Source organism: Ambystoma mexicanum, chromosome 8 (genome assembly GCF_040938575.1).
Source record: "Ambystoma mexicanum isolate Mex_15411 chromosome 8, UKY_AmexF1_1, whole genome shotgun sequence".
Lineage (NCBI taxonomy): Eukaryota > Metazoa > Chordata > Amphibia > Caudata > Ambystomatidae > Ambystoma > Ambystoma mexicanum.
Genome location: NC_090929.1, coordinates 696,875,182 through 697,019,360, shown reverse-complemented (window position 1 = coordinate 697,019,360; position 144,179 = coordinate 696,875,182). Strand labels below are relative to the sequence as shown.

Below are 144,179 nucleotides of genomic sequence, written 5' to 3'. Positions count from 1 at the left end.
AGAGTACTGCTGGCCCAACATGGATGATGATATTGAGTTTGTTGGAAGGTTGTGAGGGGTGGGTTTATAGTGATAAAGTGTTGATCACAAGGAGACCGGCAATGTGTGTGGTGGAACCACCTAGCTCAGTATGGGATGTGGTGGCAGTGGATATTTTGGGGGTGATTGCTGTGAGAGGCAGTCAAGGAAAGTATGTTCTGGTAGTTGTGGACACATTTTCAAAGTGGCCTGAGGTGTGCATGGTAAAGAACATGAGTCGGTGCACAGCTGTAACATTTTTGGAATCAGTGTTTTGGAGAAAAGGTTTTTCAAGGAAAATTGTCTCTGACAATAGTGCATCGTTTGCAGCTAAGGAGATGGAAGATTTTTTGGAGGAAAATGGAGTACAGCATTCAATGACTGCTTTGTATATTCCAAGGGGAATGCTGTAGTAGAAAAATTTAATAGAACATTGATGGATGCCATAAGGATAGTTGTTGCAACATGAGGTAATTGGGTTTGTGCAGTAATGGAAAGAGTGTTTGGTTGAGGGAGTTGCAGAATGTTCTGATTTGAAGAAGACTGAAAGAAGCAGAAAGCCTGGGACTGCTCTAAATATCTATTTTACTTGAAAATAATCAAGTCATACTTTTGAATGCTGTACCTGTGCTCGATGTTCCAGGATCACATAATAACATGCCAAACCAAAATTGTCATTTACATCATCTTGTTTCTCTGCAACATTTTATATGTAGGTATGACCACTCATACAACATCAATGTGGATCCTTGAACACTAATCCAGAATCAGAAATGCCATTCCACAGGCCCAATTCATTAGATATCTTCTAGATTTTGATCACGGTGCAAATTACCTTGAATGGTTCATTATTGAGGACATACAATGATTACAGCACTTTATATCGATTGGTTACACATGAACACATTTGGATACTCAGGCTCCATACCCACACCGATGGTCTCAATGAGCAGTGTAAGGAACTCATGGTGGCAGTAAAGACGGACACAAGTGATCACAGTTTAAGGGTGTTTATTAAACTGTATACATGGGTGAGAAAAATGCCTAATCTAAATTTAAATCTAAGATGGGAGCAAGCTCCGACCATCAAATAATAATAAGGCAGTCCTAGTGGTGCCTTGTCAAATAAAAAGTGCCTATGCAAAACAAATCTTTTGCCAATCCTTACCACTAAATTACAAATAGTGTGGGATAATGTTTACCAGAAAAGAAAGATGTGTTCACAAAATTATAAGTCCGGATGGTATGGCTGGGTCGCCCTTCCCCACGTTTTAAGCACAGGACAAGGCGCAACTCCTGAGCACAGCATACGTCTGGGCCTCTCCAGCATGAAATGCACAGTTCCATTCAATGATACCAGAACCTTGAGGGGGCAAGTCTCTTTTCTACAAGGTTCCTTGCCTTAGAAGGCCTTCTGCATCAAAAAAACAACAAACAAAAGTTCCTTCTGTGATCTTGCACATTGGGCGATTGCACTTCGCCCCTTGGATCTCCCTATGCCGGGCTCGGATCCTTCTTGCAACGTGGGCCTCCCTCTGTCGGGTTCACTACGGATTTTCACTCTGAATATCAATACTATCAAAATGCAGGATTTACTTCTCCTAGCTTTTCCCTTGGCATCCCTCCTTCAGGTTCACATAGCCATCCATAACACAGTTTATGAATCTCTAACACAGTTCGTGTTTTGCTTCATCTCATCAGAAAGCGTGGTTTCCCTTCTGGCTTTCTCTTGGTAATAAGTCAGAGACTTTCGATTGTGCAAGAAATTTGACGTGACCATTGTAGGACCACTCTGACACCTCACGTCACCCTTTCCCAGGGGCTTCTGGTACTTGTAGTTTCAACAGAAAACAAAATGGGCCAGCAAGAGTCCTTTGAATGAGCACTCCTCCGGCGCCTAATCACTCTGCAGCTGCCCCTCTCTGGGCTTTCCCAACAGTTCAAACAGACACAAGTTGTTTGTTCACAAGTTCCTTGCGTTCATATAATGTTCCTGATTACAACATTGTGCTCTACACAGTTCGGTTTGCTATCAACTCTCTCCGATTCACCGGCTGTGCTGAACCCGTTGGCTTGTCTTGCTTCTGGCGTCAAGGACGGTACCACAGTAGCCAGCATACCTCCCTGCCTGTGCTATCAATGCAGGAGGCGCCTGTGCACGATTGACGTCTGTTACTGCACACGTCAGCTGTAAATCCCAGTCTTATGTTTCCTTTTTCTGAGGCTTTGCGGGTTGGGGTTGAAGAGGGCAAGGGCACTTAACTCCTTGGCCCTCATTACAACCCTGTCGGTAAGTATTCTACATTACCGGCATGGCGTAATTAACGTGTCCGTGCTGGGTCAAAGCCATGAAAAGCGGGACATTATGACCCATCGGGCACGAGCATTGCGCCATGCCAGTAATGTAAACTGCGCCATGGCGTTAATGCCCCCAAAACGGCACCTACCGGCATTGTATGCCGCGCAAGGTGCACTACCGCCACCCCGGCCACCGATCTTAGCGGTCACCGCAATTAGCGGTGACCGTAAATAAGCGGAACCGGAAGTAGCGTTATCGGGAAAGAGCACGGCGGCCATCTTTAAAAACACAATCCATTGGCATCCTCCGCAACCAGTGGACATCCGACACTGAGACCCGGCAAAAACCATTAGCTACTTATTTCCTGCCAGAAAATGCCAAAAGTTGTGAAGAAGTCCTGTGACCGCCAGCGGCAAGACCGTTTTACCAGCGAGGAGCTGAATATGTTGGCGGAGACACTCCATGAGAATGCCGCTGTGGTCTTTTGAACACAAATGACCAGACCAGCAACTGCAAAGAAGAAGGCCATATGGGCCCTAGTTGCACAGTGGGTTAGTGCTGTGGGAACCGTACCCCGCAACGCGAGACAGTGCCGTAAGCGGTGGGATGATCTCCGCCTCCGCGTCAGGAGCATCCTATCAGCAAACCGGAACATGGGCATGGCAACCCGGGGGAGAATCTGAGTCCCCAATAAAACTGCAGCCCTGGGAGGAAATCTGTGCCTCTACAATCGGCATAGAGAGCATTGAAGGGGTAGGAGGAATGGAGAGAGGAGCACCGACATCAGGCGATGCAGGTAGGTGCCTCAAATCAAGCCATGCAAAAGTCACAGAAGTCCATTCATGTGAAGCACAATGTTGCCCTATAGTGTAAATGCAACACATCAGCAGAAGACTGCCTACAGCCACATCCGACCTCCACCCTGTACACATGCAGTATGCACACCCTAACTGCAGGCACCCACATAGCTCCATGCTACTTCCACACAAAAGGGAGACAACCTGTATGCCCCTGCCTCAAATGTGCCGCATCTAGTAACCAAAATGATGTCAGTCATCACGATGCCCGCTCAATGTCCGCAGACCCATCAATAACACTCTCCCTCCTTTGCTCCACCACAGGCTCAAATTCCGACCTCGACGATGAAGACACTCCTGCCACCACACCTGCTAAGAGGGCCAGGACCACAGTGCCAGCACAACAACCCACCACCTTTGCTGTAGCGACAAAAACCCCACAGCAGACAAAATCTGTTGCAAAAACACAGGACAGGCCACTGACAGACACCCCAGCAGGCAGCACGGTAGCAGCAGCAGCAGCAGCAGCAGCAGCAGCAGCAGCAGCAGACATCCCCCAAATGATGGTTTTAGAAGGGACAGGTTCTGCAGGAAGCAGCACTATGGGTGAAACTGCTGCCATTGCAGCTTGCTCCGACAGCGATGCAGGGAATGAAGAGGAGATAGATGTGGGACCCCCCACAGCCCACCTTCATTCCCCCTACCTGTCCCAAAGCAGCCTGCAGGAGGATGCCACAAAGGGGCTATTAGATGATGAGGATTGGCCATCCCCCCCATCCCCTGTTGAAAATCTACAGGAGGGGAGCAGCCCCATGGAAACAGCACTGGCAATATCCATGGCCCAGAAGAACCAACAGTCGTTGGAGGAGATAATTACACGCCAGCACCAACTCTCCACACTCCTGACTGAGCATGTTGCAGAATGTGGGGGTGCAAGGGCAGCAATGGAACAATGCACAGAGACCCTGAGGGCAGCAATGGAGCAAAGCACCGAGACCCTGAGGGCTGAAATGCAGTCCTTCACAACGGACATCTGTGGCGAACTTGCCGTCGTGCGGCACGTGCTCTCTGAGCTAGCTCACTCTATTCGGGACATGCGTCCCAATGATCAGCCAGGCACCTCCTCCGCTGCCAGTTCGACCCCAAGCAGCCCCGCCCGCCGATCGGGCAGGAACCTGCGTAGCACAGGCAGGGGTGCCCCGGGGGCTGCCAACAGTGGCTGCCCAGTGTAAAAATACATTAGCCACTTAATCACACGGTGTGTTGGGAAGTTCATGGGGGAGGGAGGAGTGGGTGTGTTGGGGAGTTCAGGGGAAGGGAGGAGGCGGGAGTGGGTGTGTTGGGGAGTTCAGGGGGGAGGGGGGAGTCAGTGTGTTACACAAATTAACATTTACAATACACTTTTCCCTTTTGCACAAATCAAATGCGTGGACATTGTTCATTGCGTATGTGTGCTTTATTGGTGTACAGTCCACAGTGTGCATGTCCCAGACACACACAGTGCCCCAAGTGCCGTCTCCATGTGACACACACCAGCCGTGTGTGCTAGAAGCATTGGTTGATGATATTTTGACGCACGTCACGTCCCTCCTGGGCATCGCCTCCTCCATGAGGTGCGGCACCATCTGCACCCTCCTCATCCTCAGGTGGTTGCAGTTCAGCGTCAGGGGGCAGATGCACATTTCGTCTGATGCACATATTGTGTAGCATTACACATGCCATGACCATCTTTGCTACCTTTTCATGGCGGTATAGGAGTGACCCACCAGACCTGCTGAGGCAGCGAAACCGTGCCTTCAATAGGCCAAATGTCTGCTCAATCACCACACGGGTTCGTGTATGTGCACGATTAAAGTCCTCCTTGTGCTGTTTCTGTGGGTTCCGGACTGGGGTAAGGAGCCACCTCTTCAAGGGATAGCCTGCATCACCTGTATGTGGGCAACAATGTATGTGTCAGTCATGACATCAGATTCCATTAATGACTTGGCTACATGGCATGCATTCATCTCTCACTGTGTACTACATTTACATGCGCTATTGGAGTCACACTATGAGACCGGTATATGTGTATTCCTCTCATGGACAGTTTTGCATGCCGTCAGCCAGTGTATGCAGGGGTGTCCAGTGCCTTGTGTGTGCCCATCCACTCTGTCAGTCCAATGCGTTTCTTTTGGTGACCTGGCAGGTGTACAGTGATATCAATGCCTCATCATGGCAACATTGCTGTCAGCCTCATGTTGACCTCACTGGGGACTTCAAAAGTCATTATGCTATTTTGATGATCCTCTGTGTCTGTGTAGTGATGTATTGAGGTTGATGACCCTCATTTGCCTCCTTTGTGCGCAGTTATTGGCGACTGCCCTTTCATTTGACGGTGTTGGGCGCCGTGTATTGGCTGGAGTCATTGCATGTAGGTGCATTTCGTTGAGGTGGATGGGGTCCGATTCAATGCAGTGCACTTGCGGATGGATGTGTCATGGTTGGGAGACACCTACAATCACATGGTAGGGCTGCTTACATGGGGCATTATGTGTTCAGGTGTCTGCTGAAGTTTGGCCTGCTTTAGTGTATGTGCTGGCTCCATTGTCTCTGGTAGTCGCTGCCAGGTGAAGTATGCATCTCCCCCCCCCTTTCAGCCAGGTAAAGTATGCATCTCTCCCCCCCCCTTTCAGCCAGGTAGAGTATGCATCTCTACCCCCCCTTTCAGCCAGGTAAAGAATGCATCTCCCCCCTTTCAGCCAGGTAAAGTATGCATTGGTACGTCAATCACCTACCCACTTCACATTTCAATGGCCATGACATGAGACTCACCGAGTAGCCAGGATCTTGGCCCTGCATGTCGCTCCATGTAGCGTGGTATTGTGGAGTTACGCAGGACCATTGAATCATGGGTTGATCCGGGGTATCGGGCACAACAATGTGTGATGATCTTGTTTGAGTCACATACCATTTGCACGTTGACTGAGTGGAATAGTTTACGGTTGCGGTACGCTACCTCAATGGCATGTGGGACCACCAATTCCACATGGGTACAGTCGATGGCACCAATGCACCCAGGTATGCCGGCTAGTGCATGGAAACCCACTTTAGTGTTAGCAATCTCCTGGGCAGACCGTGGTAAGGAAATGTGGTCGTCTGTGTGCTTGAGGAGGGCATCGAGTACTTGGATCAGCGTACGTGAGAATAATGGTTGTGAAATGACATGCAAGTGCCCCACTGTGTGCTGGTAGGTGCCTGTGGCCAGGAAGTGGAGCACGGACACTACCTTCAGTAGGGGGGGGGATGGCGGTGGGTGTTTGAATCATGCTGAGGATGTCGTTGTGTATCATGTCCACAATGGTGGTGATGGTGTCCCGGTCCAAACGGTACAAGGTGTGGATCTGCTCAGCGGTGAGGTTGAATGGACTGGCTCGGATGCGTGGGATTGGGGGCTGCCTGCGTGGTGGCACTAGCTGTGCTGGTGGGGCTTGTTGGCCCTGCCTTGCCCTCCTTCTCCTCCTGCGTCTCCGCTGTGCTGCCTGTAGTTGTTGTTGTTGTTGTTGTTGTAGCACTTGCATTGCAATCAGGTCCTTCAGCCCCAACATTGCTAGTCGTATTGGAATCATTGTGGAATGTGCATGGGTGTGGGAAGGGGTGGGGTGTGCTCTTTTTGTACTTGGCCAGTCTGTATTGCCTCCACCTGTGCTGATTGTGTGCACCTGTGGCAGCTGGGAGCACTGCACATGGCCATTTATGATTGGTCCGCGATGGCGGTATTAGCACCATGGCGCTAAGGTACTTTACGGCCTTCGCGAGGGCGTTAAGAGCATGTCCGCTTGACTCGTGATATTCCCCACTTTGCGCCATGATGGTATTTACGGCATGGGGGGTCGCGTGCCCGCGCACTTGGTGCTGTTAGCGGTGCCGCTAATTGCACTTTCGCGGGACATGATCTGACCTAGCGTTAAGTGATGCCGGTAATCCTTTACCGGCATCGTTTTTCACTTACCGCCCGGGTCGTAATGAGGCCCATTGTCGTTCTTTCGTCTCCGTTTGAGCTGCCATCCTGGCATAGCTGCTTCCTCGTGTCGTTGGTCTTGCTCGTAGTGTGCTTTCGTGGTCTGTCTTTTATCCCTGTGGGGAAGGTAAAGGGCCATCAGGTGTGTGTGGTTATTGTCAATTGCCTTACTCTGCCTTACCCTTGCGTTGGGACATGTTAGGTAAATGGCTCTGGTGTTAGTCCGTTGTCTTTCATGATGTAAGAAAGTGTTTGTGTCGGGAAGGGGGGCAGAGCTGCTAAATATCCTATGGGGTAAGATCGGGAAAAGGTGTTATAAGGAAAAGGGGTACCGCCTCTCAACCTTCGGTGTCCCACTTCCACTCCCCGAGGACCCCTCATCCAGATGATCCTCCCGCACTGGTCCACCCCCAGGAACTGGATCTATTAGCGATGGCCGTGTTCTGGCCACCTGGATGACATATCCCCGGGGACTAGTAAGTGAGACACCTTCAGGTTTCTCACAGCAGATGCAATGGAACCACTTAGTTCACTAAAACACGTTTATGCATTTGTACACAAAATCCCCTCCAACTTAAGCGTAGCTAAACCAACTTTTCACTCATAACAGATGCCATTCTAATATCGCAGCACGTATCCTTCATGCTACTGCATCCGTCTCCACATTTGTCCTATTTTAATTTCTACAGCCTTTCTCTATGTGTGTTGCCCATAAGAGAACATGTAGTTACAGACGTTTCACGTACACAACAGGACCTACCACCCATCCTCCAATATCCTTTACCACTGATTCAAGTTCTCCGTGACCAAGCTCAAGCAAGTACGCTATATATACCAAACTAGACCCAGTAGGAGCATACAATTTAATGAGGATGGCTCCGGGAGATGAGTGGAAACTGCTTTCCGGACTTAGTATGCACATTACGAATATCTTGTTATGCCTTTTGGGTCATGCAGTGCCCCTGCTGTGTTCTAGTACCTTTTAAATTACATCCTTAGAGATGTCCTAGACACTTATGTAATAATATACCTTGATTATATCCTTATCTATTCATCTAACTTTGAGGAACACGTGTTACATGTAAGAGAAATTCTGCGTCCTTTTTGAAAACATAGCTTATATGCTAAGCTGTCCAAATGTTCCTTTCATCATGTATGCATTTTGTATCTCGGTAACATTCTTACTCTGCAATGCAACGAAATGGACGTGAAAAAAGCTTCTGCTATCGGGGATTGGCCTGCTCCACGTTCCATCAAGGCGTTACAAAGATTCTTAAGCTTTGACTCAACATCTGGAAAAAGGAACTAATTATACCTGGAACAAAGACACAGCTGAAGCATTCACAGTTATAAAAAAATATATGTTAGCCCCGATTACATGACCTTCTAATCCCAATCTTCCCTACATAGTGGAGACAGAGGCTTAAAATTATGCTATAGGAGGACTCTGAGAGTAAAGAGATGTCATGTCCAAACAGTTACACCCCATCTGCTACTATTCTGTTTGTGTACATTTACTTCCACAGAAAAGAATTCAGCAATATTCGAGAAAGAAATATTGGTGAGAAGGACAGCTCAGGGGCAACGTGTTTGTCTTGGAAGCAAGACAATGCAGCGCAACACAGGTTCGAAACCCGATTCTGCGCTTAGAAACCCCTCACTGGTATTAAGCGTGTTATAAAAGAGCAACTATAATTATTAAAGAAGCCTTTGTAGTATGGCCACATCTTTTGAAAGGAGCTAGACATTCCATAATGGTCCTCACAGACCATAAGAATCTGGGATTCTTAAAAACGGCCAAGATGGTAAATCAATGTCAAAATAGGCGGATATTTCTTTTTTGCATTTTGATTTTTCCATTACTTTTAAACCCGGCTCCCTCCACACGAAAACTGATACCTTATCAAGATCTTATTATGAGGATACCAAAGAATTAGAGTGTCCCTTTCATTTCCGCTGAGAAGGTTATTACAGCCCTCTACGTTCCGCTCCTTCCTGATGAGGATTTCTTGCGAAGAGCATATACTAATACTCATAAGAAAACATTCCTTTAAGATGCAAAGAAAACCCAAGAACAGCAAGGGTTGCTCTTTCATCACAACAAACTATGGTTATCCACACTCACTAGTCAACAAAGCATGCTACATTGATGCCATGATAACCCTGGCTCCGGACATTGCGGGATTCTAAAGACTTTACATAAACTCCAATTCTATGCTTGGTGGGATAACATGAGAAAAGATATTATTGATTACCTATTAAGTTATGGTATATGTGCAAGAGCCTAACCTTGTAGAGAAAGACCAATGGGACTTCTACATTCTTGAACAGTATCTGATCAACCATGGCAATCGTGATCAATGGATTTCATAACAGACCGCCCCAAAGATAAAGGAAACACAGTCATCCTTACAGTAATAGACTCCTTTACTAAAATGGGACATTTTATAGGCATGAAAGGAGTTCCTTCTGCTCAGTGCTAACTCTCTGTTTCCTACAAAATATCTTCCGATTACACAGCCTACCCCAACATTTTGTCACAGATAGAGGTTCTCAGTTTTTATCCTCATTCTGGACAGAGTTAAGCAGATTGTAATAAAGCAGAGCAATAGGGCTAATGTTGAGACTTGAGTGTTGTGTAGGCAGAATAGACCTCCGTCCCCAAATGCCACACAGGGAGAACCCAAAGTCACTCCCTGTGCCGCCCTTGAGGCCACAGGTGGAGATGTTCAACTCCGGAACCGCGAACCTCTGGGACCCCAATCCGCTGTAAGAAAACACTGATTAAGTACCAAGCAAACGACAGTAACCAACAGTGCCAGAACAATGTGAAAAGGGCTTAGCAGAGGGGTCAGGAAGAAGGCTGTCAACCTATGAGGTAGGGGGTCCTGGATTCACGTGGGCAGTGCCACTCCAGGTGGAGCAGTCAGTGTGTAGCCCAAAGAGTGGCGTAATACGATATCCACCTGATGATAAGAACATGGTTTGATAGCTGTGGAACTCTGAAGCAGGAAGTCCAAAAGAACCAGATGCAGAAGGGAAATCCGTGATGCAGTCCAATGAACAGTCCATGGTCAAACCATAAGCACATCCAAGGTAACGAAGCCAAGGGGGTGTTCCAAGAGAAGTCCATGTATCCAAAGCAAGGTTGAATGCAAAAGTAGCCAAGAAATCCAAACGAACACGTGACGCCAAACAGGTTACAATGAACAGCTGTGAAGCGGTGAGTACACGGAAATCTGTGTTTAAATACTCGCGCTTCTGGCGTTACTCTTTGTCACGTGATGCGCTGTCGCATCACGTGGGCGGACTCCCGGGTCACGTGAACGCGCAGCGCTGGTCACGTGATGCAGAAGCATAGTGCCGTTCTGCCGAACACCCAGGCGCCAAGGAAGCTGCCAGTGCAAAAAGGGACGCAACCTGGAAAGCGTACTGTTGCGAGTGAGGCGTGCTTGTGCTCGAGAGTCATCAGCAGGCCCACGTGAGTGCCGGAGTGTGAAGGGGAGAAGAGATGGGATAGAGGGAGGGGAGCGAGCTACAGGGAGTCTGGGGTTCCATGCAGGAGTGGCATTACTGTCAGGTGTGCGTGTGACAGGGGGCGTGACAGCTAACCAGAATATAGGACAATATTTAAGATGCTACCTAATTGAGTTAAAACAGATGTGAGTTGATATGTTACCATAGGTTGAATTTGCATATAATGACTAAATCTACACATCCATCCAAACCACTCCTTTCCATCTATCTTATCCTGTTTTCCTTCAATTGCATCTCCCTAATAATATACATGTTCCAGCCGCTCAGGATTATGATGAACATCTTTCCAGATTTGCAACAGCTAAAACACATTAGAGGCCCAAAGACTTGCTGAGCTGTATGCCAATTAGAAAAGAAAATCGGCTCCTCAATATCAAATAGGGGATGTAGTATGGTTGTCTACCATACATGCCAACATTCCGATGCACCTGGGAGGGAGATTTCATCAGAGCAATCGGAAGGCATACATTTTCCCATAGGAATGTATTTGGGCCAGAATTATTTTAGGCAGGAGAACATGAAAAATATTGATATTTCTCACAGAAAAACTTTGAGTCTCCACCTAAATCCGGAGAGTTGGCATGTATGGTCTACCACTAACATCCATATTCCAGCATGTGGAGAAAAAAAGAAACCTATGTATGTAGGACCTTTTAAGATTATTCGTATTAATAATCCTGTTGCCATGGAACTACAATTCCCTGAGTTACACAAAATACATCCGGTCTTTCATCTTTCTTTATTGAAACCTGTTTCTCAGTCTCTATTGTATCCTCGGGACATAGGAAAATGTCCCCCTGCAGTGGGTCTTCAGGAAGAGTACAAAGTTGGAATGTTTCTGGACTCTTCAATTTTCAGAAAGAATCTGCAATATTTTGTTAATTGGAAGGGATATGGCAAGGAAGATAGATCTTGGGTTCTTTGGAAGGACATGAATGCCTCTCAGTTGATTAAAAGGTTTCATGCGAGATGTCTGAATAAACCTGGTCCTGGTTCCACTACTGTGGGGAGGGATGTTGGAGGCACATACTGTTAAGAACCTGCACTTGTTGAAAGCCTGTTTGGGTTATTACATGGATGTTTACTGTGTACTCTGGATGAAGGGCTCGGATTCAAGTTCGGATTATGGAGGGACAGCCCCTTTAGGTTTCCTCATAAGGCAAGCTGTTGGCATCAAAGCATGATGCACATGACGTGTCAGCATCACAACTTCAGGGCCGTTACTTTAATGCAAGTAATGTAATGACATCACAATCATGGTCTCACAATAAAGATGGGAACAAGAAGCAACCTAGGCATTCTCGCAAACGATTCGCTGCTGTGGACCCAAGATTTTGCTGTTCTCCTCACGCTGAGTGGTTAGTCATTTTTAGGTACTTAGACTTACAGTTAGGATAGTCGTTACGTTCATGCTGTGCTTTAGTATGTATTGGTTGCATGATGTACAAATCTACCAGTACTCTTCCAGAGAAAGGACAATTACAATGCAGGGATACAGGAAGAGAAGGTAAGCTCAAGCACAAATCTCTCCTGTATTCATTCTACCTTTTAGTATTATTTGTGTAGAGGAGGAGTTAATACCTCAACAGGCAGTCCTGCCCCTCTGCTAACTATATGTTGGGAATCAGAAATTGTGACGTGCACAACACCAGTAACTGTGACCATTCCGAGGAGAGTCTTTGAGACAAGAAAACCCTATCTGATGTATCCCTTGAGAACTGATAGTCTCCTAGAGGAAGTGCCCGAAGGAATATGAAAATAATAGAAATAAGGAGTTAGTGGCGTCACAAGAAGTGAGTGTGACGCACTAAGAAGGATGGTGAAAGAAGAAGATGCATAGACCTTATAGAATCTTATGACAAAGTGAAGTATCGAGTGAACTTTCATATGCAGATTGATGATTGCACGTGGGAAGAGCACTGCAAAAAATGCAAGCCATTTTATAACTGTACAGATGCTGTAACACAAGTAGACTAAGTAATCATAAGGCTGGCTATAAGTAGTGAAATAGACTGCAGGCGGTGCCTCCACTATATACAGATATTCTGGATATTTGATGTCACATTTTAGTAAGCTCTAACCCATGGAGAAAGAAGGATGGATAGCTATATGTGTGTCACAGCACAGAATTAACTGGAGCTCAAAGCAAGACCAAGTAGGCTGTCTGGCCTGGTGTCAAAGGCTGAAGCAGCCAAAACTGGTTGGCAGTCCTTGAAGAGCAATGAAAGTAAGAAGCCGAGGCATCCCTTGTTAAGTTGCAAAGAGAGAACATCACGAGTGCCAAGTTTATTAATTCAAGACAATTAAATGCTATAAAATCGACCGATTCACGGTTTACTGTCATGTGAGCAAGGATGGAAATAAGAGTTGGGGCACACAGATTAGAACTGCGATAATAAGTGCCCATACTCCCTTTTATTCCCAGTAGAAAGAAGCAACTGCAAGGCCAAGTTCAAAGACAATTTGAATGGCAGAAGGCATGAGCGATGAGAGATGTGGGGCTAATTGTGTGGGGAGACACAGTCAAGTCCACCCACTGATACCTGGGATACTCGTTTACGTGCTGCTAGTGAATTGAATGTTCTAGAAAGGTACAAGTGTACCAACCAATTGTAGAAGGTTGTATAATGAAGGACCTTATAGTTTGAGAGCCAATGAAGTGCCATGTATCTAATAACCGTTGAAGATGACTTGCACTAGTGGTGGGCATAAATTGTCCACCTGACTGTAGACACCCAATCACAATCCCACCCATTATAGAAAGTATATTCAGATGTTCCTCTTAAGCCAATGACAATCCCACAAAGGTTTTTCTTGTTTGCCACATAGTATGACATCACGAATGACACATTTTTGTAATATAAGAATACTTTTTTATGAAATATGTTGAACGAGCTGTGCGATGTCCGTTGATGTCCGTTGTAACTTCCTGTTTTAGACAATTGAAGATAAAACAGTTTGACTGGACATTTTTCCAACTTCCTGAGTCAGTCTTTTTATCTGGTGTAAGAGTTATTCTGCATCCCATCCATCGTACAATGTGTTACCTCAATTAAAACGACAATAAGGGTTCACTTGGTAGCATGTCAGATGGTTTGGAAGTAAGACCCATCGAGCTGTAGACTCTATAGTTCCGGATAATCTAACGTCCTTTGCCATCTAGCCAGAAAATCGCAAGGTTTCCTGTGAAGAGCAGTCGATATGGAATTCTTGCAAGTAAAATCGAGGCAGTGGGCAGGATCCTTCTTTGATGAAATCCCTACCTGGTTTCCACAGGAGCTTTGCGGACGGAAGGCAAAGTGGTCGATTGGAGAAAGATTCGATACCGAAGGTCTCGAGTTGAACAAACGAATGGTGAGTAGATTGAGGGGAACTGTGACTGTGGTAATTTAGAAAGTAACGGAGAAAGTAACGGGGGAAAGTAACAGGAAGATTTTTTGTGTAATGAGAGAGAGAGGAGAGTGCCCGAGATTCCTAACCCAGAAGAAATCATTATACACTTCAGTCGAAGTAAAATAGGCTATGTATAGGGCGGGGCCATATAAAATATCAATTTCAATCCTGTAATCAGGGTATTATTAGGGGCAGAAATTAAGAGTGATCACGGAGGATTAATGTAAAGAGTAGACTAGTCTGTCTGTTTGTGCATTTGTGTTGAAATCAAAGTGTCGAACAGCGACATGTGTAAAGAGAGTGAGAAAAAGGCAAGAGGTTATATTATTTATCTAGGGAAATTGTTGGTACCAACCTAGAGGTAGTCAGAGATCATTGACATACAGAGGATTTGACCAGAGATTGTTGGAGCACGCTCATATTTATTGTTTTTGTGAAGGTATTTTACAAAGCCCGGTAAGTATTGACAATCAATTGAGACTCGACACAGTGGGAAATATTACTCCTCTGATGCATTTATGTAAGACATTACCAAAGCACTTGTCCAAGCTCAAACCGTATAGTGCGGAATGGGTGAAAGGCATAGCAGATAAGATGTTCATGACATGGCCACAAGGGGGGTCACTGTCAAAATTGGTAATGCAACACATAACCACATACTTGCATGCTGCGTCCACAGGGAAGAAATTAGAGAAAAAGTTAGCTATTGTAGAGCTTTGGAAGATGCACCAGGAACAGAGAGAGGACCCGCCACCTGAGGAATGGTTTCCTAATCAGTGTAAGGAGGTAGTTGTCAAGCCTTCTGCTCCCCTTCCCTCGCCTGAAGTGAAAAGGCGCTAGTACGGAAGATGAAGGGTTGTACCCCTTAAGGGAACTGAAAGCGGTGATGGGTATAGTAATCCAATACACAAACCTCCCGCTTATAGCAGTGACGATAGTCCAGAGGAGAATAAGAAAAAAGAAGAGACCTTTAAGATCATACAAGATAGAGAGGAAAAAGGTGAACGATCGAATATATCGACAGATAGAAAGAGAAATCAAGAGGTGGAAAGGAGAAAAGGATACAGCTGACGAGGTAACGCTTGTACAGAACGAATGGATGGGAGGGCAGCTATTACTCAAGCTAGATGGGAAAAGCATTGAGGAAGTAAGGCAAAAGGAAGACAAGGACGAACAAGATAGAAAGGACAGAGAACAAGAAAAAAGACTGAATGATGACGAATGCAAAAGAAAGAGTGGACAGCAGCGAGAACAGATGTATCAGGATGAGCAACAAAAGAAAGAAGAAAGGGCAGAGGAGCAAAGAAGGTATGATAAGAGACAAGAGCGATAGAAGAATGAGATAGGCAAGAAAGGAAAAGAGAAGAGGAGGAAGCACAGAAATTAAGGGACAAAAGAATACAAAGATGAAAGGAAGAGGAAGAAAGGAGAGCAGGGGTAAGGAGAGAAGAGATAAGACAGGAAGAGGAAAGAGCTAGATGGGAAGTGAGAAAACGAAGAGAATTAGATGAGGAATTAGAACATAAGAGAAGACAGCAAGAGCATGAGATCAATCTCATTCCAAAGGAGCTAATGGAACTAGTGGAGGAATAACAAGGGGTAGTATAGAGGAGTTCATCTTGTTACATGAAGCAACATCAGGACCATCTAGAATAACCCTAGAAGAGAACTTTGATATGGGAAGCATTGGGGACAGGCTCAATAAACACTATCAAGAGTTAAGGGAACAAAGTAAATCAGGAAGCAGTGGGAAGGGAGATCAATCCCTAGTATTCCAGTTACAAGGTAAAGCCCATCTCGAGCATAGAACCTTACCCTTAAGCAGACTAACCTTAGATAAGGGTGAAGGGAACGAGAGCCACACTAGTTGGGGACTAGATATGTCAGATGAAGAGAGAGTATCCTTCCGTGGGGAAGAGGGAGGAGGTACACGCGGCCTGAGATAAGCCTGCAAACGGACAAGAAAGTAAGATGGTCCGATTTAGAGCAACCTAAGGATAGGATGGCAGACCCTATATCATATCCAGAGCGTCCCAAAGGATGATCATATAGAGAGAAGGGAGAATCACTGTCATATGTGAGTAGGTTAAGATTGTTGCCAGGAAGGAGACGATCAGGAACCATTGTCCTGACTATGGATAGGCAGACGATGGGAGCCGATGCGGGTCAGGATTTATGCAGTTTCTCTTATTGGAAAAAGGAGGAGCAAGACCACAGTATATTCCATGGCTGCAAATGGATAAGGATAATTTAAGGTGCAAGCTCCCTAGATTAATGGCGGGTGTGGGAAAATGCATTTATGAATTAGAATAAATGACAGGAGGAAATACCTTGGCAATAGGGGACATTAAGGGCCTTCTAGCAGCAATTTCTGGGGAAAGAGCCTAATGACATTTGGAAGAAAGCAGGTTATTTGAGAGTGACAGCACAAAACACAGCGCATGATAGAGCGCCTTTTAATAATTGCAGAGCAACATCTGGAGGGCTCTCAGAGTACAGTATTCTGACACGCCAGATATGGGTGCAATTATGACATGTAAAATGAAAGAAGACAAGGATCCTCCTGTTTATATTCCGGATATTCAAGAGCGCTGGACTCTTAAAATGCATGAGTCATGGGGATAAACAGTGGCAATATTTTACCACATTTTATGTCAAGGATTGCCCGAGCAGGTACAGAGGCAACTCAAGAAATGAGTGGGAATAGAAGCGCAGCCATGGGCTGAAATACAGTTGACTATTGTGCATCTCTGTAGGCTCTTGCAGGTGAAAATTAAGAAGAAAGACGAAGCTAGAAAACTTGAGGAAGCCAAGCTAGTTCCGAAGAAATTGTCAAAATATGCCATAGAAGGGGCGATATTGACAAGTGGAGAAGAAGTGGGAATGCAGCAAGCAGTGGGTACATCGCAGGCAAATAACCAGAGCCAGATGGACCAAGGAGGTTATGGGTTTGTGCCATGAGGTAGAGGTATGGGTTACAGAGGAAGGGGTAGAATCCAAAACAATCATGGTGAGTTTTAGAATGCACAAAATGGGAATCAGAATGCTCAAGGAGGGTTCAACCAAGGGGGACTAGTCAGACAGGCTCTTCCTGTATGTTGGACATGCGGGATGACAGGGCACATTGTATGCACATGTGGGAGCCAAGGGAATGTACAAGAAATGGCCAGTTCTCAAAAGGGGGACAGCTTACCCTCCTGCATATTGCTCACAAGCTAGGGAAGGGTTTGCCCAGGGTCAAACAGTGCATCAGGCACAAGCGCCACAAATGCAACAGGCACATCAACCACAGCAAGCACCAATGAATCCACCGCAAGGGCAGTCGCAGCATGCTCCTATGCAGATGCAGCAGAATGCAAACACAGGACAATCAGTGACATCTAGAATAGAGGGTGTCACTGTGGTGGGAAGACATCCTTTCACGGGTACAGGCGTATGCATGTACCCACAATAGGACAGCTCACAGGGCGATTTGATGTGTTCAGTATTATCAGTGACACCAGACCCCCAAGAGGAACCAATGGTTGATGTGACGATAGGAGGCACATCTTTTTAGTTTCTAGTAGACACTGGAGCAACAAGCTCATGTATACGAGAGGGAACATATCCAATGTCGGGAATTGACATGAATGCTCAAGGGTTCTCTGGAGCTACAAGTTGAGTTCCTTTTACTGTTGAATTATCAGTCTCTATAGGAGAATGTGACAGGTCTGTTCCATTGTTGTGTTCACGGCAGACACCAGTCAATATTTTGGGAAGAGACTTAATGACAAAGCTTAACATGACGATTTCTTTCACAGACAAAGGCATAGTGTGTTCCACTCCTGGAATACATTACATGAATGTGGGCGAATTTATATTGGCATTTATGGGGCAAGTGGCTCTGCGAGGTGTACCGATGGAGCCAGAAGTTTTCCTTTATGGGCTGAGCATTCTGTTAACATGGCTACCTGGCTTAGTGGGAAGAACTATGAGGATAACTGACAAATTCTTGTTCAGGCCACAGATACCTATGTATGAAGAGGGGGACAGATAATCCCTCTAGAGTTAGATGCAGCCAGAGTAAAGGGGAAATGGCAATGTTTGAAGGAAAGACCAGGGTAGACCATGGACAACAGTGATTGCCATTTGGGAAGGGTGTAGATTGACTGACGTCATTGACTAGGACATGTTTAGGGATGACCCAACAGATGATGAAGTGGTGTTCTTTATCAGCGTAACATACTGGATCAGAATAGAGAAAAGGGAGATCCAAAGCGAATGGCGATAGTACGGCAGCGTCCAGCATATTTTGACGAAGACTTGGAGAAAGTGCCAAGCACTTTATGGACTATAGACTCTTATGACGTAGGCCTATTGAAGGGAATAGGGGAGGTCAAGATAAAGCTGAAACCAGGAGAAATTTTACCTCAATCTTAGGACCGCGACCAGCTCTTGGTCCATTTGGCATAGGTGGAGAAGAACACACCCTCATGGCATTTCAAGCTATTCAAGACGGCCACAGGTTGGCTCCCTCTTCAAAACTGCAAGCAGCGCTCTAGCGCTCTTCCAAGATGGTGCCTGTTATCCTGGGACTTCACTATCAAGTATTCTTCTTAAGGAATAACCAGCAGTAAAGAAACTGCATCGCGTCTTGTTTTTTTCCATGAAGCCATGATGCTTGCGTTGTTTGTTTCCTTCTGTGCCTCTCTGTGATTCTGTTCTCCCCTTCCACTCGGCATTCCCTTGCCTTTCCTCCCTGGATTCCCTTCCAACTTCCCTTTTCACCCTTTCTCCGGGCTGTTTTCTTTCACTGCCTGCGGCTCCTCCGCCTGCAGTTGTTTCTCGACTCTTTGCTGCTCCCAGCTCTCTCTCTGTCCATCGCGGTCTCGCCGAAAGCCTGTTACCTTTGCAGCTTCACCACTTGTTGTTGTTGATGTTCTTCTCCCATCGCAGCCTCGCCGCAGCATGTTACCTTCGTGACTTCACCGCTTGTTACAGTTGCTGTTTCCTCTCTGTCCTCAGCTGTCATCGCAGCACTGTCCGCCCTCTGCTTTAGCGCGGCTGATTCCACCGCTCAAAGCTACCTCTGCGAATTTGGAACCTTATCGCTTCTGCAGTCAATATCCTTGGACTATCCCTTCCTGAAATAATCTACCAAGAACACTGGAGTTTTCCCCTTCACAGGGTTTTTTTTCCCACTTTAGGGGCTTGGCTCTTATGGTTTCCTTTGTTGCCCTATTTGCTACAGGGCTCATAGGAACAGTGAGGGACAGTCCTGCCTCATCAATCTACCCTGTCTGTGGACTCTGCTTCCTCGGACAACAGGTCCGTCCTTCCACCTTACCAGGTGGTCGTAATACTCGAGCAAGACAGTATTCAATGTCTCGAGAGGCGGATGAGGGAATTTTCAAGACTATTTCAGCACTGATTGAACAAGGTATTCAGGCACCATCAGAATCCTCGTGTAATACCCTGGTGTACCCTGTGAAGAAATCAAAGGGAGGGTTTTGGAGATTCATACAAGATATGAGCCCGATTAACCAGATTGTAGAGGCAGAGTTTCCTTTAGTTCCTAATCCTGCGATGATACTATGCAGTATCCTGGTGGAAGCTCGATATTTGACAGTGATTGATTTGAAAAATGCATTTTTTTCAAACCCGTTGCACAAAGACTCACGAGACTTGACTTCAATTACATATCGCCAGACTAGTCTGAAACATACAAGGCTGCTCCAAGGGTACTGCGAGTCTCCATCGATCTTTAACAGAGTCCTACAGATGGACTTAGGCAATTTTGATTTGAAAAGCACTGTCATACACTACATAGATGACATTTTGATTTGTAGTACGACAGAAGATGAGTGCAGACAAGACTCAATTCAGTTGATGACTATCCTAGCAGACAATGGATACAAGGTAGACAAAGAGAAGGTACAGTACTGTCAAGAAGAAGTGTTAATCATAGGCCAGTTGATCTCACAGCTGCTTATCTGGACATGGGGTACTGTTTTCCTCATTGGTAAAATTGCTCTTGGCATAAGTTTTATTTTCACTGCTTCTGCTCCACTCAATAGACTCACATCATATGGACTGTTGGTGCATAAGATGCTTGGCACCTTTTCTAAATCTTCTTGGAAAAATTACTGTTTCTTTTTTACCAACACCATTCTCTGTGGTATTTCCCTGTTCTCTACTTTCATCCAATAGGTGAGACCTGTTTGAATTCACATCTCTAAACAACTCCTTGTTTGTTAAGTATGTTAGTCTATACCCTTTGTCAAGAGCTCTTAATGTTCTCCATGCTCTTCCTTCATTATCTGTCCCATGAAGAATCACCCTTTCGTCTCTCACTACCACTTCCTTGAGTTCCATGTGAATTACCTGTGCATCCTTATCATCCATAGGTACTTCTGGCCTAAATAAAAATGTGTCAGGAATCCTTAGTAATTTACCTACGAATACAGGAAGCCATGTCAACAAAATATTTACTCCATACAAAAATACATCTGAGTCCAAAGGGACACTTCATAATGCATTCTGGCTTGTAAATGCGAATATCAATTATCTTACATTAATGTAATGTATCCCTGGAGTGGAACATATTATCCGTTTGTCAGTAAATTATATTGTCATGTTAGATTTTGTTATCAAGTCACGTTCCAATATGTTAACTGGTGTCTGTCGAGAATACAATAGTGGCATGGATACGCCATCTTCTCCTATTGAAATTGGTATTTGTCAGTAAAAGGAATTACACTCATTGCCCCAGAGAATTCCTGTGCATTCATGGTAATGCCAGACATTGGATACTTCTCCTCTTGAACACATGAACAATTTGCTCCTGTCTCTACAGGAAACAAAAATGACTTGCCTCCTCTCACTACCCTGACCCTCCGTTCCTCTTGGGGGTCTGGTGTCACTGATAGTACTGAACACATCAGGTTGCTCTGTGGGCTTTGCTATTGTGGATATAAATTCATCCCTTTATCCATAAAAGGAGTTCCTCCCACCACTCTCACACTCCCTATCCTGGGTGTAGGTTTTTGTAGGGCTCCTGTATTTGTATTCCCATTGTCTTTTGTGACTCTACGTGTTGTTTTTACATAGGCACTTGCTGTGGTTTCTCTTGTGGCAACTGTACTTGCAATTGAACTTTCTGCATTTGCAGCGCACATGTCTGATACTGCGTGTGATCTTGGGCATAAAAATCTGGGAGTTCTGTACTATTCTGTGGAGAACAGCCCATCCTCCCTCTTAGAGCTTGCCAGTTCTCCTGTGTGCCCCTCTACTTCTGGTACACAAAGAAACGGCTCTTTGGGACAAAGAATATCTGCGATTGAAATCAAATCAAATGGTTGTTAAAACTATATGATAATCACACAGGAAAAACAAGATAATGAGCTGATCTGGCCTCATGAAGAACACCCTAGCCCTAGCAGGGGTGCCTGTGCCTAGACAGCGGATGGTGCAACACCTATCTAAGAGGGATAGGTCAAGAGGCTGTCCCTGACTCTATACAATGTGTGCAGTTTGTTGCGATTAGATCACACTCGGTGCTGAGAAAGCAGCCAAAAAAGATAACCACCCAAGGTGAAGGTCTCCACGAGAGTATGATTAGATCTCGTGGAAAAAACGGGCTACATCAATTAACATGTGGTAGCTAGGGCCATAGGGATTATCTCTAAATGTTTAATCACCCTAATGGCTCCTGTTATCTGCATGTTGGTGGTTGTCAAAAAAAGGGGGGGGGAAATAACAAAGAACAAAACTTCTTTAAAAACACAAACCCAAGACTATGGGGCTGGCTAAAAAATGTCTCACTGTCCCTGAGTCTAATTATTTTACACTGTGCCCCTGAGAGGACAGGGGCCAGGGGGAGGCGCCGAGGGAGCAGGGCCAGGCGTGAGGCAGGGTGCCTTGGGGGCACAGGAGCAGGCAGCGCCTGCTCCGCCGCGGACGGCACGGGTGCAGGACGCTGGGGAAGTGGCGCCGCGGTCGGTGCAGGTGCGGGGCTCCGGGGAAGTGCCGCCGCAGACGGCGGGGACGCCTTCCTGCCCTTCCGGACCGGGGCCGCCTGCGCTGCCGCAGCGCCAGCCCCTCTCGCATTGGCCCGGGCCCCAGACAAGCAGGATGCGGGCCAGCCCATTTCCCTCCGGCATTGTGCGGCGGCCGAGCTTGGGTACACGAGTGCCGGGCTCGGGCCCGCCGCTCAGCGTTGTTGGGATACACAGTACCAGGGAAGACACGGATAGGGGAACAAGGCAAACCCCGCCTTCCTTACCTGGAATGACTGCCGACGCCGGACAGCCCACGAGACGGGCTGTCCATGGAACACCATACTGGGGGGGGTGAAGCCTGCAGGGGACTCACACGCCGGGCTGCACACGTTTGCAACGGCAGCAGGGAAGGAGAGGGAAGCTTGGAGGGAGGTCTGGGCTCTGCCAACAGGAGGAAAGGAAGAGGAAGGGGGAGGGCAGCTCTCTATATAGAGGGAGGGCTCCTTGGGTCTCCACCAATTAGAGGGGGGGTGGAAAGGGTCCCTAATTGGCCCTCTTACAAGCCTAGGACGGTGTATAAAAGGGACTGGCCTAATGGCATTGTGGTTCCTCTTTGCAGGGAGAAGGAGAAGAGTGTGGAAGCAACTGGTGGGTCTATCTGGGTCCGAGTGAGTAGGAGACACCTCGGGTCCGAGTGAGTAGGAGACACCTCACAAGGAAGGCATATCCTGGCATTATCCCACAGTGAAGGAACTGTGGGCCTACCTGGACCCCATCCTTATTGGTTAACACTGAACATTAACCCTTGTATCAATAAAGTTTTCTCAAGCATCAACCCCGGCTCCTGTCCTGATTGTCACAGCCCCCTGTCCGTATCGGGAGTATCTGTTGTGTTGTGGTCGAGCCACAACTGATATGGTCGACCGGTTTCGATGGTACGCTGTCAATAAGACCATTTTCTTCAAGATGAAATATCTTCGCATATAAAACTATTAGGTCTTTCTGCTGGCCGCTGAATAGGGGAGCATCAGCAGGCTGCTTTTAATCCTATGAGGAAACACAAACAACATAGCAGGCGGGGCATCAGTCTACCTCGTGCTGCAATGCCAGGTTGCAAAAGCTGAAGTCCAGCCAAATCCTACTCATAATCTAGTTTCAAAGCTTATAAATGCTATGGACAGAGTGTGTACACTGAAGCGGTGTAGTGAATAGCCACTGTTTTCTGTGGCGTGGCGTAAACACCGGAACCAGTGGGTGGAAATGAGGAAAAATTAACATTGTGGATGCCGAAATGCAGACAAACGTGAAACAAAAATGTGTGCCCAACACCTAGTGATAGTAGACACAGGCTGTCATGTGTGCCCACCTGGATTCATCAATGTAGTCCAGTAAAAGGCGTCTGTTTGTAACGCTGTGAAGTCAGGATGGAATCACTGCCTGTAAAAAGATTTGGGCACATTGCTGGAGTGAATAAAGCGGTCACATGCTGGTGAAACAAAATATAGCACGGTGTGCAAGTCTATGCCAAATTGAACACAGAGTGCGGAGGCACATACCTGAAAGGGTCCTTGTGGGTGACCTGTGCAAGCTGGCTCACAAGGAGAAGACACGGCTTGAAGCGTGAACTGCTGCAGAACAAATACAAACGTCTGCATGCGTCGCTAGGTGGGTGGTGCCTATGGTATAGGGCGCGTGCGCTCAGCCAATGGGCGGACACGGCGGGAGGGGTGTGTGCCGCCGAGTCATTGGGCAGACACAACGGGAGGGGTGTGTGGCTGCGAGAGAGTATGGGGTAGGCTTGGGGGACAGGAGACGAGGGAGTGGGAGGCTGTGGAGAGAGCTGTGAATGGCGCTGCAGATCCAAAGCGGTCTGCTGTTTAAAGAGCCAAAAACGCATATGGCGGCATCCAGGAGTTGATGCAAATGAATAAAAATTGATAAAAAATAACAAGTATGTAAATGAAAATCCATACAAATGGTGACTATGGAAAAAATTATGAAGTGGCAAAAAAAGATTAGATATAGCACATGTATCTCTATTGATGTCTTAGAACCAGTGGGGAGAAAGCTGCCACGAGGGTGACACAGAGTGTGTGCACGATCAGATAGGCACATGGAAGCAAATGTGCGAAAATGGAGGGGGATGGACATCAATGGGTTACAGAAAAACACAAAGACACAATACTGGGCACACAAATGCATACAAATAATCCTAAATGGGCCTAAATGAGCCAAAGGAAAAGCGGAGGGGGGGCATGCAACGTGGCCACTGAGCCTCCATGTGCCATGGTAGTGAAAAGGTGATGGCAGTCAGTAATTATGGTCAGGGGGCGCAGGGGGCAGGCAATGCCTCAAAGGATAGAAAAGCTGGTAAAAAGGTGCAGAAGCAAGACTCCTTAGTGTTGGAGTACTGCCAACTCGTGCCATTGTATTGCCTCGTTGAGGCCTTTTTGGCATGTGTCTAACCAGAAGATCAATTTCTGTTCTTCTGTAAAAAGCAAGTCATGGTAATTCCCTCCTCGTTTGGGCTACTTGATTTTCTCTAAAATTGTCATCTGAAAGTATCTGCCATGTGTCCCTCGGCCACAAAGTGTGAGACAAGAGGAGCTGTCAATTTTCTTGTTCTGATGCATGAGCGATGTTCTATCATGCATTTCTTGACCTCACGTGCTGTCATGCCTATGTACCTCAAATTGCAGGGACATGTAATCATGTACACCACACCCTTGGTGTTATAGTTGGTGAATTTTGTTTGGACCCATTGGGTCTACCAACCTATGTCTAGCGTGTTGTCTGGATGCACATTGAGCATTGCCCACATGGGCTATGTCCAGACGGCCGATTATGATTCCATAGTGTGCCCTCGGTATTGGGTGGAATGGCTGCATCTGCTTCTACGGTGTTGACCAGAGCATCTCTCAGGTTGCGTCTCCTTTTGAGGGCAAACCGAGGTGGTGGTATAGTCAGTGTGCCTGTGTTCAGAATGGGCCACATAGTCTTGATCTCTTTTTTGATTTTGTTGAGGAGCAGAGAATAGCTTAATACCACTGTGATCACAGGGTCATCATTGTTTTCGTCATGTTGTTCAAGGGTACACGTATGTGGTATGTGTCTAGCCCTTTTACATTTGTGGTTCACAATTCTGGATGGATAACCACGCTGAATCAGCTGTTTCTTCAGGATACTCGCCTGGGCAGTGTAGTCATTGGTTCTACTGCAAAGGCGACAATAGCGCAAGAACTGTCCAAAGGGCTTTAGAGGTTGCGGGTGATAGCTTGAATATGAAAGCAGTGAGTTCTTGTCTGTCCCTTTACGGTAAACCTTGGGAATTTGGCCTCCGTCTAATGCTGCGATGCCTAAATCAAGAAAGTGGGTCTGGTTCTTGTCCATGTCCATGGTAAATTGTAGATGGATGTTCTGCATATTGAGCCATGCATGAAAGGCTGTGAGTTCGTCCCTGAAGAATGTCATCTTTATAACGGCAGCAGATTAACAATTTCTAAATAAAAGGATTAGTTTGTGGGTATATGTGTTTCTGCTCAAACAAGTTAACGTATAAATTGCCCAGGCATGGCGCAAAGATCGCGCCCATGGCTGTGCCAAAGTCTTGCTGGTAAAATTGGTCATTGAACAAAAAATATTTTTTTGTTAGTGCTATCTCTGTCAAGGAGGATATAAAGGAGGGTGGTACCTCGTACAGATCAATGTCTGAATCCAAGAGTTGGCTGAGCATTGTCAAGGTGTCTTGCTGCGGAATCTTGGTGTAAAGAGATTCTATATCAATGGTCACCAACCAGTCAAGTTCTGGATCGAATGCCAAATAGTCAAGTAGGATTAGCATAGCCCCCTCTACTTCTACATGTATGGGTCATATGTCCCATTCTCCCACAATTCCAGCATTTCTGCGGTTGCCCTCCATCAAATCCTCCTCCCCATTGAGGGTTTTGAAATCTGCCTCCTCATCCTCTATGTTAATTCCCACTACCACATGGCCAGAAATTGTACCCACCCTGATCTACTGGGTACCCTACATTGATTGGCTGTATAGGCTGTGACTCTTGTGTAACCACTCATTCACCGCTTGTCAATACTGCTCCTTCTTTGGCAAATTCCAACAATTTTTCGGAACTAGCTTTGCTTCCTTAAGCGTCCTGTTCTCATTTTTTTTTGTATTCTTCTTTTGTAACAATCGACAATGATGTATGATAGTCAACTGTATTCCTGGCCATAGCTTCGCTTGCATCTCTACCTGTTTTCCATTTGCCTTTGCACTGGCTCGGGCAGTCCCTGACATTAAATATGGTAAAATAATACTACTGTGTTATCCCACGTTTCTCTCGTCTCATGACACCAACGTTCTTGACACCACGTGATCCGGAAAAACGTAGCTCAGCGTGAGACAACACGTGACCTTAGAAACGCAGAGTGTCTGTGTTTCCAGGGCAACCCCCAGCGCTGTCTGAAAGAATAGCAGCATACCGAATGATTATGGGTATGATCGTTGTGGGAATGTTTCCGTATTCCATGAGGTAAGTGAAGACTTTGTGTGCGCACCGGCGCCGTTCCTGGACACCGAGCTCTGGATCTAACAGGATATCTGATTCCCCTTCGCTTCCTGACAGTCTGGACATATATTTGCGTTCTTTAGTCTTACTTTCTTCTGTACTATCTTCACTACTATAAGCAGGGGGTGCATATATCAGATTAATATACCCTGCTGCTGTTTGTAACTCCATCAAAGGATAGAATCCCTGTTTCCCAGTGTCTGTACTCTTGTTTTTAGAAGGAGAAAGGGGAGCTGAGGGCTCTGTGTCCTCTCCCTCATGCTGATTAAGCATCCACTCCCTCTCAGGTGGGTCTTCTCTCTTGCACTGATACATTTTCCATAGCTCTAAAATAGCTAACCTTTTTTGTAACTTCTTCCCTGTGTACACAACATGTAAGCATGTTTTCATGTGTTGCAATACTGTTCTTAATAGGGAACCCTCTTGAGGCCAATGCATGACCATTTTGTCAGCTGTGCCTGTTACCCATTTATCATGATATTTCCTAATCTTAGGTGTATACCTCAGTAATATTTTGCACAAATGTAAAAAAGGAGGGTCCTTTGTGATGACAAGTCTTTTTAACTGTCAATATTTACCTGACCTTTTATTCTGTTATTACTTTAATTAATGATACCACAACAATCAATATGGAGAAGCACCATCAATCTCTGTCCATTACCCCCCAAAAAATGTATAACAATTTTCAAGAATATACAATAATATTTTCTTTATTCCTTTTGTCGTGTCGTCACACACTCTCACATCACGTGGCAGGGACCACTGGAAGGCGGCAAGGAGAGGAGCCCAAGGGAATGGGGGAAGCCGGTCCCGGTATTATGTTATGTGAATAAAGACGTGTTGCACCCCAGCTCCTGTGGTCCTCGTTTCATTACGTGAGTGCAAAGAGAGGGACCGATCGAGTGTGAGGAGGTCCACGTGGGACACAACATTGGCGACGAGGCGGACCATGGACACGCGCGCCACCCGCTGTGCCTGCTGGAGAGGCATCGTCTGCGATGAGGTTGCATTGCCCCAGCGAAGAGCCACGCAGGATCGGGACACGGGCTGGAGGCCCTGCAAAAAAGCAGCGCGACGAGCGGTGGAGGAGTCGTCCTCCCGCTCTGCAGCACCAGCGTATGACGGGTAAGTGAGCGCATACGCTCCCGGTCCTCCCACCCCCCACATAAAGGCGGTGGAGGAGTCGTCTCCCGCCCAAAGGGGACTCCAGAGGCCGCGGAAGGCCCATCAGCAAGGCGGGTGGAGCAACAAGCTCCCTGCTGAAACGCCACACCAGGCGCACGGCCAGGCAGTCGGAGGAGTCGCCTTCTGCTTGCAGACGTAAACGGATGCAGCGAAGGCCACAAACAGGCGGGAACACCCCGCGCACCGGAGGCACGAGCCCCAAGGATCGCGGTGACTGCCCAATAACTGCACATCCGGGCGGTCGGAGGAGTCGCCTCCCACCCAAGGATAGCAGTGGAGGCCGCGGAAGGCCCCAGAAAAGGCAGGAAAAAAAAAACGCCCACCCAACGGAAGTACCTGTCTCTCACCTGGTGCACAGCAAGTACAGCGGACATCAGCCCTCAACTGAGCCAATATCAACAAGCTCAAGCTAGGCAACACAGAAAGGATCCTCAGCATGTGAGGGACAGACACTCCACATGTCACAAGAGAGCATATCAGGTGAGGACTCCCTGACAGTGCCAATAACCCCGGCAAGAGCACTCCCGCAAAGATGTCTGACAGTCTGCTGTCACAACTGCCCACCATCTTCGACCTGAGTGACACCAGCACCCTAGGGTCACGGTGGAAGACGTGCCTAAGGGACTTCGAGGTATGCCTCAAGGCAGTTGGGCCCATCGAGGATGAACAGAAACACAGCCTACCCAACCATGCAGTTGGCTCAAATATGAGAGACATAATAGATGAGACCCCAAAAGCGACAGACACCTACACCAACCGGAAAACAACACTCACTGACTATTTTACGCCACACACAAATGTGGATTATGAAAGGCACATCTTCCACACCACCAAGCAGGTCAAAGGTGAGACCACAGATGCATTTGTGATGAGACTCCGATTGAGAATGAAGCACTGTGACTTCAACCACTACTCAAACGAAGAGGCGCTTCGGTCACAGATCATAGTGGGATGTGAGAGTGCAGATTTCAGGAGACGTCTACTACAAAAATCTCAGAACCTGGAAGATATTCTGCATCTGGCACAGTCGGATGCCGCCCTAGCAACACAAGTGGAAGGTCTCGACGACATCAAGATCACACATGGGAAGCATGAGATGCTCAACAGACTCGAGGTTGCTGCAAGAAAGAACGGCGACCCATTCTACTACAGGTGCGGTCACGAATACCTGCACGAAGGACAATGCCCTGCCATGGGACAGACATGCTCCGCCTGTGGAGGGGAGAACCACTACAAAGCTGTTTGTATCATCTTTCGCAGCAAAATGAAGGGAGCGGGAAGAAGCGGTCGACCACCACCCGAACAAGAGCAAACACAGTCAAGTCAATTCAGAACACCACACCAAGCACTGGACCCCCACGTCACAAACAAAGAGAGGAACTCCCAGAAAGAAGGTCAGAGAGAAGCAAATGGAGCAGCAAGACGCCAGTGGCCAGACATAGGAGGAGACCCTGAAGATATGTCAGGTACCTTGTGGAACAATCGCAGTCTGACAGTGCGTCAAGTGCATCATCAGAAGACAATGCCCGGAGAAACGAGAGGCACAAGGAGGAGCCACGAAAAAAAGGATACCTGTACGCATTAGGAAACCCCACTGCAAAGGAGCATTGCCTGATGTTGATGATCCAAATCAATCAAACAGCAGCGGAATTTCTAATTGACACTGGGGCCATTGAAATTTAATTAGCCAGGAGGTGTATAACCACATTCCCCAAGCACTCCGCTTACAGCCAGCCTGTGCACTCATATTCCCATACGGGGCCACCGCACCCCTGGCCTGCAAAGGATTCTTCACAGCATCATGTCGATACAAAGACCACTCAAAAGACATACCCATGCACGTTCTGGAAGCTGCCACGAACAGCGGCTGTATACTCAGCTACAAAGCAGCCATTGACATGGGGCTAGTACATATTCTATACAGACTCATGATGCACAAACATCTAGACCCCACAGTGAACATCGAACAAGTCTTCCCAGCACTCTTCAAGGGCCTAGGGAAATTGAGAAACCGACAAATAGAGCTGCACATCAACACCACCGTCCCACCAGTAGCGCAGCACTACAGAGGAATGCTGATAAACATACAAAAATAGGTAGAGAATGAACTAATGAAATTATTGGAAGCGGACATCATAGAACACGCGGAAGGTCCCACGCCGTGGGTCTCCTTCATAGTGCCCGTGCCAAAGAGGGATTCGACTGATAACCGCATATGCGTGGAAATGAGGAGGCCCAATGAAGCCATCATGAGGGAACGCCACCAGGCTCTGCGCATCACCGACATGGTGCACCTACTGAACGAGCAACCGTCTTTTCAAAGCTGGACATCAACAAAGGATATCACCAGCTGGAGCTCAGCAAAAAGTCGAGGTACATAACAACATTTGTCACTCATCTCGGACTTTACAGGTATAAACGATTCAGCAGCGGAAATGTTTCAAGCGGAGATCCACAACATCATAAAACGCGTGCCAAATTGTCTCAACTACAGTGATGACAGCTTAGAATTTGGACAGACACCGGAACAACATGATGACACCCTCATGAGAGTATGCATGGCCCTCGAAGAAGCCCAACTCACACTGAACAGAGAAAAATGTGAATTCCGCAAAAGAACCCTGCGATTTTTTGGACACATCTTCTCCGAGAAGGGAATGACGTCAGACCCTGAGAAAGTAAGCGCACCCACAAACGCAGAGGCACCAAATTCCACCACGGACCTCAGGTCTTTCTAGGGACTAGCAAGCTACTGTACAAGGTACATCAAAGATTTCGCATCCGTCAGCGAGCCCCTCAGAGCGCTCACCAAGCTCAACCCTGAGTTCAACTGGTCTACCGAGTGCCAAGAAGCCTTCCAGCTCATCAAAGACTGCATAGCTGATGCTAAACACATGGCCTACTTTGACCCCAGAAAAACAACGGAACTAGTAGTGGACGCAAGTCCTGTAGGCCTAGGAGCCATTCTAACTCAACTGGATGACATAGAAGGACATGAGAACCACATTGTGTCATACGCCAGCTGGAGCCTGTCAAAGACCGAGCAGGCATACTCACAAGCTGAGAAGGAAGGGCTTGCCGTAGTATGGGCCTGCGAACATTTTCACCTCTTTCTTTACAGAAAACCGTTCACGGTCATCACGGACCACCAGGCACTAATCTACATATACGGCAACCCCCAGGCCAAAATGCCACCCAGGATAGCCTGGTGGGCACTACTACTCCAAGACTACCAATTCGTCATCATTCACAGACCAGGCAAAGAACAAAACCCGGCAGACTACCTAGCCCGGCATCCCCGCAACGAGCACGAAGCTGAGGTGATAGCCGACGAGTACATCCGATATGTCATTCAAAGCAATACTCCCCAAGGACTCGACGTCGATCAAATTGCTCGATAGTCAAACGCTGACCAGGGTCTACAAGTCATCCTAAGATGCCTAGAGACGGGCAGATGGAAACACGCAAAACACCTAAAAGAGACAGTAGCTGAGGATGTACAGCAAGACATCACGTGCCTACTAGCCATCAAAGATGAGCTGGCAAAATCAGACGAAGGACTGTTACTCGAAGGCACTAAACTGGTGATACCACGCACACTGCGCCAAAAGGTCCTCGAGTTGGCCCACTAAGGACACTGGGGCATTGTGTCCACGAAAAGAATGATGAGACAGAAGATGTGGTTTCCCCACCTCGACTATCAACTAATCAACCCGCATACCAGGCCCGAACCACTACACATGACGACTCTCCCAGAGACAGCATGGGAAGAAACAGCGGGCGATTACTTTGGACCACTGGAGGGCAGGGAATACATACTTGTGGCAGTTGACAAGTACTCAAGATTCCCAGACCTGCAGCTAGTGACATCCACGGCAGCACATCACGCCATTCCAGCGCTCGACAGAATGTTCGCCCTCTATGGCGTCCCAAAAATTGTGAAGACCGACAACGGGCCACCCTTCACGGGGCAATATTTCAGGACCTTTGCAGAATACATGGGTTTCCGACATCGCAAAGTAACACCCCTGTGGCCTCAAGCAAACAGAACCGTCAAAAGATTTATGAGTAACATCAAGCGCACCACCCAGATAGCTAGGCTCACTGGAGAGCCGGTGGAAAAACTGTTATATCAACTAATGTGAGAATATAGGAACAGCCCACAGAGCACCACAGGAAAAGCACCCTTAGAAGTGATGTTTAGCAGAGCCGTCAGAACAAGACTCCCACACGTCCTGGCCCCAGAGGATAAATAAAAAGATGACCCAGAGATGCGAGAGAAAGACTCTCTCATGAAAGACGACATGAAAAGGGCCGCTGACACACGAAGAAGAGCCAAGGAGAATTATCTGACACCAGGCGACTTGGTTACAGTTAAACAACCTCAATGTCGCAAGAACATGGCAGCATTCGGCAAAGAACCCCTCACCATTGTCAAAAGGAACGGCTCGATGATCACAGCGGAAAATGACCACAAATCCACGACAAGAAACTCATCCCACTTCAGGAGGATACCGGGGATCATAGTGCCAGCTGCAAGCTCGTCCCCAGAGACCAGCAGAACATGGGACGCCCCATATGAAGGAGACATAGAGCACACAGACAACGAGATGACCCAATGGGCAGATCGAGAGACAACAATCAGAACAAACCAGAGGCCCCAGAGAGATCAGAAGAAACCTCACCGTCTCATAGAAGAAATGCCAAAGCTGGACGTTGTTGATTAGTACTTGGGGAAAGCCGGTGCGGTATTATGTTATGAGAATAAAAACGTGTTGCACCCCAGCTCCTGTGGTCCTCGTTTCATTGCATGAGTGCAAAGAGAGGGACTGATCGAGTGTGAGGAGGTCCAAGTGGGATACAACACCTTTGTTTGTAGTTCTATCCATTCTGGTTAGCTTGCTGTTTTATTTTTGATAAGAATATTTTTTCTCCATTGCTACCCTCCTATGATTGATATCAATTGCTGTTTTCAGGGTCTGATAACCAACTAAAATAATATTATCCTTCTATGCTTTTAGTTTAATAAACAAACATAACCCCAAACAAATGTGCACAACAATTTCTACAATCTTCATTATTTTACTTTCTCTAGTAAAGATATTTCAACCCCCAACCATGGCCCTCCCCTTCCTCCCCTTCCTCCCTGCTCCCATGTGGCCTTCCTTGCCCAAGTGTCCTCCTCCTTAAAGAAGCTGCTTTCAGTTCTATCCACAACATTAATGTAATGAATCAAAGAAATATATTGATGTGTAGTAAAACACACATGGGAGAAGCGATGATAACACTCGCCCGCGTGCGCTTATCCCTTCCCTGTAGCCGCTGGTGTGTTTTTTCTCCTGAATCTCCTTTTGAAATACATAAAATTATTCCCGATCAAAAATGGCCGCTATCGAAACCATACGTCCGTGTCCACAGCCAATAGGGTTCCACAGTCTCATTCCTTTTACAGGTCATTTAAAAGGGAATGTCATTATTTCGTTTCATCTTTGATGTTCCATTATGGATTATACAACGAAAAGACTAAATCGTGTTGTCTACTCAATAGAAATACGACTAGATTCTATTTTACCATACAAATACTAATTATACAAATACCAAAATATTTAATAAAAATTTAACTGAATCTTGCTATATAAAATCATATGAAAGTAACGCACGTCCGAACTAAATAAATTCAATAGTCCACAACACTCTATATAAATACATCTCTGTTGTGATAATATGAGAATACGCTATTCAAACAAGGCGGTGCTATTGGTGCTGATTTATCTCGGGAGGGGGGGTGGTGTCGATTAGAAACGTGCTTTGCCTGCTAGTCCGCTTTCTATATCTATTTCCCTGGCGGGCCTCGGCCTTTGCTTCCTGGCGGAGAGATTGTGGTGAAGGGCGGAGAGCGAGAGTGGTGGAGGTTGGTGGCGGAGGAGGGAAGAGAACCAGGAGCGAGTGAAGTAAGGATTAAGTGCCCCTGCCCGGAAGCCAGATCCAACAGCGCCCATCTCCGCCCCGGCAGCTAGAATTCTACACGTACAGCCTGGACATGAACACCGGACACAGCCAGAGCCGGGCAATCCCCACCAGGACCATAAGCATTAGTGACTCAACGCAGCTACCTCATGACTACTGCACCACGCCAGGGGGCACCCTCTTTTCTACTACCCCCGGAGGTGAGCAGAGCACGTCTTTTTGGAGTGAAAAGACTAATCTGTTGCTAGTCGTTATGTACTGGAGGATGTGACGATTACAGCAGGTTGCATTATTGTGGCACTGTTGGGTGACCGCAATGGTCTGTTATATGATTAGTGCTGGGGGGGGGGGTGATTACTTCCTGGCATGCTGTCTTTCGTGGCCTTTGGAGGTATTGCAATAGCTGTGCAGCAAGGTACGTAATTGCAGAATGTTTTATAAATTGGGCCAAGTGCATATGGCGCCGAGCTCGCAGGTATCTTGGTGTCTAGAACGCGTGCGGCCAAGAGCCTCACGTAGACTTTGTCACGATATTACATGTCTACACTCGTGCCCTAAGCTTGGGTTTTGGGAGCGCACGCGGCCCTTGGTTTGCAGGAACTTGGTGTTGGGAACGCCTTAGTTTGCAGGAGGCTTGTTCTCGGGTGCGCGCGCAACTTTAACTTATATATATATATATTTTAAATACTACTTTTTTGATGCCATCGCAGATACAGCCTCATCTTCCCGCCCAACTCTGGTATAGCGGAGTTTGCGTTTACATACGTTATTTGTGCTTGTACTATTTAAGCTTTTGGCAGATGTGTACACGCCTGAAAGTATTGTGAATTAAGGTCCTTTAAAGGCCTTCTATAGGGGCATATGATGGGGTTGCTATCGTGAGTAATTATTTTCCTAGAGTTTGCTTAAAGATTTTCTGGAGTGGGTGCCCCTCCCAGACGACTGTCATAATTGCTGGCAGTTGTGGTGACCCCATAGCCGCTGAGCTTAGTGCTGGCTTTCAAACCCTTTAATCACTCACTCAGTGTATGTCCCCCTGACAGGCGAATTGGAGAAAGACGTCGATGCGCCTGACACATGAAGCTTTCGGTGTGCTGTTTGTAAACAAGACCGTGGAAAGGAGAACCCGTGACTATTGCACAACAAGGGAGGAGCGACGGCTTCATTTGCCGGCCATTTCAGCAGCTGTGTTGTGTGGTTTTCGGTTTCAAATAAGAAATATGCTCTGGGGAAAGCAGCAGGCCAGATCACGCTGCCCAAATTGCCTTGCATCACTTTTCCCTTCCACTGACTAAATCAATGTAAGGCGCTCAAGTGCTTTTTACATACAATCACTTTAACACCCCGATCGTGCAGTGTGTCCATACGCCAGCGTCCTCCTTTGACCATAGTATGTTTTGGGAATTTGCTTCTTTAACGCAAACGACAACGCTCCCATGCTAAGTTATTTAGGCCCGACCTGTATCTTTGGCTTCCTAGAAATGACGGTGGTTAAAATACAGGAGGCACTGCAAACGGCGAGCAACAGCACAGCAAGGATTAAAAACAAGCTAGTCGACGGACGTGTTTATAAGATCGTAAATGGGGCATCTCAAGATTTCCTTGCATGGTTGACTCGCCCGCCTCCATGCAGAGTACAAGCCATGTGCTGTTTTCCCATCCCACCCAAGGGACAGAATGTTTGTTCCTTGATCAATCTACTTTTAACGGATACGGGGGGGGCAAATAGGATTCTTCTGTAGAGCCACCATCACAGAATATGCCCTATTCAACTGTAAAAGTAGTAATTAGGACCCACTTCGATAACAAAACCGTGTCTGCTCTCCCTTTTTTCCCATTCGCTGAAGAGATCAGAGTAACTATTTAGCGATGTTCACGACATCCTGTGGATGGAAGGTTGAGGGGATGATTCATAAAGAACCCTGTTTCTGTGCGTATGTTTTGCCAACATCTCGTTTCAACTTGTTGCCTTGTCCCCTCCCAGCTCCTCCTTCCCTCGAGGCGCTAAACCTTGGTTGACCAGGATCAGAAGTGCCCGTAAAATGGTATTTTCAGGAGCCCACATCCTTGCAGCCCTCAAGCTATGCTTCATACAGCAACCAGGCACACATGGCCTACTTCTGGTACCTATGTCACTATGGAAATGGGAGCTGCTTCACATCCCTGCTTGATCCATGCACAGGGGAAACTCAGATCCTGGCCATCTTGACATTTTACCGAGTTTGGGCAGCCACCCTCCTCATGGGTATCAGAGTGCTGACCCGGAAGATGGCCCATTAGCAGACTGCATGAGCCTAAAAGTATGTTGCCTTGGAACTTACCTTTGAATATGGCCCACCTTCCTAGTCAGCACTGTGGTGCCCATGGTGAGGGTGGCTGCCCAAACTCGGTCAAATGTCAAGAGGGCCAGGATCTGAGTTTCCCCTGTGCATGGGATTGTGCAAGGATGTGAAGTCTGCGCCTCTTTCCATAGTGACGTAGGTGCAAGAAGTAGGCCATGTATGCGTGGCTGCTATATGAAGCATATGTTGAGGGCTGCAATGAGATGTGGGTTCCTGCATAGACCATCCTACGGGCACTTTCGACCTGGTCAATTTAAGTTTAGTGCCTCGGGGAAGGTGGAGCTGGGAGGGGGCACAGAGATCAACAAGTTAAAACGAGATGCTGGAAAAACGTACACACAGACAGGGTTCTTTATGAATCATCCCCTCAACCTTCCATCCACACAATGTTTATTACTTTATTAAAATAGTTTCTCTAATCTCTTGAGTGGGAAAACAAAGGGAGGACAGATGCAGGAACGGTGTGGGGCCCGGGATAATTGCTAAATTTACAGTTGAATAGGCCATATTTTGTGATGGTGGCTCTAGAATCCTATTTGCTCCCGCCGTTTACGTTAAAAGTAGATTGATCAGGGAGTAAACGTCCTGTCCTGGTGGGATGAAAAACAGCACATGACTTGTACTCTGCATGGAGACGGGGCGAGTCAACAATGCAAGGCAAACTCGAGATGCCCCATTTATGGTCATGTCTGGCATTGTGTGACCACAGTGACTTTCTTGAGTTGTGGGTTCCCTGCTATTGCCCAGTTACTGCGGGAGGGGTTTGTTGTGGGTCTGGCTCAGTGGGCAGCCATTCAATCCTTCCTAGTCACTGGGATTGCCCTTGTTCCGACAGATGACGCCATTGTCAAGGCTCTGTAGAAGATTCTCCTTTTGTCACTGAAAAGTATATAATTCTCATTTTCATCACTCCACTTTTGACTTTCGAGGTCTTCATGCACTTGGCATCCATAGCTCTTGTCTACTTCACTCTGAAAACCATCTTCTTGGTAGCAATCGCCTCAGCCAGCAGGATTTGCACACTGGGAGCCTTGCTTTGTACTACCCCCCCACCCCACCAAATCCAGTAGGCAGTCCTTAGGTGGCATCCCCATTTCATATGTCCCTGTATACATTGTCGTTTTATCCCTCCGATTAGATCACTCGGGAGTGTCCACTACTGGCCACCTTGGATCTCCACTCTACCTCTTGATCACACAGCTCGTTTCAAGTCCTCTAATCTTTTTCATCACTTTTGCAGCAGCTAGAAGAGGTCACAAGGCTTCCTTTGGCTCATTCAGTCGTTGGCGGAGACACCATCTTATTGGCTTATTCGTTTTTTAAATATTTATTATAAACCTTTCACAATTTTCAACCCATGCATACAAACTACTCTAAAACCAAAATTCATTCTCATCAATACATTTACATCACCAATTGTAAGATGTGTCCTTATTTCCTATTCTAGAAATCTTTGGCATTCATCAGTCAGTGAGGTTTGGTGACAATTCCAGGGTATGGTTGCAGAGTGCCCGTACAAGCCTTTATTTCCATCATTTAGTATTTCAATGGTCCTGATAATTCTAGCCAACATATGACTAAGTGCTTTAGAGATTCCTCTTCATTTTCAGCTTCATATTGCCATGACAAGTTCATCTAGTTTCCCAGATCTTATGCTCAAAATGTGTGTAGTCGGATAAAAGGTTTTCCAAAGGTATTGTTTAATTTTCGGACAAGGACATTGGTTCAGAGAATTTGCTAAAACATCCAACATTACCCCCTCTCGAAGACAGATTGCAAAACGTTTCTACGATTTTACCTTGCTTATTGTCCTCCCCAGTCTTCAAGCCACAATTTCTCTTTTCATTTATGCAGGTTTTCCAGGCCAACGGTTATGTTTACTTGTAGGGTCTAGACAATCTGTTCACATCTCCTATCCCATTTCATTAATGGCTTTGATGATCCGCTCCTATATATCTCTCAAATATCTACAATGACGCCCACAGCGAATTCAAAATCGTTAAAAACTGGATTATTCTTAAACTACCAATGCATTTAGGGATATCTAGCCCAGTTAGTGTCTTACAATGGCAGTTTGCACAGATTGTGGTAATAAGGTACCTTTCCATATCTGTTCCTCGAATGGTGGAGCCATTGATACTCAGATTAAATTCTAGCCCATAAAGACTCAGTACTCTACCTTTTTTGCTTGTAGTAATTTACTAGGGGGAACCAAAGAGAACCAGCAATTTCTTTCTGTATTTTCCTTAATTGGGCTATATATTGGGATGACCTGGAGCTGAACACTTTGTTGAGAATACTTGGGTTGAATGTTGAACCCCAAATACTTTGTCACCGCTTGCACGTTGGATACTTATCTACCGCTCCTACTACCTGGAACACCTTTTGGAAGATCCAACTAGGGGTATTCTATCCTCTTGAGATGTAGCTAAGGATGCTTCCCCTATTGACATTTGCAGACCTTCCACATGAGCCACACCAGGGATCTTCATACTTCATTAACGTGTCCAGGGAATGGAGGGTCACCTGCATTTATAATCTGCTAGTCAGTAGACCGTAGACCATCTCTGATCTATTGACTAAAGACTGCCTGTGTTGCAGAGTTTAATATTCTGAAGACTTGTATGCTATCTTTGTTACACGTAGGTTGCACTCTTCGCAGTCCTGATACCCGCCTCTTCTCTCACTTTGATCCTGTGCAAATTGAAAAGGATCATGGGTAAGCCCCCCCCCCCCTTTGTACTCCCAAATGTCAGTGGCTGGGCAGGGAGGGTGCAGAGTGATTAGCTGTAGTGAAGATTGCATGTAAGTTTTCCTGACATCTTCCCAGCTGTAAGGTTTTCTAGTGAAGATGCATAGTAGGCAGGGATCGGTTTCAGCTTGGTCAGTTTAAGAAGGAATCTTTTTTTCGCATTGCTGCTTGTTGGGACTGATTTTCTATACTCTGGCCTGGGGGATAATTTATAGAAGGCCAACCTATATTTGACAGGGACAACTCTGGGAGCTGTAGCCAAACCAGTTAAACGTAGCAGTGACGAGTGGTCTAGGCTAAGTCTCAAGAGGTGGTGGGCTTGTAAAGGGTCCACAATGCGCATATACAATGGGAGTTACAAATTACACTTCGACAATATGCATAAAAGTGCAGTTATGTTATGGCCAAACTACCATAGGGTAGTATCACACAACACTTAAAATAGAATACATACAAACCGCCACTAAAGAAGGGCATAACACAGATCAAGCCCCTGTGAAGGAAAGTGCAGATTAGGTTATGCACTACAGGTCCGCACAGAATTAACCCTTACTTCAAAAGCCCTTAGTTGTTTGGGACCTTACACCCAAAAGTTCAGGAAAAGCTCTGAACGTTTGCAGCGATGGAAAAAATGAAGGTAGGGTCTCTGGGGTCCACTGAACAATTCCAAGGTTTAGGGGCCAAGTTAATAAACAAGCGTCCCCCAACTTTCGGAAGGCTTGCACAAGCAAGCAATGGCATTGTAAATCTGTTTTAAAAGTAAGCAAAACTTTTAAAGGGAGTTTAGGGGCCAGCTAAGAACCCAGTGGAACTACCCCCCCCTTACTCCGATTCTTCACAGAACTTGGCAGGCTGATGGAAGGTCTGAAGTCACTTTTCCTGCCATCAGCCTCGGCTCTTGATTCAAAGGGGTTGCAGATCTCCGGTCGGTGTCTGTCTGGTGCAAGGACTTTTGCAGCATTTTTCCACATAAACGCAATGGAGAACCCCTCTGAGGACTGGACTACTCCGGTGAGCTGTTTTGGACAGCGGTCACGGCATCACCGCAACGCAAAGGGACACGCTTTTGCTCCTCTCAGGGGTTCCCTTGATGATGGGACTCAATTTCACTGAGTTAAGTCTTGTAGGACAAACTGAGGATCCCCCAAGTTCCAGGCCTGAACTTGGAATAGCGACAAAACTCAGAGCTGGTCAGCCAAAGGGCGTCCTGGGGGCACTTCCGATGCTCTTCTTTGCAGGGTACCGAGCAGACATTCAGAATGGATGTTCTCCACTCCAAGGATTGCAGCTCCTTTGCAGGACTGTTGGAGATCGACAGCAAGACAAGGCTCTTCCAGGACAGCAGCAGAAGTTCGTCAGTCTCCTCATGGGTCTCGCAGCTGGACAGAAGTCTTGGCTACTTCAGGTTTCTCTAGGATCTCTTGAGTGGGTGCAGGGGTTTTCTTATCCTAAAAGCCAGGTAAGAGCAGCAGCCCCCAGTAGCCATTAGATCTGCCCCACACACACCGCAGTAGTGGACCAATCGGGACCACTGGCGGCAAAACCCATTCATTCCACCCAGACACGCTGGCACCAGTATGTGGATTGGAACCAGACAGTCCAGCTCACTTCTGGCAGCAAACGCTCATAGTCTTCTAGTAGCCCGCCAAAGGTGCCTGCTTTCCTGGGCACTGGAAGTCCATATGATTTTCCTGGCCTCACAGACCAGGAAGAAGGCAAGAAGACAAGATGGTCAAAGGACAAGCAAAAAACCTTGTGGCCTGGCCATGCGTGGTCACTAGCCACAGTTGGTAGCCAAAAGCGGTACTCCATAAGGCTAAAAGACACTGCTGCCACCAGTTTGTCAGTTTAGCACACCTAGAGTAACCAAAAATCCTGAGTTAGTCTAGGGCAAAAACAAAAATGTACTCCATTGTACTGCGTTGTGCACTGATAAGTTACAAAAGTTATCAAAGTAGTAACAGTATCAAGGCTAAGGGAAATGTTTCCCAGTAATGACAGCCTGAAGGACATGTCTGTTTCCCCCATAACAGATGAGCAAAATACAGTGTAGAAAACTAAAGGCTTCACTGCACTGTAAAGAGCAGGTCAGATAAAGTAAAAGCAAGAAGTTTGTGGGTCCATAGAAAAGGAAGGAAAGGTGCAGTAACTTTCTTAACACTATTGGAAACAAACTCAAAACGAGCAGACATGCTTGTAACAGCAATGCATGTTTTCCTGAATGAAACAGCTTTTACATCTTTCATAGTTTAGGTTACAATACATGGACCAGTGCACGTTTATATTATCTCATCAAAGTAAAACACTATTCATAACCAGATACTGTAATTTTTTTATTTGTTTTGGTTTAAAAATGAAAACCTTTACAAAGAAAGAAGAAACTTTTCACAATAGAGCTCACTGAAATAAAAAATTAAAACTACAGCTAGCCGACCTAAGGAAAAAGAATGCCCAAACCAACAAAAAACACAAAAGGACACAAGGAAAACCCAGGGGCTACAGAGGGGACCGATAACAATCTGGCAACGCTCTATCCGTAAGGCAGTTAATATCCTTTATGATAAAAAAGAGCGTTTTTCCATAACTTCTACTATTGTTGCAGTCAACATGATGATCTGACCGGCGATCAGCCTTGTAAATGTGAAAAATCACCAGGCGGAGGTCTCCGTCAAAATAAACTCACTCTCAAGTGAGTTTAACAATCATTTATTGCAATCGAGACCACTTCCGCGGAAGGGCCGACACGTAACACCATCATAGGGATACTGCTAGTGTGTGCTGCTAATGTCACGGAGCTGATGCATTTTATAGGAAAATTGTTAATTGTGCCTTATGGCTGGCAGAAATACAAGACACTTCCAGACATATATTTCCTTGCCAAGATACTTTTGGCTGTATTCCCAGACATTGCGACGAGAATTACAAAGGCCGGACATCACTAATGGTCATTAGTCATGACTTATCTGGGTACATCATAATGTATCTCAGGATGGAGGTGTGACCTTTGGCATGCATAGTCGTGCAAAACAAGCGTCTCATCAATTTGGATATAGTGGGCGTTTTTGCAAAACACATCTTGCTGCGGCAGGCGAAAATGATTTCCTTTTTCATCGGCTGTTAAACAAAAGCAGGACATATCTTGTACGGAGTGACGCACAAGCGCTTGACAAAATCCCCTTTCACACACATTCCAAAAAATAACAATGTTGGATATAGATGGGTTTATGCTTATGTTTGCAGGAAAGAGCACGGATGTTGAGCAATCATTATTCATGATAGAGACCCCAGGGTCGGTGAACACATGCTGACTTACAAGGCCGCATACTGTGAGAGGAGAAGTGCAAGAGTGCTAAGACACTGTTTATTTAGCCTAGGCAGAGGGGACATTCCTAAATCTATCAGTAATGTGTGCTCAAGGCGAAAACCCTGGGCCTCGTGTGCGGACATAGAAACAGTTGCTTTAACATGGACATGTTGCTATAAATGCGAGCAGTGTTTAAGTCTTGCTGAGGCAAACAAATATGGCAACTCTTAGAAGAAATGATTTTGGCATTTACAAACTACCCTTTTGCGTCAGCAAGACTTTATCAGTAATACACCTGGTGTGGTTTGTATTCATTTATTCTTTCATCTTCATTGTCTGGCTCATCAATCTTTTGTAACCCCTCGATTGCCTCCTCCAATTTTGTCATCTCATTGGTGGCCATGGCATTAGTGGGTTTGGGTTTTAGCGCCCCCATCATTTTCCTGCAGCAATCTCCTATGACAGATACACATAAGGCAAAAGCACTGAATGCAACAGCAGCAAGCAGCTATTAATCCTCTCTAACAAGGAGAGGGGTAAGGAGCTTCCATCCCCAGCTCCGTAATAGATCCCAGAACCAGGATGTCCCATCCCGAGGCCCAAATTCAGAATGTATTTGAGCTGCCATTTTATGCATTTCATCAATCACTTTAAAGATGTCGGGGCTATAATCAGGTATGAAGGTGCAACAGGAAGTGCCAATTATTTTACAAGCTCCTCCTTCTGCCAGCATTGTATCCAATACCAGGTGGTTTTGTAGTGCGACCATCCGGACTGCCTGTACTTTAGTGAGATTGGTTATGTCGCTGGTCACATTTAGTTCCTTTTCCACTAACCTAGCCAAGTGCCTAATGCTCCTGGAATTTATAACTATCCCCATGGGCATCACTATGCCCTTTAGGTAATCAAAGAATTCATCCCAAGTGGCGTCTTTTTTAGTGATAACACCTCTTTTCCTTCATCCGTAATTCCCCATGTTCAATTTTGTTCTCCCAGTTTCTTTGTTAACCGCCTCTAATGGTTTATAATGTAGGTCTAACATTATATAGCCAACGGTACATCTGCCCTTCCAATAGCAGGGCAACCAAATAAAGGCGTTTTTCCCACCCCATGTTCAATTTTGTTCTCCCAGTTTCTTTGTTAACCGCCTCTAATGGTTTATAATGTAGGTCTAACATTATATAGCCAACAGTACATCTGCCCTTCCAATAGCAGGGCAACCAAAGAAAGGCGTTTTTCCCACCCCATGTTCAATTTTGTTCTCCCAGTTTCTTTGTTAACCGCCTCTAATGGTTTATAATGTAGGTCTAACATTATATAGCCAACAGTACATCTGCCCTTCCAAAAGCAGGACAACCAAAGAAAGGCGTTTTTCCCACCCCATGTTCAATTTTGTTCTCCCAGTTTCTTTGTTAACCGCCTCTAATGGTTTATAATGTAGGTCTAACATTATATAGCCAACAGTACATCTGCCCTTCCAATAGCAGGGCAACCAAAGAAAGGCGTTTTTCCCACATATAAACATAGCCCCTTCTGGAGGAAGGAGGGGTGCTGACATACCATTTAAATCCACTGTAATCTGGCAGTTGTCGGCCCATAAAGACACCTTTATGGTGCGTTTGGGTTAGTTGATAACAAAGGGGGGCTTGTTGAATTATATTTTGCACAGGTATCGGGGAGGGTAGTTTTTCTTCCCTACATAATCCTGTAGAAAGTAGGACCGGATCTAAGAACCTTGTGTCTGGCGGACAGGGAGCGGATCTATTTAGATACCGGGTTGCATTTGACGACAGGGGAATGCAAGCCGATTAAACTTTACGTGTATGACTCCCTATTCTCCCTTCTACTATCCTGGTAGGTTGTTGAGTTAAGTGTGTGAAGAACCCTTTGTCTATTCTCATCAGTTACTGAGCAGAGTAGTTCTTTGTCTACGGTCACTTTCCGCTATCCTTCTATTTTGTTTTTTCGCTGAAATTGTCATTGTCTGGATTAGAAGTGTGGGTAGCATTACGGGAGGGACCCAAGAGAAAGTTTTGCAGGGGCACACAAGTATAATTTGTAGCAGGAGTCGCATACCATTCGGGCCCATTTTCATGGCTGTGGGGAACATACGTGCATATGTAACAATTGGTCTTATTTAATATCTGGTTTGTATCATTCATCCATGTTTGGATGCTATTCTTTGGGTGCTTTTTCCGATACTCCTGATCTATATGGGGAATAGTCACTGGTTCTGGTGTAGGAGGCTGCAGTGTGGTGGGTAACAGGTTACTGGCAGCATAAATATCATGATGCTCAAGATACCAGAGGAATATGGTGAACCCTACTGTTATAAAAATACAGACAAGGGATAAGATGAGCTTTTCCTTTGAGGTGCATGCATACCTATTAACTCGTGGACGCCTCTGTCCTGCGTCCTCGTTTTTAATTATTAAAACCTGCTTTGTTCCCTCGTTCAGGGCTGATCCCAGATAGCTGAGTTCCGGAACTTGGCTGTCAAACATCACACGTTATACAGTATATATTTTACACAAAAAGTTCAGTCCCTAACAGTGCCGTTAGTTTATGCGCTAGATTGCAAGGGTTGTACAGTATAATCCGTCCTCCTGTCACCGCTTCTGGACCTACCTTGACATGTCTTGTTGAGGCTACTTCTACCCTTGAGGGGCTGCTGAGGCCACTTCTTCTATGTCCTCGATTGTCCTTGTTTGCTCCGACCCTTTACCAAGTCCTTTCTCAGCCAGGTGTCCAAGTCCAAACCTAAGCAATCAATGTTTCCTAGGGCGCAGATTGTACCTTGGAGTGTCCTTCGTTGGTTCGGCTGCAAAATGATCTGTCTTTGGTCGGGGGGTGGAGTATCTGAGGTGGTGCTTTTTTTAAGATGGTTGGCATGGATCCGCGTTTTGTGGCCAGCAACTTTAACAGCAGTCTGTGTTGCTAATTGGGTCCAAGTACGGCCCCTTCCAGGGGGCCTGCAAGCAGTTGGTCCGGTCAAAGCTTTTCACAAGTACATACTCGCCAGGCCTGATGGCGTGGCCCTCTCCTAGTGCCGACGGAGCTGCTTCTTTCACCTGTTGATGGATAATAGTTTATGCGTGAGCTCAGCACAATCCCTCAACAATGGCTGTTCAATGTTACTAATAACAGTTGGTTTAGGGATAGACCAGGCACTTGGGGGGAGGCCCATAACAATCTCGAAAGAGGATAATTTGTGCGTCCCTTTTAGAGTGGTTCTCATGCGAAGTAATGCCAAAGGAAGGGCATCTGGCCAGTTCAGGTTTGTAGAGGCACAGATCTTTGCCAGCTTGTTCTTGACCACAGCATTGGACCGTTCTATAATCCCGACACCTTTTGGATGGTATACTGAATGGAATCGCTGATCGATGCCCAAAGCAGTACATACATACTTCACAACTTGACCAGTAAAGTGTACGTCATTATCGGAATACAAAAGGCTGGGCACAGTGTACTGGGGCACCCAGTACTTCAAGATCATTTTGCTGTGGAAATGGCAGTGTTATCTCTCGGGGGGTTAAGCATCTGTCATCCAGAAAACCCACACCTCTATTACAAGACAATATTTCAGTTTAGCAACTGGTTCCATTTGTATAAAGTCAATGTACACTACTTCATACGGCTGCGTAGGGAGCCTGCTATGACCTACTGGCACCTTCACAGATTTGCCCACATTGTGCTGGAGGCAGATGGCACACTGTGCTGCCCACCTCCTGCAATAGGATCCAATTTTCCGGTTCTTCCATACCTTGCTCAGAATGTCCTCCATTGCTCCTGCATTAACGTGGGCATTCCCATGTGCCATATCCACTACCATGGGTAAATGGCTGTCGGGAGTAACCACCTCATTTTGATTCTGTCCAACCACACCCCCTTGGAGGTTTGTTCATTGTTACTGTCCTTAGTCCATGCTTTAATTTAGCAATCTGCCGCTTCTTTTTGAATGTCCTTTACTACCTCCTCAGGATCCTTTTCCAATTCACCACCATCCCTGTTCCCTTCCACATTCCTTTGTATCATGTTACTCTGGAAGGGGCAATTTAGTGTTCCGCAGCATATTTAGCCACCTGGTCTGCTAAATAGTCTCCCTGCCCCACAAAATCTACCACCTTTTTATGGGCGTAGCACTTTACTATAGCCACCTGGGCGGGTTCAGCCGGGTTCAGCCAATGCTGCTAATAACTTGCTTATCAAATTACCATGTTTTATTTTAGTTGCATGCGAAGTGAGAAACCCTCGCTCTTTCCATAGCAGGCCAAAATTAAAGGCCACACCATGTGCATAGGCTGAATCCGGATAGATGGTTACAGCTACATTTTTGCTCAGTTCTAAAGCCTTTGTCAATGCCCTTAATTCTGCAGCTTGCGCTGATAACTCGGGTATGCGTTCTGTATGGACAATTTCACTTTGTTATCGCATACCCAGCCACTGTTTCCCCACTTTCCAGCTTCTAACATGCCCCATCACAATAGAACCCCATCACCTCCTTCCAGTGGGAGGTCACTCAGGTCGACCCTACCCCGGGTCTGCTCATCAGTACGTACTGAACAATCATGCAAGTCTTTATCTCCCTCCCCACTTGGTAATGGCAAAAGGGAAGCTGGGCTCAAAGTATTACATCTCATGATAGTTACATTTGGTGCAAACAATGTCAGTTCATATTCTGTCAAACAGGCTGCTGTGAGATGCAGAGTCCGAGTTCTATTGAGCAACACATACACAGCATGGGGCACTCTTACAATGATGGCAGTTCCCAACACTAACCCAGCACTTTAAGTGCTACCGCTGCTGCAGCAACTGATCGCATGCAAGGGGGAAGTGCTGCAGCCACACTATCCAAGGTGCCAGAAAAATAAGCACAAGGCCTTTGCCTTCCATTTTGTTCCTCTGTCAATACAGATGGAGCACAACCTTGCTGTTCATGTACAAAAAGGGTAAATGGTTTGCCATAATTGGGTGTCCCAAGCCCTGGGGCACTACACAAGGTGCTTTTCAGAGTGTCGCAGGCCTCTCATTTCTTGTGTGCAAGTGAAAAGGTGTCTGATCCTTTTCTGTTTTCAAACATTGTAACAAGGATTTGGCTATCGAAGAGAACTCGGGGACCCAATGACGGCAATATGAGGTGATACTTGTCTCAATACTTTAAAGGTACTGGGATAGGCCATTTCTTGTATTAACTGTACCCTTTCAGGGGACAGTGATCGACCCTCTGCAGTGAGGACATATCCCAAATAATCAACCTTGGACTGTACATACTGCATTTTCTTAAGCAACACTTTGTGACCATGATATGCCAAATGCTGTAACACAATCGGGGTACCTTCTTTACAACTCATTTCAATATCTCCACAAATGAGTATATCATCCACATATTGGATGAGCATCACGCCAGGGGGTAACAAAATCTCATCCAACTGTTTTAGTGCTTGTCTAAAAATGGCCAGGCTTTCTGTGTAACCTTGGGGTGCTCGACAAAACCTGTATTGTTGCTGTGCTAATACAAATGGTATCTGGATTCTTCAGCTATGGGTATGGAGAAAAAAGCGTTTTTCAAATCCACGTCACTAAAATAAGTGACCGTGGGGGGGGGGACCGTAGTGGGAGTACTTGTTACACTGGGGAATTCTTCTGAGATCAATAATTCTGTACGGGGTCACTTCATCTCCTTTCTTATGAACCGGAGAGTTACATGGGCTGTCGTCACACTATTCAACAACCCCAAGCCGCATTAAATCCTGTGCAATCCTAACCAATGCTGCTTCCCCTTCTGGAGATAACCTGTACTGCAGGGTTCATGGTAGTGACCCCTTGTTATACCCTGATCACAACGGGGGGAATGTTCAAAACACCTCCGTCATTACTGCCGGCAGCCCCACGCTCTGCGGGCAGTACCTGCAACTCTGGCGGCAATGGTTCAGCCAGATAACCTCCAATTTTGGATTTACATATAGTTAGGCAAACACCTGTTGGGCAACAATAAATGGTTGCATTCAAAGCTTTCAAAAGATCCAACCCAAGAAGATTCTCAGGGCACCTGTTCGTAAGTAACCATTTGTTTGTCAATTTCACTCCACATATGGATGTCTTAATTCTCTGGGACACTGGAGTAAATATGGGTTACCCACCAAACCCTACAGAAACCTTATTTTCACCCGATAGTGAAACTGAGGGAACGGTCTTGATATCAACCAAGCTGTTACCTGCACCGGTATGGTGTGCAGTCAAAATATCGAATGAATGTTGAAAGTCCTAATATAGAAAACAATGTCGAGAAAGTAGTTTAATTTTTTTTTTTATTTATATTTTTTGGGGGGGGGGGGGGTCTGGGAATGAAAAAAATTGGTAAAATTAAAGGGGGTTCAGAGGAACCCCCATTTCGAATAAAAAACATAATAAAAAAATTTGACTTTTTTGTTTTTGATTATTTTTTTTTCTATATTATGACTTTCGACATTATGGTTTTTGATTTTGACTATAAACCCACCGGTATCAATCAAGCATTAAACGGTGGGGTGCTGTCCTATTTGCAATTTAACATAGTCCCTTCTGGTCTATTGGAAAGACACCACCACCTCAGGTTCACTAGGGGCGTTTCAACTCATTGTCGCTGTTATCAAAGATCATTCCACTCAGTTCATCTTCCGCAAACCTGTTGCCATTCACTCCACCCATTTGTCGCTGCGCTGTTTGAGAATACATTATTTTCAGGGTTTACAAACCTTCCCTGCCATTGGGGTGGTCCCGCAGGCGATCCACCTCGACCTCTTCCTCTCCCACCTATCAGTTGAGCGCCCCGTGCCAATAATGTGGGACAATTGTTTTTCCATGTCCCGTCTGCCTACAAAATGAGCACTGATTATTCGCGGGGTGTCCATTGTGCAGCGTTACCTGTGGGGTTTCTTACCGGGGGTCTCCGGTCCTTTGGTTTATTGTGAGGTGTCTGTACCAATTGTTGCATTAACACTGTTTCAAGTTTCTGTCTGCCTGTTTTTTACTCTCCATTTCTTCCTCCTGCCGTTCGTAATATTTAGCCATCTCTAGGATCTGGGACGGGGTGCTTGCTTGTCAAGTAATTTCGCCCAATTTGAGTGGTTTCTTAATTCCCTTACGTAAACCCTTCATAAAGCCCATGGCGAAATACCTCTGACCCGTGGGGTCGCTAACAGACTGACCACTGTGTGCCTTAAATGCGCTTTCGAATTTCAGGAAATAGTCCCCAACTGTTTCTGCAGGGCTTTGTATAACGGCATCCATTTTCTCAACATTCACATCTACCTCTGGCAATATTCTCGTCCCTAGTGTTTTTGCGTTCTCTGGAATGGGGTCAGTTGGTTTCCGGTCTGTACCCTGCTTTTCTAATGCTGTACAATTGATATGCCCAGGGGGGTCCCGAGATCTAAGAGGTTCCCATACGTCAGCCGGGGTTACGGCAGACATCGATGTCCTGCAAAGTCAGGGTACACATTTTAAATAGCACTCTCAGCTCTTTGTAGAATCCCGCGGCATTAGTCCTAGGGTCCTTTTTATAATACTAAACAATTCTGCTCTAGTGAGGGGTACATAGACATATGTTTTAATTATGACAAGGGTCTTGTCAGCCGGGTCTGCAGCCGCTGAAACCATGGGCGCACATTCCCTCAGGGGTGCCATCACTTGGATCATTTGGCTCCCTGGGAGGAATACTCCTAAATTCTTTGAACAATCTGCATGTCCTAAGATCCTATTTCCCAGTTAGGCTTATACGTTTTTAACTCTGCCTCGCAATCCCTCACCTTACAAACTTCCTCTCGCCCTCCTTCTCCACATTCTGATCCTATCTCGCTCAAGAGTCCTTTCAGACATAAGTCGGGTCGCTACGTTATGGGTGGCAAATATGCCCGCTCAGTGGTCTTATTTCCCTTGCTCCTTTTCCTTCAATATATTTTTAACCAAAGCGCTGGCAGTTGGTTTGGCGTCCTATAGGTCCTTTACTCTCCTTGCATTATCCTGTTCTTCCCCCATTAGTTGGTCATGGTATTCCTTCAGAACATTTGTTACCTGGTCAATTATCTGGTTGTATTTATCCCATAGAGCTGCCCGATCTTTTTCAGTGTCAAGGGCCTTATAAATGTCATACAAACCCACAGGCGTTCAGCATCATTTCTCAACCATTTTATGAACATTTATGAAGGTCGCAATGCATTCTCATTACCTGCCGAAATTCCTTCTTTTGGCAGGTGTATAACTTTTGTTTTATCCCTGCAGTCGGGTCGTCAAATAACTGCTGTGCCATGAGTTCTAATTTGTCAGATTCAACTGGGGTGAAGTAGGGGTTCTGTCTAGGTAAGCGCCGTTTCCTCTTCCTCGATACCATTTGGATCCATAGTGCCGATCTGGGTACCATGTGGGAGTGCCGGAAGAGGGGGTGCAGTAGGTAGTGCAGACGGGGCAAGGGGTGCGCTGTTAGACTGGGGTGTAACGGGTATGGTTAGTCGCAAAAGGTTCTCTGATCTGATTGCGTCCTGATTAGCCTCACTGTCAAGGCTAACTACTTCTTTTTCTGTTTTAGGGAGAAGTGGGTACATACCTTTACTATACTTTATTAGGGCAGCCCGATCCTCTACATCTAGCTGGTGCTCAAATTCTTATCTAATTCACAGGCCTTCTCCTCTAAGGTTCGTTTTCTTTCTATCCTTTTTTATCGTGGGACATTTTCTGCTTTATCGCTTCTATTCGCCAGTGGCGAATAGCATCATGCTCGGCCGGGTGGACCTTTTTCCAAAGTAATACCAATTCCAAGTGCTCGATTGTCTTAACATCAAAAGTACCCACTTTAGGAGGCCATCTAAATTCAATGGACTTCTTTGTGTAGTCCAAGTTTTTAAAAAATTACACTGCCCCTAACCCATAATTAACATGGTGTAACATGCAGTGCCTTCAGCAGGCGCATGCATAGGTTCCTCATTCTTATTTCGATCACACAAGTTTCCCATTATTAATATATCCTTTACCAAAGATCAAATAATATTTACCATAAAACTGATACCAATTGTGGCTTACCATCCACCAATACAATGTCTGCAGATACAATTCACTCATCGCACCAAGGAGACCTCCTTCCTCTGTCTGGTTCGTCTGGTCCTTGGCAGAGCAGCCGTCTGTCCTTCTTCCTGATCCCCGTCTCAAGAGGACTGCGCTGTTTGTATCAAAGGTGCGATAGTTTGGGCCCAGTAAGTCATCGTCTAAAGACAGAAGGCTCAATGGGGGGGGGGGGCACTCATCAAAGCGAAGGACTGCATCTGCAAGGCCCACCCAGGGATGCCAATTTTGTAAATGCTAAAATTCACCAGGCGGTGGTCTCCGTCAAAATAAACGCACTCTCGTGAGTTTAACAATCATTTATTGCAATCAAGACAAAACTTGTCGGCCCTTCCGCGGAACACCATCATAGGGATACTGCTAGTGTGTGCTGCTAATGTCACGGAGCTGATACATTTTATAGGAAAATGGTTACATTGCGCCTTATGGCTGGCAAAAATACAAGACCCTTCCTTGCCAAGATACTTTTGGCTGTATTCCCAGACATTGCGACGAGAATTACAAAGGCCGGACATCACTAATGGTCATTACTCATATGACTTATCTGGATAAGTCATAACACATCTCAGGATGCAGGTGTGACCTTTGGCATGCATAGTCGCACAAAACAAGCATCTCATCAATTTGGATACAGTGGTGGTTTTTGCAAAACACATACCTTGCTGTGGCAGGTGAAAATTATTTCCTTTTATGGGCTGTTAAACAAAAGCAGGACATATCTTTTACGGAGTGACGCAGGAGCGCTTGACAAAATCCCCTTTCACACACATTCCAAGAAATAACAATGTCAGATATAGATGGCTTTATGCTTATGTTTGCAGGAAAGAGCGCGGATATTGAGCAATCATTATTCATGATAGAGACCCCACGGTCGGTGAACACATGCTGACTTGCAAGGCCGCATACTGTGGGAGGAGAAGTGCAAGAGTGCTAACAGACTGTTTATGTAGCCTACACGGGAAAGGAAGGCAGAGGGGACATTCCTAAATCTAGCAGTAATGTGTGCTCAAGGCGAAAACCCTGGGCCTCGTGTGCGGACATGGAAACAGTTGCTTTAACATGGACATGTTGCTATAAATGCCGCAGTGTTTAAGTCTTGCTGAGGCAAACAAATGTGTCCCAGAGAAACACTGATGTTGGACTCTCTTCCTTAGCCACAAATCTCCTAAGCAATAGCAGTCTTGTCTCCCAAGTTCCTTCAGTCCAATAGGTATTTTAGGGATTGATGGCTTGGGGAGTGCCATTGTCTACAGAGTTTTTTTGATTGGTCCCCCAGGTTTCTTTTGGCCAAGATTTCCCCAGTGTGGGCTAAGTTTAGCCTGAGTCTTAGTTATTATTCTCTTGCCTGAAAACATTTGAAGATAGCAAGGAAGGGAACCAACTTTCTTGTCCACCTTTAAGAAATGATTTGGGGGATTGAGGTTCCTCACTCCGTCAACGGTGTCAATCGAATCACCTATTTCTTAGGTCTTTTTCACTTTTGAGGGATTGGATATTAAAGTTTCTAATGTCATGCCGAGCCTGAGCAGAATACCAATGACTTTCTTCTCTAAACCAAGAAGTAACTGGGATCTTGAGTTCTTAAGATGTTCACTCACATCGTAGTAGAGAGAAGTCTTGCTTGCAATCATTATTTAGTGGAATAATGATTTTCCAGTCTGCTCGACATCCAAGAGAAACGAGACCAAGTTCGAAGCGTAGTCTCACCAAGGGGGTGCATGCACATTGGAAGAGCCAAAGATGTTTTCCACAAAATACTCTCTAGTTTGTTCCAATTAGTGTGCCATAGCAAAGGTTTTGCTTCCAGGCCATAAAGGAGGACTGCAGCTGCTTTGGCCATGTGGAACTTAAGTGGGAGAATAGATACTGTTATCCATTCTGGCCCAATTACCCAAGGCTGGATAGTAAATACCAAGTTAACAGCTAAATAAGAAGGCATCTGGCAAGGGAAGTAGGTCAGTGGCTTAACGGCTCTTCCTTGCCACTAACAACGTGGGGAGGCATGATCGGGTTTGAATCCTCCCTAGGTACAAGGGATGTAGCAGTCTGCAGTCTAATTGTGCAAACGTGGCAGGATGTAGAAATGTGCACTCTCCACTTTAATGTGCCCCTATTCAAGATGAGGCCAGCTCTTTGGAGGTTGTCTTTTTAGGACAAGACTCTAGTATGTGCATTTAGCTTCTACTTTAAATTCTGTTTTCGCCTTCGAAACAGCCTCACCCACTTAAAAATGCTGAGTTGACATTTCCAGATAAGTTACTCCTGTTGTAGACTTCTTCAGGAACCCTAATGAGCATTCGTCCTCCCCACCCTTTTTTTGAAACACAGTATTAGCATCTTTATTACAGGAGGACATGTCTATATTTCACAAACAGGAAAACAAACCCCAAATCAGTTTGCACATAAGTCGAATACCGTGGGTTATGGAAATAGCCAAAAATCTAATTAACCCGGTAAACAAACCCCACAGGGACCAACCAGTGTCCATGTTATTTATTTAAGATGGAAGCAGATTTTCTGGTAAGTGGAATGTCTGCTACAGACTTAAGATCATCTGGACTTGCACACAAGCCTTGGATCAGTACACATTTCCCCCCATCTCCTCCACTTAAAGGAAACTTTCCACCGAAATCCAGAGTTGACAACATGGGTAAGGTGTGGACGGGCCCAAAAGTAGGAAACGGTCTGCATGCAGACATATTGCCAAATTCCATGCAGTTAAACCATGTGTGAACACCAAATTCTGCTTTTGTGGTAAGTAGCGTTAAGAGTTCAATAGTTATTGGGAACAGAATTACAAAAAAAAATTATGTTGTGTTCAGTCTGTGTAGGTGCATAGCAAAGCTAAGCAATACTTCATTGACCAACAGTTTGTGTTTTGAGACGACAGCAGGCAGTGTGCACTCCCACCATCATAAAGAACAGATCTACCAGTTTCCAGTAGTTGCCATCAAGATGGGTTGTCTACCAGCATCACGGGAGGCTGCACATATGCACAGACAAGAATTTCAACAAACCCGCCGATCACAAGGTTTTATTGTGGAATGTAAGAGAAGAGCAGCTACAGAGGTTCTTTGCAGCTTCTTACACTCACGCCTTCATTTAAAACACACATGTTGGCAACATGATTGAGTTCAACAAAAGATGTGGATTGTTATAAAAACACAAATTTAAGTGAATTACTAGCTTGTGCCAGGGTGGAGGTTGTACCTTTGCTTTGAGAAACTGGATTGTGCATTGGTTCACTTTTCTTTAGCAGCAAGTGAACTTGCAGTCTATGAAGCAGCATAATTTGAAGCAGATGTCTGACTTAATGCTTGGTGCTGGACATTATCCTGAGGAGTCTAAATGATCGGTGGTTGCTGTTGCAGGTGCTTATGAATAGATTGATTTGGTTCTGGTCCGTATGAGCAGGGTAGCATTGCCATGCTAGGTGGTGACTGGTGGAAAGGTTCTAGTGAGTAGGTCTTCAATGCTAGTTAGTCAGGCAGATGAAGCAGCCTTTTGGTTCCTAGTAGTACAAGACTACTGTAAGTAATTCAGTCAAACCACTTTATTCGGCCTGGAAGGCCATCAAAGTGCATCCTAAAAAACAGTTCTAATACATGAATGCATAAAGAAACAAAAAAAAAAGAACACCCATGTAGAGAACCAAACCATCCATGAGTGCCCCCACACAGATCTCTAGGCCAATAATCAGGAACCCTCAACCACCTTCCCTCTGGTATCTCCCGTAGCGCCTCGGGCCCAAGGCGGTTAGATTTGCCCCTGAAAGGGGACTAAACCCAGAGGAGGCTCTTGCAGGGCACACAAGGGCAGGTATAGGGGGTGCGCTGACAGTGATACCACTTTTCCCTATCAGCCAATGGCCATTACATTTTTCCAATACGGCCCTTGCCAGATGGGCGCTCCAAAAAACCAGTTTGACGATGTCCGTTTTGGCTGAAGGATTGGACAGTCTGGTGCACTCCAACAAAGAGCCCATGGACACAAACTCACACTCCCCCACAGCCCGCAACCAATGTAGACATTTATTCCGCAGGGCGTCCCTTGGTTCTCTTGTGCCAAAAGTGGGTTTTAGAACACCATGAAGGAGGACCATGGAGCTACTACAGCCTTCATTAGTGTGGCGCCCCAACCTCGGCCTGCCCGGACCTGGGATTGAGGCACTGGCCCTCCTCCCCACGGGGTGCTGCAACAATGGGGGCTTAGTCCTTGAGTCTAGAACAGTGGTTTCACTCCTTCGGGGTGACAGTGGGGGAAAACCTAGCTTTGGTCGGCTCTTCAGGGACTGAGGAGACCTAGCCACGGAAGTATCCAGGGACGGACAGGGGGTCGAGGGATGTGTCCCTTTATCAAAGACAAGATTAGGACCCCTAGGGCCAGACCCTACTGCGCTCTCACCTTCCCTACCCGTACCCTCCTCCCCCCCCTGGTCCCCCGTGTCCCCTTGATCAACACTAACAAAAGATTTTTGATCTCGACCATCTCTGATAACAGGAGGTTCCAGGGACAGCTAGGGAGGGTTGCAAAATCAGAGGAAGTTTGGGCTGGTAGAAAATGTTCACCATTTGGGATGGATTTAGAGGCCAGGGGAGGGCTAAGACGGGGCAAGGAGCCAACCCCTGGGGGAGCATCAGAGGTTGGCTTAGTACCGGATCTAGACGGAGGGCAGGACTTCTCTCCCCCGCTCAAGTCGACTGGACCCAAGGCCTCAGGAGCCACAAACATGGGCACAAGGGAGGCGGCGGGATGGGCTTCAGCTTCAATATGAGTATGAGGAACTATAACCTCATGGTTTCGGCCGGAAGATGGATGGAAAGGGGCCGGCGCCAGAGAAGGCAACAGAGGTGGGACCATAGATGGGGCCAGCGACACATTCCCTTTGATCAGTTTCGAAAACCCTATTGAGATCCTCTCACAGCCGTTGGCCAAGGTATCCAGAAGTCCGGCTGTAGCCACACAGTCAAGACCCCCTCCAGGGGTTAACAGGTTGACAGGGGTCCCAAGGTCATCCAGAAATGGGCTTAAATGTCCAGTTGTGAGAAGAGGGATTGAAACATGATCGCAGGAGGTCCCAGAGGGACTTGGTAGGGGCCCCACCTGCAAACTGGGGGGGGCAGGCTGGCTTGAGCAAGGATTCTGAAGAGGCTCCCTCTTTGGTGCAAGCAGTGACCGAGGACAGTTGGACAGGAACTCCTTTCCCACAGAGACTCCCAATGCAAGTTCCCTTTGCCTGCGTAGCCCCCAGTGCTTTAATCGACATACCTCCCCTCAGCCTTCTGCCCTTAATTGGCTTCCGATTCGCCAGTGGGGCCAAGGGTCCCTGTAGACTCGATAGAAGAGAGGATTTAGAGAGGTGAAGTGGGGAAAAAGGAGAGGAAATGTCTCCACCTTCCATGGCTCCATTGGCGACATCCTGGGGAAGACCCGCCATGATATGACCTTGAGCGCCTGCAGGGGGGGGGTAATAGAGGTCTAGCCCTCCACAATACACGCTGTAGGCTTTGTTGGCCCCCCCCCCCCACAGTAAATGCCTCAGTCTCACCTCACAGTCCAGGTGCACCACCACCACGGGTCCGCGAACACCCAGCGGGACGCAAACACCCGCGCCCTTTCTCCCGCGGGCTTCACCCTGCGGGTCGCGTTAACATCAGAAGTAGTGGGGGGGCGTGGCTTCGGTATGGCGGCCCTCCTGGGCCAAACAGCGGGACGCAATTGACATCAAGATGAAAATTAAGATCACAAGCTAGTGGAATGGTTGTGGTCATCTGCATGGATTTCATTGAGTGGCAACCTTTGCTTGCAGTTGGCATTGCTGTAGATTTGGAACCGTGCCGGGGGGACATGTTTTTAGCGACTTCCTGACAAATGTTAGAGCCTCCTCTTAATGTCTAAAGATCTAAAATCGGGGTGATGAGCGCAATGCTACAGATCTACACAAAGCTTTAATAACTTGACCGGTGAAGTGGGTCCCCATGCCGCAATCTATCGTGATCAGGAAACTGACACAGGAATTAATTCAGTTAGTATTCTTGCTACAGAAATGGCATCTGCCTTTCTACAGCGATGGTTCGCCCCCCACCCGAAAACACTTATATTCCTTCAATGCAATATTCATAGGATAGACCTTTGCGGATCCTTATGTCTAGCTGAATGATTTGAACGGGCTTTCAGCAGCTGATAGCTTGGCCCTACAGATGGGATTGATGCTAGAATAATTGTAAGCTTCAGTGGGGGATCAGTAGCAAACTGATCATACTCCTCTCACCTGTTTGGTGCACTGAGTGAGTCAGTGGGCGAGGTGGGCTAAAAGATCTTGGCGAAACCTGGCTGCCATCAGGACTGCACAATAAAATGTCACAACTTTTTGCGAGAGCAGTAGGCTTTCTCATTCTGGTGGCAGATCTTGTGACACTGCCAGACTTGGGGATGGGGGGGGGGGCTGGTTCACAGATACACATTATGCACATCATTGGTAGCAGGGCGTTTGATCCGTAATAGCAACGTTAAGTGAACTTGTGTGTGTATTAGCAGTTCATGCAAATGGTGTCGGTAGGCAAAATAAGTACTATTTGCTAACCGTTGATGAATAGGAAATGCTGGGCTGTGTGCATGTGGAGAAATGAGTGAGCTAGTATCTTGCAACTGTTTTTTAATCAGTTGACAGGTAACCTTGTATGTTCCTGGACATTTAAGGGTAACCCTTGGTGACAGTCCTTGAAGCTATGGTGCCTGGTCATGTTGATTTGTTGGCATTAAGTGAGAAGCGTGGATCTAAAGAATATTTTATCAAAGCAGGAGACCCACACATGTATGCAGCAAAATAATTGATGCACATTGCAGAGTAATTGGACAGGTTTAAAATCTCACAAAATCCAAATGGCCAGAAACACATTGTTTTTGGGGCCTCAAACTACTATTGCCATTCATGGAACAATCTTTTCTAATTACCAGTGCTAAAAAAGCTCTATTGTTTTTGTAATGAGTAAATACAGAATATAATAAACAATAGTTAACTTGTTATAAGACTTGCAAATCAAATGGGCCAAGAGGAAATGTAAATTGCCTAGTAAAAGGCATCAACATTGTGTATCAAGGTTGTAAAATGTGTAGTAATTAACTTTTCATTAGCAAACCTTTAAGATCAGAAAACATTGAAGAAATAGATGAGAAATATATGCCTAAATATACATTACAAAACACAGGTCAATACAAGACAGGAGAGGGAAGATCAAACGAAAACTGAAGCAATAAAAAAATCTTTGGAGGGGGCATTATGTTGACTCAACTTTTGATTATATTTATGCACATCAATTTGAGAAGTGGCACCATCTTTATTCTATTATGTTAATGTAGCATATGTAATTCGACCAAGTAGCATGATGTGATCAAAACATTTCCAGTTACAAGATATTAGATGCCAACCAATGAAGACTAGTAGGTGAAATAGCCTGGGAGAGAAAATATTGGTATCTATGCAACCCAAAAATTAGATTGTCAAAATTGAGTTTAGCTGTAAAATGTAACATTTTTGTAATTTCCCAGAAAGAGAATAGAAATGTAAAGTGTTTAAAGCAATTAATTCTTTACAAGACCAGCATATGGTTTACAATTGGAAGCCAATCTAGATATAAGTTTGAGTTGGGTAAGAGTCAACTTTTAACTGAGTACTCTACAAGGTAATGGATCAAATCACAATTGGGTGCTGCTAGATGCTTTGTGCAGTCTTGGTCAGGCACAGTGGGTACTTAGTGCCTCTGCAGAAAATCAGGTAAATTATTCCACCACATCCTTCCCCGAAATCCACCTGCATCAGATGCTGATGGTCACCACTTGCGTTTGAGTTCTTAAATTTAACTGCCCTTTGCGCTAGACCCGAGGCTATCCTAGTTTTTGCTCTTAGCCACATGATGTATTGTGGATTGCTTCCCAGGATTAACAAGCAGCATGTTTGGGAACATTGGATGCATTGAAGTGTTTTCTTTGAGCTTATTAGTCAAATGACTGTACCATACTTTTATATTGGTTTTCTTTTTTCTTCTCAAAATCCCATCTGGTTGCGTCAGAGAGAAGTTAAAGGTGAAAGGGTGGGTGTAGTTATTCACTGCACCAGGGTGTTCAGAGCCATCTCTTGGGCATGAACAGTGTGCTTGTAACACAGCGCCAAGTTGGAATTCAGCTGAGATTGTTGAATGTGGATAGGTCACTCCCTGGAATGGATAATCCTTCATAAAACTTGATCTCCCATGTAGGAATTACGAGACTAGATTCTTTGCACAGTACAATCCCTTTTTTTTTCTTTGAGATGCAGCTATTTCTGGTGACCGATTGTTTTTGGAGCTCCTTACTTCTTTTAAGTCCTTTGATCGCCTCCTTTTTTTTCTTGCACTTCCAGGGATAATTATCGTAAGTTGGAGCAGAAGTTCAGTCCTACCCGTTCATGTTGCTAGATTCCCAAGAAGTCCTCCGCTCTTATGGGGGCAGAAGCGATTTCAAGTCTTTCATAGAGCCATAAACTGAGGAAGGTTCATTATCCCAAGTGATAATGACCCCCAAACTCCCTGAAGACTAAATGGCTATTGACACATACTGCTAATGGCGGTATATGCCTTAGAGTTGTTGTAAAGTAGAAAACGTTTAATAGTGAGTAGTATAAATGCTAAAACTGTTAGTAAAGTAAATATGCCTTTATTTTGTAATTTTTTAAGCTGTCTTCAGAAGTTCAGTATTTTGAATTCCGAACTTGGTTGAACTAGATGTAATGTGAAATTAACATACTTTTTTTTTAGCGTTCTTTGGAGCGGTAAATTGGGCATTGCAGTAGGTGTCTTGTTCTATGAAATCTTGCCTAGAAATTGCATTGTTTCTCCGTTTGCCTTCAGTCAGAAAATATTAAATGCAGGAAGTACCAGTAGTTATTGTCTGCACTCTGAACATTCTGATAGGCTGCGATGAGGTCAGACTTAAATGTGCTAAGTGGTAAAGGAATCTGGCTTGTCAGAAATTCAGCTTGACCACACCAATGGAAGTTTTGGTATAGATGTTAACAAACAAATGCCTATGTTTGAAGCAATGAAAACGGGTGATTTGATGTTTTATATTTTTTGTAAACCAGCAATGAAAACTTGCACTCATTCTCGTTGGTGGGCAGTAAGCTACAAGCTATCAAACACGACTTTCAGGTCTTTTTGTAAAACCTAGTTTGCAAATTAACTTTGTTATTTGTTAGCAAGCTAAGCAGCAAGTCATCCTTAAATAGAAATGATGCATACTTTGCAGGCATGAAACTCCCTGAATTTTAGAAATCGTACTCCCCACCAGAAAATAATTCTGCTAATGATGCACTTTATTTTTATGTTGCTAGGTTTCATCTTGCACTTCCACACATCGGGGCCATTCACTTCTTTCAAACTGGCCACACAAGTCTAGCAGTTTCTAGCCCGTATCCCATATCTCCTAACAAGGTTAATGCTCTGATGTTTTCAGTAGGCAGCTTGGCTTCCCCCCATTGCTTTGCAGAATTCTGATTCGAAAACCTAACCTGTAAAAAGAAAATGAACTTTTATGTTGCTTCTCAACACATCTGTTTAGCCCAAAGCAAAGAAACATTCTGAAACTATACATGGGTGTATACATTTCAAGAATGTTTTTAACTCCACAATATAGAACATTGAACCCCCCCCCCCCCCGATCTCCCTCCCCTGCACACCCTGTCTTTGAGGAGGTAAGACACTGCTGCACCAACTGTCCCAGCCAAGCTGCTTCCCAAGTCTGTAGTCTGATGGTCCACCTTGTAAATATTCCAAGACAACATTCCAATCCTTCTGAAAGTCCTCTTGATCCCCCTGTATTTTATACGTGACCCATTCCAGTGCTGTAAACTTCCATATTTCCAGCAGTCATTCATTACTAGACTGGGTAGTTGTCTGCTTCCACAACTGGGCCACTGAGCCATGCCGACATGAGCAATATCATAAATGCCTTCTTTCCTCCCCTATCCCCATCAGCCATTCTCTCAGTCCCACCGTCGGCCTTCGGCCGAAGATCGCCCCCATTTGCCTTCCTATTTCCCGCCAAGAGTTGTACACCCGGACAATCCCACCAAATTTGAGCCCATGTACCAGTGTCCTTAAACCTCCTCCAGCAATTGCTTGCCACCTCTGGGAACATGCTGTGTAGTGCCTCAGGGCTATAGTGCCAATGCAGCACGACCCTGTACCATGCTTCCCGCAATTGAATTGAGCGTGTAAATTTGGAATATTCCGTCATGCCTACCCAATCCTGATATTTCTTCCCCCTAGGGTCTTTTCCCACTTAGTCATATACCCATTTTGGGGCAGCAACATATATATCCATGATATCAAGTTTTTGGCCCCGCTATGAGTTATCCATTTTTCAAATGGGGTCAAAAGCCTATTAGCGCTCTCCCGAATCTCTGGTTGTACCCCCCAATGTCTCACCTGATTGTATTGATGTCAAGCTCTTTCTGTCAAACCTGTGCAGCGTTTGCATTGTTCTAAATGACCCCTCGATGTACTAATGGATCTAAGACCTCAGTCAGTGCCTCATCCTGCTGATGCGTGTATTTGGAGGGGTTCCATCTTCCTTATTTACCCAAAGTGCTCCCTGTATGACATCCGCGCCACCACCCTGTCCATTGGGGACCCATCTTTTTATTTAGTCTTCTGTCAACCACTCCCGGATTACCCTCAATGGCCTCATTTCCTACAGCTCGGTGCTCCCAGACCCCCCCCCCCTCTGCCGTCAAAATTGCCTATTTCTCCAAATAAGATTTCTCCAAATAAAAGCCTTGACTAGCTTGTCAAGGGCTCCAAAGAAGGACCTAGGCAGGGAGATGGGGAGTGCCTGAAAATAATACAGGACTCTCGGCAGTACCGCCATCTTTAGAGTTGCTACCCAACCACAAAATATGCATCAGATTTCATCTGGCTAAATCTTTCTGCACCCTTTCCAGGAGAGCCAAATGGTTCTGCCCGTATAATTGTTCTATCGAGTTTGTGGTTGTGGTCCCCAGGTACCCGATTCCCCTCTTGGCCCATTGGAATGGATGTTTGCTCTGGATCTTTGCCTCATCAGTTTGAGCCAACTCCCAGATTGAAGTCTCTGATTTGTGTTTATTCACTTTGTCCCGAGACCTGTCCAAATCTCTCAAGCGCCAACCCTACTCCCTCTAGCGAGGCCTCTTGGTCTGTTAGCGTTACTATCATGTCATCTGCATACGCCATTATCTTATGCTGGACCCTCCATCCCCCAATTCTATCCCCTTCACCCCCTGTTCCCCTTAATTTTCGCAAGCAACAGTTAGCTTGAAGGAGAGGGAATAGGGGGCAGCCTTGTCATGGATACCTTGTGAGCTGGATCTGGCTAGATATATGCCCATTGATATCAAGCCAGACAGATGGGGACCGATAGTTGGCTCAACAGGCTGAACAAAATTTGGACCAAAAAATGCCATTTTGACCATAGTTCAAAAACAAACATCAATTCCACTTGGATCAAACGCTTTTTCGGCATCCAATACTACTACCACTGTTAGGACAGGTCTGTGCCCTGACTTTTCTATAAAATGGCAGATCCGCCTGATGTCTAGGGTCTTACGGTACAAAACCCACCTGATGGTTCCATGTCATTTAATCGCAGGATGTTCTTTCACAGGTTTTTAACGCGATTTCTTTTATGAAAAAAACCAATCCAATTGATGGGCTTTTGAAGAGATTTGTGGCAAACCCCCCCCCCCTGAAAAAACATCCCGCGATGAAAAGGCGTCGTACCTACCTGATCAGGGTCCATCAGCCTCAAGAGCAATGGCGCTAGTGCATTGCAATATAATTTCTCATCTATATTCAGCAACGCTATGGGCCTATAGGACCCACAGCTGGTGGGGAGGGGGTCTTTGATTGGTTTGGTGAAGACCATTTTGGCCTCCTCCACTGACTTTGTGACTGCCCTGGTTACCTTAAATGTATTAAACAGGTTAGACACGGTGACACTCCTGGAACATTTTGTAAAACTGCACTGTGTAATCTTCTGGGCCAGGAGCCTTGCCCAGGGGGAGCGACTAAATCGCTTGTTCAACCTCCTATTCAATTCTCTAAGGATTCTCTTCCCTCCGCATTAAGCTGAGGTAGAGATGTCTCGTTCAAATCTAAATCCTGTTTCCGCCCCTCTGGTTGGAGTGGAGTATAGGCGGCCATAGTAAGCTGCAAAGGCCTTCCTATCACCCTGCCTTCTATTACTGTTGCCCCTGTTTCCATTAGTTTACCGTCCAGGTTGCAGCCTTCCCTCCCTAATACCCTTTAACTGATCTTTCAGTTCTCTACCTATTCCCCCAAATCTTGTCTCGCGTGGCTTTCATTACTATAATTTCTCCTCTTAAAACAGCCTTACATGTGCCCCAAAGCACAGACTGACTCACTTCTAGAGTATCGTTGTCCCCAAGGTATTTATCTATTTTCTTCCTCAGTCACACCCGAAGGGTTGGGTCCCCCAGATTGGTTGGGATTCCCCAGCTCCAATTTGCCTGCTCAATTCTGGGGTCCGTAGACTGTTATATTGGGGCATGATCAGATAAAGCGATTGACCCGATTTCCATCGCGTCATTACACTCCCTATCAGCTTTGGGGTCATCCAAGCATTGGTGACCTACAGCAATGCACTGGGTGGGGGAGGAAATATGTATATCCTGTTTCAGGCCCCTTCAGCAGCCTCCACTTGTCCCCCTGGGCCAGCCTTTTCATCCTTTATCTTAGGGGCCCGTCTGCCCCACCTACCCCCTTCGTTCCCCCTGAGCTCCTGTCTACACTTGGATCCCAGTCCAAATGGAAGTCCCCTGCAATTATATCTCCCTCCCAACACCATAAGAACTCCCTTCAGGGAAGCTAAGTTGGCCACTGTTGGGGGCGTAAATTGATGCAAAAATGATGACTTGGTTTATCTGAGCCACTACAAATAAGTACCTCCCTTTCCTGTCCCTTTGCCTCTTCTGTACTTGTGCATCCGCCTGGTATATTTTTGAACTCTGGCAACCTCCATATGTCTGTCCCTTTTTCTGATGTTAGTTACTGCTAATAGGACATCAACTTTCTCCCGCCTTAGTTGCTGCCCCAGCTTTCTCCCCTTAACGGGCGAGTTAGCACATCCCTCCCTGACTTGCCAGAGCTGCTCCTCGATTTCCACCTCCCCCCCCCCCCCTTCTCCTTGGGTGACACCCCCAGCCTCCCACACCCTACCTAGGTCGAATCACTTATCCAACAGGATAACAGGAGACCACCCCCGGCCGTAATGCAGTTTTAACATTTGGGTGTCCACCCCTTCCGTACAAGGGCCCCCTATGAACTCAAAAGGCCCCATAGCCCCTTTTTCCCCACTCCGCCTGCCTCTAAATCCACTACGCGATGGTTGAGTGCTTCTTGAGCTCATTTTTTTTTCCCCCCAATGCTAATTTTCAGCAATGCTCCACACTCACCCCCTTCCACAATGCCTCCACTTCCATTTTTCTGTGTACTAGTGTCTTTTCCCTGTCTTCAGGCCCCTTCCTGCCTTTCGCTTCACTTCAGCTTTCCCTTTGACTTTTTTGACAGATTTCCACTCCCATTCATGTCTGCTCCTGTCGGTCTCTCCTCTCCTAGTTGCAGAAGAATCTCTCCCTCTTCCACCTGTGTTCTAGTTGAGTGGTGTAAAGAAGAGAGTAAGCGTGGGGTGTGATATGGGTTATATGCTTTCATGTTCTCTGCATTCCAGACCATACTATGTACGTTGCATAGTTCTATGCGCTCCAGTCCGTTCTATGGACTTTTATTCATTCCATGCGTCCCTGTCAGTGCTACACACTCCGATCTGCTCGACGCACTAATGCATTCCAGTCTGCCCCTCGCACGCACACTATCTGCGCCTGTACTTCGCATTCACCCACTCCCCGCACTCACCCGCTCCCCGCACTCACCCGCTCCCTGCACTCACAAGCTCAGCACTCATTCGCTCTATGCACTCATGCTTTCCCCGCATTCAACATTAGTATGCACTCACCCCCTTAGAGTAATTCGTTAGTACGCAGTAATCCAGTTCTATAAATTAATTTGCTCTCTAACCTCATCCGCTCTACACGCTCCCCCGTTCTGTGCAATCATCAGTTCTACATTCGCTTCTCTGTATTTATGCCCTCGTCCGCCATACTCGCTCGTCTGATATATATACCCAACCACTCTACATGCTCATCCGCTTATCTTAATCCATTCAATACCTTCATCCGATCCACATACTCATTCGATTTACACACTCATTCGATCTATGTAGTCATCTGTTCCTCCACTCGTGCATTATTCAACTTTTTACACTCAACTACTCTACACACTCGGCCGCTTAACATGTTCATCCATTCTATACACTTATCTGACGTACTTACTCATTCGATTTACACATTTATTAAATCTATAGTCATCTGTTCCTCCACTCATGCATTCTTTCATTCAGTGCATTCATCTGTTCACACGCTTCATCCATTCTAACTATTTCATTGTTATTCACTTTGTTTCCTCCTCATGCATTATGTGCATTTCAGCAGTTTAGATCTCCTTACTGTTTCCATATGATTTATTCTTATCGACTTCACTGTTTTGATCTACTTTACTCGTTTAATTGTTTGTCTTTCTAGTTTATATTCGGGGTTATCAGCTGTCCATTTCTTGTCTCGGGTAGTTTGATGGGTTGGTGTCGTTGAGATGCTGTTTGTCTGGTTGGGTTAGTTTGGTTACCGGTTGGTTTTAGGGGAAGAGCCAGGTTTTCAGCAGTTTGTGGAAGGATGTTAAATCCTCAGTTTGGCAAATGTGGGTTGGGAGTGAGTTCCACAGGGTGGGGGCCAAGGCTGAGAATGATGATCCACCTAATCTAACTGAGTTTGTCTTAGGTATGACTAGGAGGCTGGCTGAGCTTGATCCTAGGGTGCGAGGGGTGGGGGTGATATGGTTTTAGTATGTTTTGAAGATATTGAGGCCCGGTTTTATGCAGTGCTCGATGGGAGATGCATAAAGTTTTAAAAGTCACCCTTTGGGCTACTGGAAGCCAGTGCAGCATCTTAAGGGCTGGGGGAGATGTGGTCTCTTGGGCCGAGCGCAAGCAGCAATTTGGCTGCCGCGTTTTGTGCCCTTTGGAGTTTATTCAGTTGGTACGCGTGGAGTCCGAGGTATAGGGTTTGCATAGTCTAGTTTTGACATAACGATTGATTGGACCGCTGAGAGTCTGTTAGGGAAGGAGAGATATGGAAAGATGCGCCTAAGGGTTTTAAGGTGGTAGTGGCAGGATTTTGAGACATTGTTGACTTGGCGCGAGAGTGTTGGGTCAGAGTCAAGGATGCATCCAAGATTTTTCACTGATTTGCAGGGGGTCGGTGAGCTGCCCATGGTGGGTGGCCAGGGTAGTGGTTGCGGAAGAAGCTCGGAGTTGCCACATACCATGATTTCGGTTTTGGAGGGGTTTAATAAGAGGTGGCTTTTGGTCATCCAGAGTTCTATGTCGAGGAGGCAGGAGGCCAGGTCGGGAGTTGGATTTGAGTTCATTAGTTTGTGTCAATTGAGTGTCGGCGGCGTAGTTGTAACACAGGATATTGTGTGAACGAGCTATTGGAAGGAGGGTGATCAAGTAGAGATTGAACAGGAGTGCAGATAGGCATGCTCCTTGTGGGACTCCGGTGTCGACTGGTTGGGCTTGGGAGGTATAGGTGGAGAGGATTATTTGGTACCTATCTTTGAGGAATTAAGCTATCCATTTAAGAGCAGTTCCAAAAATTCCTAGGGAGTGGAGGCGGTCTAGGAGGATTGAGTGATTGTGTCAAAGGCGGCGGATAGGTCAAGAAGGATTAGTGCTGCACATCCCGCAGAGTCTGCCGTTATTTTAAGGTCATCCCAGATTGAGGTTAGGGTGGTTTCGGTTCCGTGACTGGCTCTGAAACCTGATTGTGCAGGATCTAGGAGATTGTTTGCTTTGACAAAGGCATTTAGTTTGGAGTAGGCGGTTCGCTCAATGAGTTTAGCACAGAATCTGAGGAATCTGATGTTTGAGATGGGGCTGTAGTTTTTGGGCTGGAGAGGGTCGAGGGTTTTTTTATGGTTTGACATGAACTGTTTTGAATGCGTCAGGAAACATACCACAGGAAAGGGAGGCATTTATGATGGATCTTGCGTGTTCTCCTGCGCAGGTGTAAGCGAACAGTTCTTTGAGGGTTGTGGCCGGGCAAGGGTCCAGCGGGGAGCCAGATGGTTTGAGGGCAGATAGAAGTTTGAGAAATTGCTCTGGTGATATTGGACTAAAGGATTCGAATGTTGGTTGCATAGTGGTCGCAGCTAGGGGGCTGGCCGCTGCATGTGAAAGTTGCATTTAGAAGACCACTAAACTGTATAAATACCTAGAACGCAAATGGCGGAAAGACAAAACCCCCTTGAGCAGATCCACCTAGGCCCGGCACCTTCAGTACAAGGCCGAAATCCGGAAAGCAAAAAAAGCCCATTACAACTCCCGAATCCTAAACTGTAAAAACCCAGCAAAGAACTTCACAAAATCACCGAATTCACCAAACCATCATGCACTACCACCGTCTCGACCCCCTCACAATCCCTGTGCGACTCACTCTCTCTCCACTTTTACACCACAGCTCTCGAAAGTACAAATGCTCTAACCAACAAACTAGCTCTTACACCCACCAGGCAATCCACCCCCCATACCGGCAAACCCTCCCCCTCTGACCACTACCCAACCAAAGTTAGACTCCTTTAGTTCAATATCACCCGACTAATTTCTCAAACTTCTCTCTGCCCGCAAACCATCTGGACCTCCGCTAGACCCTTGCCCGGTCACAAACATCAAAGAAATTTTCGCTTCTACCTGCGCAGGAGAACACGCAAGATCCATCATAAATGACTCCCTTTCCTCTAATCTTTCGCGACGCATTCGAAATGGTTCATGTCAAAACTCTAATAAAAAAAACTTCCCTTGACCCTCAAGCCCAAAAACTACTGTCCCATCTCGAACACCAGGTTCCTTGCCAAACTCATCGACCGAACCGCCTACTCCCAACTAAATGCCTTTGTCGAAGCCAACAATCAGGTTTCAGAACCCGATACAGAACTGAAACCACCCTAACCTCAATCTGGGATGACCTTAAAAACACGTCGGACTCCGCGGGATGCACCGCGTTAATCCTTCTTGAGCTCTCCGCCGCCTTGACACAATGAATTACTCGATCCTCCTTGACCGCCTCCACTCCCTAGGAATTCGTGGAACCGCTCTCAAATGGATAGCTTCATTCCTCAAAGATAAGTACCAAATAACGCTACTCTCCACCTATTCCTCCCAAGCCCGATCAGTCGACACAGGAGTTCCACAAGGAGCATGCCTGTCGGCCCTCCTGTTCATTCTGTATATGGCCACCCTCCCACAAATAATTCACACAACATCCTTTGTTAAAACTGCTGACGCAACTAATTCTAAAACTCCTGAACTCAAAACCCAACTGCCGACCTGACCTCGCTGCCTGCCTCCTCGACATAGAGCTCTGGATGACCACAAACCACCCCTTGCTAAACCCCTCCAAAACCGAAATCATGGTATGTGGCAACTCCGAACGCCTTCCACACCCACTACCCTGGCCATCTGCCATGGGCAATTCACTGACTCCCTCTAATTCAGTAAAAAACCTTGGATGCACCCTAGACTCTGACCTAACACTCGCACCAAGTCAACGTCTCAAAGTACTGCCACTACCACCTTAAAACGCTTGGGCGCATCTTTCCATACCTCTCATTTCCCAACAGACTCTCCGCGGTCCAATCAATTATATCAAGACTGGACTACGCTAACCCCCCTCTACCTCGGAGTCTACGCATACCAACTGAATAAACTACGAAGAGCACAAAACGCTGCAGCCAAACTGCTACTAGCGCTCGGCCCGAGAGACCACATCTCCCCAGCCCTCAAAACTCTGCACTGGCTTCCGGTTGTCCGAAGGGTGACCTTCAAAACATTATGAATCTCTCACCGAGCACTGCATAAAACTGGACCTCAATATATTCAAGACAAACTAAAACCCTATCACCCTCTGTTAAGATGGATTTCTGAACTCTGTCCTGGAGGGGCAGAGGTTCAGAAGGCCAGCCTAGTTTCTTGGAACAGGGTAACCTCTGGACAAGCCAGACCAATCAGGGTAGCTATCACGGTGGTCTAGAATGGGTCTCAAGAGGGGTGAGGGTGACTGAAAGCCCGCAATGAGCACACAAAGCAAGGAACTTACCAATTACTCTAAACAGGTGTTATATTAAAAATATAGACACATTTATTACAAGGCCTTTGTAACATTGACCGTAGCGAGAAATCACAATGAAACTAAAGTAAACCAACACATACCAATACAATATATACAAACGAGTCTAATGAGTTAGACACATGAAATGTGTAGATCACCTAGATGGGGAGGAAAACAGGCAGTGCGAATAATTAGACCCAGTCCTCCTTCAGAGGCACCTAACTAAAAGGAAGTCCAAGCCCTACGAAGAGTGGAGCCTTGTGCTCAAAAGTACCTGCACACGCTGGTGCCAACAGGCAAAAGGGGAATCTCTTCGAGGGAATCGGGCAGTTTAGTTCGATGAACAAATGAAGATGAACAGAGCTCTGCGTGCGACTCAAGCGCCGCCTCCACTGTGGGCAGAAGCAGAGCGCGAGTATGGAAAGGCGTGCTGTTAGACACAGCAGGGAAAAGCTATGGGCTCCTGCAGGAGGGCGACCAGTTTCTAGCGATGCTGCTCACCAGTCCCCGATGCAGGCAGACCACCGTGTCAGTTTCAGTGCTGGCAGGTTCATATACGAGCAAGGATCTTCTCGGCGTCGTGTAGATTACGCAGCAGCAGAAGTTGAGTTGAGGATGTCCCAAATGCAGTGAACCCGCACAGTTTGTTACCACAGCAGGGCAACGGAGCGGCCTTGTTTATTTCAGCCAAATGAACACTACTCACTTCAGACCTGGGAATGCCAAGTGTACGAATCGTGTGAGAGTGACAAGGACTCGTAATACAACACAACCTGATGGCGGTTACAGAGCAAGACTCCTGGGTAGGCTGGTCAGTCTGCTGGATGGCCCAGAGACACTTCCGAAGGCTTACGTGCAGGAGATGGTGATGATGCCGACAATAGTTGTTCCCACTATCCCAAGGGTCGAAGTACCAGTACAGGCCTACTTGTTCGATCTGAGGTAGAAAGGGTTTCACAAAGCGACAGCAGTGCAGAGGAGCAGTCCTTCAGCGGGTCACCAGTGATTCCTCGGTTCAGCCTCGTGGTTGCAGAATACTTGGCTCCTGTATTCCTTTGTTCGGGAGAACTCAGATCGACCTGGTAGTGGTGTTTCCAGCCCTCTTATCCACAGATCCCTTCACGCCAAAAGGGAGGGGACCCAATGGGAGATCTGCTCATAAAACACACACCATATGTGGACCTATCACAGACCACCGGGGTCCCAGGCATTTACAACACCCTAGATTCTCTGGCGCCCAGGATGTGTATTGGGACCAGACATCCCAGCCCACATCCTGGAGGCACACGCAAGGCGTGTAGAAGCCCGCAAAAGCATCTGTTTCGCAGGAAAGTACATGCCGAAATAAGGAAGGCCCCAGGTCGGGTCGGCTCGACCTGGGGGAGGTGAAGGGGGCAAGACTGTCAGCGGACAGGACAAAGAGCCTTGTGGTCTGGCCATTTTGGAAGCCAGGCCACCATTTTGTGCTAAGCACGAGAAACTCGCTTAAACGCCAAAAGGAGCTCAAAAACACAAACGATCGCTGCCACCAATCCAGTCCGTGATTCACTTGCACCGTTCATTTACAATCCAAAGAGTATCTAGGGCCCGTAGAAGACTAGAGACCCAAGAGCGCAGTAACTTGGCTTACAGTGCCCTCTTGTGCCATGTTGCGCGAAAGCTGCAACATGATAAAAGAACTATGGAAAATGTTTCCCGGTACTGACTGTCTTAAGGGCATGTCCGTTTCCCCGTAAGAATGGAGCGAAAGCCCAGAGGAGTGCGGCAGAAGGCTGCACTTCTCTGGCAAAGTCTAGATCCTGGTGAAAACAGTAAAGTTTAGGGGTTGCCACATGAAAGGAAAATTACCCACAATTAAGAAATCTTTCCTAACACCCTCCACGTGCTCTATAAAGCTCAGCAGACCTAGTCATACCTAAAACTCAGGTTAGGCGGATCATTCTCCGCCTTGGCCCCACACTGTGGAACGCACTCCCACCCCACATCTGCCTCACTGAAGACCTCATGTGTTTCTGCAAATTACTGAAAACTTGGCTCTTCCCCTAAAACCGACCCCGTACTCAAATCGACTCAATCTGAATAACAGCATCTCAATGAAAGCATCTCAACAAACTGCTAGATCTTAATAACAATAAGACAAATAACACAACATTAAGATCCAAGCAAGAAATTGACAAAACCCCTGATGTAAACTAAAAGGACAAACGGAATAGAATGAGTAAAGTAGATCAAAGCAGTGAAGTGGATAAAAAGAATAAATCGTACGAAAACAGTAATGTGGTTGAAATTAATGAAATGGACGAAAGGAACAAAATGGACGAAATGAATAAAGAGAAGAGGATTGAAAGATGAATACAGGAGACTGAGTACACAGATGGCATGGAATGTATGAGTGCATTGCATAAATGGAAAGTACAGAATAGATGATTCGAGTACATGAGATGGGTGTAGTGCATGAGAAAGATGGAGAGCACGGAACAGATGGAGTGCGAACGACAAGTGACATGGGCTGAACTGATAATGCAGGATAAATGAACAAATTGAATGGAGTGGATAGTCTGTGGACGATGTGTGTGTGCGCAGAGCGGATGTGTGTGCAGAGCGGATGTGTGGTGTCTAACAGATTTAGGGTGTTGAGCGGATGTAGAGTGCGCAGCGAGGAGTGGATGCTGAGCGCGGAGTGGGTGTCGAGTGTGGAGCAAACGGGTGATGTATGTGGATGAACGGGTGAAGCGGTTGGCAGGAACAGATGTAGTAAAGGGAAGAAACGGGTAGTGGGCAGCAGGAACTGAGGATGCATCTGGACGAAAGGGTGATGTATATAGCTGAGACGGGTGAATTGTGGACAAAATGGGTGAAATATATTGAAAAGAATGATTGAAGTATGTGGCTGGAACGGGTAAAGTGGATCGATCAAAGGAAAAATGTAATTAGAACGAAGTATGGAAGTATGGGGTTGGAACAAGTGTAGTATGAGTGCAAAGAATGAACTGGGTGGAACCGGGTGAAACGGATGACCCAGGAGAAATGAGAACAAATTGAGTACATGGAACTTTTGGAGTTGGTCCGATCTCAAACACCTAATGTCAATCACCATATCACATCTCCACGCTTACTCTCTTCTTTACACCACCACTCAACTAGAAAACAGCGATACTATGACACCATTCGGTATAGCTGTTCTCATACCATGATCTGCCTCATACTCCCCATCGCTCTAACTAAACACTGCTAGTTACACAGCCTCCAGCCTAGATGTTCTCCTCAGGCCTAACGCACCAGAACAGTCTGGATAAAAACCTGCCAGAACGAACACACTCCTGATCTCTCAACCACCACACCTACTGCTAAGAAGCAGCTATCGCACGAATGCCACACCAGCTGCACACATCCGGTGCTCACACGCACCTTTGACTCTACTGACTTGAACTTTGGTTTCCGAGGGCATTAAACCTACAAGCACCTTGAGACCATACCAATGGTACATAAGGTGCTATATAAATGCAAAGTAACATAACCCAAAGAAGCCCATGCAGAATTGCGGTATATATCCATAGTTTATCCATATTTAACTTAAAGCCTTGTGAAAGGTAAACTCCTGAAATCTACATCTGGTGCAACACATTCTTCGAGTGACTTAACATATGCTTCCTTTTGTTAGCCTAAAGGGTAGTGGACAACTAGATTTGTTCCAAAGAGTAGTTTCTATTTTTGGTGCTTTACCTCCCGTTTCACTGTTCCGAGTATAAACCCATCCTTTGATTTACTGGGGTTTAATCATTCTCAAGTGAAGAGTGTGACTGAATAACTTCCCAGCCCCTCAATAACCACTGTTGATATGGTATAACACAAGTTAAGCAGGGAATTATCATTAATGTTGTTCACTTAGAATTTAATCAATGTGAATATCGTTCAGCTGCGGGTGATGCTTCATATCATGCAATACCCAGCCACCCTGGTCATAAAGTTCTATAAGCTTACACCTTTGTATAGGTGCGTTATGAATGCCATATCCTACTCCTAACGTGTCTTTTTCCAGCCCAACAAGTCATTAAAAACAATTCAGCAGAATGAAGACACTTTGCCGGCTGTAGCACCTTATGTGACTAACTTTGTTAATTGGATTTACTGCCCCCTTGCTAGCTTGTTTTAATCGTTCAAATCAGATATTCACAATACGGCTTCCCATTATGTTTATAGAGAACGTCTGTTGGCTACCAGTCTTCTGTCTCCTTCGTGCTACTCGAAAATGCAAAGAGTATGGCACCTTTCTTGTAAAAATCAATTGATTCAAACAAGTAAATACAAAATAAAATAATTTAGCTTAAACAGGTACTGGCTGGTATTGACTTTTTTGGCCAGATATTATTTTAGGTGTTCTTGACTCACTAGTACATATGTCAACAAGACTGTTTTGTGGGCATTTATCAATATAGTTTCTTTAACATTTCCTTAACCCTGCAACAGAGTAATCCCCTCGTATATTCACATTTTCTTAAATGTGCCTCTGATTGGTGAATGCCTATGTCCCCATCTTTGGAGCAGGATATAGTAAATAGCCATGGTTTATTTTCATGGATTTAAATTAGCTGCTCGATTTCAAATAGTAGCAACAACAGGGGGACTCTCTGCCAACTCCATCCCTCCACCACCCATTGCCCACTCCTGCCTTGCAGCAAAAAGACTTTGTGCCAGTAGCTGCGGAGCCACCAGGGACTTTGGAAAACATGACACAATAATTCCCTGTTGAGTAGCTGGGAAGAAATGTTCGTCAGTCTCCACTAATTGGGAAACCGTGTGTGCTGCCAGTTGCTCATCTGGAGTAAACCAGGTCTTATTTTCCTAGAATTATGGCGATTGACGCTGATCAGTGGTTTTTACTAATAACTTGGTGTAGATTTTACACCAATACTTGCAGTCTTTGGCAGTAGAAATGTAGCTGTCCTGGATACGCTACGGGCTTCAGAAATAAAATAGATGTGCATAAATAAAATTGCATCGGCTGAGACTCATGATTCTTTTTTGTAGGTGCAACGAAGAGCCTGCACCACATATGCAACTCTGCCCTGCTTTGCTGTTCCGTGTGCCCCACACTGGGCAGCAGGTCTGTGCAGGCACCAACCTGTTCCAGATGGTGCGAGTTTTGTTACAAAAACTGAAGGGCCGCATGGCAGGTGGAAAGCCTCATGTCTAGGCAAGCATCCCCCCTCTTGCCCAAAACCAGGCTGACATCCACTGCCTTGTTCAGAAACTGGGTAGTACTTGAGACCCCATGGCCACTGCCCATAGTCCAGGTAGAGAGTAAAATAAAAAGTCCCTGTAGGATTATGTTAAATGAACCCCCTCCCCAACCCCCTGGCAAAATCGCTTGTCCATGTGTGCACATTATATATCTTATTATCTTGAAACCTTTGCTGTAATCTAATACACCATGTATGCCTTTGTGTGTATATGGCATTTATAACACGCCTATATTCAAGTGTTTGAAGGCATGATGAGGCAAGGGAGGGGGAACAGAGGGAAGACACACCGATCATACTAGGCCAGGTGACTTTGAGATTGCGCAGGGTGGGGGGGGAGAGGGGAGGGGCAGTGCAGTACACAGGATGACAGTAAAATAAATAAAACAAAGTGCGGCCAGCTGGTGGCAAGTGCAGACATTGGGTGTCAAGTGCTGATTGGGGGGGGGGGGGGGGGCTGTAGGGATTTTTTATTTGGATTAATAAAGCGCCAGCGGCATCGTGGTGCTGTTACAAGATACTTATCTTGGACGAACAAACTTTTACATAGTGAAGCAGTCATTTTTCATAGTGAGGATGATGCACAGCCTAGATTCTGCTAACAAGCAGAAGCATGTGGAGCTAATCAATGAGTTGGGTGGGTGAGGCAGGTACTGGACTAGCGGAAGAGTTGTTTTGAGTGCTTTGCAGAACAGTGATGGAGGGCTCTTCTGAGGGCAGATGGGAGTGCATTCTAATTCTTGGGGGCTAGGACAGAAAAGCTGGCGCCACCTGCTGTGACTCTTTTGTATGTTGAAATCTCTAGCTGGTTGCAGTGTTGGGTTCGTTTTGGTCTGTATGAGGTGGCTCTGTGAATGGTTTCTGATGGGTATGACGGAGCCGTTTGGGATAGGCAGGAGTGGGTGAAGTGTTGAAGAGGATGCGCTCACTGGGAGCCAGTGGGCGTTTCGTCTAGCCTGTGAAATGTGTTCTCTTGGGATTGCTAAGGGATGCTCTTATAGCATTGTGTTGTGTGGGTTGTAGTTTAGTCATGTTTTTGGATGATGTGCCTAGGAATAGAACGTTGTAGTAGTCTACGCTTGCTCCCACAGTGGCTCTTGCTATTGCAAGGCAGTTTTTGGAAGAGAGGTAGGGTTTGACTGTGTTTATGATCTTGGTGGTTAGTGCTGCAGAAGATGCGATCGCGTTCACTTGACCTGACATGGAGAGTGTGGAGTCTACGTATACCCTAATGTTTTGGCGGCTGCTGCGGTGATAAGTCGTATTGTCAATGTTGAAGGATGCGTATTTGCTATCCAGTTTGCTGAGGCCTGTTTTGGGGCCGACCAGAAGGATTAGTCAATTTGCTGCCATCCAGGCCTGGATGATGGTGCAGATCTTGTTCAGTGTGGCTGCATCTTGTTCGTAAGAACCAGTGAGTTGGAGAAGAACCTGGATATCAGCATATTTAGTGTAAGTTATGCCGTGATCATCGAGGTTGTTTAAGAGAGGGAGGGTGAAAATGTTGTAAAGGGTGAGGTGCAAGGTCCCTTGGGGACTATGCAGTGGATGTGGCTGGCGCAGTTCTGGTCAGAGAATACGCTCACGAGTTTACCTTCGAGGAAGGAAGTAATCCAAGAGGTGGCTTGTTGGGAGAAATGTGCTGCGTCTTTGCAGAGTCTTGTCATCCACATATGGGGGTGTCATGGTATGTATGATCTCCATGTTAAAGGGTGGTATACCGTGGTTATCGCGATATAGCGTAGGCGCACTGTACAGTCGGGCACATAACCACCAATGGTACCCTACCCCTCACTGCTACACTAAACATGCTAGTTTGCCACTGCTCTATTCAATAATTGCTTGCAGTCCGTGTTTTTGCCGTGGTAAATGATTTCTTTTCTCATGGTACTGCAGCTTATGTGTTATCAGTCTTGAATTACCTAGTCGTTTTTCCTATATACATCGGTGGACATGGGCACCAAATAGTATAGATAACCGTTTGGGTTGCAATTGGTGTTTTTCTGCCATTTGGTAGTGAGGCCTATTTCGATATCTTTAGTACTGTGGTCTCGCAACCTTTACACTTGCCACATGGTGCCTGTCCCATCGTTTGTTCCATGTCCCACAGGGCTGATAAATTGCTTTGTTTTTCCATCCTAGGGGCTTATGTCTTTGTGCAAATCTTGGTCCTTAACATTTTTACTCCTTTTGAAAGCCATCAAGGGAAGTTACCTATTCTTAGCCTGAGTTCGGGGAGTCACCATCTGGTATTTTGCGTGCTATTTTGACCGCAACTATTTACTAGCTGCCAGCCTAAGAGCAGTGCCTGCAACTTGACAGAGGTTGTTTTTGGATGTTGCGGTTTGTGGACCACAGGCAAAACTGTTGACATTTTAACAGAGAAAAAAAGAACTTGTGTTCAGTGAATATATATTTCCACATTCTACACGTTATGTACTTTATTCTGATCAGATACAATACCTAAATTGTCAATCCATAACAAATATTACCTTGATGCGCAATGCTATAATACAAATCAATCTTTGCAAGCAATTACTCATTTAACTTGCAGTAACATTAAGATTAATTAAAATGTTTAACTGACAGGACCTCATTTTTTGTCCACATTGAAGTGGAATCTTAATCACCCTTAACCTATTAGTAGAACCAATCTGCTGTGCTATTAAAATGTTACGTCTCTTTGCACGTGACTTGGACAGGACTCAATCTCGTGCAAAAGTCATAATGGCATTGATGCAGCTAGTAATGGAAAGACTGTTCAAAATCCCAACCAGAAACTGCTTTCTAATATAAAGCTCTGGATCGGCAATAAACTTCTGCAGCCTCTATAGAACCCATCTTCCAATTATTGGTCACCTCTTTCAAGGGGAAGAACGTTAAAGCTAGTCCTTGTTAGGTGACTGTCGATAATTTGAAACCATGGACATATTCTGGTTCGCTCGCAACCGGTGGGAGGGGCATGTGAAGCCTAACTCCTGGCTTGAGAGCCAGATAATTAAGCAAGTTCACTTTTGTTAATGTTGAATTTTTATGTTCCCATCTTCAAATTATTCAATTTGTGCATTCAGAAGCCATTTTAATATTTGGCCATTATGTTTATGTACTGGACCAATATCTGTAAACCAGTATCTAAGTTGTATAGTGACTTTCGTTCGAATTTCTTTATAAAACCGAACACGTGTGACCCTCCCCACCCCCTTTGACAAGTCTCTGCATTTGAATTGATGATGGGTGCTTTCTTTTCCCTTGCCTTTCTAACATTAACCCAATGTAAACTATCCAGGACAGTCCTACGACGTACACAACCTGGGGCCTCATTTGGACGAAACAGCTTTTCCAATGCTACAGTTTCTGCACATCCCTTCTCTTGACCCTTGTGTTCCGTCAGCTCTTGGCGTTGTTTTGGGCTGCGTTAGCCTTTGAAGCCACATGACCGCACACCTGAAGCATTATAGGGTAATACATTTTCTTGCATCAGACTGCCATGCTCCACTGGAATGGCGAGCCACTCCTGCAAATGCTCATACCCCTACTAGAACTACTTATTGAAGTGCAAAAACCAAAATAACCGTAGGGTACATCTGGTCTCCATCCGAGATTTGTGTGGTTTTTAATAATCCCCATTTGTTTGGCTGGAAGTGAATGTGTTTATTTATTTTGAAAAGTGTCAATTCCGAATGGTATTTTCGGCAATGTTTTTCTTTTACATCTTGTAATTCATGAAAACGAAGACGCATGTTAAAAATGTGCTTTTTCTGCTCCCTTCAAAGAAGCAATATGTGGCTTTCCTGAAACTACCCTGGTTTATACAACATAGTTTACATGGGTCAGTAAAGGTACCAAAGGTGTGACTGTTCTTTGTACTGCTGCACATTGGCAGTGGTAGAGAATTATCGTCCTATTTGTCTTCTCCCTGTGGCTATGAAGTTGCTTGAAGCTATTCACTCCCCAACTTTCTGCCTTTTTTGGAAACTTACCATCTTTTACATCCCTTTTAGTCAGGTTTTTGTCCGGGCAGGGGTACTGTATCAGTGTTGGTTTACCTTCTTGACGACATTGCTCTACTTCAGGACTGCAGAGAGGCTGCTGTTCTTATTCTTCTTGACCCCTCTGCAGCCTTTGAGACTGTCGATAATCAAAGATATAGTCAGTGTCTCCTCGAAGCGGGAATCTCCGGCCCCCCTTTCACGGTTCTCATACTTTTTATTGAATTGTACGAGTCGGTTTTTGTACCACTTCATGACTTCTGTGGTTTTGGATTGTGGCGTTCCGCAGAAGTCGGCTCTTTTGCCTCTTCACCTTGTATATGTTGGCCCTAGCGAAACTGATCAACAGTGTCAACATTTGCTTTTTTCGATATGCCGATGACACCCACATTTTGTTTTGCCAGAAAACCTCTCCCACGGATCCTCCACACAAGCTTAAACATTCTCTTGGCAGTTTCTGGATGGATGTTAACTAATTGGCTGAAGCTTAACAGCGAGAAGACCAAAGTATTATTGGTCGGCTCTGCCTGTGCCACCTCCTCTTGGTCGTCTGATTACTGGCCTTCCCGTCCTGGCCCGTGCCTTGAACCTGTTATGACATTAAAGTCTGGATGTAAAAATCATGTCCTCGGTCTCTAGATCTGCCCAAGTTTCGGCCATCTGTCAAACCGGGTTTGCTGAACTTTTCACGCCCTCCATTATGTGGTACATTGACTACTGAAATGGAATCCATTTAGGCCAGCCTACATTTTTGATTCATCGGTTACAAGCTCTACAGAATTCAGCAGCTTGTCTGGCCTTGAAGGCCCATAGAGTGGCTCACTCGAAGGCACTCAGTCAACTTCATTGGCTTCCTGTATGAAGCCGTATTCCATTTAAGGTTCTTTGCCTTGGGTTTCGAGTAACTCGTAAAGAGGGAGCGGAATGTTTATAATCCAAATTGATTCTGTACCAGCCTTACTGGGCTCTCCGGTCGGCTAATCTCTGCATCACATCAGTCTGAGCTTGGGCCGGGGGGACGTTCTTTTTCTGTGCTTGCTCCAACTTTATGGAATCCTATCCTGGTTGAGACTAGGTCATTCCTCACTTTCTCTTTTGCAAGCATTTGAAAACTGTTCTGTTTTTTATTTCATGTTGGCTTTATCCTGTTCCTCCCTCAGCGCCTTGATGCCTTTACTGGTCTTTGCTGGTGCTTAAATTCCTTGACATTACTTTTTACATTGTCTAACTTCTGCTATAGTAGTAGTAATCCAGGTGATTGGGATGTTTTTGGTAGTACCTCAAGGCGCCACACTTTCTCTACATTTTAGGGTGTGCATTGCCCAACTTGTTGTTCTCAGTACTCTTTTGGACGAACATGTTAACTAGGCTGACAGCCCACAGATTATCCCCATAATTAAGTGCATCCCTAATGCTGCATTTAAGACTTTAAGGGATGCTGCTGGAATAGAAATACTTGGGTATGGCCACTCCAGTGATGTAACCTATGCATATGACCTATGCATTTGAATGTTACTGTTTAGTTCCAGCGATTCCTTTGGAGCTGGACCAAACTGGTGTGTAGCACCTACCCACATGCATGGGCACACACTTTATATGCTGTGCTAAAGTTCGGCCACTTGGCGATGTGTGTGTATATATTTCTGGGGGCCTGTGAAACAAAGACACTGAAGCTATGCATATTCTACCATTTGGTGGAAAGTCTAGATGAAAGTTCTTTATCTGCATAGTGGGTAGCTGTGAAGAGGTTTGTCACCCTATCCCTTCGTTAAATGTGTAGGTACGCACATTGCATATGCTCTATTTTTGATCACCAATGGTGCATTCAAGGTAGTTAAATTGGAAACTATGAAAAAAGACTGGCTGCAACGTTAAGTGCATGGAACACAGGTGCACTGATCTATACTGGCGATAAGCAGATCTCTTGTACTTGGGATGCTTACCTCTACTTACGTAGGGACAGGTTGTAGTAGGGACTGCCTAAGACTATTCATTGGGTCTCTAGTCCCCAGCACCACCACATCCAATGTGGAAGACTCAATTTAAATGTTCAGAGTCAAATGACCGGTTCCCCTAGGGTTGAAACGGGGTGTGAAATCCAGCGTTTGCTGTGGGATCGTTGCAAATATAGTGGTGCAGCATGTGGAAAGTTCAAACCAAAAACCTTAACGTGTTGTAAACCACAGCGCTGTGCATTATTCGCCATGGTGGCTTCAAAGTGAAGGCCCAAAGGGATCAATGAGGTTGTAGATGTTAGAAGGGAGGAGGTAGAATCTGCCCTGAGACATTCCCCCCCCCCCCCCCCCCCCGTCCCTCCAAATATCACTAAAATAATGCACGGGGGGGAGAAATCCCCCTAATGCGCCTGGGCTAAAACATCCAAAATGTATTGGGTCGAAGTGGTCACAGATTAGAGGTCTCAGGAATACCTTTCCTCCAACATGGATAATACACCAGGTGGTCTAGACCTTGACTACTATGACCCATAGGACTATCTTATAGGATCACCCAAAGACACAGCTGCCAGCCTCTGAATCGCCCCCTGAAGACCAGTGCACATACAGAGCACTTCTCAAGAGAGGGTTTGACTTTGTAGAGGAAATGCTTGCACAAGATTTTCCTCTGATGGAATCGGTAAAGCGAAAGCTGGGAACATTTTGACAAATCTAAGCCCATTGCCCACAAATCCACTTAATTGTGGACAGCTGCACGCGGACCCCTTACTTGATTACCTTTTGCCAGTAAATGCAGTAGAAATGGGCACCCACTGTTCAAGAAAGCTAGATGTTTATGTGGGCAAGGAAACGGTGGGTAACACTGCATACAATGTAATATTGCTACAATGGATATGATCGCTCCCAATGGAATGCCTTGCAAGACCGACAAGAGATGCTGCAGTCCAAGCCAAAACACCAACCATTAGAGGTTCAGCTCTCTTCCAATGCAGTAATTTAGAGAAGCTCAGTTGGGAGCAGAAACATATGGGGCGACAAGCAGTGCATGTTTCGCTTCTTGTGTAGTTTGTGGCTCAGGTTACCACTTTCAGGCCCTAGGGCCAATACGCATTAATATGCCTGCAGACTCTGCAGCACCTTTTTGGTAAAGAGTTGGGTGACACCATAGAAATGCCAAAGCAAGAGACGAAGGCCTTAGACCAACTCTCCTTGTGGTTACACTGTTATGAGTTTTACCCAAAGGTGTATACTGTGCCGAACAGTCTTTGGTTTCCCAGCAGGCCTAGAAGGTATTTACCAGGACCTATGGGACTAATGCATATCCACAAGCCAAATCCTGTCTAATAAAGGCAACACTGAAAAGGATGAGATTGAGATTGCACAAGAGGCGCTCCTACCAAGAGTGAAGCAGTGTCCACAAACACTTGCTCATACGAGGTTCCCTACTGTGTCCACACCAGAGATGTGTCCGTTGAATAACCCCTTTTCCCGTTAGTGTATGGCTTAACTAGACCAGGTTGTATTGGTTAATATAAAACCGGACTCTGGTGTTCCACAGTCGTACAACAGGTTGCCAAGTACGTCACATAAAGCACGAGAGCACCACCTCTTTCTAAAGGCAGGAGTGATGGCACTGCTTCAAAAGGCGGCCATGGAAGAAGTACCTAAAAATAAACTGAGCACTGGCTTCTGTACCAAAAACTGATCACTACTTTACTCCTTGCAAATGATAAATGCCATTCAGTATGATGGTACCTTAGTGGTTTCATGTGCAGTCTTGTATGGGTTATCTGATAGAAGACTGGTTCAGCGCACAATGGTAAAGGGTTAACTAGGGGGCGGTGGTAGGAACCCAAAACATGTTAACAGATCTTTTATTAGGCACCTCCCCACTGTGCAAGTGACCCTAACGATGCCCCACATTTCGGTGGACTACAGAATGGCTCAGCGGCTGAGCAGTGTTTCCAAACTCTGCTAGACTAGGTTTCTCCTTAAAAACCGGACAATAAAACAGCCTTGTTTTATTTAAAAAAGGAAGAGCGACTTCTGACACCATCCAAAGTGTTGCACAATATTTGGCACTGGTGTATAAGGGGGAATTTGGCTCCTGAGACCAGTCCCAGAAGTGACAAAATAGTTAGCTGACACTCTATGGCAAGTTAAGATGCTCCTCACTTCCTACACCCGATGAAAGTAACGTTTTTTGTGATAAATCATATCACCTTAACTCTCAACCAATTAAAAAAATCTATATATTTTAAACTGAATTTTGAAAGTTTGGTTTTAGTATACTTCTGGAGCCTATAGTCCTCGCCTTCAGCCGTGCCTGCTGTATGTTGCTCCACTTATTCCAATATTCCAAGACTCCTATCCGCCTGCCTAGATGTTCGAGTGGTCCATAGGCTATTTATACCCCTTCAACCCCCTCTTTCTATTTTTGCAAATAATTTCTTGAACTCCCTTGTTTTTCTACGTCCTTCCTGCGGCAATGCAGAGTATGCAGATTCCTGCGGTGACCTAGCATTTGCCGAATTTCACTGTAATGGTCCCCACTGGCACTCGCCGTGTGTCTCCCATTTTTTTCCTTGGTTCTCCCCCTGACCCCGCCTCTCCCTCATTTGTCCTCCCCGACTGTCTCCCATTACCTCCTTTTACTCTTCGGTTTGTGCAATTTATTTTCTTTAAAGAGCGCTTCGTGCAACATTCCCACTGTTCTCTCTCAAAAGTCACATGGATTCACTGATAAGCCAAAGATTTCTCCCACAAACGTGCTCCGCACCCAACACATGCACTGCTCGTGACACTTTCCTCTTCTCTTCCAGCAGCCGAATATGAATGCGCCCATATTACACTTCCAAATATCATTTTGAGCACTTCTTTTTCGGTTTCTCTCCTGTATTACGGTGGGAATTTGTTGCATTGATAAAAAATAGCCACTTAATTTGAACCATAGAGGCTTTTAAGAAATTACGGTAAGAGATATCGGGCACCCACTCCATTTTAAATATTGGATGGATTAATCCCAGATCACAAAGACACAACTGCTACGTTTTCTGCCAAGTTCAAATCCCTAATTCTCTGGGAAAATGAACTTGACCAGACTGGAAAAATGTTTTTAAAAAAATAATCCCAAACAGATTTTCCAGTTTGGAGGGGTCCGGGACAAACACATTTTTGGGGACACTTTAATCCAATCAGTCTAGTAATTCAAAAGACATTTGCATTAGAATTTGGACAAAAGTCGACATACATACTGTGTTCACCTTATCTATAGGGTGATGAAAAGATCACATCTTGCAGCACAATGTTTACTAATTGACCTAGTCAAAGTTCATTCCCTATGCATCACCCAGAGAGCTTACAAGTTGCTTGACTTTGGAGTTTCTGCAAGATAAAATGACCAAACACAATCCAAAAGAGCACACTAATCAGTAAACCACCAACTAAGTTTGCATACTTTAATGCATCCATTATTGGTTTAATGTCTTGGCAGACGTCCCTGAAAATCTCTTCTGGTACAGTTACGCCCCCAAAAACAAGATTTCGGAAGGCCCAAATTCCACTGGACTGGAATCCAAGTCAGCTTTTGCATTCCTTTTGTCGGCCAAAAGACCAAACCACCTCCTGAATGAATCTCCAATAGCAAGTGAATTTATCTGTCCAAGGTTCACTACTAGTCAATAAACCAGTCTCCCAACCTGCTTAATCCAATACCAAAATGTCCGGTTCATGGAATCAATGTATCACTCCTTGGTCATCCATGTGTAATGCTCTCGAACTACATGCAAGGCTAATTAAACGTTGCATCATAAGAGAAGCTCTAGAAATGATTATTAACATAATGTGGCATAACTATGCACTGGCCAAAATCGCACTTAATTATAAATGCACCTCCACGCACCCAACAAGATATGTCTCAAATATCCACTGCTCTCCTGCAACACAAACTAATTGAACAGGATTATTTTTTTTGCTGCTATAATTAAATGTAGAATCTGTCAAATGCTTGGCTCAATTTGGCCTTCTAGTTGAAGTGCAATTTTACTGGTGTGGATAATGAACAGATGCAAGTTCTATAATTTTTGAGTTGGGTGACATTCGCCTCAAACATTTACACATTGCATCTGTGACCAAGTATTGCTGGATATTCCCATTCATTTTTTGTGCCCCTTTAAGAAAATCTAGCTGCTACTGCTACTTGGAGGACTGGCATTAGGGAAGTTAGAGCAGCCTAAGAGGCAGTCTGATTTTCTTCAGATAAGATTGTGTGGCTTGGGGTTCTTTTTTCTTTGAGCATATTGGGCAAAAACGTTACTTGTGCAAAAACTATTGCTGTAAAATGGGGTTACAGTTCTAAACGGCAATCTGTGGAACTGCTTTTTATATGCAACGGACTGATTTTTAGAATTGTTGTTGCAAGTTGCTTTTGCTTGTATCTGAGGATTATATAGTCTTGCAATGGCTATGCCAGCAAATGTTGGAGAGCAGCTTGTGATGCAAGGAATACGGTTGATGATCAAACATTTTGTAATGTAGGCTTTAAATGGTATGGATATGACAGTTCTGGCACATTAAGCAGCCCTGATATATTTGTAGAAGACCCATTGGTCCATTAAACATTTTGGAATATATAAACTTGCTTTGCCAACCATGCTAAAAAATGATCTATTTGAGCAGCACCAGTGATGCATTGGTAACCCGGCATTACCAGAGGCCACATGTTCTGGTGATTGAATGCAAGGGCTTTTCAGTGAGTCTCCTGCACAATTAGTGAGTTATAGGGCACTTGAGATCATATGCAAATCATCGCCCAAAATGTCTGCATTTTAAGCATGAGTAATGCTATCTGGCGGTGAAGGGATAGACTGGCTAAATGGAGGGGCTTCTGTCCCATTTTATCAGCTGAAGCAGCTAGGGTCGTGACTATGGGATAATTTATCCACTTTCATGTGTTAATAATAGTGTTGGCCAGGTACCCGTGAGGACTATTTTCATGTCATCCAATTGTCAGGAAGGGTGGTAAGGGAGCAGAAGGCTTTCTGACTCCCATTTGCAGTGTACGGGCTCCATTAAAGGGTGCCTGGACCTGCTCTCAAGGCATTATGGACCAGTTGTCTCAGTGTGTAGAAGAGGCCGGGTTGGCTTTGTCGCCAGTTTACTGTGAAACCCTTTTGTGGCAACGGGGGTCGTCCTGTCCTCCCTGACCCATATTCAGCAGGATGGGCCTTGCTAAGTTGAGGCCTGGCAAACATTCTTCCTGCTCTCATTTTCTAGATGGGGTGTTGCGGCAGAGACTGGCTCAGAGGATCTTTGGCCTTACCGTGGGCTACATTGACCCACTGGACAGAATTTCGCCAAAACAAAGCTGCATTTGCACAGAAACAGCAAAATGGCTGCACTGGCTCCTGTGAGCACCATGGCCTTAAAACTGCGTTTTGCAGCAACAAAAAGAAGGCTGCACTGTCTTGACAAGCATACATTGGGCAGGATGGAACAAGGACACACTGAGGGAGCGTGCCAGTGTGTTCTGCCATATACAAATGGAATAAAGGGAAAAAGCAACGTTGCCTTGCTTGAGCCAAAAATCCCCATTATAAAAAATGTTTTTTCACCTTTAAAAAAAATGCTGCTTTGACACTATTTCCATCTGTTCTTCCTTAAACCACTGTGATTAATAAGGCCCTGCAATGCCCAGTATATCTCATTGTGCTTCAGCAAAACCAGACATGATTTCTGAATGACTTACCCTGTCAAATCAACTCTGAGAAAAATCAACAAGGAGCTTCACTTTTCCGCACAGGAAAACAAGTTCTTTTTATCACAAAGTATCAAAGCTCAGTAGTTCAAACAAACTCCATCTATCTGAGCCATGTCAATTTCAATGCATCTGTGCTTCAAACACAACTCCTGCATACCAGAAAATAACTACAGCTGCAAGACAGTGTTGGAATCCAGAGGGAGATGCAAAACCAAATTTAATAAGAAATGCCAGCTTGTCACCACACATGTAAAATGGGCTTTGCAAACTCGAGGAGAAAAATGCCAGTTTTAAAAAGTAAACTGTTGAATGAAAGCCTTATCTAGCAATGTGAAGGGGTTTGTTGCTCAGGAAAATACACATGGGTTATCTTATTGAATTGGCTTGTTTAGTTCAGGACTAAATATAAGAAAGTAAAACTGTTAAACTATATTGGCTGGATTTTGCAAGTTCCAAAAGAAAAATAGGTTTCTGCTTGGGGGCCGGGGGGATGTTACCAACAGGGGGTCTCTCTCAGCAGATACTAACACCACAGAGAAAATTATTAGGTTGGACAGAATCCAGGCTAGGCGGAACCCACTGACAAAGTAATTTCCAGGACAAGGAAGTGTGGAGCGGGGAAGGGGCAATAAACCTTCAATCCAGATGGGGAAACCCCAGCTTGCTCTGGAGGAAATGACAGTTGGTGGCTACTCTACATTTCAAAGTATTCACGACAGAGTTTCCAAATCAGCAAAACTTTGCGTAAAAATTGGACCATACTACATAATGATCCCTTTCTCCTGAAATTATTTCCTAAAGCACCAATGATGGCCTTTAGACGTGGACACAATCTCAAAGATAAACTAGTGAGCGGAAAGACCTCCTAAAGACAAACAACTTGTACTGAGTACCATAAAGAAGGGTACATTTCCCTGCTTGAATTTTACGAACTGTAACAATGTTATAAAAGGTGAAACGATATCTCACCCACAAACTGGGAAGAAATTCAAAATCAGAGATTTTTCCACCTGCCTCTCCGCAGGTGTCATCTATTCATTGAAATGTCCCTGTGGTAAATTATACATAGGACAAACCATAAGACCCGTCAAAGAAAGATGGTCAGAACACAAATCCACCATCAGATGTAAGAATCTCAGATCCCCAGTGGCAAGGCATTTCATCGAATTCCAACACACGATTGCACAAATTAAATTTCAAGTTATAGAAATTGTCAAACGTCCACCCAGAGGTGGCAATTACCAATCCCTGTTGTCACAGCGAGAGAAGTACTGGATCCACACACTTGACACTTTGCAACCTAAGGGTCTGAATGATGAATTCTCTTTGAGTTGCTTTCTATAGTTAATTGTGAAATCCACATACTACATTGCCAATTACTATACACAAGTGTCTGTATCCCGGATTTAAAACAATTTTTTGTTTACACTACTTTAATATTCTATTTCATTACAACTGTTGTGACTTTGATGTTTTCTCCAAAGGAACTGTATTCTCCTTTGTTTGATTTGCCTATATTTACTTAATTGTCTGCACTTGTCCACGAATGACCTATTGAACCATCTTTCTATGGGTTCGAACCTTGTATGAGTAATAGGCTATATCGCAATCTCTTATCCTTGTCCTCAATCCCCTTGACATTGTATCATACTTGTTTCACTATATAATGAGTAGCCTCATGACTCTATATGATTTGTTTTGGACTATTTAGAGTAAACTGCATGTACCATTTGTGTTATCTATCATGACTGTAATGATTACTGTACTATTCACAAATTTCTGCTTTTTTAGTACCTAAATTATAAAATGCGTTACGATGGTGAACACCAGAATTCCTAAATTTCGAACCTTGTATGAGTAATAGGCTATATCGCAATCTCTTATCCTTGTCCTCAATCCCCTTGCCATTGTATCATACTTGTTTCACTATATAATGAGTAGCCTCATTACTCTATATGATTTGTTTTGGACTATTTAGAGTAAACTGCATGTACCATTTGTGTTATCTATCATGACTGTAATGATTACTGTACTATTCACAAATTTCTGTTTTTTTTAGTACCTAAATTATAAAATGCGTTACGATGGTGAACACCAGAATTCCTAAATTTCACTATGGAACATATTTACTCTACCTTTCTTATTCATCCTGATCTCTGGTCAGTCCTTATTAGTACGTTTGCACTATGCGCCATTGCAAGAGGGCCCCCATATTCCTCACTCACCGTCCTCTATGCCCCCTTTTTTATGTTTATTATTTAGTTTCCTTTTTACGTCTGACGGCGTGTCCCCAGCACAGTTCGTTTCCTAGGTCACGACCGTGCGGAGCCATTGCCTGCCGGTTTCAGTTTCCACTAACAGTGTTCTACACACTGTATAGGTAAGCTACCGCTACTTGGATTTCTTTGCCCGGTTGGGAGACCCCATGTTCATTTCTCTTCAGTATAACAGAAATGTATGTGTCCCCACTTAGGTGCCAGCAGTACGTGTCTCTTTGCAGATGCCCTGCATCGTATAATTGTTTCAAATATTTGTTGACCACACGGATGCCCCTGATACCTTGGCTACCCGTCCCGCAACTCGAGTGAGTGCATTCTTTAAAACCGTTTCCGGTTCATTCTAAGTATTATTTATTTTATTCAGTAACGCTCTTTTGGAGTTTTTCTTTTTTCTTTTCCCGTCCATAGGAGGGGTAAGGTTTTTTTCTTATACACGCTCCCCATATTGTCTCTGCTTTTTCACTATTCAAGGGTGGTCCTTGCTATTTATAACCCACTACCGCCTTTGGCTTATCTCGATCTGTTCAATCTTTTATCACGCCATTTTCTAGATCCCACCATGTAGGTGGATCTCACACAATACATCTCCTTTGTTATGGGTTTAGTTATTAGTATAGAGTATTTCTCTTTTATCTGAGAGTTCACTCTTTTCACCATACTAGATCTCCAGTATTCTGCTTTTCACCATCTCGCTAGCATCTCGAGTTATGTACAGCTTGTCAGTCAGTCCTTGACTGGTATGGAAATAAAATAAAAGATTTTACTTTTTGTCTCTTTGTAATGTTGTCAACAGTTCAATTGGGCCTTTATGAAGAAGAGGTTACCCTCGAAACGCGTCGGCCACCCCACAATTGGACAGCATCATCTCTTCATCATTTATTGCTGCATCACAATTTGTTTTAATATGTCATACGTCATGAATTACTTTGTATAACAGATTGTGCTGTTTGGCAAATTTTATTTTGTTTTCTTCTTTGCCAAATAAATCGTTATATGCTCAACTAACAAAACTGCTGTTATATATTTATACATTGATAGATTTATATCTATATATTTGAAGGCCCTATGTGGCATCAGTAAATAGTGTGCAGGGGACGGGAGGGCCCCACCTTTTGGGCCCTCTTCTATTTTCTCTTTTCTGATTTAGGCTTTGTGCCAAGGCTTTGTTTCCTCCCCCGCACCTTAAAATTCTTAAATCAGCTCTGCTGTACGTATAATGACGATTTGAATTTCTATATCAAATGTTACCAGGTGTGCACCACTGTCAGCATTTTTTGGCATCTGAAGAAGGAACACAATGTTCCAGTGACAAAGGACTGCCATTTGCTTCCAAAGACTATCTATGGATACATTTTTTTATCTCTGCAGCAAGACTTTGTAAAAATGTAAGAATTTCGCAGTTTGAAAGGGATTATGGGCTTTCATTTAAGAATTGGTAGAATTCATTGACCCCTTGGGAATAGAAATTGCAAAGAATCAGGGATTACAAGGAAAGTATCCATGATGCCAATTCAAATTTTTATACTTGCCATATGATCCACACGTGTATAAAGTTATGGAATTTTAGGCTGAATCGTTAATGCTCAAAATTACCAAAAAGTATTAGACGGGCGAAGCAATGTCTCACGGATTGCAGAGTTGGAGTGGTATGCTCTACACAAAATATGTAACCTGTGTATAGAATTTGCTAAGAGTTCACCTGTATAAATGTACCGTTTGTGGCACAATTGAATTTTGGTTAAAATAACGGGGGGGTTTTTTGAACCTTGTAAACTCGCATCATAAATCTGCCCTCCTGCTTTGAAATACAACCAGTTGAGAGCGAGGCGGGGGACTAGCACCCCTGACCAATCCTGTGGGTTAGAGTGTGCTTAGCTAAGCCTGCCCATCCATATACTTTGATGTCACTATGCATTATAAATGAGTCCCTGAAAAGACTAGACAGACTTTTCCTGTGCCAGCGTTCCTGTTCCATTCATCCTGCTGAGTCCAGATTCCAACTACAAGCCCTAAGCATTACTGACCCTTCCAGCAAGGCCTCATTCTATAATTCCCAAATAACCAAAGGGAGAAAGCTGTGGTATTCTCTGGCAAGCATCCTGATACCATGAACTGCTTGCCCACTAACTGCATCCAGTGGTACCTGTGCCATCCAGTGACCAGAATTACCGTCCTGTGACCGACCCTGCTCAGCAGTCTTTTGCCCAGCTGTCCTTTGCCAGGCGTGCTGCTGTGTAGTGACCAGAACCATTGATGGTCCAAAATCCCAAACTAAAAGGGGACTGTGTATAATCCCTACCCCATCGAAATCCATAGTCTACGTTCTCTTGCATTTGTCCTTATCCCACTCTCTAAGCCATCCTATTCTTATCCTGTTAACTTGTTAAAACTGTCAGAATTCTTGCCCTTGATCTCCAAGCTATGGCGCCACTTCATTTCTGTCTACCATAGATCGCAAGTCATTCGCGATATTGTGTTTAAATAAATACATTTTCCCGAAAGAGAAGGGGTACACTGCTTGAAGGGTTACAACTGCACGTAACCTTTATATTCACGGGTGGCGTTCCTCTTTTCTTAGCCATTAAATCTAATACGTAAAATTTGCCTTTCACTTTTAAAACCAATTTCTTTTTCACTGCTATATTTTCCTCAATACAAACCTCTACCTTAAAAATCTCTAGATTCACCAGCTATAGACCTAATATCACATCTATGTTGTACCTGTGATATAGATCTATCCCCCAGCCCAAATACTGCACTCCAAATCTGAGTATTTCACACGTTTTTATTAAAAACCGTTTGAGTAAATTTACACGGAAATTGAAAGGAAATGCAACTTTTACACGTAATTTTGCTGCAATCCATTTGCAACTTTCCACTCATTTTCAATTGTATTGGTTTTCCACTGATATTTGGTGAGGGAAGGTCTGATTTAGATTCCTTTTTCTGCCTCTTGTTCCTGATTACCTATCATTCAGAATGGATTTGTGGGTTGAGGGAACATTGCAGGGGGAAATCCTAACTCTGTGCTATCTTCCCTAAATCAAAGTGCTCCTATCCCCTGGTGTTTGGTATATGTTCAACTAGACGGTTAAAACAGGTGTATTGCTTACATCCTCATTGTAATCACCCCATTGGGGATTGCTGCCCCATATTAAAAGTTTTGTTTTCTTTTGAATTTTAAAATAAATATTGCATTTTACCAACCAGCCTGGTTCATGGTCAATTGTGACCTGGGGTATTTAAAAAGGGGATGTGATACGAGTGGTGTACCATCTCAAATTGAATCTGCATAAAATGGAGAAAAGCATCTCAGTTGTGCGCTACATACTAGGCCGAGACAAAGGTGTGTGTCGCCTGATTGAAACCCTTAACATTACACACATTTGCTTTAGAAAGGGGTTTTGTCTGTCATCAGGTATAGGTTGTGGGAACTCTAGTCCAGAAAAGTGTATTTATAGTTGAAGCGGCCATCTTTGAAACACAGTATCTTCGTGCCTCCAATGGTCTTGTATTACTCAGAAAATGCACAGCCCATGCCCTTGTCTTAAAGCTAGTTTGGTGCCCTGTGCTCACGACTCCCTCGATTTGCAGCCCACTGCTCATTGTGGATGAGTTGACCTACTGTTTGGTAAACTTTAATCAGCCCAAACCTGTAAATAGCGCTGTACACTTCTGCATAAACGTTCTATTGCTATCGTTAACACTTATAACGGTTTATTTAGTGGTAAGCACAATTAATCCTGAATGTGGGAAGAACATCTAAGTCACGTTTGTTGTTGGCAACAGGAGCGTAGTGCCAAGAATGTTCTCAGCAGCGTGGTTCAGTAGGTAGACACTGTAATCTGTACAACTTGTATTAAGTATTGGCGTCATCTAGCGAGCTTAAATGGGAGTCAATATGGCAAATAGGCATACGTTGGGTTGGGGTGTTTTACAAATTATGGATGCCCGAATGAGATTAACAGTTTGAGGGGATAGGCTGCAGGATTTTTTAACCTTTGTGTAGTAGTTAGCATGGCAACTTTCTCAGTATTCTAATTGCCATCACGTATCACTTGGATTTTGGCTGTTGGATACTCTTATGAATGTTGAGTTCACAAAGTGTTTGATTAAATTTACCAAAATTACTTTACCCAAATTACTGTTATTTTGATCATTACTACTGAAGTTGCAACAAGGGAAGGAGTGACCCCTGGGCACTTCAGCAATAACATGGCACTGAGTGACTGTGCTACAGCAACGTGCTACCAGTGTTATGGGGACAGTACAGCAGAATAATCTGAGCAGAACTGCGGTTCCTACCGGCTTGAGCAAAGGTGTACAGTAAGAGCATTGTGGTGAGCAAAGGGCAGCTATGTATGTGACAAATAGGTAGGTGTGACGGTGAGGGGGTGCTATGCGCATATCTATAAACTGTAGCACTACGAATGGTGGTGAAGCAAAGAGGTGACGTAGCTGGATGGGTGTTGTGATGGTGAAATCAACTGCAAACCTATAAAGAAGTACCTGAATGAGTGAAGGCTCAGAGCAGACCAAAGCGGATGTCTCAAGAGTCAAGGAAACGTTATCCAGCAGACTGCGTACATACTAGAAAGGAAGACGGAAGTAAAGGGGAAATGAAGCAGATGGTGAGGATCAGACTTGGAAAGTTCCGAAGGATGTTGGGTTCCTGCGCTCAACCGGTGCAGACGGGACTGGAGCAAAATCATACAGCAGGACAGGTATTGCTGTGGGAGAATCTCAGCAGGAACAGTGGCCCCATGACTGAGGCAGTTAGACAAGGAAGTGATATTCATTTTAAGTTTCACATCACTGCATTAAAGAGAAGGGGTCAGATTAAACAAATACAAATTATATACACACAAAGTAAGGGTGGCAGCAGCCTGACTATCGATCTCAGCTGCAATAAACTTAGTCTAAAGATGTTATCCTCCTAGCACGCTTTGATGCCTCAGCAATCTTCAGGTTGGCCGATTGGATTCAGGTGTGCATGGATGAACCCCTCTAGTAAGTACCAGGCTGTGGCAGCCGGTAATTCTGTTAACTGTAGTATAGAGCCAGTCAGGATCCAACTCTCCCCATTTTTCAATATTATCCCTCAGTTTGGGGGGGTGTTGGGGTGTGGGAGAGATAGAAGGGGAGGGGGGGTGTTGCCATCAGTATGACATTCCAAAGTCAGTATGTATATTCGGCAGAAATACGGCGGAGGAGATTGTAGGTGGCAATGCGGAATTTGGAACCACCCGTTAAGGTTTTTGGCAACCCCAGACGAACCTACAGCACCTTGGGAGGATTGGTAATCTTTTTAGATGTTTTGCATCAGGTGGGGGTTTCTGATGAGATTGCGTTTTCAACCTTGTGTTGGCAGCTGAGGCGGTAAGGATAGTGAAAAAAATTGCCTGATAATGGGGGTAGGAGGAGGGGCAACGAAGGAAGAGGTGATGGTGGGGTCTTGTACAGCAAGGCTATGGAAAAATTGATGCACTTTCCAAGACAGACTAAATGAAGTTTTATTTACTAGGAAAAAAATTGCGAGTGAAACTGTAGACTTGTTTATCTGAGCTAGTTGTTGGCATGTGAGTTTACGTGTGGAAGATTATATAATGGCAGATAATTATGCATACATCTAATTCAAGAGCGGTTATGGCAAGCAAAAACCCATCATTGCAGGAAGCATGAACTATTGCTAAGGTTATGGAACTTGCCAGATGTCTAAGAGGTTAATGCGAAAGGGGAATAGAAAACATACTGATTGTAAGTGAATGGCGAAGGCAGGTGAAGGCTGTGAGGTGAGGAAGAGCAGGTATGCATTTTAAAGGAAAGTGAAAGGGAGAGCTCAACCACCACAAGAGACACAGCAATGCATTGTGGATTTGAGAAGCATGCGATGAATGCAACGGAACATCCTACAATGAGCATTCCGTAACAAATATAGGAAAATGGCCATTTTGTGTGGTTGTGCAGTAATGAGTGCAAAATAGTGGATGAGGGAGCATATGCACTTCCAGATGTAGGAATCAAATTGGCAAGAGTAGTGGTAAAGATGTTGGTGGATTCAGGATCGCCATTCACCATATAGAAGGAATGTAAAGAAATTTGGAGGTGGGGAAGAAAATATTTAGCATAGTAGGTGGTCTCAGGTGTATGCCGGTGGAAAATTGATGCGATTGGTTTAAGTTACCCTTGGTTACAGTGAAAAACTAGTGCAGGGAAAGATATACGTGGCACAGAATGATTGTCTAAGGTGGCGACATCAAGGGAGTCTGGGGTATGGAATTATGCCCAGGTAAGAAGGAGCAAGTAAGAATAGTAAAATAGATTGGATGTATTTGCAAAAGCGGTAGCACACAAGTAGTTTTTAACCAAAATATTGTGAAGTTGAAAGGATATTGTCACCAAATAAAATAAGGTTGAGTTGCACCAAGTGTGCACAATGTGAGGAGGGTCCCTTTGGGAGTGCCAGAAAGTGCGGAGTTGCAGGGATTATGCCAGCCAGAAATAATTAAACCATTTGAAAGCAGTGAATGGTTATCCCCAATTGTGGTTACTCGGCGTCCAGATGGACTGATAAGGTAGTATACATTTGAGGCCTTCATAGGAGTATATAGGTGGACAGATACATTTCCTGACGTCAGTGCCCCAGTTTAGAAGTGGGAGTATTTTATTCGCTCTTTTTTAAAGTTGGTAGTACAATTTTGTAATGAAGTCTTTGGGAGCGGGGGCAATTGTCCCAGGCCCCCCAAGAGGTTCCATATGAGGCAGAGGCATAAGTGTCATAGGTGCTTGGGGAGGTTATAAGTGGGGGGAGCAGGATGTCGATAGAAGATGCATTATAGACAAGTTATCGTATGTTGGGGTATAGATTGTGCTGGGAGTGACACTCCATCATAGAAAATGGCAGCCATTTTGAAATCTAGGCGGTAGGTCTGGGGGTGGGGGTGTACTGAATTGTTAATATCCAATTGGGAGCTTGCTTCGTGCTTCATAACCTACAAAGAAGAATCTCACATGGAAGAGGAGCAGACGAAGCTGGGACCAATGACCTGGCATCCCATCTGGAGCAGGCTACCTGTTATAGGATCGCACCAACCAGCTACTTGGATTTATAACCTGTGATGTACGACGGTCGTGATGCTTTTTACCTATAAAAACCATTGCTCATGCTGATATTGTCGGAGCGCTCCGTTGCAGCAGAGCTTTGTTGGCATGTATTCTTGTGAGATTAAACCTTGATCTCCTTGCAAGAGGTGTGCTGGGCCTTTTTCTGTCGTGGGTTGTATTTTTCCTGCAGTGAGCATTGAGGGGTTTCTCTACAGACGTCCAATTCCCAATGGGAGTTTTTTATAAGTGAGAAACAGTTTTAACTGGAAAACAAATGTTTTTGTCATTTCTTTTCACTTAGTTCATACACATTAAAAAATACATGTTTACGTCAACTGATTCGGCATAAATAGCAGTTTCTTCCTATGGTACTAGGCGCATTAATCATTCATGGAGATGAGTGAAAGCTAGGGCACACAGTCCTACGTGTTGGTTTCCTATTTTTTGTTGAGCAATTTTACTCCAATTCTTTTGGCAATAGCTGCCTATTTTTACGGAGTAAAAGTGGCTGATAAACCCCTTTTTTATATGTAGGACTGCATAGAGTAAATGAGATGTTGATGGCAAGGGCTGAAGCAGGGTGGTATAGTACCATGGATTTGTCATTGGTATACCACCAGGTGGACTTGCATCACAACCTTTGATGGGTTTTATTACGCTGATGGGTGCATACCAGTATGAAAATCCTTTTGGATTGGCATCTGTCAGCAGTCTTCCAAAGAGTGATGGAAGGCTTGTTCAGAAATGCCCATGCGGAGATGTTGTTAGGATGATAGCCTAGTGGGCACCAAGAGTGAAGAGCAGCACAGTAGTGAGTGGTGTTGCGCATATTAGAGGAAGCAGGTCTCATTGTAAAAAGATGTGTCAATTTAAAGTGGAGCAGCTATCGTAGCTAGGACATGTTAGCGAGAAATGAAATTAGAACCCGCCCACACATGGTGCATGCTATCTGGAGTAAAGGTACCAGATAAAATAGGAGTTGAGCAAGTTCTTGGCGTTGGTTCAGTATTATGCAGATTTTGTAGAGCATTTCGCTGCAAAGACTTGAGTCTTGTGTGAATTAAAGTCTAGGAAAGAATTTGTGGAGTGAGGTAGAGGATAAGCGGTTTGTTAAGGAAATTGAAGGATGATGTGGCAAATAAGTTCGTACGATTTGACCCTGCAGCCAAAAGAATTGTAGCTGTTAATGCATGCAAGGTTTAGGAGCTATATTGAGTCTGGTTTGAGAAGGTGTGGAAGTACCAATTGCATTTGCATCAAGCGCCTTGTCTGAAAATAGGATGAAATATTTTACAATTGAAAAGGTGTTGGCATGTAATTGGGTCCTCTTAAGATTTTTAGGACTTATTATGGAATATGGTACTCCATAAAAAGTGATCACAAACTTCTTTTGCATTTGTTCACCACACGAGGATCAGGGTTAACTCAAAGAATAGAGATGCTTAGCAGTAATACAACTTTAAGGTGGAATAGATTCCAAGGAATTGTAATCCTGTGGTACCAATAACCTTGGCATAGCATTACAAGGGAAACTAGGTTTTCCATATGCTTCTATCATGCCTTTTTTTTCTTCAAGCCATGGGACCATGTACCGAGACACCTAGTATGCTTGCGACTCTTCAGCAGTCAAATATCCTACTTCCACATTGTAAAGTCCATCAATGTTCTTCCAAGCAACCTTTAGCAAGGCGATCTTCCCACATGAATGTGACAAATGAACTTCTGATTTTAGCAAGTACATCCATTGGAATAATCGCTGGAACGCTTGGGAAATATAAGTTTGTTCATGTTCACTTTAAGCCATAGCTACCCTGCTCCAGTGACACTGTACGTAATCCACCTTTCCAGCCTTGTTCACAAGTCCTCAATGACACAGCACATTTGATTGAAGAAGTAGTAACCTTTGATTACAAACCCAATACGCGATCCTATACTTCTGCCAATTCGTCCTCAGATAGCCACAAGCTTTTTTTTTTTTTTGGAGCGAAGATCGTCTGTTCGTTATAGGACTCTGATGATAGCAAGGTAGTATTCTGTACTCTTTAGTAACCTTTCCCCATTAGAATAGACAACCCTGCCTCTTAGTTTGCACCATTTTAAAATCTGTTGTGATATCTTAGCTAGCCAGCAACCTGGTGGCGGCCCCTGTATTGCAGAAACAAAGAGGATGGCTGGAAGGTTTAGAATGAATCTTAACCTCTGGCATTGCTTTGGGCAACCCTCAAGACCATCGTTCTTCGCCTGCCAATCCATTACAGAAGGGGAAAGACCATATGCAAATTTGGCTTGGTGCCAACCCAAAAGGGGCCGTCCAGCCCGAACTGCTAGGTCACATCCCTTCTGCACGAGACCTAGCTTTTCACCATAAGTTACTAGGGTAATCCAGACATGAAACCCTTGCTCATTATTCTTAGAGAGGCACAGCTCCGCCTCACTGACGAGGCCCAACGAGGCCGAAACATGTCTGGGGTTGCTGTTGGTACTCTTGTTCAGAAGAGAATTGCCAGGCATTTCGGTGCAGGACAAAGACTGATATGTGGTAGAAATTTATCTTCTATGAAAGGATGGTGAGTTAGACTGGTTGAGACTCTAACCCGGGATATAGGCCGGTAGTAGAGAAACTCCCAGAACCCCCTTGTTTTTTCTGTATATTGCAGCCCAGCCTACAAACTCAACACCAAAACCGATAGTTAAAGTATTTCTTTGCATCAAGCAGTCACTGCAGAAGGAAGATAACGTCTGATCCTTGTAAGACTGAGATGCATGCAAAGGCTGTGATAAGTAACTTGTGGAGCACGAACCCCTCACTGAATTGGGTGAATAAGTGTTGAATGCATAGCATCCAAACCGACGGCACATTTCGTTGCCAATATTGTACTGGTATTAACTTTGAAAGGGTCTCTGTGGAAGAATATGCTTAAGGAGCATATACGAAAATTACTTCTGTTTTGCTGCTTCTATTCTACTTTTCTACCAGAGTGTAAAGAAATTAAGGATTGGGAAATTGAGTTTGCATTTGTATTGGGGCTATGGCGACCGCATCTCCTAAGCTACAGTGCGGTGGAAAAAACTCTAGCTGTACCAAATTGCATAATACTTCTTGTGTTCTGTAGTATGGGAGTTATTCTTGTATTATAGCTTTGTTTGGCCTTTTTTTATTTAGGAAATAACTGCATGGTGAAAACCATGCTTTGCTGCATGTTCTGAAAGCTGGAATGGGAAGATAGCTTCCTGAGAGGGTTTACCGAACATTTGACAAAAGCTCGTGAGCCTTTTGTGATTATTTCCTAAAGTTGTTGGCAGGTGGGTGTGGAGTCGTGGTGCTCAGTTTCCTGAGTTGGTTCAATCGGTGCTTCTACGGTCTGGGGGCTACAGCTCCCGCGAATCAATGGGCTTTGTAGGTTAGCGGGTTGGCCCACGACTGTCTGGAGAAGAGGGAGAACCATGAAAATGAAGAAATATATTTATTTCGTGTATAGGAATTTGTTTGGGTTGGATGATGCAAATGAGAGAATTGCAAATAGGAATGGAAGAGTTTGTGGAATTATGCAGACTTTTTAACACCATGTTTTGGAGGGTGGAATATAGCCCTATACACGAAGGAAAAGGTGGAAGGTTTTTGTTTTGGGAACTGGGCCATGGAGTTGGTGTGGGTATGCAAGGAGCCAACAGACTGGCTGTTGGTGCTAAGCTGTAAAGATTTCAGATGTTTCTAACCCGGTTTACTCATGTTAAGAGTTTACGAATCGGCACTGTTTTTGGGACACTGCTGTATTGACAAAAGTTTTTAAATCAATTAAAATGTGAGTTTGATAAAATAAAGGTTTAATACTCCAATAATTCCTGATTTTTGTCATTGGTCATTCGTGGTCCAGTCCTTGACAGCAATGTTAAAGAGTAGGGTTGCTGGCTGTTTTTGTGGCATATGTGTAATGATTTCCTCAACTCTTGATAGCAGGACCTACCCCAATGTCGTCTTGCTATACACCCAGAGGAGCAGTGGTGCCTCTAGTTCTACACAAGCCACATTAGGAATAGAATAGGCTGTACCTAATGCAAGGCTCAAGCCGCACTTCTCTATTGTCTAGTGATAATTCACACTTATGAAATGGTGTGCTGTCTACAAGTGCCGAACTGGCATTCTTGCCGAGGAGAGAGGATGTTCGAGCTTGACTTTCTTCCCCCTTCAAGCTGTGATTGGTTGCCATGCTATCACATGGTTTATGTTGATGATCAGGCACCATGCAATCACTCTCCAGGACAAAGGCTAGATGCTCATTTTCAGGCCACCTGAAATTACTGTGACTGGCCTGCAGCAATGTGAATTGCCAAGGCCACTAAACTATTAATGCATTTCAGTTGGCAGTACACCACTCGAAGATGGTGGCCCCTTGGTGCATAGTCACTAGGAGAATATATTTGGAAGAATCCACGTGCAATCCAGCAGCAGCACATTCAATGGATGTACTGTGTCTAGGTGAATTAGTCCCGTTTTAGCACCTCAGCCAGGTAACCTCAACGGAAACTGTCCCTTCCTCTTCTCACAAAGGGGAGGGGCATACATGCGCTTGTTGGTGTACATACTCCCAACGCTAAGTGCAGCACAGGTTCTGAGAGGTATGAGCCCTGCCACCATTTCAGTTAGCATCATGAGATTGTTCCACGGCACGATCCTAGGAAAGCACAGCATACCTGAAAAGGCAGACGGTGCTTTCTACTCTTAGGTTCCTGGGTATGTGGCTGAAGGAGGTAGAACAGCTGTAGACATGCAGTGACGAGTGACTGCCTGCAAGGAAGGCTGTATCTGTCAGTAACCAGCGAGACTAGCTGTGGTATTCACTGCACACAACTGAATGAAATTATATTAATCACCCAGCAGTCTTTTGTTAGTAAGCTTCCATTAGCCGACTGTTCCCGAAGTTTAGGAGTTTGTTTGGCATCCGTGTTATGTGGGCAGCGTAAGTGGCCGAAAGCAGCACCCATGAATGTTATGCCTTCTACAATTCCTGGTCATGGAAACCTTTTTGCTACTTGGTGCTCTATACAGAAAAGACCAATCAGCTGTGCCAGAAATAGAATTTCAGTACGTTTGTGCAGAGCCCATAATCTCTGCAGGCGCCCGTACCGTTAGGCTGTTCTTGGGGATGTACCGTTCACCCAATACATTTGTCCGGTGTTGATTTTCAAACGCAATGTTACACAAGACAAGCCAGCATAGTGTTTACACTAACCATGGACCAGAAGTTTGAAGCTGGTTAATTCTTTTCATTTCATTTTCTCGCACTTCCAAGAGGGCTGATTTTTCTTAATAGTTGCATGCCGGCTTTATGGTTGTATATGCAGTCTACCTGGCACCTTTCACTTGTGTGCTTAATCTGCTTTCTCAACGAGCTTTACCTTTTCACTTGTTTTAAAAATCACAAGATGTTGATTATCCCACAGCTCCATTGACTCGTTGCACTAGGTTTTTATAAAAAGCCTTACTTTCAGAGTTGGATATTAAGATTTGATTAGCAGTATATAAATTGTGGTTTTTATTCCAATTCCAAAACCAGTTCCTGGGAATCTGGTCCCAACTACTGCTGGGAACCAGGAGAAAGTACCAGCACACTGCGAGTAACTTTCACATGAGATGCACTTTTGAACTTTTTGCCCATAATGTATGCTCCATCATATTTGGATGTGTCGTCCTAATTCAAACATTCAGTCTTCTATGCATGTTTGTTATGCACCAGTTACTGGGCAGTCGAAGGTAGCTGCCGGTTATAAGCTAATCAGGTTCTCTCTGCTTAGAGGAAGGAGCTAAATAGCTCCCTGCGATTGTGAACCCCTGTTGGTGTGATCTACCACATCTGAAAGTAATGCTTTGACGATCTGCTTGACCAGACTATTTACATTTTCTCACGCATATGCGAAGTGTGCTCTGTATTGGGAACAGTCACATGCCAGTGTGGCTGCCATATTCCTGATTAGCACCGTTTTTGGAAGAAATGCAACCAAGGAGACTGTTGGATCAAGTGGTAACAGTTTGAATACTAACTTTGGCTTTTCTACAGACTTCTGAAAACAATGGAGTAGAAAACCCGGCTGACCCAATCTCATCCACATGTGAGCATGTGGTGCTGTCAATTCAGGGGATCTTGCTGAAACCAGCAAGCTGTCAGTACCCTTCTGGAAGGTGGGGGGGGGGGGGTGTCAGGAGCCCAGCAAGGCGATGTCATGCCTGCTTTGTAATTGTACGGTCTGTCGTTCAAATGGTGAATGTGATGAGCACATGGCTCTGCTTTGCTCCACCCCTTATTAGTTGAGCATGTGTGGGGCTCGGCGGGGGAGGAGAGGGGAGGACGGGGGTGCAGAGACCATCTTTCTGGAAAAGACTGAATGGCTTCCTTATGTTTTTATGAGACTCCTTGGGTCCAGAGGACATCCGTTATACTCTAATGGCAAATGAACAATAAGAGAAATCGAAGATGGTGAGGTTGTTACACAAGCACTTGCTGGCCACCCTTTGGGCAATAGCAGCACAGACCTGCAACTCGCAGATAGCTGTTTTTTCCCTACATTTGTTATTTGCTCACTTCAAATAACACCCAATGCACCCAACAAATATATTCTGTTATCCTTTAGGATTTACTTGTGGTATTCACTAATTGTGACGTTGTGCTTTTTGTGGCACACTTTTTGAATGACTTCTAACATCTGTAGAACGACCAATATAACAAGATCATATAAAGTTTTTATACCAGAATTTGTGGAATTTCTAGTACCAATGCGCGAAGCAGTTTAATGCTGAACGTGCATTTTTGTGAGATTTATTTTTATTTATAAAGAGCAATTATTGGAATGCTTTATGTAATTGAGCTTTTCAAATGTAGATTTTGCCAGTGAACTATTTTATGTAACATTGCACTTGATTAGGGTACATTGCAATGAGTTGCTTTTGAATGTTCTCTTTATATTTGGTGCTGTCTAAATGTAATTTAGTTTCTCCAGCATGGGGTCGGGCATGGATTCACATGCTCATGAATATTCCCCGTCGTCAGGCTGGGAATCCTCGGTAAAGAAAAAACCAGTATCAGTTTCGTTTCTGATCTGTCTTTCGTAGTAGTAACCAGTCACTGGTCTCTGCGTCATACTGACCACAGCCAATGACTGCCCTCTACCTAAGCACCGCCTCTGGCAGCCATCTTCAGATTTTTACCGCACGTTCATGTGTTGGGATCCTCGTGCTATTGCTCTCCAGCGTTAGTGCTATTTTTTTCACGTTGTTTGCGCAAAAACTTCGTTTTTTCAGTCAAAAGAGCCTCAAGCTCCACCGACTCTACATCCGATCAACGGGGAACCGTGTCGGATTCGTCTGCGCCCCTCAAGGGTGAAGATTTCGTCGAGCTACGCTTTTGGAGGACTCCAGAAGCTTCTCGGGCCCGGACATGGCCCAGGAGAAGGGAAGCTCGACGCCCGGAAAGCTGTTCAGGGTCTGCCCTGGATGCCAGCTGCAGAACGTCTTTAAGGAGGACGAACACTCCTTCTGTCTCTACTGCTTACATGAGGACAAGACGCACGTGGAGAAGGACTGTGCGTTTTGCGGCAATATGTCGGAGCGGACCATGAAGGACCGCCATCAACGTCTCGCCAACTGGCTGGAAGGGAGGAGCCCGTCGGGCGAGAAGAAGAGGAAGAAATCCGAGCGGTCTTCTAAGACCTTTGAGGACGCCCCGGCGACGGGGGTCCAACACAAGGCCAAGCACCGCGAGTCCGCTGGCACCAGGAGCGCCGAACGGTCGGGCTCTACGGGCGCCAGGCAGGGCGCACCCTCCCCGGCACCTTCAGCCACGAGCCAACGCTCTGGGTCAGGTAAGAGGAAGGGCGAGCACCCGGCAAAGCTCCTGGAGAGGCCCCGGTCGAGCTCGAAGGCCCCATCGGAGGGGGAGCGAGGCAGTGTCCGTCCCCCACCCTCAAGGATAAGGCGGTGAGCGCACCTAAGGTGGTGAAGGCCTTAATCCATCCGGCCAAGCCCTCTATCGATACTGTCGCGGCGACCCTGGCTCAGCCTGTGGAGGCTACACCAGTGGTGGCGACCTCGGGGGCTCAGTCTCCCTGCCACCTCGGAGGGTGTCCTCTTTTGTGCCCATCGATAGGACCCCCGTGAAATCCCCGGCGGGGAAGAAAAGGGGGGGGCAGGGCGTCGTGGTAGATTCGGCTTCAACCTCGGAGGAAGAGCTGATCGAGGTCTTAAGCCACGGCCTTGGCGTGGAAGAAGACCAGGCCGTCGGGATGGATCCCGACGCAGGTGACGACGACATCGTCGAGGGTGCCGACGGGGCCCCTGATCGCCCGTCTGATTCCCCTCTGCCAGCGCGGCAAGACAACTCGGCGGCCATTTTGTTGGCTATACAGTCCTTATGCTCAGAGATAAGGACGAGACTGCCGTTGCCGACGGAGGAACCTCTCCCGTCGGGGGATCCTGAGCCGGGACCTTCTGGTATTCCCCCGCCCAAGAAAAGGATTCAACCTCCACCTCCTTTTCAGCCGTCGCGCACCGTCCAGCCCTCCTCCCCGTCCACCCGAGGGGATGATACGGGGACTGACACGGCAGCGACAGGTACGGACGACGAGGTTTAAGACGAGGATCTACCGTCGTCACCTCCCACCAGGGCTTCTCCGCCCGACGAGATTGGTTCGTTCCACTCCATGATCGCCAGGGCATCCGAGCTTTTCCAACTCTGCCCTGAGGAGAAGAAAAAGGAAGGATTCCTTTATCAACGGCGCGAGGCCAAGAGGAAGACGGTCCTCGCGGTGCCTCTACTGGACGACATTTGGGATGAGGGCCTCGCCCTCCTCAAGAATCCTTCCACTACGCCAGCTAGAAGAGACCGGTACGAGAAGAAGTACCGGGTCCTGGACGCGGCCCCCCTGTGCCTCCGGGCGCAGCCTACCCCGGACTCCGTCTCCGCGGCGGCCACGAAGAAAGCGGGGGGGGGGGGGGAGTGCGGCCTCCACATCGACTTCCCCACCGGACGGCGAGGGAAAGAAATTGGACTTTATGGGACGCAGGGTCATCTCGTCTGCAGCGACGACGATTAAAGCGGCCAACGCCTTGGCTATCGTGGCCCGCTACGACAGGGAGCTATGGTACAAACTGGCTCCCCTGCTGGACTTCCTACCGGACGACAAGAGGGCGGATGCCCTGGAGATCCTACAGGAAGGTGAGGTGGCGTTGGACCACGCCATCACTATTGCGTCGGACATCGCCGACACTGGGTTTCGCCAGTTGGGCAACGGCGTGTGCCTTAGGTGGCGTGGATGGCTCAAGGCTACGGACTTCCGTCAAGACGTACAGACCAGAGTCCTGGACATGCCGTTCGATGGGAACAACCTGTTTGGGGAAAACAGTGGACGATTCCCTTCAGGCCATTAAAGCGGACACTGAGACGGCCCGGGCCCTTGGGGTTCTGCAACAACGACGGACGCCCTTTCGGAGCAGCGGAGGCAAGGGCGCCTCCAAAGGTTCCGGCGGCGGTTTCTCCACCTACCGTCAAGCGGCCCGCTCGTCGTCTCGGGAGGCCTACAGAGGACGAGGCAAGTCTGGCGGACCCCGCCGTCAAGGCGGCAAAGCCTCGTCGAAACAGGATTGAACCGACCGTGGGGTCGGGCCCCCACCGATGCACCCCGGTGGGAGGCCGGCTGGCGAGCTTCGTCAGCGTGTGGGAGTCCATCTCCACCGACCGTTGGGTGCTGGACGCCTTAGCCCAGGGCCACGCGCTCGAGTTTCAAAGAAGGTGCCCGCACGTCCCCCCCCCCCCGTGGCCAGGAAAGAGCTTCACGTCCCTCAGCTTCTCCGGGAGGTAAGGGCGATGCTCAGGAAGGGCGCCATCGAACTCGTCCCAAAGAGGCTTCGGGGCTCCGGAGTTTACTCGAGATACTTCCTCATGAAGAAGACGGGAGGATGGCGCCCCATCCTAGACCTGCGACGTCTGAACAAATTCATCAAGGCGCAGAAGTTCCGGATGGTCACCCTCCAGCACGTCCTGGGTCGGCTGGAGGAAGGAGACTTCCTGTCGTCGTTGGATTTGGAGGATGCCTACTTCCATATTCCCATCCTAAAGGGGCACCGAAAATTCCTCAGGTTTGTGGTCCAAGGGCGTCACTACCAGTTCAAAGCCCTCCCCTTCGGACTACGGTCGGCACCCAGGGTATTCACCAAGTGCCTTGCACCGGTGGCGGCACGGCTGCGCCGCGAGGGGATCCACGTCTACCCCTACCTGGACGACTGGCTCATCCGAGCCAAGACGAGGGAGCTCGCCGTGGAGCACACGGCAAGGACAGTCCAACTTCTCACGGACCTGGGATTCTCCGTGAACTACGCCAAGTCCCACCTGGTACCCGCGCAAAACGCACTGTTTCTGGGAGCGAAGCTCGACAGTGTCCCTTCTGGCCTCCGCGTCGGAGGAAAGGACCAGGTCCATCCTGGGCAAGGTAAAGCGGATGTTGGCTTCCGACGCGGCCAAGGTGAGGTCCATCAAGTCCCTCCTCGGAATGATGTCTTCTTGCATCTACCTCATTCCCATGTGCAGGCTCCGGATGCGCCCGTTGCAGGAGTTCCTGGACGCGCGCTGGATCCAAACGACGGGCGGCTTCGAGGAGAGGATCACACTCGACGAGAGTTTCCGCCGAGCGGTCCGGTGGTGGGGCACCCGCGCGCATCTGATGGCGGGCATGGACTTCCAGACCCCAGACCACCAGGAGACCGTGACCACGGATGCCTCCCTGGAAGGGTGGGGAGCGCACACCGAAAATCTGCACGCGAGAGGCCTTTGGCTCCCGACGGAGAAGTCCCTCCATATCAACGTCCTGGAGCTCCGTGCAGTGTTCTGGGCCCTCAGGTCCTTCCTTCCGTCCCTCAAGGGCAAGGTGGTGAGGATCTTCACCGACAACACCACCACCATGTTTTACATCAGGAAACGGGGCGGAACCAGGTCCCCAGCACTGTCCAAGGAGGCGCAGGACCTGTGGCATTGGGCCGTCGCCCAAAGGATGTTTCTGGTGCCATTTCATCTGGCAGGGATAAAAAACACCATCGCCGACTCACTCAGCAGGGAGCTGCGCTCGTGCCACGAGTGGGAACTACGGCAGGATCTAGTGGATCGCCTCTTCCGACGGTGGGGCACACCCCAGATCGACCTGTTCGCGACGGCGACGAACTCAAAGTGCCGGAGGTTCGCCAGCAGGTTTCCCCAGGCGAGGAGCATGGGCGATGCTTTCTCGTTCCCCTGGGAGGGCCTGTTCCTCTACGCGTTCGTTCCTTTGCCACTGCTAATCCGGCTCGTCAACCAGCTCAAGAGGTCACGGTGCAGGATGTTCCTCGTCGCACCTGCGTGGCCGAGGCAGATATGGTTCCCGGACCTTCTGGACTTGTCAGCGTCCCCGCCAATCAAGCTGCCGGTGGACGCGGATCTACTCTCCAGGGAAGGAGGCGCCATCCTCCACCACGACCCGAAATTGCTGAACTTGCAGGCCTGGCTCCTGCAGCGCTAGAGTTTGGAGGATACGACATACCGGCCGACTGCAGAGAGGTTCTTGCAAAGGCCAGGGCGTCCTCGACTCTTAAATGCTACGGACACAAATGGAATAGGTTCTCTGTCTGGTGCCACGCACAGAAGATTAACCCTCTACGGATTACGGCTCCTCAGGTACTGCCGTACCTGCTGATGCTGGCCAAAGCTGGTCTGGCACACACGTCCATCAAGATTCATCTTGCTGCGATCTCCCGATACACCAGAACCACGGGGCGGACGTCCTTGTGGTCTCATCGTCTGGTGAAAGAGTTCATGAAGGGACTGTTCAGATCGTTCCCGCCGGTGAAGGCTCCGGCCCCAGCATGGGAGCTCAACGTGGTGCTGACCAAGCTCATGGGACCTCCGTTCGAGCCTTTGCACTCGGCCCCATTGAAGTTTGTCGTGGAAAACAGCGTTTCTTGTGGCCATCACCCCCGCACGACTTGTGGGAGAGATCCAGGCCCTTTCCTGCAAGGCCCCGTACTTGACTTTTCACGACACGAGGGTAGTGCTCAGGACGCACCCCTCCTTCATGCCCAAGGTGCCGTCGGACTTTCATCTCAACGAACCCTTGGTGTTGCCTGTGTTCTTCCCGTCGCCTTCGTCGCCGGCTGAGAGGACTTTGCACTCGCTGGATGTGGCTAGAGCGCTGAAGTTCTACGTGGACCGCACCAAGTGTTTTCGGAAGACGTCACAACTCTTTGTGAACTTTGGACCTGTCAATCAGGGGAAGGCTCTCTCGAAGGCTTCCATTTCCAGATGGCTCTCCGGCTGTATCATGTACTGTCATCGGTTGGCAAACCGACCGCTGCCTGGCCGTCCGAGAGCCCATTCCACCAGAGCGATCGCAGCTACCACGGCGTTCCTTTCTGGTGTGCCCCTGCTGGACATATGTAGGGCTGCTACGTGGAGGTCGACGCACACCTTCACTAAATTTTACTGCGTCGATCGGGATTCCAGGGTCGGTCAAGCAGTGCTGCGCAACCTGTTCGCCTAAGGTGAGCCTGGTGAGGAGGTAAGATGCTTAAGGTTGAGTTTGATGTGATGCTTAATGTTGAGCCTTTGCCACCTCCCGTGGTTGTGCATGTGTGTACTGCTATGTATTCTTTATTCATGAGCATGTAAATCCATGCCAGACCCCATGCTGGAGAAGGAACAAGTTACTTACCTGTAACTGTTGTTCTCCAGCATGGGTCTGGCATGGATTCACATGCGAACCCTCCCGCCTACCCCTCTGCGGCTCTTCACTAGGTCATACTGCCACTTCACGTGCTTCCAAATCTGAAGATGGCTGCCAGAGGCGGTGCTTAGGTAGAGGGCAGTCATTGGCTGTGGTCAGTATGACGCAGAGACCAGTGATTGGTTACTACTACGAAAGACAGATCAGAAACGAAACTGATACTGGTTTTTCTTTACTGAGGATTCCCAGCCTGACGACGGGGAATATTCATGAGCATGTGAATCCATGCCAGACCCATGCTGGAGAACAACAGTTACAGGTAAGTAACTTGTTCCTTTTACAGTTTGTATAACTGCTTTGGTTCTTTTCATAGGTACCAGAATAATCTATGACCGCAAATTTCTATTGGATCGCCGCAATTCACCATTGGCTCAGACTCCACCTCGTCGCCTGCCTGACATTCCAGGTGTCACCAGCCCCGGCACCATTGTTGAGGAGCCCAAAGTGGAAGCCAACAACTTAAACAATCATGACAGAAAGCCACCAGTTGGTAAGATTTTGGAATGCCTGGTTGGTTACTTGTCTGCCCTTAACAGCAATATATCTTCCTGTCAAAATCTAAAACATTTTGTATAGCGCACATTCTTCTTTGATGAAAGTGCATTTAAACAAGGATTCAGTGCTGTGATCTACACTGCTCAGGCGTCGGTTTCCTTGATTGATGGCGTCTTGCTGGTCAATGGCAGTCGTATGTGGTGACCAGCAGGTTTAAGGTGGGATCACATGGAGGCTCCAACTAGTTCTGTTTTTTGTCACTGGAGCTAAATTGCATGGATGAAGACTCACATGGCCAGGGAACACCCAATTACTGACACCTGACTATTGTTAAATGGTTTTGAGCAACAGTAAAACGATTGCATGGAAATTGGTTCATGATGGCTGAAACAAAGATTCTTAGGAAACTTGGTCCTTTATCTGAGGATTATTTATGAAGGGCAGTAATCAAAAAGGCATTATGAATGTTCCAGACAGGAAGGTCTGCTGCTTAGCTCGCTTTAGTGCTCTGTCCCTTTGGGACCACACGCCCATTTCAGGATTCCTCTCTTCAGCAAGTGTCCAAAAAGTCCTCCCCTCCAATGGGGCTCTTTCTGGCGGTTACTTCACTCTTCTAGGAGCCAGCTAGTAGGTAATTTTCCAATCACTTCTGTGTCCCAATTATAGGAGGTTCTCAATTTACTACTATACCTCAGATGTAGGTTTTTCCCACTGGACGGGTGTCTGAAATCTAAGTTATCTACTTGCTGCTAGATCTAAAAATGTATGTGCCCAATCTCCCCCCCACCCTCCCTGCCCTGTGTGCCACTTCTAGAGCTCCTGTGTTTCAAATCTAGGTCATCCCCAGCTGCTTTATTCCACTTTTAGGTGTCTCCAATTGCTGTTTCTTCCAATCCTGGGTGTTGTCACATCAGCACTGCGCTTCCTTACTGCAGCTGTTCACTTCTAGGTGTTTTTGCACTGTTCCCCAAAAAACTAGAAGACTTGAAGAGAACAGAATATGCCATGCCACTGAAGAGAAAACTAACAGATAAACGAAATGGAACCACACCAGGCCACCAACACAACAGAGCGCACACCCATAAGCACGAGAAAAAACACACTCAAAACCAAGTAATTATACCCAACACCATACCTCTCTACAGACCACTTGCCAGAGCAGCATATGCCCGCCATAAATGTTAGACGCACCGGCTGGATACCAGGACCACACTGGAAAAGGGCAGAAACATGGAATGATTAAGATTTGAAATTCACTCCATATATCACCAAAACCCAAGGGGGTTACCTACAGCAACTAGATAAAGAAGAGCTAGCAGTAGTCGAGGACCCTATACAAAATCTAGCCGACCACTCCATGATGAAATGGACCTAAAAACGCAACCTACACCCTGAGGATAAGGAGGAAACACCACACAAAGACTGAAAGCAGGAAGAAAACTTGACACTATAGAAAATGCGCTGTAATCTAATAAGATTCATGTTCAAACATGAAACGGATCTATCTAATCTGCAACGGTGGAATTGACATCCTATTTGTCACAGAAATCTGGCTAGATGACAACTATAAAGTCGGACTACACAGCAGTCTACCTGATCACCTCAAATGCTTACAGCTACACGGAAAAGGAAAAAGAGGACTTGCAGTGGCCTACAAAGAACACCTAAAAATAAAAGCTGACCCACTGAACATACCGACCTGTCCAGACATCAGACACAATAACAAACCTCACATTCATACTAATCTATAGACCTCTGACCTATGACACAACCTTCATAGAAGCTGTTACGAACCTTGCATCAGACATGATCATCTGATCATCCTGCAGGACTTCAACATATGGTTTGAAGAGAAAATGAACTCGCAGAAATCCCTAAGCAGCCTGAGACTGAGGCTATGTCAGATGGTGAAAGGAGCGACACCCGGCTGGACACTCTTGATGCAATCTTCACCAATAGAAAACTGTTATCAACTGCGCCACCAATATAAATACTATGGAGCGACCACCTCATTATACCTTCCATGATCCAACTACCTTCAAAAGCATCCAAAAATCCCCAAAGGTGCCCCCAGAATGGAGAAGAAACTGGAATACTGTCAAAAGCAGTAATTAGAAGAACTAAAATTCTCAAAGCCATTGATCGCAACCGACTTAAAAACAGACCTAATCAATGGATCGTGGAAACAATTGACAGCATCTCCCAGGAAAACCCTCATCCATCACGAAAGACAGCAGTGGAAAGTTGGTTCCCCACCTCAATACAATGAAAAAAACTAACTGGAAACTAGACCAAGAATGGAGAAACTGACCAAGCCAAAAGAATAACTTAAACAAATTTGAGCATACAAAAAAGGAAACTCCTAAAGCTAAAAAATAACAAACTGGTACAAAAGCCACCAACACTCAAAGAACTATTCAACATCGTAAACGAGATGATCAATTCTCTATAGGTGTTTTTTTAATGGAGGGTTGGCATGGTAGTGATGTCTCGGATGTTGCATCAGTTGTGTGCATGATAGTGTTCAGGGTGTCTAATAGACTGCAGTGCTTCCTTCATAGTGATGTCTCCTGGAAGGTTTAGGTACCTGTGGGGTGTGTACGACATGGTGATTACCTGTTCGGAGAAGTAGTCAATGAAGGTAGTGGGGTAGTGACGTTGAAGGTGGATGTTTCAGTGTCCGAGGGATACAATTTATGTTAATGGTATTGCTGGTTTCCTTTGCATGGTTTCCAGGTGCTCTGACGGATCTAAAAAAGGGTGTTTTGTCGGTTAGAGAGGGGGGAAATGCAATATAGCTGTGTGCAGACCAAAACTACCCTAAGCTCTGCGTGCAGGTCTGTTTTAAGACCTATGTTGCAAGCATGGAGGCATTTGTAGTCCATGTGGGACCTTGCATGCATTGCCCATATGGTATGCAGTGATTTTATTGTATCTAGAACACCATTTTTAGTTGAACGTCTTTACTGAAGTAACGACAATTTTAAAAAATGTCGTAAAGAGTTAAAATTGGTAGGGATGGGGTTGCAGTGGCATAAATGCAGGAAAAATGCATGGTTTAAGGGGGGCCCCACAAATGAAAGATCGGTATTTTTGGTAAAAGTTTAGCAAAACATGTTTTTTCGTTCAGTAAAATCGGGTAACCTGCCCATGTATAAGTTGGTTGTAGAGGTGTAGGGTACTGTTTCTGTTGGGACGGTTATTTAATTGCTGTTTGTGGCCTAAGTATACATTTAGTGTGTGAGCCTAGAGGATGAAAAGGTTGGTGTGCCTGGTAGTCACCATCGCACATCCATAGGGGGCAGTGAGTGGTGCATACGTCTAATGTACTTGTGCGGAGATGTCTTTAGGGACTCTGTAGTGACCTTGTCTTTGGAAGTGTGCAGCGACTGATCATTTGAGAGGGAATACTGGGAGGAGGGGCAATACCCAGGGAGCATGCAGCAGTTGGTGAGAATAGATCTTTCTCCAGCATTGGATCTTTCATGGATTCACATGCTTAGAATAGTCCCCGTCGACAGACTGGGAATCTTCTAAGCATGTGAATTTATGAAAGATACCAATGCTGGAGAAATGGAGTTACAGGTAAACCATTCCCTTCCCCGGGAGTGTTTCGGAATGGGTATTAGAGGTCCATAATAACTCCTCAAGCTAGGAGGTCTAGGTCGGATATCCAGGAGATAGTCATTTGCATTTCTCTGGGCATCGGTGAGATCAGCTAGGGTGGGAATTGCATTGGGTGAGATCAGTGATGCACCAACTTGGGGTTATGGCAGCAAATGACAGTGGGCATAATCAATGGGTCATCTTGTTGTAGCATAGGAAAATGCTAGTGGAATTGTAAGGGTAGGGTGGCAGCAAACAATGAAGCCACATATACAAAGGCATACCATGGTCTAGCAAGGCATTGCAATGTGTGTCTTCACACATTATAAATGCTAACAAGAGAACTACTTGGTTTTCTCACACTCCTACCACCTTGTCACTGTCAATCTCGTTCCCCAAATCTTTCCAATATAGACCACCTGCAGCAAGGATTTGGAAATACACTTACCAGAGAGGAGTGGTAATCTGGAGACAACACTCATTACCATAAGTGCAGTGCCAAGTGATATAGGAGCGCAAAATGTATGTTCAAACAAAGGGCTGTCTGAGATGGAAATATACGTAGAAGGTTAGGAGGCTGCGGTTTGTCTCAGTTTGCTCAGGTGCTACTTTGTAGGCAGTGTCTAGATTTGTGCCTGTGTGGTGGGGGCCGGGGGGTTGAGAAGCATTTGGCAGGTGATCAGGCCGGCAGCCAGAATCCCTGGTTGTTCCCGGAAGTCTGCTTAAAGCTTCAAACCTCTCCAAAGTACACACAGATATGGCCAAATAATGAATTCCCTCATACACACCTCCTCCCCAGGTGTAGTTGAATTATGCTCCCATTATACATGGGCTCCTTCATGGGGAACTGAGGAAAGGGCAAGATGAAATCTGGTGTGTGGAATCCTTAACGCTTGTGAAGCTGCATGCTACAGCTGCAGAAAGGTGAATAGAATTGATTGTTTTTTCAAGAATCTGATGATTGAGGGAAAGGGGGGGGGGCCTGAAGTGTCCTCCATGCAGGATTGCTGCATAGTCATTGGTGAGCATCCTCTTCAGTTTCTTTGATGGGAGATGTTTGCTTGCTTGAGGGGAACATGTATGCTGTGGATTTTAATGGTGACTGAGTGTGTGTATAGGTTGTATTGTTAGAGAGCCGGGATGGGTTGTGAGTGAGCTGCAATGTATGTTGCTTAACTGAGGTGTCTGGTGTAGGAGTCCTGGAGTTGCCCTAAAGGGGAAGACTTCAGCCTAAGGTGGGGTTAATGTTGAGAGCAGTTATGTTGCTCTTTTTACTAAGTGGTAATCCTGGATATAACGCTTCCTAGCCCACAATTCTGGAACAAGAACCAGGTTGTTTATAGTTAAAGCTCAAATGTAGTTAAGTAAAACCTTAGGTAGTCCCCTTACTTTATGTATGGGAAGTAACCACAAGACATTACCCATCCATTAACGTGGCCAGCTAGTCTAGGGAAGAAATTCCTACTTTCTATGTTTTTCACTAAAATGTAATGCACATAACTGGCTTCCTATATCAATTCTTTCTCTTCAGTAATGTCCGGAACAAACTACTAGCCAACCATAGTCCCTAGTCACCCCAATTTTAAAAATACACACATCACACCACTGGTTACTCATCAAGATTCAATTTTCACTAACCAATGCCTATTGGTGAGTGCGCATATTGTGCACTGCAAGACATAAATTAGTTTTCGAAAACTGATCGGCAGAGCTTGCTAATTAGAATATTCCTGTTTAACAAACACATTTGATTAGCAATGTTGTACTAGTTTTGTCACCAGATGTTATCTGTACCCAAGACATAACATTGGCAACAATTCAGCATTTTTGTGTCTCACTGAACTGACATTGGTGAGATGAGTCGGACCTGCAAAATGTTTAAAATTCTGCTAGACCTGCAAGCCAAGTAACTTGGCTTCTCCAGCATGGGGTCTGGCATGGATTCACATGCTCATGAATATTCCCCGTCGTCAGGCTGGGAATCCTCGGTAAAGAAAAAAAACCAGTATCAGTTTCGTTTCTGATCTGTCTTTCGTAGTAATAACCAATCACTGGTCTCTGCGTCATACTGACCACAGCCAATGACTGCCCTCTACCTAATCTTCAGATTTTTACCGCACGTTCATGTGTTGGGATCCTCGTGCTATTGCTCTTGAGCGTTAGTGCTATTTTTTTCACGTTTTTTTCTAAAAAACTTCGTTTTTTTCGGTCAAAAGAGCCTCAAGCTCCACCGACTCTCCATCCGATCAACGGGGACCCGTGTCGGATTCATCTGCGCCCCTCAAGGGTGAAGATTTCGTCGAGCTACGCTTTTGGAGGACTCCAGAAGCTTCTCAGGCCCGGACATGGCCCAGGAGAAGGGAAGCTCGACGCCCGGAAAGCTGTTCAGGGTCTGCCCTGGATGCCAGCTGCAGAACGTCTTCAAGGAGGATGAACACTTTTTGTCTTTACTGCCTACATGAGGACAAGACGCACGTGGAGAAGGACTGTGCGTTTTGCGGCAACATGTCGGAGCGGACCATGAAGGACCGCCATCAACGTCTCGCCAACTGGCTAGAAGGGAAGAGCCCGTCCGGCGAGAAGAAGAGGAAGAAATCCGAGCGGTCTTCTAAGACCTTTGAGGACGCCCCGGCGACGGGGGTCCAACATAAGGCCAAGCACCGCGAGTCCGCTGGCACCGGGAGCGCCGAACGGTCGGGCTCTACGGGCGCCAGGCAGGGCGCACCCTCCCCGGCACCATCAACCACGAGCCAACGCTCTGGGTCGGGTAAGAGGAAGGCCAAGCACCCGGCGAAGCTCCTGGAGAGGCCCCGGTCGAGCTCGAAGGCGGAGGGGGAGCGAGGCAGTGTCCCCCCCCCCCCCAAGGATAAGGCGGTGAGCGCACCTAAGGTGGTGAAGGCCTTTATCCATCCGGCCAAGCCCTCTATCGAAACTGTCGCGGCGGCCCTGGCTCAGCCTGTGGAGGCTACACCAGTGGTGGCGACCTCGGGGCTCAGTCTCCCTGCCACCTCGGAGGGAGTCCTCTTTTGTGCCCATCGATAGGACCCCCGTGAAATCCCCCGTGGGGAAGAACGAGGGGGGGCAGGGCGTCGTAGATTCGGCCTCAACCTCGGAGGAGGAGCTGGTCGAGGTCTTAAACCACGGCCTCGGCGTGGAAGAAGACCGGCCCGTCGGGGCCCCTGATCGCCCGTCGGATTCCCCTCTGCCAGCGCCGCGAGACAACTCGGCGGCCATTTTGTTGGCTATACAGTCCTTATGCTCAGAGATAAGGACGAGACTACCGTTGCCGACGGAACTTCTCTCGTCGGGGGACCCAGAACCGGGACCTTCTGGTGTTCCCCCTACCAAGAAAAGAAGGATCCACCCTCCGCCTCCTTTTCAGCCGTCGCGCCCCTTCCAGCCCGCCTCCCCGTCCACCCGAGGGGATGTTACGGGGACTGACACGGCAGCGACGGGTACGGGCGACGAGGTATACGATGAGGATGTACCGTCGTCGCCTCCCACCAGGGCTTCTCCGCCCGACGAGATTGGATCGTTCCACTCCATGATCACCAGGGCATCCAAGCTTTTCCAACTCTGCCCTGAGGAGAAGAAGGAAGGTTTCCTTTATCAGCGGCGCGAGGCCAAGAGGAAGACGGTCCTCGCAGTGCCTCTATTGGACGACATTTGGGATGAGGGCCTCACCCTCCTCAAGAACCCTTCCACGACGCCAGCTAGAAGAGACCGGTATGAGAAAAAGTACCGGGTCCCGGACACGGCCCCCCTGTGCCTCCGGGCGCAGCCTACCCCGGACTCCGTCGTCTCCGCGGCGGCCAGGAAAAAAGCGGGTGGGGGGGGTGCGGCCTCCACATCGACTTCCCCACCGGACAGCGAGGGAAAGAAGTTGGATGCTATGGGACGCAGAGTCATCTCGTCTGCAGCGACGACGATTAAAGCGGCCAACGCCTTGGCTATCGTGGCCCGCTACGACAGGGAGCTCTGGTACAAACTGGCTCCCCTGCTGGACTTCTTGCTCGACGACAAGAGGGCAGAGGCCCTGGAGATCCTGCAGGAAGGTGAGGTGGCTTCGGACCACGCCATTTCCGTTGCGACGGACATCGACGACACTGGGTTCCGCCAGTTGGGCAACGGCGTTTGCCTTAGGCGGCGTGGATGGCTCAAGGCTACGGACTTCCGTCAAGACGTTCAGAGCAGAGTCCTGGACATGCCCTTCGATGGGAACAACCTGTTTGGGAAAACAGTGGACGATTCCCTTCAGGCCATTAAAGCGGACACCGAGACGGCCCGGGCCCTTGGAGTTCTGCAACAACGACGGACGCCCTTTCGGAGCAGCGGAGGCAAGGGCGCCTCCAAAGGTTCCGGCGGCGGTTTCTCCACCTACCGTCAAGCGGCCCGCTCGTCGTCTCAGGAGGCCTACAGAGGACGAGGCAAGTCTGGCGGACCCCGCCGTCGTAGCCAAGGCGGCAAAGCCTCGTCGAAGCAGGATTGAACCGGCCGTGGGGTCGGGCCCCCACCGAAGCACCCCGGTGGGAGGCCGGCTGGCGAGCTTCGTCAGCGTGTGGGAGTCCATCTCCACCGACCGTTGGGTGCTGGACGCCTTGGCCCGGGGCCACGCGCTCGAGTTTCAAAGAAGGTGTCCGCGCGTCCCCCCCGTGGCCAGGAAAGAACTTCACGTCCCTCAACTTCTCCTGGAGGTAAAGGCGATGCTCAGGAAGGGCGCCATTGAACTCGTCCCAAAGAGGCTTCGGGGCTCCGGAGTTTACTCGAGATACTTCCTCGTGAAGAAGACGGGGATGGCGCCCCATCCTGGACCTGCGACGTCTGAACAAGTTCATCAAGGCGCAAAAGTTCCGGATGGTCACCCTCCAGCACGTCCTGGGTCAGCTGGAGGAAGGAGACTTCCTGTCGTCGTTGGATTTGGAGGATGCCTACTTCCATATTCCCATCCTAAAGGGGCACCGAACATTCCTCAGGTTTGTGGTCCAAGGGCGTCATTACCAGTTCAAAGCCCTCCCCTTCGGACTGAGGTCGGCACCCAGGGTGTTCACCAAGTGCCTCGCACCGGTGGCGGCGCAGCTGCGCCGCGAAGGGATCCACGTCTACCCCTACCTGGACGACTGGCTCATCCGAGCCAAGACGAGGGAGCTTGCTGTGGTTCACACGGCAAGGACCGTCCAACTTCTCACGGACTTGGGATTCTCCGTGAACTATGCCAAATCCCACCTGGTACCCGCGCAAGACGCTCTGTTTCTGGGAGCGAGGCTCAACAGTGTCCCTTCTGGCCTCCCCGTCGGAGGAGAGGACCAGGACCATCCTGGGCAAGGTGCAGCGGATGTTGGTGGCCGACGCGGCCAAGGTGAGGTCCATCAAGTCCCTCCTCGGAATGATGTCTTCCTGCATCTACCTCATTCCCATGTGCAGGCTCCGGATGCGCCCGTTGCAGGAGTTCCTGGACGCGCGCTGGATCCAAACGACGGGCAGCTTCGAGGAAAGGATCACACTCGACGAGAGTTTCCGACGAGCGATCCGGTGGTGGGGCACCCGCGCGCATCTGACGGCGGGCATGGACTTCCAGACCCCAGCCCACCAGGAGACAGTGACCACGGATGCCTCCCTGGAAGGGTGGGGGAGCGCACACCGAAAATCTGCACGCAAGAGGCCTTTGGCTCCCGACGGAGAAATCCCTACATATCAACGTCCTGGAGCTCCGTGCAGTGTTTTGGGCCCTCGGGTCCTTCCTTCCGTCCCTCAAGGGCAAGGTGGTGAGGATCTTCACCGACAACACTAAACTAAACACCACCACCATGTTTTACATCAGGAAACAGGGCGGAACCAGGTCCCCAGCACTGTCCAAGGAGGCGCAGGACCTGTGGCATTGGGCCGTCGCCCAAAGGATGTTTCTGGTGCCGTTTCATCTGGCAGGGATAAAAAACACCATCGCTGACTCGCTCAGCAGGGAGCTGCGCTCGTGCCACGAGTGGGAACTAAGGCAGGATCTAGTGGATCGCCTCTTCCGACGGTGGGGCACACCCCAGATCGACCTGTTCGCGACGGCGACGAACTCCAAGTGCCGGAGGTTCGCCAGCAGGTTTCCCCAGGCGAGGAGCATGGGCGATGCTTTCTCGTTCCCCTGGGAGGGCCTGTTCCTCTACGCGTTCCCTCCTTTGCCGCTGCTAATCCGGCTCGTCAACCAGCTCAAGAGGTCACGGTGCAGGATGATCCTCGTCGCACCTGCGTGGCCGAGGCAGATATGGTTCCCGGACCTTCTGGACTTGTCAGCGTCCCCGCCAATCAAGCTGCCGGTGGACGCGGATCTACTCTCCAGGGAAGGAGGCGCCATCCTCCACCATGACCCGAAATCGCTGAACTTGCAGGCCTGGCTCCTGCAGCGCTAGAGTTTGGAGGATACGACATACCGGCCGACTGCAGAGAGGTTCTTGCAAAGGCCAGGGCGTCCTCGACTCTTAAATGCTACGGACACAAATGGAAGAGGTTCTCTGTCTGGTGCCACGCACAGAAGATTAACCCTCTACGGATTACGGCTCCCCAAGTACTGCCGTACCTGCTGACGCTGGCCAAAGCTGGACTGGCACACGCGTCCAAGATTCATCTTGCTGCGATCTCCCGATACACCAGAACCACGGGGCGGACGTCCTTGTGGTCTCATCGTCTGGTGAAAGAGTTCATGAAGGGACTTTTCAGATCGTTCCCGCCGGTGAAGGCTCCGGCCCCGGCGTGGGAGCTCAACGTGGTGCTGACCAAGCTCATGGGACCTCGGTTCGAGCCTCTGCACTCGGCCCCGTTGAAGTTTCTGTCGTGGAAAACAGCGTTTCTTGTGGCCATCGCCTCCGCACGCCGGGTGGGAGAGATCCAGGCCCTTTCCTGCAAGGCCCTGTACTTGACTTTTCACGACACGAGGGTAGTGCTCAGGACGCACCCCTCCATGCCCAAGGTGCCGTCGGACTTCCATCTCAACGAACCCTTGGTGTTGCCTGTGTTCTTCCCGTCGCCTTCGTCGCCGGCTGAGAGGACTTTGCACTCGCTGGATGTGGCTAGAGCGCTGAAGTTCTACGTGGACCGCACGAAGTGTTTTCGGAAGACGTCACAACTCTTTGTGAACTTTGGACCTGTCAATCAGGGGAAGGCTCTCTCGAAGGCTTCCATTTCCAGATGGCTCTCCGGCTGTATCATGTACTGTCACCGGTTGGCAAACCGACCGCTGCCTGGCCGTCCGAGAGCCCATTCCACCAGAGCGATCGCAGCTACCACGGCGTTCCTATCTGGTGTGCCCCTGCTGGACATATGCAGGGCTGCTACGTGGAGGTCGACGCACACCTTCACGAAATTCTACTGCGTCGACCGGGATTCCAGGGAGGAGTCCAGGGTCGGCCAAGCAGTGCTGCGCAACCTGTTCGCCTGAGGTGAGCCTGGTGAGGAGGTAAGATGCTTAATGTTGAATTTGATGTAATGCTTAATGTTGAGCCTTTGCCACCTCCCGTGGTTGTGCATGTGTGTACTGCTATGTATTCTTTATTCATGAGCATGTGAATCCATGCCAGACCCCATGCTGGAGAAGGAACAAGTTACTTACCTGTAACTGTTGTTCTCCAGCATGGGTCTGGCATGGATTCACATGCGAACCCTCCCGCCTACCCCTCTGCGGCTATTCACTTGGTCATACTGCCACTTCACGTGCTTCCAAATCTGAAGATGGCTGCCAGAGGCCGTGCTTAGGTAGAGGGCAGTCATTGGCTGTGGTCAGTATGACGCAGAGACCAGTGATTGGTTATTACTACGAAAGACAGATCAGAAACAAAACTGATACTGGTTTTTTCTTTACCGAGGATTCCCAGCCTGACGACGGGGAATATTCATGAGCATGTGAATCCATGCCAGACCCATGCTGGAGAACAACAGTTACAGGTAAGTAACTTGTTCCTTATTCCGCTCAACCGGCGGGGAACTGACTTCTGACCAATCCCATGAGATGCTAATCTATTTGAAACAACTTGAACCGACTGCTCCCGAAACAACCCACCCCCCTGCCCCGTCATGACCAGACTAGGCCCATACCAACCTCCCCTCCCCCCTGCCAGCCCCAACCTGCAGTGACTTGCTGTCCTCCCATAATCCCTCAACAATCATGTTACCTATGGGCCACGGCCTGGGGGCGCTCGACTCCGCTGTCCAAATGACCTCCACATCTAGAGGACCTCAAACCTTTCTTCCACATGCAACCAGACTTCATTAAATGTTCAGCTAAAGTTTACAAGACCCACTTGGGATGCCTCGTCGACAGCCTGTTTGCCTAGCAACCTTTCAGGTCCCTGTTTGAGAGAGTTTGGGAGCAATGCCCCTTCGTCGCATTTCCCAACTGTGTGCTTTGTAGGGCACGGCGGGTCACTTGGGCAGGGATTCGAGGAAGTCATGTACTGCCCCGGGGTCAGTAAAGAAATGGGTTTGTTTGCTGTGTTGGACTTGTATTTTGGAAGTGTATTGCATTCAGTCCCGGGCCAGGAAGGACATGCAAGCTTTCTGGAGAGCCGGAATAAAGTCCGGATTTAAGGACACTAGAGTTCTCATATGTGAGGTCCCAGAGTTCTTTGGAGTATGTGTCGGTCCCGATAATTCAGAACTCATGCAATTATAGGGCAGGTGTTCTGGCCCGGTGTTGGCGTGATCTGTGACACCCGATGCACCCTCGCCACCAAGAATTGGGAGGACATTGGTGGCCCATGTAACACATCCTTTATAAAGTTCTCCATGAAGATCTCCATGTTTCGTTGCGAGATGGACTCCGGGACCCCCACCACTCTGGTTCTTTGTGACCTTGCCTCCAAATCTTCATTCTAGTCTGATGGTTTTCACCTGCCCACGCATCTCCTGGATTACCTTTCGTATCCTCAAGTACACTCACCCTGAGATAGACCTCAGCAGTCCTGCTTTCCTTGTCTATACGCTCCTGCATTCTGTAAACTTTGTACGCCATTCCGTCCATTTTTGTGTTAATAGATTCAATGCCCAATCGCATTTCCGCCAGCACTTGACCCAGCTCCAATATTGGGGTGCCCACGGACAGCCCGGTTGGCGCCTCTTGGGGCACCATCTTGTTACTTTCTTTGTGTAGTCCTAAAAGGCAAGCGGAACTGCTGCTTGCTTCCTGTCGCCATATAGCTTTTGATATGGTGTACTGCGATTGTCCCCCAGCACAGCCCACATGCAGTGGGGTAGGGGTGTGCACCCCGAGCAATCTGCAGACCTTGGTCAGGCCTCTTTCTATAAGCCCCTGGACGGCACCGAGCCCCCCTGAGTAGTATTTGGGTGATTTTAAACGACTCTACTCTCCCTCTTACTTTGGTCTGGTCGTGATACCTGCTCTGCCTCACCCAGGCCAGATGGTTGTCGTATTCCCCAGGACTACTCTGCCTCCAGTTGCCACAGTTCCTTGTCCCAGGTTCCCACCTTGCCCGCCAGTCACCTCTGCTTGTGTTTTATCTCGTGCTGTTCTTGGTGCAGCAAGGGTTGGTGTTGGATAGGCCCCCTCCTGCTGGCACTCATGTGCGGGGTCACTGCCCCGACCACAGTGACCCAACCTAGTTTCGAGGATTCTTCCCCCTGCATTATATACTTGGTCCTGCTGATATTTGCCAGTCCTCACCTGGGATTCGGCACTTGTAGCCGGTAGGATTCCAGAAAGTCACAGTAATGCCTGGTTCCCGTGCGGCCCCGGAAGCAGAGACTTTCACTGTGACTTTCCGGAATCCTGCCGGCTACAAGTGCCTAATCCCAGGCCGCACCAATAACAGAGATAAAATTAGTGACCGAGAGGCTTCACCAACACGTGAAAGCAGGTGCTGGCTGTCGTATTTGAATTTACCGGGGCTCCTCCGGCTCTGATGCAGTCTGGCTGCAGGTCTATCGAGGAGGACCGCAGGCCCCTCATGGTTTGCTTATCCCTCATGGACTGACGGCGCAGTTGTATGTAAAGGGGAGCCCAGCGGGGACGGAGGGGGTTGACTTCTGGCTCCGCACGGCCCTCGAGGCCCTCCAGTGTCAGCAAGGCACGACAGAGGCAGAGCTATCACACTATTGTGCTCCAGTCTCTCACCTCTGCTACTGGGCGCGTTGACTCCTTCACGGTAGTCGCAGGCTTCAGTCCGAACACTTCTGAGTTGTCTAGGGGGCCGCAAGCCCCGACCGGCGCCTCTCCCCACTTTGCTACGCACCCTCTCTGTTGGTGGGTCTCATGTACTAGTCTGACACGCTGCGACAACGGCTGCCTTAGACACCGGTTTGCCACAGTTGTGGGGTGCCTCTGTGCTGGGGACCAGCCTCTTTCTCCCCCCCTCCCCCCGCCCGTTTTTCAGATTTATGTGCATGTAGCCTGCGGGCACTGCGCTCGGGCCGCGCGCACACACTTGCATGCGGACTGTACCGAGCTCTGCACCCGGGCCACACGTGTCCAAGACTCCCAATCAGCGTTTCTGGTGCCCCTCTGGTCGCCAAGCTTGGGCCATCGGATGTCTGGCTGTTCTGTAGCGTTTCCCTTGGAGATGGACTTGCACAGCCCCGGATGGGTCATAGATCGTCCTCCCCTCATTTATGGTACGCCACAGAGCTCACAGATGCGGCCCTCTTGGCAGCGGGCTCTCTAGCGCCCCCAACTACAGTGTATAGTTGCTGTAGATCTGTAGGTGTACACACTGGATGGCCCTATTAATCAGTACTTTGCATAAACATCTAGTTAGCTTTGTGTATGTATTATGTAAGAGCAAAGAAATTAGACTTGAGCAGAGTGAGAACTGAGCAAAACTGGGTGGAATATTGAAGTCTGCGGCCATCTCGCTTTCAGGGTAGCTGGTATAAAACAATGGGGTGATAAGAGAATGTAGAGTATGGGATCCTCCCCAGTTGTGTGCAACCAGAAGGGCACAGAACTAGGTTTGCCATCGAAAGCTGTTTGTGTAATCATGCGCATTTTGAAGTTTTCACACACACCAATATGATGCATATTCTGCAAAACAATGAAATCTAGGTGATCCTATGAGATTTGGATAAACTAACCCAAACTGTACTGAAACATGGAGACAATGTACTGTTTTCCAGTAGCAACACTAATCTTGCATTAGCTGACTTAAATGCTAAGGAATGGCATTGCATGACTTTAATGTTATTATTTGAAAGCATTAGTGCAACACACAGCTCATGTTCTAAGGAGCTGTAACATGGAAGTGATAAGCCTTGATTAAGGCTTTAATCCTTTTAACGCCACGGCTCATTTTCAATCACTTGTATGGTGGAAAGGAGGGGTGGAATGCAACTTTTACACTGCATCCCTTCCTCTCCATACAAATGCTTAAGCAACTGCGCTGGCATGCATTTTCAGGCCAGCGCAAATGCTGATGCTCCCTATGGGATGAGTCTGCTTTATGCAATGGCATAAAGCAGGCGCATCCCATAGGGATCAATTGTACACGCTGCCATCCAGTTTAATTGTGATTGTGAGCATGTGCATGCCGCCATTGCCCTGCACTTTTGCACCCCACTGTACAAATGATAATGTGGCAGCGGAGAGCAGTTTACTTGGAGTGCAAACCTAACTGCTCCCTGCCACCAAGTTACACTTTAAAAAAAAATGTATATCCATATTGGTCCTGCCAGACAGGATATAATCAGCTTAAGTGTTATTGCCATTGACTTCTGGTTTGCAATTATTTGAAGAAAACATCTTGCCTCACACTCCCACACAGGCCTTTGGCACTTAAGAGTGGATGAGATGATTACTGCTGCACCCTCTACATTAGCCCCTTTGAACTTGAAGTGAACAAAGAAAAGATGGTGGAGAGGGCCCTGAGGGTAAGAGGAATGAATGTTCCCTGCTGGCCTGCTTCTGCTTCTACATACCCCCAAACACACCTGCTGTTTAAGGGACTGTTAAGTGCATTTCACCTAAGTGCAAGTTTCCCCTTCCAACACTAAACAGTTCCAGAATGGTTTAGTTTAGACCTAAAAGTATAGGCACAGTAAAACATTGTTTTAAAGTGGAGGAGCACTGCTCCTAACAGCTCCTGCCCACTCCAACCACTCACCAGGGCCTTTTAAATAGCTAGCTTTGCAAGCATCATTTTAACTAGCAAACCGACAGAATTGTGTTGCAAATTGCTATGCTAAAGTGCTTTTTGTCTTTCACTGCAAAGGGAGTGATGTAATATAGCTTCATAGACCTGCAGCGAAGGCTGTAACAGGCGTTATGGCCCCAGACTTCGTATGAGGGCCTATAAAGCTTTTGGAACCCATGGGCAAACAGTTTATGTAAATATTTCTGATGCTTGTTAATCTGCTTAGAATGACGTGCTGTGCATTTAGTCTGACATCTAGTGGTAACCGCAAAGTATTGCATCTTGTCTTTGGAGGATCAAAAGGGGATGTTGACATGGGCGTGCCTGTAACACTATCCGTGATGTGTAGTGTACCCAAAATCCCTCATGCGTCGAGGTCCCTCTTTTTTTTTTTTCTGCCCAGCTAGCTGGTCGCTTTATACTGAGCACTTACCAAATTGCAATATTGTTATATTTCCCCAGATTTCCAGTCAGATTTATCATCCCCTTCTTGGAGATTGTTTCCTGAACCACTGCCGAAGACAGCAAAAGAACACTTCGACGGCTGGGGCTCCGATCGATGATGTCGCCCGCATGGCCGAGCCTTCTGGCCGGCCTATACAGTAGGGCGAGTGGGGCCTTGGCTTTTTCAAGAATGTCTTTCCTTATCCCCTCTGTCCCTTTGGCGTCTTAAATTCCTGAGCTATGAACAGGACCCCATCTAAATGTTGCCCTTCCTGTAAGGGAAAATTCCCATGGAAAGACTAGCACCAGTGGTGCAATAAGGGTCTTCCCCCTCAATCACAAGGTCTCCTGTAAACTCCTAAGACTAAAGGATTGTCGGGTAAAGCAGTGGGCAGCCTACGCTATGTCGCAGGCCGATGGTAGCTCCACAGCCGCCGAGTGTGAGATGAGCGACGACCAAGGCTCCAGTTCGGATGCCATTGTCCTTGCATCGGAGCGCTCTCGCTCCACGACGTCTGACCCTACTATGCACGACATAAAACCTGCTATGGAGAATGTTGATCCTGGCAACAGGGACGCACCTGATACTCTAAGTACACAACCCCTGGTACCGTTTCGACAGTTCAGTTGAATCGATCCAAAGTGCCAACGGGTACCTGGGCTATTTCGACAGCACCCACCGATCTGCAGCCCTCCCCGCAACTGCAGCATGCGTCTGGGCAGTCTAAATGTAAGGGCGCCAGCACCAAAAGCCACGCGGCCATCAAAGCCTGAGGCCCCGGTTGAATCCAAATGCACGGCGCAACCGCCTACACAGTGCAAACACCTCCCAGTAACGCAGAACATCAGCAAGAGTATTGCTGAGATCGTTTTGGCAGCTAAACATAAAGACAAGTCTACGGACAAGTCGAAAGATGCATCGAAAAGCCCAGAGTGGTGGAAAAACCTGAGTCCTCTATCTTTATCTAAGACTCTGGTTGAGAAATCTCGACGTTCTAGGGGGGAGGAGGATCATCGGGAAGAACCCTTTCCTCCTAGACTCCTGGCTCCTCATGGACTAGAGAGAAGTTTGAGGGTTGCATGAACAGGCTGGAAAGTTTTGTAGACTTTTCTGAAAGGTTTGCTCCCAAGAGGCCTCATGAAGGGAGCCCTTATTCACCAATGGCTAAGTTCCAGAGGACTTCTGACTTCATGAGTAAGGGTTTTGACCTTACTGAAGGAGTTCCTATTGACCCATACCTACAGGAGAATGATCCCTTCGCTGATCCTGCTGCTGTTCCCACTGATCACACTCTGGGATGGGGGACGACCACCGGTAGATGACCCATCTTGGCTGTCCCCTACCCATACTCTGGACCCCGACACCTTATGTATGGACTCTCAGCCCCTTCCCCCACTATTAGGTCGGGCATCACCTGTTGACCAGATGGCATTTACCGCCATCTTAAAGAAGGCAGCCAAACACTTCCAAATAGCCACGCAGGAGGCGGTGCAAGATTAAGATGTTGATATTTTAAAGAAGTCTACTGGCAGTCAGGATATCCCATTACTTCTATTAAGACTCATTGCTCCTTCATTAACGCCCTCACAAACCAGGGCTGTGAATCCACAGGTGGAAAAGCCGTTTTGCCCTTCCCCTACTGACCCCCTTTACATTAGGGGGCATGCCAACCCGGATTATCTGGTGGTCACGACAACCAGGAAGAGTGCACATGTCACTTTGTCCACAGGCGAGGCACTGCCTAAAAAAATGTAAAATTGTACGCTCTGGGAAAGAGCATCACTACTGCGGCAGCATACTCCCACATAGCCAACACTACGCTGTTGGCCAGCTACTCTATGTTCAATGGAACCTGCTGCAGGAGGTCCCTGAACCCGTGTGTGCTTACAATTGTATCTGAAGGTAAGCAGGTGAACCACAACATTCCCAAAAAATACTTTAGATGCCCAGAGACAGCGGTAAGGACATTAGCCCATGGTACCCTGCTAAAACCTCACCTGGTTGAAGAACTCTGCATTCAAGCCAGAGACTCAGGTGTCATTAATCAACAAGCTGTTGGAGGACTCCAACCTGTTTGCCATGCCGTTGATGATGCGCTGGAAACAGCAAAAAGGGAACATGAGACTTTCCACCAAATTACTCAGACCCTTTTAACAGGGAGGGTGGTTCTCGCCGCTTCTTTTTGTGAGCAATCCTACGCTCTCAACCGATATGGTTCCTGGAACAATTGGTCCTCAGGACAGGCGTCAGCCTTCTCTATCCCGTATCCACCTAGGGGACAACACAGTGGGAAAGGAAGGGGGTTGTAATTCCACCCCCAGAGGCTCCCCGGCCTCAAGTCAGAAATGACTTTCAGATCCGGGTCCCCTCACAAGCCTCCCCGTTCTGGGGACGTATAACATAATTCCTGCATGCATGGGAGGGTATTACAACAGACCATTGGTGCTCAAGACCATGGCCCACGGTTACTGCATCGCGTTCAGCCGACACCTCAATTCAGACCAAGACTCCAAACAGAACACCTGAAGATCCTGCTGCAAGAGGTTGCGATTCTGCAGGAAAAGGGTGCTATCGAAGTTGTCCCTCTTCTACGGGTAAACAAGGGTATTTATTCAGTGTACATCCTTGTACCCAAAAAGGATGTGCCCTGTGCTAGACTTGCACCCAGCGAACAAATTTGTCAAATCTCAGACATTTTGTATGGTAATGCTGCAAGAGGTAACTCCTCTGATGCAGGGGATTACATGGTAACATTAGACATGAAAGATGCATACGTTCATATTTCAATGTTTCCAGCACACAGGAAATATCTAAGGTTCATGATAAAGTACAAGTCCTACCAATTCCAGGTTCTTCCCTTCGGCATTGCCTCAGCCCCAAGGGTGTTTACAAAGGTACTGGCAGCAGCACACCTGCGCAGGCAATCATCCTAGTTTAGCTTTACCTCGACGTCAGCCTCATAACGGGTGATTCCTAAGGAACATGCTTGTCAAATACCCAAAAGACGATGGACCTCTTCAGTTTAGCATTCTCCATAAACGAGAAGTCCAGCCTGGACCACAGCCAAGTCGAGCAGTTCCTGGGGGCCCTAATTCGGACAGAAGACGGACTCGTCTTCCCCCTCCAATGAGAGGGTCCAAAACCTGCTGTTTCCGATCTCTCCGTATGTAGCCAGTCGAGAGGTGACGGTACGCAAGGCCATGCAACTGTTAGGAATGATGGCGTCATACATTTACTTGGTTCCTCACGCACGTTTGCGCATGCGTCCCATGCAAGAGTGGCTCAACAGCCAGTGGTGGCAGGCCAGCAGACAATGGGACGATCTAGTGGTTGTATCGGCAGCCCTCATTCTCTCTGCAGTGGTGGTCGAGGGAAAACCTCTTGAAGTGGAAAACGTTCACCACCACCACCGCAGTAGAAGCCACTCTTACGATGGACGCATCTCTCACGGGGTGGGGAAGCTCACCTACCGCTGATGGCGCACAGTGTTTGGTCCCCAGCAGTAGCGTCCAACCACATAAACATGTTGGAGCTGTTAGTAGTATTCAAAGCACTGAAGGCCTTTCAGACAGTTGCAGGGAGGGACTGTCCTGATCCTCGGACAGCACCACACCATGTACTACCTGAACAAGCATGGGGGCACTCACTCTCCAGGGCTATCCAAACTGTCCCAGAACATTTGGAAATGGGCTCTCAAAGACAAGATGTTCCTGTTGTCTCAACACGCTCCAGGGGAACTCAATCTTCTAGCGGACATGCTCCACATGAGACTTCACACTGCCCCTGGTGTACGAATGGTAACTACACGAAGACATTGTCTCCAACGTCTTCGCAGATTGGGTTTTCCCAGGGATCGACGTGTTCACAACTCTAGAGAATGCACAATGCCAAGAATACTCCTCCAGGTATCCACAGAACCTATCCAAGGGCAACGGTCTATATACCGTGGTCAGGGAGATGTGTTTGTCCTCCCCCGCACTCCAACTCCCCTACTCAAGATCGTGTACAAGATGCACCAGGAACCAGTCACCATGACATTGGTTGCCCCGATGTGGGCCCGCCAACCCTGGTTCTCATCAGAGGAGACATCTCCATCAAATGGAACTGCCTTGCCCATACGTTATCTTGGGACAAGGGGGAAATACTTCATCCATGCCCGCAAGCTCTGTACTTAGCGGCCTGCCTCCTGACGTCAGAGTTCGGGCACATCCAACTTCCTCAGATGCATGGACATACTTGGAGAAGCAAGAAAGCCCAACACCGACATTGCTACTCCAATAAATGTAAACGCTTTGTCATTTGGTGCAATTCCAAGAGCATCAGTGACTGCTCACCTACCCATATTGTGTTGTACTTGACGCACTTACTAGACTCTGGCCTGGTTTTTAATTCCCTGAAGGTGCATTTGGCTGCACTCTCAGCCTACACTACGTCCCAACAGAAGGTGTTGTGGTGGAAGATCCCAGTTATTAAGGCTTTCATGGAAGGGGTTAAGAGAATTCATCCCCCATTTCTAACCCGGCTCCCGGATGGGGAACTAAATGTTGTATTGACCAGACTTATGGGGTCTCCGTTTGAGCCAATGCACAAGGCAAGTATCAAGGCTCTTACAAGAATGCCTTTCTAGTGGGCAGTCACTTCAATAAGGAGCCCGTAATCTTAAAAGCCCTTTAAATTGTAGATAGTTTTGTTACAATTCAGAGATGGTTCTGGGCACTCGCCCTCAATTGGGGCCCAAATTTGTTTCTATGTTCCACGTGAACCAGTCTAGATCTGCCAACTTTCTTACAGAACCCCACTAACGTGGCAGAAAGGAAGCCTACACACTAGAGGTGCGCAGCGCAGTCATGTACTACCTGGAAAGAACAAAACCACTAAGATAGACAAACCAGTTTTTTGTTTCCGTGGCAGCTGGTAGAGAAGGGGATCCTCTCTAGATCAGCCATCTCTGGGTGAATTGTCAATTGCATCACTCTGCTTAACTCTTGCCAACAGATCTGCCCTTCAAGCCTAGAGAACATTACTCAGGGCACTGGGGCTTCCATAGCATTTATTGCAATGTTCCTCTCAAGTCCATTTGGAAAGCAAAGCAGCAACCTGGAGTTCTGTACAAACCTTTACAAAACATTATTGCCTAGATACTCACTCGGTCTGCTTCTCAGGTGGGGACAAGCAGTACTAAGACATGTTTTCACTACTGTTCCTTCTCACATACCACCTCCAACTCCAGGTACTGCTCGCTAGTCTATGCGCACCATGTGATTCTAAGCAGATTGACAAGCATCAGAAGACATGCATTACTTACCTTAATAGTATTTCTGAGATTCTATCTGCTTAGATTCACATGCTCCCACCCTTCCTCCCCGCTCGGATGGAAGGAACATGGGCATCTTACTGCTATTCTCTTTTCTGTAATCACTCACGATGGTCATAATGCTCCCTCACAGCAGAAAAAAATAAAATCAGAGGGACCTCGAAACGTGAGATTTTGGGTACACTACATGTCATGTTAGGGACAGTGTTACAGGCACACCCATCTCGACGTCCCCTTTCGATCCTCGAAAGACTAGATGCAATACTCCAAGGTTACCACCAGATGTTGGACTATATGCACAACATGTGAATCTAAGCTGCAGTCATCAGAAAGGCTATTATGGTAAGTAAAGCATGTCATATTTTTTTGGGGGGGGGTATTGCAAATGGAAAATTTAAGTTTACAAAGCAGCATAGTAGGGGGGGGAGTTGGAACCATGCCCTCAGATGGAGCTAGAAGGTGGGAGTGTGCAATAGAGCACAAAGTGGAGACCAGTGGAGTCAGGGAAGGCAAGCGAGTACCATGGAAGAGTGAGGGACAGCAGAGAAAGGCTAGTTGAGGTGAGGGTGAGTGACTGCGCAGTGAGGGAGGGGGCACAGGGAAGGTAAATGAGGGAGCATAGTCGGAGGTGCATGCTCAGGCTCACAGAATGAGGGGCAGGGGGGGATTGGGCAGGCTGGGTGACTGCCTGGGGTGCAGTGCCTCCCCGGGTGCCTGCCACACCAGCTCGGACTCTTTCAGTGTCTCCTCCGAGCTGGTGTGGTGGGAGAAAGAGCGGCAGGCACCCTTTTACTATTAAATTCATCCTATTCACATGATTACCTCCTCGCTCCAATGTGGGAGTGAGGTGGTTTGCATTGGAATAGGGCACTCCTGCATTAGCATAAACGGCCTATTCCATTGATTAGCAGGCACCGGAGCAGGGAGATGGAAATAGAAATTTGACGCATCCTGCACCCCCTCCCCCACTGAGATACGTGCAGGGACACCAATTTGTGCAGGGCGCTGCTGCCTCAAAGACCGGCCCTGCGATTGCGGGACAAGTAAGGGGTCACTCTCTGACTTCACTGCCCCAACGCACCCCCCCCCCCCCACCCAAAGCGTGTCATGCGTTTTAAAGAAAACGAAACAAGCATGGTATTTGTAGGCAACTGTTATTTTAAAGAAGGCCACTAGCGGGTGGTGAAGCACTTTTAGTGCTAGACTTTCCGAGCTACAAAACGAGCAAAGGCCACATTTGCGGGCTATAATGAAACTGCAAGATATACTGCTTCTTTTAGCCGCAAATTGACCAATAGGAAAGGCGTATTCACCGGCCCAGGGTTCTAATGTACTGTACCAACACCACATGCCTGCTACCAACGAAAAATGCACCTCAACACTCGGAGACTGGTTTCTCCAAACTGAAGCTGACAGCACATCAAAGCTCTTGCGCATCTCTCTCAATCCCACTAACAAACCCAGCCCCCCCCCCCCCCCCCCTCCATTGCAGATCCTCCAGAGCTCCAAGAGACCACCCAAGTGTCAACAGTGTGCGGTACAAGATTTAGTAACACTGATTGGATTGGGGATTCTTTTGTATACTTTGTATAAATATTAAAGGCACTGAGGCAGGATGGACCCTCGTGAGTCTTCAAAGTAACTCAGTCAGCTGCTTCCTCTTGGAAAAGTCTGCCCCAAGTACAAGGTCCCTTGGATAAGTCAGTCCTTCAAAACATAGCCAGCTCTTATTCATTTGGAACAAGTGTTATTTTTGATTCCAGTTTTTCTTTGTTTCTCTCACTATTCTGTTACCTTTTCATGGGTGATATTCCTGCTGTCATAATATCACTCTGATAAAATCTCGCTGCCATGAGTCAGACAATTCGCTCTAATTACACCCCCATATCGTTGGAGCATGTTTTCAATACATGTGAAAAGGTGGTGTGGCCTGTGCTAAACATTTGCATGAAAAATACTTTGTTCCATATTTTATCGTAGCAAAGTAATAGATGGATTTCTGGATTACCTCTGTCTTGACAAACGGATACCAAGCATGAATGTGCTATGGATTATTGATCAGTGTTTCTGATTGTATTAATCTTTCTACAGTAGTTTGATAGAAAATGATCTCATTAACACAATTTTTGGTTTCATTCTAAGCCATATGGTTGGTGGTTATGGGTAAAATCGCTTATGAGTGCATTAATGTTCATTCCAATGGCTTGTTATATTTCTGAAGCATGTTTAAATTTCACTGGTTAAAATTGTGGCATCTTTGCAATAGCATAAATCATGTAAAAGGCTCCGAGACCCTGTTTTCCCTTCATGGGCAACTGGTCTGCTGTATTGCCTAAACTGGGGAGTTGGGGAAATAGGGCTCTGACCAGAACACCTGTTCATTCAACAAACACTTTTTGACATATGCCTCCTTCTTGAAGACACTGACCTTCACATTCTCGCTCTTACTGAGACATGGCTCAATGCCAGCGCAGTCACTGCTTTTGACTCCCTCCTACCTGACGGCTTGAAGATTTCCAAGCCACAGCCTCACTGCTGGCTGTGGGGTTGCCTTAATCTTCCCTGAGTGGGTTCCTTCCTCCTTACCCAATTAGCTCTACTCTTCCTTTGAGAACCTGGTATGCAAGTTGGTGATATCTCCCTCCTTCACCCTGACCATTGCTACCATTTGCCCGCCTCAATTACTCTTAATGGGCTGATTTCTGCTCCTCCTTACTTTTAACCTCCCCAACCTGCTCCTCCTGGTTGACTTGAACATCCCATAAGACTCCCTTGGCACAGCATCCACTCTTTTTTTTTCATCGACCTTTGCACATCTACATCGCTCTCCATTCTCCCTTCTGGTCCAACCCACTCTGCTGGACACTCTGGATGCCCTCATCCACTCCGGACTCCCTCATATCTCCCCTGGTCAGCCCCTATTTTGGCCTTACCACTCTTTTCTCCTCGCACTTGGATCCGTATGGCCTTGTCACCATGCCTCCAAATGCCCTGCCAACCTCATTCACGAGCATCCACCCAGTGAAACTAGTTTCAGCTGCTGCCTTCACGTCACATTTCCCCCCCCTTGTCCGCCCAACTCACTCTACCACCAACACTACTCTCAGCAAATTCACACGGTACATCACCAACACCCTCGACATTCTTGCCCCAGTCATGACGATCTGCTTGATACCCCTTCTAAGCTCAACAGGTGATACGGCTCTGAACTTCCATTCCTCAGCGCTGCACTGTTTCAGGGCTGCAAGTGGCAAACCTCCAGACTCGCCCTCTGACAAACTGCCTGCTGCCTACTCCAAAGGCAATACAGACTCTCTATTGTGCCAAGAAAAGGGCCTACATTAAGACACTGGCATCTGGTGCAACCAATAACAAGGCTGAACTTTTCAAAATCTGCAGGGACCTAGCCAACCCTTCTGCAGTATTCTCCTCCCCTATTCCTTCTCAGGCCCTCTGCAACACTCACCGCTCACTTCACCACCAAAGCGCAGGACCTCCTGAACAGCGTTGTCGCTCACTCTCACAACCCATGTATCAACCCATGTATCACCCCCTGCCTCCCTTGAACACTCACCCTCCTTCGCACTTGTCTCAACGGAAGAAGTCACCAGAGTTGTCTGCTCCATGAAGGCGTCTTCCAAACGGGTTTCCCCTTTTTCATCCAGAACCATCAAGGACAACATTGGCTTTCATGCCCCTGCACTTGGTGAGCTCTGTAATCACTCCTTTGCTACTGGTTCTTTCTCCCTCCTCCCTCAAGCTCTCCCTTTTGCGCCCTCTCCTTAAACATCAGCAAACCTTTCAATTCCAGCCAACTACTGCCCTATCGCCATCATCTCCTCCCTGGGTAAACTCCTGGAGAAGTTGGTTCTGTCCCAACTCCTACACTGAACTTGTTGGTGGTCTCCACGACCACTAATCTTGATTCCAAACATCCAGAGGCACAAACTGCTCTTCTGAACACCTCTGAAGAACTGCTTGAATCCCTGAATCCCAACTCCCCTGCTGTCCTCATCCTTGATCTTTCCTCTGCACTTGACAGTTAACTACGCCATCCTCGAACAAAGGCTCCACCTCACCCTTGGTAACTCTGAGCAGGCACTGGGCTGGCTGGCCTTCCTAACTGACTGCTCCTCCCAAGACATCCTCGGCACCTTCTCTCCTCCCTTCTCCACATGTGGTGTTCCCCAGGTCTCTACTCTCATTAGCTCTTTAACATCTACCTTACTCAGCTGGCACTCCTAAGCTCCGCCTTCTCCCCTAACTTCCGGTGTTAGGCTGACGACAACTTTCACATTTCCTGCTGACCCTCTTGCACCTTCCATCATCCCTGCCTGCCTTTTTGCCATTCAGTCCTGGTGCACTTTCAATGATCTGCCTCGATGCCAGCAAAATGGAGATCCTTCCCATTGGGACACCAGCTACCAGCTTCTTCCCTCCACTCTGGTCTTCTCATGGGCTCTCCCCGACTCCCTCCTCTGAAGCCAGACACCTTGGAGGCATCTTCGACGACTCGATCTCCTGCCTCAGTCACACTCAGGACATTGCCAAGAAGTCCCACTTTCAGCTTTAACTTCTCAAAGGAATTCTCTTTTCTCACCTTCCCCCAGAAGCACAATGTTACACAAGCCCTGGTTCTCTCTAGGCTGGACTATCACAATAGCCTCCTCCTGAATCTACCGTCTTCCTCTCTGCGACCCCCCCCCATCCCCCCTCCAGCTAATCCAGAATAGGGCAGCAAGACTTATCCTTGGCCTCAAGCCCAGGGACTGCATCTCTCCTGCCCTAAAGTCTTCACTGGCTCCCAGTTGCTTCAGATTAAATTAAAATTGGGAACATATCTTGTATAGTGTTCTTGATCGCAACTAGTGATTTAGCCTGTATGTGCATGGACTATCCTAGCTCTACCACTGCAAAACATGGGCAGAGGATTTAGTTGGCAATCTGGTTTAAGCAGTTTTGAATATCCCTTCCACCCCCTGTCCCCCCCCCACTAAGGTTCTTTGTCACTGAGTAGCTTGGTCACTGGAGTACGCTTTATAGCTAGGTTTCTTCAGCCTTGGTCCATGGAAGTTTTAGGAACAGGTGTGGGGGAAGGGGGGGAGAGTCCGTGGCTGGGTTAACAATTAGGTGGTTATTGGTTCAATATAAAGTATGCATGTGTGACCATGGTAAAGGTGATCCAGGTGCTTGCTTACTGGGAGCCTATGCTGTAATATCGGGGTTTACCAGTGGTTGAATTGATGGCATACATTCATATTAAATGGACTACTATTGCTAATTTATTGCATATTCCGTAGAAAAGGAAATGGTCACAATAGGAAACTCATCATTGTGTGTATATGCGGTTTGGGGTTTTTCATTTATCATCAGGCTGAAGGAAGTGTTTGTGTAAACGAGCTATAGCATTATATTAGATTTCGAAAAAAATTTAACTGACATTTTTTTTTTACTCCATCAGTGGATGATTCTCAGTTTGAAATGGACATCTGATTTTCGACAGTGGCAAGAGGCGGTAGAAGCTCCCGAATCCAACCTATACCTAACTTGACCAATATCATTTGCAACGAGCTGACTGAAAGGAAGACTACACTTCTGCTCATCTACCTTTTGGTGCCAACGTCAACCAGCATAATCTCCACCCGAATGTCCTCCAGTGCGCACCCTTAGTGTACCTCCTTTTCATCCTTCCGTTTCAACGCAAGGGGACACGTGAGAGTTTGGAAGCTCATGCAATAATCAGAGCACCATGTGGTTGATCAGCAATATTGGGACTCTTGTGTTCTATAGCTTGGTCAGTGGTTTGTTTGCAGGTTCATCTGGTGGTTTGAGCACAAACACAGGTGGAATGCTTTGAAAACATGTATCGGTGCCTGTAAATGTTTGGGTGGAGGAACTGATTTTCTGACTGGTGCAGTGAGTTCCAGTCCAAGCACCTCTTATTTAGAAGTTAATTTTATCTCCAACTGTGATGCAGCTTTTTCTCCTTGGAGGGGCCATCTCTGGGGGTAGACCATGTTTTTAGCGGGCCCTTTGATATCCCAATGTTCTTTATTTAGCCTTTTTAAGTAAGGTATGCACTCTATGCTGGTGTACCTACCACACCCACTGTGGGCTATCTTTTCAATAAACACTGACCTCAATATTGAGCAAGGCCAAACTAAACAAGGTGCCCCTCTACAGTTGGCTCTGGCATAAAGAACAAAGGTATGAAACAAACCAACTTCAATATGCGAATGTGCCCCATCTATCCAAGTGGAACCATATTCTCCTTTTTCTAGCATGTCCCGTGGACGTTGGTGCTTTTCCTAATGCCCTTCACTACCTAAATGAATTCATGAAGTTTTGAAGGGACTGATGCCAATGTTGCCTCATTTTTTTTTTTTTCCTTTGTAATTTGGTTGCTATCGTTGGAGGATACCACGTAAAGCTTACAAATGTAACCGGGAGCCTCCCATCAACCCACTTGTTTCTTGGAAATAACCGTACAAAGTTTACTTTTTGTTCCTAAGAATATCCGTTTCAGTAGGCCATTTCACCTTGCATGGTAACCTGGCCCTAAATGAAAGTGAAAAAATGAACTGTCTTCTCAGGAATAAGCTACCTGTGGTAGCTCTCGTTCCGAGCCATGCTAGAATTTGTTCATACAGAAGCATATGAATTCCGGTCTTGGTCAACAGTAGGAGTCGTCATGATGCCGTAAAATTTGACTGTCAAATGTTGCTGCAGTTTCATTCTGTAATGTCACTTTACTTGTAATCTAAACTGCGGTGCTTTCTGAACCCACTCCCAGTTTGACTGTGATAATCAAGATCCACTGGTAACTTGACAATCTCTCGTTTATTGTATAGTGGCTTTCACAGGACTGTCACCTTAATTTTGGTAACTGGGCAAAGCAGATCACATAGTTTCTGTTGCACCCAGATGTTTTAAACTGGGAACTTTTGTTTCTCCTCAGCAAATGTAACTAAGAACCTGCTGACTTAACCCTGAACATTTGTGTGCACTCAAATTTACCATTGGGATGAAAGATGCAGTCCTATATTTTCCGGTTCGAAACAAGTGCCCATTTTTAAACCTGCTCATGTGCTTCTAGTAAGCTTAAATTTGTTTTGTATTCATGAATGTCTGGTATACATTATACCTGCATAATTGAGGGTGACCAGGATTTTAATTTTAAAGTTGGTAGGCAATGTAGTCCTTCCATGTGCTTTAGATTTTTAGGAAATTGGTTATGAATGCTTGATGTCTAGTCTCCTCCAAGCAAGACCCGATGCCAATTTATCTAGAAATACCTTATAAAAGCACATTGGTGTGTAGATAACTGATCTGGCATTCATCTTGATTATGTTCAAACTGATGGGGTCAGAATTTGATTGCTTAGGTTTGGGATGCTTTGTGTTTTAGTTCCAGATTTGATCTTGCAGGCACCCATGAGGCCAGTTTCGTGTGCACCCTAGTTTGCATCAAAAACCTGGCACACCCTGCTGTGAAGTGACTGGTTAAAAGCAGAGCCACATCAAAAATAGAAATGCATTTCTTTGCAGTTTATTTTTTAATGCTCCTTGATGCATCTATTAATTGTAACTTTTTTCATATGGCTCTGTAATCTGGTCACATTGTTCAGAACTTTATTTACCTCAAGTCCTCAATGTTCATTTTGTCCTCCCATCACTCAAATGTATTAAAACAGTTTTTTAAGGTCTTGGTGACTGATGGGGTTTTCCTTTTATCGCTTTTCTTTTCAAATGTTTGAGCCTTAATTAAGGATGTGATTGAGTAAGGATTTTGGACCGAATGTGTTTTCTTCTGTAGGATAGCAGTGCTGCCTTTCTATTGACCGACAATGGCACTGGTGCTAAGAGTACTTTGAACATTGATATAAAAATGCACTTTATATTTCAGCTATTTTCCAAGATTCTTACCAGTTGGGTGAGCAGAAATGCTGTTTTACTTGTTCCCTTCTTGCAGCTAAGAATTAAATGTCTTGCTGTGGTGTCTTAAGCAGAGGCGAGTGGACCTTCTGGATTCGCAAATTCACATCAACAGTTTTCAGTGGATTTGGCAACTTTTAAATGGACTGATTATGGAAATGTTTGAAATATAAACCAAAATGTGTTGATGCATCATTTTCAAAGTTTTCCATTTGTTTTAATTACCTGGCTTTTTTTATGGTTATTGAGCGAAGGAAACTGGTTTGTGCACCCGCTTAGAATGTACTGATAGTACGTACCTCAGGCATGTTTGCTAAAAATCCTCTTCCTGCATCAGATTTTTTTTTTAATGCTGCGAGGTCACTGTTGGCTGCCTTTGTAGCATTGATTATGGAGTTTTACTAATGTGTGGAATGGAAATGAAGCGTGTTCTAGTTAATTCTTCTGAAGGGTAGTTGCAGAGGAATTCATTCCGAAACCGCCCGCAATTCATCATTCATGCCCCTTCATAGTGAGCGTTTAAAAAAAAAAATGGTCCCTTAGCCTATTACAAGTTGGGCGCATTGGATAGTTTCAGATCACTTCCTTCCACCTGGATTCTTCGGCGTTAGCAAAAATGTTGCTTTTATTATCACCAAGCGTTTAACTGCTTGTTTGGCACCATTGTGTATCCTGAAATATGAAGAGGAAAATACTTGTGTATAAAATGTACCTGTTTTGGAATTATTCATAATTATTCAAATATTGTACACGTCTGATTTTTATTTTTACTTTAACTTTCATGCCATGACTTGTAAAATGTTCAATATAAGCACCCCTCTGCTTAGTTTTGCGTTACAATGTAGTGATATCACTGGAGACTTGCAAAGGGTAATACAGCAGAACACTGATGTTGGCACAAATAGCTCATAATTGGGACTGTACTTATCCAAGCAATCACAATGTATCCAGTAATTATTTGTGCTGGTTTTCTTTTCTTCCCGTTTTACTTGTTTTTTTAAAGAAATTGATTGGACTGTGAAAGCGAGTTGCTGTAACTTTGTAAATATTAGCTTTGGTTATTACATCTATGTTGCTCACTACCATATTCAAGTGTTGTGAAGCAATAGTAGCCTGATAGTTGTGTCCAACATTTTGAAATACATTAATTCCAAAACCTAGGGTGGGAGAAATAACGATACTTCAAGACCGCTAATCGGCATAGGAGCATAGGCCCAATGTAATTTTGTAATTCATTCTTTGTGATTACTTTGACTTGAAAACTGCACTGTGAAGCTAAATATGCTTGGTTCTCAAGTCAATATTTACTATTTTTCCCTGTATACACCTCTTTACTTTCACATGCCTTATTAAAATCTCTCGTCGGTAATGGCCAAAAAAGTAAATTTGTCCCAGAGTTTGGAATGTTTTACAAGTTATCTAGCTTTTAAAGGGATTCATTGCTGCCTGTCCTTTTATTTTAAAGTCGTCTGTAAATATTAGATTTGATTTGTTGCTTTATGTAGGTTTTGATGCAGATATTTGTAAACCTCTTATCTGCAGAGCTATTTTATAGCGTTAATTAACTGCACTGTTAGGTTACCGACATTGACCTCAAGCCATGATTTTTTTTACCCACAGTGGAATGAGATCCGGATCTGATGGCACTTGTGCACGGCCAACTTCATTCCTCATAAGGTTAGGCCCACAGCTCAGAGGTTTCGGTTTGCCTGATGAGGCTGATTGTGTTTTCAGTTTTAGTCATGTACTGTCTCTCAGAAGCTAAACTGTTCCCACTGTAGTGAAGTTTGCTATGGTGGTCAAATCTTTGACCTGGGCAAATCGGAATTTACATTCTGTAATGCTTGCGAAGTTAATTGGTGCAACTTGATCCCCAGTGCATAAGATTGGAGGCTGTTATTGAAATCTTATACCCCATTGGCGCAAGACCTTTACTTTGGAGCCGCTACTAGTTTTAGGGTGATTAACATTGCCTGTAGATTACTGATTTTATTTTCGTTCTTCCTGAACTACACCCCTAAGATTCTCAATGCATATACAACTGTCATTTGGCATGTTTAGCTTCCTTGGCTTAAGTTGGTACCGGGGTTGTTCAGCTGTAAATTAGTAGGCACGCTAAAATTCTGTTATCACTGTAGCCCATACTGTAACCATCTGAAACTGTTAAGACTCCACTGTATTCTTTGTGACCTGGTTTACAGTCTGCCTATGACAACCCTAGGTGATCTGTATATTCTCATCCTTGAAATGTAAAGAGTAGATTAATTTTATGTATGCAGAAAGAATGGGTGCCAATCTCTTTGGAAGGTGACATTTCTTTATTTGAGCTGTACTTTTTGATGCCCACGACTGTTCAAATTGAGTTAAGGGCTTTGTTGTGAAAGCCAGCAATCATATTAGAAGGGTTAATCTTCTGCACAATGAAATCAATTTCTTAAACTTGATTAGTTTTTAAAATGATGCAAAAGAGATTGAAGCAGCTGGGCTGGCGTCTGTATTTTTAGGATAATTGTTCCTTAAAATGTAGGAGCTGGTGTAATGTTGTTCTATAGACTGAATAGAAACATTATGGTGGTGCATGCTGGCACATCTGTTTATGAGCGCACTCACGCCCCAGTCATCTTTAGTGTTTTCCTTTTCCGCACTACAAACAACCCTTTAAGTCCACTGAAGTCCTAACACAAATGAGGTGAAACATTTAATAAATTATCATGTGCACCACCTTATTTTTGATTTCCCCTATTAATGTATTGTCTTAATGTGACCCTGGTATTTCCATCTGACTACTTTGGGCAGCGCCTTGGCAGTGACCACACCAGCTCTGTTGAAACAAGTAGGTGTTTGGATGGATCTCTCTTGCCAGTGGTTTCAATCAATAAAAGATAAGACCTGGAGTATAAGAATTGTTTGTTCTTTTTTTTTGTTGTATTGTTGATACTGTTGAGATTTTAATTCTAATCCCCAAAAAAGCTTTACTGGCAGAGCCTTTTTGTTGGAAAGGGGAGGTCGGGGCTCTTGTTAAAAGCCCACATCCCTATGGAAATGTTAGTCAAATGTCTGCTTGATTTGCGAATTTCCTCAGTCAAGGCCAGTTTGACTTTTTTAAAAAACGTTTTATATAAGGCATTTTGGGGCTTGTAAATAACCTAAAGTTGGCAGCTATTCAATGGTCCCTAGGGTTTGGAAAGGTCAGTAACTTAGCTGCTGTTGTCACGTCCTTTAGTGATCTGCACCAGTTTCCCCTTCTGCAGGGGCTTCACTGCAGCCATATTTCATTTTACATTTATATCCAGGAAAATGGTTTGAGGGACGTACAACCTTCAGACCCTTGGATAGAAAAGAGGACTGAGCCAGTAACCATGGCATGTAGGACTCAGTCCCTCGTAACATTAAAAAAAGGCATTCTACCCCATGCGTGTCACTCAATTGTGCATTGCTAAGGAGCAGAGCAGTCCATTGGTTATAGTGGGGGGGGGGGGGACTTTCCTAAAAGAGGTTCTTACTAGGAGTGGCTTCGGCTGACCCATATGGGGTCACTGTGACAGTCACTCTTAAAAGGTAATTGTGGTCTTGGCAATGTATTTTAGAGCTGGTCTGTTGCACCTCTCAACTGCTAACCCTCCCTGCCCCCCCAAAGTACAGAGTGTTATTCCCTACAATTGTTTGTAGCTCTGTTATCCTCTCCGAATTTGCTTTTGTACCACATGCAAGGACACCTTTTGGTCCCAAGTCGTCCTGCCAATGGCATGTCACCTAGAGTGGATGGAATTGTAAAATATAGCAACTTAATGATTGCACTGACTAGACTATTTTTATTTTAAAATATTCAACTGGTAGTACATCAGCTTGCCTGCCTAGGTAACCATTGCCACTTCCACCCCACTCTCATCTGATGTGCAGACATTCCTGACTAACCAACAGCTGACTCGGTTGACCAAGCGGCTCTGTCCCCTTCTGGGTAGACCCCCCCCCCCCCCCGAAGAGCATTTTCCTAACTCAGTGCAAGCTGTCAAAGAAATCACGCTGGTTATAAGGAGTTGGAGCCTACCAGAACTGTTGCATGTGAACAGGTGTCTAAGTAGAGGTGTTAATTGGTAAAACTGGGAAAGAGCACTTTTCTTTGCAGCTTGATGCCAAGTTCTTATGAAACGAAAATCTAACCTGTGGATGACCACAATGTCTGTAAAAATGCTGTCCCACAAAGCATCTCCTTTAAAAAAAATCTGTAAATGCTACTTTTAGGGATTCAGAAACCTCCAGTGAAAGCCCCAGGATGGCAGAGGTTCCCTTTACTCTTCCCATCCAAGAAAACCAATAAAAGGGTTCATTATTCTATGACCAGGATAATGGGCCCTCGACACCTACAACAGCTTCTGCAGAATGGTCCAGCCAACCGGGCTAACGCAACATACTGTGCACCAGCCAGAGTATCTCTCTTGGAAATCCACTACCGCGAACCACCAGGACAGACGGGGCCTGCTGATTGAGCTCAAAGTAACCAGGAATGGGGGCCTCCTAGAGGTAATTGCACATTCCTACCAATATGCTCACGCCACTTTACACCAACAAACACTAGAGCACAGCTATACACCTCAATCAATTTTGGTCTAGCTGCACAGATACCTACACTACTCCATTAACACTGCAACAGTCTGAACACAGCACCATGAAAATTCGACCTAGCTGCACAACCTCTCTTACAAGGGTCACAGAAAAGCAAGAATGAAGACTTGTACACTTTGCTGATCTCTCAACCACTGCGCTGCATTTGAACGCATTTATTGTGTGCAATCCACTCTGGCTGCACACAAAGTGCACCCAAGTACTATTACTACCCAACTTTCTCCATTGTTCTGGATCATGGTCAATCAACCCACAGCGCATTGAGATCATACCAATGGTATGTAATGTGTTATACAAATGCACTGTAACATAACATCCTTGAATCTTCAACTTCTGACAAACCTATAGTCTGGGGAAAGTTTTGACCCAAGTGAGATGCAGAATTGCCAACTACCTTACTGCCTGGGAACAGGTTCTTTTGTAAGCAGGGTAATGTAAACGCCCTTAACCTTTACACAATCTCTCCTGCCCCTCTCAGCTGACTTTCCTCTAGCCACTTTTATTGAATGACCGATTGTCAAACTGTTGCAGTAAGGGGGTGGGGGGTGGTATGTTCTGTCTTTGAAGGGATTTTACTCTCCTCTTCAAAGTACACAATCTGGACTATATGAGGTATTTGGGATTTTTCTTTGGAACTATTGAAATTGAACACTTAACTACTCAAGGAAAGTACAGATTAGTCCACTGCTGTGACATTGGCTTTGTGGTCCAAAGACAATTTAATTGTCGTAAGAGACAACACTCGGGATTGCTCAGTTTGGATGCAATAGGCAATTATATTAATCTCCTGGTTCATAACCTTTCTTAAGCATATGGTGTTTGTGCACTTGAAACTTGTTGCCTTGTGGCATAGAATTTGCAGGAAAGGCCCTATCGTTGGTCTCGAGTTCCATAGAGGAAGAAGTTTTCTAGAGTGCCACTTCCTTTTTTATCAAATGTTGTTCATATCAGTCAGGAAGTATGACTTTATTTTTTTTACATT

At 46.4% G+C, this 144,179-nt stretch overlaps 1 protein-coding gene across 1 annotated transcript; it reads left to right on the top strand.

Moving 5' to 3' along the window:
- The first annotated feature begins 33,567 nt into the window (after window positions 1–33,567).
- On the top strand, window positions 33,568–138,345 carry EIF4EBP2 (eukaryotic translation initiation factor 4E binding protein 2). The gene is made up of 3 exons (XM_069610502.1): window positions 33,568–33,937; window positions 108,975–109,151; window positions 136,102–138,345. Exons 1-3 carry the CDS (start codon window positions 33,811–33,813, stop codon window positions 136,131–136,133), a joined length of 336 nt encoding a protein of 111 aa, XP_069466603.1. The 5' UTR covers window positions 33,568–33,810; the 3' UTR covers window positions 136,134–138,345.
- The last annotated feature ends 5,834 nt before the right edge of the window (window positions 138,346–144,179 follow it).

Bases quoted from the DNA above. Each gene is read 5' to 3' on its own strand.
- EIF4EBP2 (XM_069610502.1), top strand. From the start codon at position 33,811: ATGAACACCGGACACAGCCAGAGCCGGGCAATCCCCACCAGGACCATA. The intron at 33,938-108,974 runs GTGAGCAGAGCA...TTCTTTTCATAG, and splicing joins CTTTTCTACTACCCCCGGAG to GTACCAGAATAATCTATGAC. The intron at 109,152-136,101 runs GTAAGATTTTGG...TTACTCCATCAG, and splicing joins TGACAGAAAGCCACCAGTTG to TGGATGATTCTCAGTTTGAA.